This window comes from Pongo pygmaeus, chromosome 4 (assembly GCF_028885625.2).
Source record: "Pongo pygmaeus isolate AG05252 chromosome 4, NHGRI_mPonPyg2-v2.0_pri, whole genome shotgun sequence".
Taxonomy (NCBI): Eukaryota; Metazoa; Chordata; class Mammalia; order Primates; family Hominidae; genus Pongo; species Pongo pygmaeus.
Genome location: NC_072377.2, coordinates 1,673,198 through 1,815,539, shown reverse-complemented (window position 1 = coordinate 1,815,539; position 142,342 = coordinate 1,673,198). Strand labels below are relative to the sequence as shown.

General features: G+C 50.7%; 2 protein-coding genes and 2 long non-coding RNA genes across 11 annotated transcripts; 1 reads left to right on the top strand and 3 right to left on the bottom strand.

Annotated features, from left to right (window-relative positions):
• Window positions 1–38,788: 38,788 nt before the first annotated feature.
• On the bottom strand, window positions 38,789–54,178 carry NDUFS6 (NADH:ubiquinone oxidoreductase subunit S6). Of its 2 annotated transcripts, XM_054488603.2 has the most exons (4): window positions 54,045–54,178; window positions 53,217–53,270; window positions 40,456–40,578; window positions 38,789–38,986 (listed from the first exon to the last, which is right to left on the bottom strand). In XM_054488603.2, the coding sequence occupies exons 1-4, from the start codon at window positions 54,174–54,176 to the stop codon at window positions 38,921–38,923; spliced, it is 375 nt and encodes a 124-aa protein (XP_054344578.1). In that variant the 5' UTR covers window positions 54,177–54,178; the 3' UTR covers window positions 38,789–38,920. The 2 variants fall into 2 exon arrangements, with proteins under 2 accessions (XP_054344578.1, XP_063520706.1); XM_063664636.1 differs by having other exon boundaries at window positions 38,789–40,578.
• MRPL36 (mitochondrial ribosomal protein L36) lies at window positions 54,127–57,219 on the top strand. 7 transcript variants are annotated; one of them, XM_054488604.2, is made up of 2 exons: window positions 54,127–54,260; window positions 56,670–57,219. In XM_054488604.2, the coding sequence occupies exons 1-2, from the start codon at window positions 54,228–54,230 to the stop codon at window positions 56,991–56,993; spliced, it is 357 nt and encodes a 118-aa protein (XP_054344579.1). In that variant the 5' UTR covers window positions 54,127–54,227; the 3' UTR covers window positions 56,994–57,219. The 7 variants fall into 7 exon arrangements, with proteins under 7 accessions (XP_054344579.1, XP_054344581.1, XP_054344580.1 ...); XM_054488606.2 differs by having other exon boundaries at window positions 54,231–54,354; XM_054488605.2 differs by lacking the exon at window positions 54,127–54,260 and adding an exon at window positions 55,659–55,806.
• A 38,762-nt stretch (window positions 57,220–95,981) lies between these two features.
• On the bottom strand, window positions 95,982–111,681 carry LOC129036908 (uncharacterized). The gene is made up of 3 exons (XR_008502683.1): window positions 105,548–111,681; window positions 99,751–99,975; window positions 95,982–96,840 (listed from the first exon to the last, which is right to left on the bottom strand). It is a non-coding gene; the product is annotated as an uncharacterized LOC129036908 (long non-coding RNA).
• Window positions 111,682–120,075: 8,394 nt separating this feature from the next.
• LOC129036947 (uncharacterized) lies at window positions 120,076–121,793 on the bottom strand. Its single transcript, XR_008502696.1, has 3 exons — window positions 121,726–121,793; window positions 121,315–121,614; window positions 120,076–120,349 (listed from the first exon to the last, which is right to left on the bottom strand). It is a non-coding gene; the product is annotated as an uncharacterized LOC129036947 (long non-coding RNA).
• Between the last annotated feature and the right edge of the window lie 20,549 nt (window positions 121,794–142,342).

Here is a 142,342-nt window from a genome sequence, read left to right as displayed (position 1 = left end):
CTCGGACGGAGTGTCCCTTTCTGCGTTCACCGTGAGAACGTCCAGCCACTCGGGCACAGATGACCTCCAGCGTCACTCAGAGAAGAGCCCCGCCCCGAGCACCCTCACCAGCGGCCTAAGCCACTCCACCAGAGTGGGATATGGCTTCCTGAGGACAAGGAGGGGCGGGGACAGGGGACGGAGGAGATGGGGGAGGTGGGAGGAGAGGAGGGAAGGGGAGAGAGGAGCGGGGAGCACTGCGTCTCTCGTGCACCCTCCTGCAGCAGCACTCACCCGCTGTTCCCTGGGGGGCCAGGTGTGGTGGAACAGGAACCTCCCTGCGCGCAGGTGCGCTCCCAGTCGGAGGAGCCCGACATTCCTTCCCTGTAAATCCTTCCGCACCAGGCCCCAGCGCCTCGTGAGAGGGCGCAGTAGGAGGCCGCAGGGAGGAGGCTGACGACCGGCTGCCTGGGAAAATGCTGCTGGGGCGGCACCTGGAGTAGCAAGGAATAGAGGTGAAAGACGAACGCATGGGGTCCTGCTGACTCAGGACTGCCTGGTCGCGGGGGAGGGCTCCCTACAGAGCAGCCGAAGAACCTGATCTTCCCTCTAGAAACAAGAAGAGCAAAGGGCTTAGTCAGGAAAAACAAAACAAAACAAATAAAGCAAACAATAAACAAAAGCAGTGGGCCCACCCCTCCCCTCACCCCTCCCTTCACCAAACCCCACTTCTCTCTGGGCGGCCCTCCCAGGTCCGGCTGAGTTTGCAGAAGCAGAGCCTCCGGGCGGGTCTGGGCTTGCTGAGGCTGATGCCCTCTGTTGTGGCTCAAGACCAGGGCTCCCTGGGAGAGAGCTGAGCAGCCACAGAAAATTCCAGAACAGGCGCTGCTCCGCATTTCAAATCCTCTCTGGACACAAGGACACAAAGTATCAGCCTCTAAGTAGACCCAAGAACCAAACACCGGGTCAGCTGGCGACACACAGAGTATACACACATTCCTACATGCACATGTGCATGCACACAAGCCCACATTCACACGTGCACACATGCTCATATGTTCACACACATGCTCATATGTTCACACACATGTGCACACACAGGCTTGCCCCATGATTCAGTCAAACACCGAGAGGGCTGATGACTCTTGTGTTCGATGTTTTTCATGTCCGGGGCAGGGGAGAGTCGCTGCTGGCCCTGTCACGGTGCATCCCGACCCACCCCAAGACCCCATTGTGGAACACAAAGCTTGTCCGTAAATGAATGCACGCTCGGTCTGATTGTCAAGGAGCAGCTCTTCTACTCTGGAGCACCAGGTTCCGGTACTGGCCGCAGGCCTGTCATCCGGCCCACGCACCGGCAAACATGTGAGCAGAAGGCTCAGGCTTCTGCAGGCCAGGCTTACCTGAGAGTCGGGTTGTGCTGGATGTGTGTGTATCAGCGTGTCTGGGTGTGTGCTTGTGTGTGAGTGTGGAGCGTGTGCACGTGTGGGGGTGTGTCTGCGTGCTTGTGCGAGTACAACACATGCACACTGTGTCCTGGGGATCACACGCTGAGGATTGAGGTGAAAGCTCTCCCGGTTTTGTGGGTTTTGGGAAGAGGCACAGCCACAGCCTTCTCTTGACAGCAGCCATCAACCCAAAGGCCCCGAGGAGGAGGGAGGGGATCTGTCCTGGATGACTGTCCCCAAAGCAACACTCCTTGGGCACAGCGACAACCCCAGCCAGAAGCACAGGTCCTGTGCTGTTTAGTTTGGTCTGAAATAGCCCATCAACCCCCTTTGGCAATCTCTCCATCTCTGAGATACTGTGACAATCTCTCCATCTCTGAGACGCTGCGACAATCTCTCCATCTCTGAGACGCTGCGACAATCTCTGCATCTCTGAGACACTGCGACAATCTCTCCATCTCTGAGACGCTGCGACAATCTCTCCATCTCTGAGACGCTGTGACAATCTCTCCATCTCTGAGACACTGTTGGTTTTAGGCTCAGTCTTCCAAAAAGATATTGGCGAGGTGGGGGGTGTCTCACCCAGCACTGGGGCACCTTGATAGTGAACCCCCAGCATTGAAATACAAGGTGCTGTGTTGAAAAGGTGGCAAAGCTTCATGGCAGGAAAGAGGGTGGATGCCGGGGCTCTGGCTGAAGCATGCTTTTCTTTGGCCACAAAAGGATGTTTATGTTGGATTTCTTACAGACAGTTGGTAATTTCTCTATACAGGCTTCCTTCACACCATTAACTAACACAGATGAACTTTGATTAACAAAGGATACAGCCACGTTTGGTGTGATGATTCTGATGTAATTGCCACACATTCTACTGTATGTATAAATGACACCCATGCTGTGCGCACATGAGGGAAGGCGACAAGGAAGCTGTGTGGTGTCTGCTCTGTGCCTGTAGTGAAATGAACAAGATAATTGCTGTGATTGTCCTTGCAGCCCCTTTTCAGGGTTGAGCTGTGGTCAGCCTCAGGACACTGGGAGGTCATTGCATGGGACCTTAGCTACCTTAGCCCCGTGGCCCTCAAGTGGTTACCTCCTGCCATGTGACTCTGGCCCCGCCAGAGCCTCGTCTCAAGCTCCTGTACTGTTGCCTGATGAGTTCAGGAGTCAGAGGAAAAGGGACTCTCCCCAGCACACCCCAGCCCACCAGGGGCCACTCTGTCTTGTCAAAGCTCTTTTCAGCCTGACCAAAGAGCCTCCCAACCAGGCTTCGAGCCAGTGTGCAGTGCCCTGGGGAGGACAAGTCCCTGCTACTTTCCTTTGAGGGGAGGCAGTTTGCAGGTGGTGTTTAGAAAGAGGCAAAAACCCAGGGAGGTGGACCTCACTTCAACAAGCAGATGCAAGAGAGGCTGGAGCCTGCACGGCACAGCGCCCCCAGTGTCCTGCGCTGCGGCTTCGGTCGGCTTCGGTACAAAATGCTGTGTGGATGGGGAAGTCAGGTGCAGTGAGGAAGAAGGCAGCGGAGGAGGGCGTCACAGACAGAGAGGCAACCAGGCTGGCCAACAGCTGGGATAACAGGTGAGGCCACAGGGGACAGGGCTGAGGAGGCAACCTTGGCGTCATGGGAGAGTTCTCCTTTGGGAGAACTCTTTGGGCCCTTCTGAGGCCACAGTGCTGAGCCCAGCCCTCGAGCCTGGCCCCCACTTGTGACAGCCCTGAGGTTCTAGTTGAACGCGAGTGTGCTCCCCACCCAGCCTCCCCCACCACCAAAGTGAACACCAGAGTGCTCCCCACCCAGCCTTCTCCCACCACCAGGGTGAACAGGAGAGTGCTCCCCACCCAGCCTCCTCCCACCACCAGTGAACCTGAGAGTGCTCCCCACCCAGCCTCCTCCTGCCACCAAAGTGAAGTCTGCTCCCCACCCACCTCCTCCTACCACCAAAGTGAACACAAGAATGCTCCTCACCCAGCCTCCTCCCACCACCAGTGAACCTGAGAGTGCTCCCCACCCAGCCTCCTCCCAACACCAAAGTGAACATGAGAGTGTTCCCCACTCAGCCTCCTCCCAACACCAAAGTGAACACAAGAGTGCTCCCCACCCAGCCTCTTCCCACCACCAGTGAACCTGAGAGTGCTCCCCACCCAGCCTCCTCCTGCCACTGGGGACATGTCTTGAAAAGAGCAGCCACCAGCACATGGCACCTGCTGCGATTTGACCCTCCCAGGCCAGGGCTCGGCCCACAAAGCCGCCTGTTGTGCCGTGGGTCTACAGCAGAGCATCCCACACGCCTCGCCTGCAGAAATCTCTTCTGCACCCTCCAGAGAAGCAGGCTTCCTTCTGCTCTCAGGAAAGTGACATTAGTGAGCAGAGGTCTTTATTTTCCACCCACAGTGGCCAGGTGGGCATCTGCCTCAATGGAGCCTCAAGGTCCTGGGCAGGGTAGCACATTTTCCCTTATTATTTCAACACAACAACTCACAACTCACACTCCATCCCATTTCTCATTCATTCTTCATGGAAAAAATAAATCAGACTCAAGAAGTGGCTCCCATCCTGATCCCTGTATTCTCGAAGGGTCTCCAGTTTAAGCAGCCACGGCACCGCGGTAAAGCTAGGGGCTTCAGACCCGACCCCTCTCCAGGGAGAGAACATGGTGAGGGGTGGGCTTTCTCTTGCCTCCACTCCCTCCTCTGTAAGGCACACACTGCCTGCCTCGTCTGAGAGTCACTCGCACACCCAGTGCGTGGGGCTGCCCTCCTCTGCTGTGCAGGGAGGCAGGGGCTCACAATGTCATCTTCTCAGAGCATGCAAATTGCCTCACAGGGAGTGCGGGGCAGGCGAGGACGGGCTTAAATTCAGACTCTGCCACCATCTGGCCCCAGGTGCCCAGAAAAATCACTTCTCTCTCTGAACATCTGTCTCCTACCCTCAAAATGAGGCCACTGGACTACACATACCCTTCAATTCCTCCATTCAGCATCATATTTGTTACCTGTTGCTGCAAAAGAGAATGCAGCAAACGCGGCTGCTGGAAACACAAGTTTCCTCCCTTGGTCCCCGTGGGCTGGAACCTGGGCGCAGCCAAGCTGGGTCCTCTGCTCAGGGTCCCTCAGGCTGTAGTGCAGCTGTTGGTCAGGCTCCTCACTATGTGCACATGCCTGTGTGCTTGTGCACGTGTGTGCTGATGTGTGCTTGCTCGCATGCATGTGTGAGCCCATGCACGCATGTGCACACATGTGCGTGCACACATATATGTGCGTACCTGTGCCTGTGTGAGGGCATGCATGCATACATGCACTGTGGCAGGAAGGTGTGGTGGATACCTCAGGTGGGCGGCTTGCACTGTGACACCTCCAGGTCCCCAACATGAAGGTAGCCTGCTGGTACAAAGCCTGCCTCTCTGAGAACTACGCAAGTCCCTGAAAGACGAGCCACCCACCGCCCTCCCCACCCCTGGGAGGGCCTGTAATTTCTGGGGAGTCCATGAGCAGCCCCTGGTCCCCAGCCCCGTCGTTGTGAAACCTCACACCCCAGGGACCCAATGTGAGGACACAAAGCACTGGCCAAGAGAGCAGGAAAACTCTGGGAACACTGGAGGGGGTTGACTCCATGTAGGCCTGAAGACTTTATGTGTTTCCACAAATGGCGTCTCAAGGGACAGCGATTCCTGATGTGTAAGCCTTTGATGTCTAACCTAAAACATCACACCTGCATCTATCACTCAGCCTTCCATACTCTGCAGCAGAAAACAGCCCGAGAACTAGACACCCCCAGACACGACAAAACGAGAGCCCCAGAGGCACCGAGGTCCCATCCTCACAGACCCAGGTCAAGGTCTTCACTCTTAAAGCCACTTGGAGCTTTGAGTGAAGTGGTTCCTTCAGTTTAATAAGTCGCCTTAAGGCTGTGTCCTAGAGTGGGAATGATTGCAAGAAGCTAGGATGGAAAAAAGGCAATAGAGATAGATAGAGCTGGAGATAGAGATTGAGATAGAAATAGAGATAAAGATGATAGAGACAGAGATAGAGGTAGAGATGGAGACAGATCTAGAGATAGAGAGAGGTTAGAGATAGAGATAGAGACAGAGATAGAGGTAGAGATGGAGACAGATCTAGAGATAGAGAGAGGTGAGAGATAGAGATAGAGACAGAGATAGAGATAAGGATGATAGAGATAGACAGAGACAGAGACAGAGATAGAGATAGGGATGGAGACAGATCTAGAGATGGAGAGAGATCTAGAGATAGCGATAGAGACAGATACAGAGACAGAGATAGAGATAAGGATGATAGAGAGACAGAGATAGAGACAGAGATAGAGATAGAGATAAATAGAGATGATAGAGGTAGAGACAGAGACAGATAGAAAAAGAGAGAGAGACGTAGGTGTAGGGGTAGGTGTAGGTATATTAATATAGGTATAGCTGTAAGTATAGATGTAGGTGTTAGTATAGGTGTAGGTGTAGGTATAGGTGTAAGTGTAGGTGTAGATACAGGTGTAGGTGAGGTGTCAGCATAGGTGACATAGGTGTAGGTATAGATGTAGATGTAGGTGTCTGTATAGGTATAGGTATAGATATAGATAAAGGCATAGCTATAGGTATAGATGTAGATGTAGGTGAAGGTGTAGATATATGTATAGATATAGGTGTAGCTATGTGTGTAGGTATAGATGTAGGTATAGGTGTAGATGTAGGTACAGATACAGACATAGATATAGATGCAGGTGTAGGTATGGGTGTAGGTGTAGAGGTAGGTATATATATAGACATATAGATATAGATGTAGGTGTAGGTGTAGATATAGATATAGGTGTAGGTACAAGTGTATGTATAGGTGTCGGTGGAGAAGTAGGTATAGGTGCAGATATAGACATATAGACCTAGCTGTAGGTATAGGTGTAGGTACAGGGGTAGGCGTCCGTGTAGATGTAGGTACAGGTGTAGATACAGACATACAGATGCCGATCTATACACATACAGACACATCTACTTATAGAAAGTGGAAAGTGTGGGTTAAGTTATCACGGGATGATTATTAATGCACTAGAGCGATGCTACCGTTTTGTGGGGGAGTCTGTTCCTGTGTCTTAGTCTTTTCAAGAAACACTGGCTTCCAGCAAACAGCACCTGGAACAGGGGAGTATGCAGAGCCAGGCAATTCCCTGTTGTTCATTTTCCGTGTTTCCAGAACGTGGTTAGAACTGGGCACACACCTGGACATTGAAGGGTCTCCATGGGTAGCTTGAAGGGATGAAGGCGTGTAGGTCATTGTTTCCAGAACCGTCCAGGGTTCTGATCTATGATTCGTGTGGGATTCAGGAGCAGGCGCTAAACATCTGTGTGTCAGCACTTATAGCTGCCAACAGAATTCATCAACCATGTTTCCTGCTTTTATTTCACCTTTATATGTGATCTTCAAAATATCAGTATATTTTGGCTGGGCGCGGTGGCTCACGCCCGTAATCCCAGCACTTTCGGAGGCCGAGGCGGATGGATCACCTGAGTGTGAGACCAGCCTGGACAATGTGATGAAAAACCCTGTCTCTACTAAAAATGCAAAAATTAGCCAGACATGGTGGCTGCCTGTAATCCCAGCTATTTGGGAGGCTGAGGCAGGAGAATTGCTTAAACCTGGGAGACGGATGTTGCAGTGAGCTGAGATCGTGCCACTGCACTCCAGCCTGGGTGATAGAGCGAGACTCTGTCTCAAACAAAACAAAACAAAACAAAACAAAAAAACAGCATATTTTACTTTACACAAAATAGGTATTGTGTGTCTAAGTGAAGCTTATACGGGGAGAAGGCGAGATGGTGACCGGCAGGATCTCTGGAGGGTGGCACTGAGGAACCAGAGAGCTCCAAGGAGATGAGGCATTTCCCACAAACGTGCCGAAGTCCTGCTTTTCTAATTGAGGCATAACTTTAAAAGCAAAGATTCTCAGGGAAAAGGGGGAAAAAACAAATTACCATTTTAGGAGCACATGGTATAGACTTAGCAGGTGAACCCAGCAGAGAAAATAATAACAATAAAGCATTTCCAGTTGAAATCCATGCTTCACTGCATTTCTGGCCTCCCCTCTATCCGCAGCCACTGAGGTTGCACTTGGTTTTCTGGGGCTCTTGTTCCTGTTTTTCCCACTTGTTTACGACCCACACACCCCCGGCACACACCACAACAGACACGAGGGTCCTGAGTTCCCGACCCACCCACCCCCAGCACACACCACAACAGACACGAGGGTCCTGAGTTCCCGACCCACCCACCCCCAGAACACACCACAACAGACACGAGGATCCTGAGTTCCCGACCCACCCACTCCCAGCACACACCACAACAGACACGAGGATCCTGAGTTCCCGACCCAGCCACCCCCAGAACACACCGCCACAGACACGAGGGTCCTGAGTTCACGACCCACCCACCCCCAGCACACACCGCAACAGACACGAGGGTCCTGAGTTCACGACCCACCCACCCCCAGCACACACCGCAACAGACACGAGGGTCCTGAGTTCCCGACCCACCCACCCCCAGCACACACCGCAACAGACAGGAGGGTCCTGAGTTCCCGACCCACCCACCCCCAGCACACACCGCAACAGACACGAGGGTCCTGAGTTCCCGACCCACCCACCCCCAGCACACACCGCAACAGACAGGAGGGTCCTGAGTTCCCGACCCACCCACCCCCAGCACACACCGCAACAGACACGAGGGTCCTGAGTTCCCGACCCACCCACCCCCAGCACACACCGCAACAGACACGAGGGTCCTGAGTTCACGACCCACCCACCCCCAGCACACACCGCAACAGACATGAGGGTCCTGAGTTCACGACCCACTCACCCCCAGCACACACCGCAACAGACAGGAGGGTCCTGAGTTCACGACCCACCCACCCCCAGCACACACCGCAACAGACAGGAGGGTCCTGAGTTCACGACCCACCCACCCCCAGCACACACCGCAACAGACAGGAGGGTCCTGAGTTCACGACCCACTCACCCCCAGAACACACCGCAACAGACACGAGGGTCCTGAGTTCACGACCCACTCACTGCCAACACACACCGCAACAGACAGGAGGATCCTGAGTTCCCGACCCACCCACCCCCAGCACACACCGCAACAGACACGAGGGTCCTGAGTTCAGTTCACGACCCACTCACCCCCAGCACACACCGCAACAGACAGGAGGGTCCTGAGTTCCCGACCCACCCACCCCCAGCACACACCGCAACAGACACGAGGGTCCTGAGTTCACGACCCACCCACCCCCAGCACACACCGCAACAGACACGAGGGTCCTGAGTTCACGACCCATCCACCCCCAGCACACACCGCAACAGACACGAGGGTCCTGAGTTCACGACCCACCCACCCCCAGCACACACCGCAACAGACACGAGGGTCCTGAGTTCACGACCCATCCACCCCCAGCACACACCGCAACAGACACGAGGGTCCTGAGTTCACGACCCATCCACCCTCAGCACATATCACAACAGACACAAGAGTCCTGAGTTCATGACCTACTCACCCCCAGCACACACCGCAACAGTTTAGTTTTAAAATATCTTGCTCTTCCTATGGTCATTAAGTATTTGCACAGTGATTTTCGGGTTACTACAGGGGCTGACTCAACTGTTCTTTGACATGCAAATAGCAAACACATTTCTTGATTCACTGGAATTTCTGCCTTTTCCTGAGTGGAGATTTCTGAAGGTAATGCACAGGTTTATATTGGTTAGAAACACCTTTTCCCCCTTTGTTGCCTATCAGGGCATCATGTTTTCTGTTATTTTGCTAAGTGTTTAAACTAGAATGGAATTTAGAAGCTAGAAAACTTCTCATTAAAAGATTATAAATCACGGGCCGGCCATGGTGTCTTGCATTTTCTACCCCGAAAAATTATTTCACTTTGGCAACACGTGTAGATATGAGCAATAAAATGTGCCTTATACAAATATTGTCAAAATGCCTTTATGGTGATATAAAACCCTGTTATAATTCTAACCAGTAACATTAAGTCACTTGTACTGTGGAGTGAAATTCAAGGATGAATTATGCCCCGCAAGTGTGGGTTGCTTAATAAAATAGAGTGCATTTTAGTGTGCTTCCAAACTGCCTGAAATTCAAATGAGGCAAATTTTTTCCCACCCACCCTGTAGCTCCCTGAGTGCTTTTCATGTAAACATTAATACGTGGGGACTCGCGCTGCTGGGGCCTTTAGAAAGTGATCCTTAATGTGGTGGAATTGTATTGAACTGTCCACTCTGCTATTAAATCAATCACAGGGAATTACAAAGCAATGATTATCTGGGAAAATTTCAGCTTTCTGATTCTTCCCATCAAATGAAACAGCAATACTGTTCCTGGGGCTCGGTGGGTCTGCGTTTGGGATGAGCAAGTGGAGATTCTCTTAGTCTTTTATATGCAGGTGATGTTTGTTCACAAATGAATGAAGAAAAAATTCATGAATGAAAAAAACGAATGAAGAAAAAAAATTTCCTTTTTTTTTTTTTGGTTAAAGAAGAAGCCACATCTGCCTTTCTCATATTCTTGGTGTTACCTGGAAAATGAGATAACCCAGATTTAGCTAAACCCAATGAGAAGCTGATTCTGCCAATCTGATTCTGCCGATTGCCCGGCAATGTGATTTCTTGTGTCCATCATTATTTTAAACTTCATGTCTAAATAAAACAGCTGGTCTTCTCCTTCCTCCCCTCTCCGGGTCTCCAGGCCCTGTCTTGCATGGTGGGTGCGTGGCTCGGCTGTGCCTCTGCATACGTGGAGACCATCCAGGCCCAGGAACAGCGGCTGCCCAGCCTGCAAGTTCCTTTCAGAAGCAAAGGCACTTGAGCTCTCATGCATGCCCCAGGCTGGCACAGCTGTGTGTCTGGGAGCCGCGCAGTGACGGCGCTGACAGGCCAGGCCAGTGCCCCAGTCCAGGCTGTCTTCGCAGGGCCCTGCCCCTGACCTCTCAGGAAGGCTGGAGGCTGCTCCCACCAGGCGACCCCCTATCTCCTCTGGGTGACAACACTCCCCTCTCGGCTTCTCCAAAGGTCAAGCCAGATAACCCGGGACCCCGCCGAGGCCTTATCTGCACCCTCCCCTTCCTGTCCCCAGAGGAGGGACAGAGTGCAGAGGGGCCTCCTCAGGGAGCCGGCGCTGGGGATGAAGCGTGAGCCTCAGGCCCTCAGTCCTCGGTGGGATTCGGCCCAGGGCCTGCGGAATCCTCAACTCATGGGTCGCCAGGACCCGTGTCCTTGCCTTTCCCTGTGTCGTTGCCTCCCAGTCCCCATCCACACAAAGTCACATCACTAATTCACGTGGCACCGAATGAGGAAGCAGGTGGAGGTGGCTTTCCTGGAAATGGGGATCTCAGACGCCGTGGGGCGATGATCCCCCACAGTGGAGCCAGTTTGCCTGCCAGCTTCCCACGCGCCTGTGTGTCTGGCTGGCCTCACTCCTCCCAGCTCCAGCAGGCCTCGGGTTGCCTTGCTGTGGCCACGCCGGCCTATCTCTGCCCGTCTTTTTGTGGGTGTCTTCTTCCTGGGTGTCTCTGTGTCCACACTCCCCTCGCGTGAGGACACTGGTCTTACTGGATTTAAGGCCCCACCAGTCCCAATCGGTGGGGCCTCATCTTACCTTGATTACGTGGGAAACAGCCATGTTGCCAAGTGAGGCCACACTACAGGTCCCAGATGGATGTAAATTCTGGGGACACTATCCACCCAGAGCAGGGGCCGACACACTCGTCCCAAGGCCTGGCGAGCCCCTGACACCCTCAGCTCAATCCACCTTCAGGTTTTGGGGCTCTCATCTCTGCCCCCCTCCTGAAGGCCTCAGCAGGGCTGGGGTGCACTGCTGAGAGTCCCGGGGCCGGGACTCTGCACAGAGCAGCAGTGCCTGCTAGACGTGGGGGCGCCCCTGGCACCCCCTCGTGCCACGCCTCACCCAGGACCATCTGGGCCATGCTCAGTCCCTGAGCAGCAGGAGTTGGCACCAGGGCCTGGGTCTGTGGTGTCAGCCCCCCGCCAGGCGGTGAGGAGCCATCTTCCCCACAGGGGAGGTGGCTCCAGCTCCCCGGGGCTTCACGTGGGACACCACAGGGGGCGGGGCTCACGAGGTCGCCACCTGCACGGCCGTCTGGGCTGCGCAGCGGTTCCCTCCAGTGATGTGCAGGAAGATGGAGGGTTAATGCCCGCGGACGGCAGCTCTTTCGCGGCTCCAAGTTGTGTGTGGCCCAGGCTTGGGAGCACAGCAGGGAAATCAGGAGCCGGTCTTGTCCCGACATTAGAGAGATTGAGGAAGATCATGGATTAATTAAATAAAAGACTAAGCAGGACAAACCTTTGAACAGGAGGCATAACATTTAAGAATAAAACCAGCGTGGAGGGGTAAAGGTCGGAGAAGATCAAGTAAGGGGCTAATAGTTGCGCTTTTTCCATTTTCCTATCGATCAATATTACATTTTTTCCAAGCTAAAATGCAGCCGCAGAGTTATTGCTGACCTTTTCCTCACCCTTCCATTGTGTATAAAATCACAGCAAAATAACAAACGACTTTATAAGCCACAGAATTTTTCCGATCCAAACCCCTCAGGTGAGCTAAGATCTCCCTCAAAATCTCTTTCTTTTGGAAATAGGAGGAACGGGCTTCTCTCTGCTAATTCGCTGCTGGAGAACACTTGCCTTTAAAATAAATCACCATTTAAAAACTGGTTTCATCATCTTTGCCAGCCGTGCTCAGAGGATGGTCGTGCCATCCTTTCTGAGTGTTGACTGCGTGGTTCTAGAAGGCTGGGTCTGATCTCACACAAATGTAGACATCGTACCCACGATCGATGCTTTTGGAAGCAGGGTTATGAGTCCACGCTTCATCAATCGCAGTTGATCAGATCATGCTTTTTCTGTCGGAGAAAGTATTTAGGTCACTGACCAAAATACTTCTTAGGAGCTGCAGAGGAAAAGTCCCACGCAGAGAGGAAAATCCACACGAAACCCGTCTTCAGAGTCACGTCCTGGGCCGGGCTTTAGGGAAGAGACTGACCCACAGGCCAGACACACGACCATCTGCTCATTTCCACGGAAGCTGAGCTTGCTGGCTGTGGTCATCAGGAGTCTTGGTGGAAACCGTGCACAAGGGCGTCCACATCATGTGATCCCAGGAGAACAGAAGAGGAATTGTGGTTTAAGATCCAAACAAGTGGCAGGGCACAGTGGCTCACGCCTGTAATCCCAGCACTTTGGGAGGCTGAGGCTGGCGGATCACCTGAGGTCGGGAGTTCGAGTTCAGCCTGACCAACACGGAGAAACCCCATCTCTACTAAAAATACAAAAAAAAAATAGCCACGTGTGGTGGCGGGTGCCTGTAATCCCAGCTACCTGGGAGGCTGAGGCAGGATAATTGCTTGAACCCGAGAGGCAGAGGTTGCGGTGAGCCGAGATTGCACCACTGCACTCCAGCCTGGCAACAAGAGCAAAACTCTGTCTCAAAAGAAGAAAAGAAAAGATTTAGATTTTAAGTTTTTTAGTGATTGACCTAATCTAGACACTATCCCTGTTACAGGACAGACTCGAGTGACTGGATTAGCAGAGTCCATAGTTCACGGCGCGTTTGTGAACTGCACGGCACTCTCCACAGCAGGCTTTTCTGTGAGTGCTCAGTATGATTCTCACATGAGCAGCAAGTGAACTTAATTCCCACACACTAGAACCCAGTCCATTAACACGAAGCCTCTCTTATTTTGAAGTTAGTATAATATTTTCAAGAAGGCAGGTTAATTTTTTTAATACTGTACTCATTTAGTTCTGCTTAAAACTAATGAGGAGTTCCAGTAATTATTTATCTTAAGTAATTTTTTAAAAATGTATACATGCAAGCATAGCTTGCCAAGTAGATGTGGCTGTTAATTGGAATTTCTATTTGCACTTCAGGACTCAGGATTGGGTTAAAAGGTACATTTTGCTAATTACAGTGGGTTCAAGGTGTTTATTGCAGAGAATCCTGAGCCGTGGCTGGATCACCCTGCTGCAGTGTGAGTGACGGCGCAGCATATCCACAGGTTCACCCCCAGCAGCGAGGGGACCTGCCCAGCTCCGGAGAGTTGACAGAGAACTGAAGCAGGAATGGGGCTGGGTCCCGCTGCAGCCCCTAGTTCAGTCCAGGTGGGACCCTCCTGAGGCTGTAGGGAGGGAGAATGGGGGCTGGGAGACAAAGGGCAGGTGGGTGTTAGTGAGCGCTGAGTCCCGGGGCAGGGCTGGGGAGGTCTGGAGCCACCTGGGTTCTGAGATAATGCAGGAGTCCTCCTCTTACCCACATACCTCCTCTTTCCTGAAGGGTCCCAGGGACAGCCTCCAGGAAAAGCCAGGCCAGGAGTGGGGAGTGAGACCCTGGGCCTCTGCATGCCAGTGTGGGGGCGGCTCACTCTCCAGGCTCCTGTGGGTGAATCTGAAAAGAGGAGCCCCTTCCCTCCAGGGCTCAGAGCCCTGCAGGCCCCACCAGAACCCCGAGCAGGGAGCAATGACCCCTGCAGGCCCAGGCAGCTGGAGGCAGAGGTCGTCAGGCCCAGGTGGCGGGGGGCCAAGGTCGCCAGGCCCAGGTGGCAGGGGGCCAAGGTTGTCAGGCCTAAGCGGGGGACGGTGGAGGTCACCAGGCCTGGGCAGTGGGCAAGGGAGGTCACCAGGCCCAGGAAGTTGCAGGGGGGTGGAGGTCACTAGGTTCGGGCAGTAGGAAATCGAGGTCACCAGGCCCGGGCAGTGATGGGCTGGAGGTCACAAGGTCCAGGCAGTGGGAGGTGGAAGTCACCAGGCGTAGGCAGTTGGCGGGGGTGGGGGGAGAGGTCACCAGCACAGGCAGTGGAGGTGGAGGTCACCTGGTCCAGGCAGTGGGGGGTGCAGGTCACCAGCACTGGCAGTGGGGAATGGAGGACACCAGGCCCAGGCAGTGGGGGACAGAGGTCACCAGCACAGGTGTGTGCTAATCAGCACAGGCCAACAAGCTCCCTGAGCAGAGTCAGACGTAGCCCTTGTTAAGACCTCACTTCGGGTGCTGGGCGGGGAACTTCTCACTAGTAAAGGCTCCTTGGACACTTCCCACCGCAGCTGCGTTGTTCCATGCAGAATCACAGCCAGGCAGAGCCTCAGGGAGCCTGAGAAGGTCCCCTTAAGCTCGAGGAGAAGCTGTCCCGAGGGTCCTGGATCATCACCATTTATTATAGACATGGCTACAATCAACTGAACAGATGAGCTCGATTCTGGGTCCCCCGTGGCACAAAATGCTCTTAAGTATCACCCGACACAAGTGTCAGCGCCCTGTGTCTGGGGTCCACAGAGAGGCAGGAACACCCAGTCCTGCCCTGGAGATGCCCACCAAGAAACAAGACCCCCACCTGAGAACCACACGGGCAGGGACAGGGAGGCTTCCACCAGGGAGCCCTGCCAGCTGCCCCCGGCTTCGGGGGAGGGCTGGAGAGGGACACGAGGACAGGGGGCCTCACCGACAGGACAGTGCAGAGGGAGAAGAGAGGAGAGAAAGACCAACCCAATGGGGACCCAAGGAAAGGCCCCAGGGGGCAGAGACAGGCTGCGGACAGGGGCCTGGCCTCTGGGACACAGAACAGCCGTGGTGTGAGAACAGCCCAGAAACAGTGTCCACAAGTGTCCCCGACAACACGCAGTCAGCCCGTGCACAGTGAGGGCCCCAGAACAGGCAGCTCCCGAGCAGACCAGTGCTGTTTAAAGATCGCCAGTAACAGCTCTCGCAACCAGAGCCGAGTGCCTTGGAGGCCTTGAGGCTGTCATCGTCACCTGCTGCCTCCAGGAAAGAATGCAAAACCCTAAAATAGGAAATGTGGGGCCAGCAGAGGAGGGGCTGGCATGCAGTCATTGAAAGTGGGGGCTGTTGCCCGCCGCCTCTTCTTAGGGTAAGAGCAGGGAGAGTCGTCAGGCCTCTGTCTGTGGAACAGCAGCTCCATTCAACAGTCATCAAAGGTAACAGACAAATTAGCATTATTAGTACAAAGTATAGGGTTCAGCAAAACTAACAACACACTGAAAGATGAAAAATGATGACTCGGCATGTGGCTTTTATTTTTAATGACACAAAGCTCATCTCTTTGCAGAGTTTGCTATCTTCTTCAAATTCTGCAGCCAATCTCACCCACGGATTGAAGAAGACAACTTGTAAATAACAGGAGGAAACTTAAGTAGAGCATTTAACTTTCTCTTCGGTTAAAATAAAAAAAGTAAATGCTGGAAATGGAAATAATGACGAGAAATATGCAAGAAAATAAGCCATGATTTATCTGGCACAGCACTTTATTTTTACATAAAATTGGGATTTTGTTGATAAGCATTTTTACTGAAGCCAAAAAGACCTCTCCTTCAGTAATGTTTTTAATCCTAACATCTGGATAGAAATTAATTGTTCCATTTACAAATTAAATGAATCTTGTGAAAAATAATGTTTACCAATAAAATGTGCCTTAAAGATATGGAACATCAGAATTTTTCTTCCTGTAAACCACAAAAAAGAATTTTTCATATGAAAGAAAACCATGAGGTTTATGGAGCTCCGGAGCGTTTGTGAGCAAATCTACCAGGGAAGCCCATGGTGGCATCTCTAGACTCAGGTGAGGGTCATGCGTCTGCGGAGTGAGGCTCAGCATTGGGACCTTGTGTGACCAAAGGCAGGACACCGCCATCACAGCACAGAGGGGTCACCGAAGCACAACGGGGTTCCCGGTGCGCCCGCAGCAGCTTTCTTCAAAATTACCCAGACATCAGAGCAATGCCAGCCCCTCAACGTGGGCTCCAAGAACGTGGGAAGTCAGCCTGGCTGCCACAAAGCCGCCACGTCCTCCCATCCGGGTGTGAATAAAGCACCCGCAAATACCTCCTTAGTTGGAACTGAAAAAAAAAATACAAAAAAACATTCCAATACATTTCTGTATTTTATTGTTAGATGCAACATTCGCCTTGGTTTATATAAATGGTGAGATTTCCCGATGCAAAGTTTTCATCGTGATTTTCTGGGGACCTGTCATGAAGATGGAGATTACGTGACACCACGTCTGAGCCCCGTCAGCTGCCGCCACGCCTGTCTCCCTGCAAGCTGACCTGCCCCTCGTCTCTGTCTCTCTCCTCCAGCTCCGAAGACTCGGCCCTCACCGGTCGCCCTTTGTCTGGGGAAGGACGGATGAGGCCCCGGGGGGCAGACTATCTCATTTCCTTTCCATTTACCTCGTAATCGTGTCTACGAATAATCTCCCGCACTGGAAAAGAGAATGCCTGTGACTTGTTTAGAATCTCAGTCTGCCAATTTCTCCATCCACATTTCATCCTGAGGGGTCTAATCGCTCCCAACCCTCTGGAACCTGTGGGGTCCACACTGTTCTGCGCCCCAGGCTCCATCTCTGTCAGGAGGGTTCAGGGTTGTGGGTGAGTTCTCCTGTGGGCACCCCCAGCCCGGGACGGAGCCACGATCCATTTATGAGCCAAGGCTATGCCATGCCTTGCTGATTTATTTTCCTCTTTCAATAACATCATAGCATCTGAGAAAACACCTCACTCGCCCTCATTTTAAAAGATATAATGAAATCTCATTTTTAATTACCTGAACAAAAAGGTTTCAACTCCATCAGATCGCCTCTCAGGGCCCGCAGAGGTATTAACAGGCTCCAGAACCAATTACCTGCATTTCCTTTTTACTTATTGCAAATGTGACCTTTTGTGAGAATTTGATTGTGAGCCTCCCGCTGTGAGAGGGTAACCATGGGCGGGGGCAGCGTCTGAGGCTCGTCTCCCCTCACGTCCGCGCTGCTGTTAATTTTAATCCCCTTTGGTGGCTGCAGGACAAGCAGGTGTTTGAGACCCAGTGCAGAGCGGGCGGCGGAGGTGCCAGCTCAGGAATGAGAGGAACCGGGCTGTGTGGTCCTTCCAGACACAAACCCACGCCCACGACTTGGAGGGAGGGGCACCAGCTCCTATCTTCAGCAGGAAAAGAAAACGCTGTTCTGCCTGTGGTTCCAGAATCACCTCTGCCACCGTGGAAACGTGGATGGGCCGGGGCGGCAGGCACGAGGCTGAGGGCCTCAACTGGGTCTCAAGCCAGAACTCCAAGATGCCGAGTGGAGCGCGAAGGCGGGTGTCCCGGCTGGACCCTTTAAAAGGTGCAGAGAAGGGTACACGTTGATCCCGCATCAGAAATGGCACAGGCAGCGGAGGTAGGCCTAAGAAGCCCCCAATGCCCGGAGTGGTGGGAGCCCTGCCGGCTCTGCAGAGGCCCAGGGAGGCAGGCGCAGCTCCCAGCAGTGACCTGGAGAAAGGCGAACTTGATGGGGGAGACACCACTGCCTGGCCCGGAGCAGAGAAGAGGGAGCAGCCGGGAGGTGGAGGGTCCCACATCCCCGCCTGACAGAGGGCTACAGGAAGGGGCTCCGGGGCTGCTAGTGGATCCCTGCCGCCTCCCTGGTCCTAGGTGGGCTCTGCAGCAGGGGTCCTCGGTGGAGACAGGAAGCCACACAGAGGGACAGGCAGGGCGCACGAGCCTGGATTAGCGAGCGGGCACGGCCCCAAGGATGTGCCACAGCAGGGGCTTCTCTCACCAACCCCCAGGCTGGAAGTCCAAGGCCAGGGTGCGGCTGGGCTGGATCCTCCCAGGGCCTCGCTCCTGGCCATGCAGACTCCCTGTGTCCTTGCGGGGTCGGCTTCTGTGCCTGTCTGTGTCCTCGCGGGGTCGGCCTCTGTGCCTGTGTCCTCACCTCCTCCTAGAAGGACACCCGTCCTAGTGGATCAGGGCCCACCCTAACGACCTCTTTAGAGGGCCTGTCTCCAAACACAGTCAGGTTCTCAAGCACTAGGTCAGGACCTAAACATATGCATGTGGGGGGCGTCATTCTGCCCGTGACAGAGACAGAAATGGAACCCAGGCTGCGCTGGCCACTGACCCTTAGTCCATCCCACAGCTCTGAGAAGGCCAGGCCCCATCGGGTGGGCCACAAAATTGAGAGTAGGCAAGCAACTTAAGAGGCCAGGGCCCTCTTTAGGATAAAGCTATGAGGATCGGTGATGAACTCTCCAATTCTCCACTCCAGCCTTTTCTACCACATTTGGCAGTTTTTCAGGTTAATCAGCACAGCCCTTGAGCAGGGAAATGAGGATGTGCCGTGGGCCTTTGAGTTGCTTTCACACGTCAGACACCCCTAAGAGCCCAGACTCCAGGAATCTCACCTTCGGAGGGGTTCAACTGAGGCTGAGTTCAAAGCCCACCTGTGCCCCTTCATATTAGTAAGACAGTCTCCGCCATCACAATGGAGCTGCTGCAGACCCTTCATATTAGTAAGGAGGTCCCCACCATCACAGTGGGGCTGGAGCAGACCCTTCATATTAGTAAGGACCCGCCATCACAGCGGGGCTGGAGCAGACCCTTCATATTAGTAAGGAGGTCTCCACCATCACAGTGGAGCTGCAGCAGACTCTTCATATTGGTAAGGAGGACCCACCATCACAGTGGGGCTGCTGCAAACCCTTCATATTAGTACGACAGTCTCCGTCATCACAGTGGGGCTGCTGCAAACCCTTCGTATTAGTAAGACAGTCTCTGCCATCACAGTGGAGCTGCAGCAGACCCTTCATATTAGTAAGGAGGTCCCCGTCATCACAGTAGGGCTGCTGCAGACCCTTCGTATTAGTAAGGAGGTCCCCGCCATCACAGTGGGGCTGCTGCAGACGCAGGTGCCATCATGGGACCAGTCCACGATGCTGTCACTTTTACCTATAGCTCCAATTTTTGACTCATGTGCAAATGGGCCAGCGTGGCTGTCCTGGCCATGGAGGTGTCCCATCCATTCCTTCTCAGAGCTGGGCTTTGGCGCCAGGCTCTGCTTTCAGGGACTCACGCCCACGCCCCGTGGGCTCTGTGGCTGGAGGAGGCGGAGGCAACACCCAGCACCAGGTCCTCACGGTCTTTGCAGCGCGCAGTGCTCAGCGGAGATCAGAAGACACCGTCCTTTGTTCACACCCGTGCTGGGCAGGCCCCTGCAGCTGGTCTGAACATGGGTCAGATGTACCCAGAAGGGGCCACTGGGACGTGTTCCTGGCCTCAAGCACACGGTGTCCTGTGTGGGGACAGTTTATCGCTGCTCCTGGCGCTGCTCACACCGTGGCACATGCTGGTTGTGTTTTGCCTTCAGTTGAGCCCTGGGTGTGCCCGGGTGGTTTCTGAGGTTTCTTGGGGGTCTGGGCTCTCATCACATAAACAAACAGCTCAAGGGTCTAGCCAGGAAGTGTGAACCCAAGTCAGGTGGGATGCAGGCTACTTACTCCAAACAAACAAGCTACTCTGTTTTGTTTTGTTCTCATAGGGATTCACTTTAAACATTTCTAAACATAGCTTTTTGAAGATTGTGGTTTTTTAGAGAAATAACTAATTTTATGATTCAGACACTACAGTTTGGTTACAAACTCACCCGTGTAGTGGAAACAGATGCCTGTAATAGGCTCTCAGAACCGCAGGTGCCTTTTAAGTGAGAAGGAAGGAAAACAGCAGGAAGTTTCCCTTTGGATGCCTCCTCCCGGAATCCCCGCGGCTGGTGATGGTGAGCACACAGAGGTGCCATCCTCTCCTGCTGAAGAGCTGATGATGGCTCTAGGGTGAGGAGCAACTCGACCTCCCTCCTAACCTGACTCCCGAAGCAGCCCTCTTGGTGCCCCTGCAACAGCAGGAGTGGAAGCACAGCCCACTCCCGAGGGAGACGGTACGCTCTTGGGAAGGAGGCAGCCCCAGCACCCCTGCGGGCCTCAAGGACAGATTCTCAAGTCTCCCTGACCAGACAGAGATGAGACACCAACACCCAGAGCTGCCCAACGCATTCCAGGAAGCTGGAAGGACCGGGTTTTCTCCACAGAGGCCGGAGGCAGGGAAGGTTCAGCCCAGCAAGGAGCTGGCAGGAGAAGGAGCCGGGGGAAGGGGGCTGGGGACAGGGAGGGGCGCAGAGAGGATGGAGAGGGCATCCCCTCCAAATCCCTTTCCAGAGCCACCTGCTCCTGCCTCTTCAGCACAGCCAGCCCCAGAGTGCCCCTCATCCACAGCACCAGGCCCCAGGCCCCCTCTGGGGATCTCCTTCCATCTCCCCTGCCCCAGCAGCACCAGGGAAGATGCCTTTCTGGAATGTTCGCCTGGGCCTGGAGGGAATTTCACTCACACTAAGTGACATCTTTTCCTATTAGAAAACACACAGGGAGTGGAAAGTACCAGTGCAAGCACACATAGTTCTGGAAGCGACCCATCATGGGCCGGGCACCTCCAGGGCGCTCCACAGCCATTCTCACGGCAGAACAAGCTCCTTTCATTAATGAGGGTGCAATAACTCACTTGGAGTATGCAAATGTGTTTGCAGAGGAAAAAGGCATTCCCAATAGTATGTAATAAAATTAAATTAACAGAAGCATCAGCAAAATCAGTGACACTAATAAAGTGCCTCCCGTCCCCGCACTCAGGGAGAGGCCAGGAAACACTGAAACACACCAGCCTGCAAGCCGCACCACGACCAATGACCCCTAAGTACTCTCAGTAAAATAGTGAGCCGCCCAGGAAAATGAAGGCGAGAAATGAGAACTGTTGGGCTCCACCGTGACCGTCTTGGACATTTGTTTCCGAAGTACAAGTCCCATGAAGGGATGACAAGAGAGGGAGCAGGTCGGCCCTGGGGGGGTGTCAGGCGAGGCTGTCGCCCAGCACAGGGAAAGGGCCACCTTCCTGGGAGCCCAGATTCCAAGAAAACAACGCACTCTGCTTTAAATGGTCAGCATGTCTGGCTTTCGCTCTGATGCGTCCACGCAGAGCTTCCATCAGCGCCCGTAAGTCAGGGCCACACACATTAGAAAGAGGCTGCAGAGATGGAGAAGGAAGCAGAGGTGGCTACAGAGAGTGGGAGGGAAGGAGAGGGCTGCAGCCTGCCTCTGCTGGCACTGGGGAGGAGGAGGGGGAGGAAGAGAAGGAGGGATGAGGGAGGAAAAGTGGAGGAGGGGGAAGTGAGAGGAGGGGTGGAGAGGGGAGGGCCAAGGGCACTGGGACCACTTCCGGTGCCTGTGGGGGTTTCTTCTGGTGAATCCCCACCTTCAGCGTGAACTTGCTTTTCTCTGTGAAGCTCTGTGCAGGTATTATAGCAATGCGAATAGTGGCCTAGGAACAAAGTTTTCAGGTATCAAGAGTAACTCAGAACCAGGTGCCAGACAGTGAAATCACGGCTCACGTGTTTTGGGGGAAATAAATTCTGACATTTATTTAGAACATTTACATGAAATAAATGAATGCATTGCTAATTGTTAACCAGATGAGAAGAACATGAGTGAGACTGCATAAAAGACTCAGTGGAATGCATTTGACTGAAGATGATGGTCAATATGAGAGTTACCAAACACAGCCCTTCCCTGGTTTAAATGGACAGTGTGCAGACGTTTCCTCTGTCAAAAACATGGATGCTATCAACGTGCTTCATGTGATTTTTAGAGAACTCCATTTAATAAAAAGGCATGTCCCACGAAACACAGAGAAATCCCCTTATAACCCTGAGTTCAGAGGACAATCAACATCTTCAAGGAAATTACGCGACACCAAGGCGTTACTGCACATTTTTAGGAGGTATTTATTTTCCTACGTAACACATACTTATATTTTGCTCACCCTGCCCAAGTGTTCTCACAAGTGCTTTGTAGATTTTAAACGTGTATGTAATTGGGGAAGAAAACTGTTCCTAAGTGAACAAAATAAAATCTCCTTAAGAGAACAAACACATCTTCAAAGCTGCAGTTCTTAAGGGTTTTGGTCTCAGCATCCCTTACAGTTGTAAATATTACTGAGGACCCTAAAGAGCTTTTGTTTATGTGGGCAATGTGCATCGATATTTACCTTATTAGAATTAAAACCGATCATTTAAAATATTTATTGCCAGGCACGGTGGCTCATGCCTGTAATCTCAGCACTCTGGGAGACCAAAGCAGGTGGATCACGAGGTCAGGAGTTTGGGACCAGCCTGACCAACATGGTGGAACCCTGTCTCTACTAAAAATACAAAAATTAGGCGGGCGTGGTGGCATGCGCCTGTAATCCCAGCTACTTGAGAGGCTGGGACAGGAGAATCACTTGAACCCAGGAGGTGGAGGTTGCAGTGAGCCGAGATGGGGCCACTGCACTCCAGCCTGGGCGACAGAGCTAGACTCCTTCTCAAAAAAAAAAAAAAAAATTATTCATTTTAAAATAAAAAACTATTACGTGTTAAATGGCAAATTTTTAAAAAATTATTCAAAGGAATGAAAAGAATGGCAGTGTTTTACATGGTGCAGTCTCTGTAGCGTCTGGCTCCATAGAAAACAGCTGCATTCCCACATACGCTTCTTCATCCAGTCTGCTGTGATGTGTTGTTCTGGTTGGGGTAGGCAAAGAAAATCCAGCCTCATACAGATATCTAGTTGGAAAAGAAAGATCTATTTTATAGTATTTTCTGAGAATTTGGATTATTCTTTGATATTACACTAAAACTCAACAAATTGCAGTTTCCTAAAGCTTGGTCCCAAAAATAAAATCTGAAACATATCAGTGTACTTAATATTCCATTGCATTAAACTCCACTGGTCTATAGTGCTCTTTATTTTTTTAAGATGGAGTTTCACGCTTGTCACCTAGGCTGGAGTGCAGTGGCGCGATCTCGGCTCACTGCAACCTCTACCTCCCGGTTTTAAGCGATTCTCCTGCCTCAGCCTCCCGAGTAGCTGGGATTACAGGCATGCGCCACCATGCCCAGCTAATTTTTGTATTTTTAGTAAAGACAGGGTTTCACCATGTTGGCCAGGCCTGTCTCAAACTCCAGACCTCAGGTGATCCGCCCACCTCAGCCTCCCAAAGTGTTAGGATTACAGGCGTGAGCCACTGTGCCCAGCCTCATAGTGCACTTTGACTCTTTTAACCACGCATAATTTTGTAACAGCTTGCACTGGTCATTAGCAGATACTGGGTCACTTAGCTAAGCAGATCTCCCTAAGTCAGCACATTCCACTTCACAAGGTGACTACGTCGCGTTCATCCTCATTCTCACCTAGTGCCTCAGGAGTCTGTACCTGTTGGGAAGCTGCCAAACTCACAGTGGGGAACACTCCTTCCCCAGATTCTAGCATTCGTTTGAATGCTGACATGTTCTGACGACAAGCAGAGCTGACTGATCTCCCCGAAGTACTGGGCTCACTTCATCTGGCCTCAGAAAACATCTGGCGACAGCCAGGTGCAATAACCATAGCGGCGTCCTTTCTTTGCAAAGGAAAATTGTGCTCCTGGAAGCAAGCAGCTGGGGCAGCCCACAGCCCAGGGCGCGACCTCAGGGCGACCTCGGAGCCAGCACAGGACTAACCTGCTCCCATCTCCGCATTCCTAAGCGGGGGCCAGACCTCAGTCCACCAGGATTCCATCCGATGAAAGGGATAAACACCAAGCCCAATCTGCCTAGCAGAATAAGAACCCACAACCAAGCTCAAGCTGCATCCAACGGTGCAGACAGTGAAACCCGGCTCTCCCGCTCCTCTCATTCCTGCACACGGCTCCGCCTCTCCCCGCACATGCCTCTGCCTCTCCTTGCACACCGCCTGCTCCGGCTCTCCTTGCACACGGCTCCGCCTCTCCCCGCACACGGCTCCGCCTCTCCCCGCGCACGGCTCCGCCTCTCCCCGCACACGGCTCCACCTCTCCCCGCACACGGCTCCGCCTCTCCCCGCACGTGCCTCTGCCTCTCCTTGCACACCGCCTGCTCCGCCTCTCCCCGCACACGGCTCCGCCTCTCCCCGCACACGGCTCCGCCTCTCCCCGCACACGGCGCCGCCTCTCCCCGCACACGCCTCTGCCTCTCCCCGCACACGCCTCTGCCTCTCCTTGCACACCGCCTGCTCCGGCTCTCCCTGCACACGGCTCCGCCTCTCCCCGCGCACGGCTCCGCCTCTCCCCGCACACGGCTCCGCCTCTCCCCGCACACGGCTCCGCCTCTCCCCGCACACGGCGCCGCCTCTCCCCGCACACGCCTCTGCCTCTCCCCGCACACGCCTCTGCCTCTCCTTGCACACCGCCTGCTCCGGCTCTCCCTGCACACGGCTCCGCCTCTCCCCGCACACGGCTCCGCCTCTCCCCGCACACGGCTCCGCCTCTCCCTGCACACGGCTCCGCCTCTCCCCGCACATGCCTCTGCCTCTCCTTGCACACCGCCTGCTCCGGCTCTCCCTGCACACGGCTCCGCCTCTCCCAGCACACGGCTCCGCCTCTCCCAGCACACGGCTCCGCCTCTCCCCGCGCACGGCTCCGCCTCTCCCCGCGCACGGCTCCGCCTCTCCCCGCACACGCCTCTGCCTCTCCTTGCACACCGCCTCCTCCACCTCTCCCCGCACACGGCTCCACCTCTCCCTGCACACGCCTCTGCTTCTCCTTGCACACCGCCTGCTCCGCCTCTCCCAGCACACGGCTCCGCCTCTCCTTGCACACGCCTCTGCCTCTCCCCGCACACGCCTCTGCCTCTCCTTGCACACCGCCTGCTCCGCCTCTCCTTGCACACCGCCTGCTCCGGCTCCCGCTGCGGCTGCGCCCCTCCACGCAGACAGGAAATGCCCGCGGAGAGCCCCAGGACACGCGGGATCAGGCCTCCGGCAGGTTTCGTGTCCCCTGAGGGCTCCGAGTTCACGGACAGCCCCTTGTCGCTGTGTCCTCACTTCGTGGAAGGGGCAGGGAGCTCTCTGGAGTCCCTTTTATAATGGCACGAATCCCATTCCTGAGGGACCCTCCTCCTCATACCACTTCATACCCGCCTCCTCATAACCCCACAGAGGGTTTCAACACTCGGATCTGGGGGGTGCAGCCATGCAGACCACAGCGGTCCCGGCTGTTAGACGACATTGCTGAGCTGACCTGGCCAGATGATGCGAACATCCGGGGGTGGGGGCTCCACAGGCCACAGGGCCAGGAGCATGTTTCCGGAAGAGGAGCCGCGGTGTGCTACCAGCGGGTTCATCTATACAGTCAAGTCACGCCGTCCTACCAGCCGGTTCATCTACACAGTCAGGTCACGCCGTCCTTCCAGCCGGTTCATCTACACAGTCAGGTCACGCCGTCCTTCCAGCCGGTTCATCTACACAGTCAGGTCACGCCGTCCTACCAGCCGGTTCATCTACACAGTCAGGTCACGCCGTCCTTCCAGCCGGTTCATCTACACAGTCAGGTCACGCCGTCCTACCAGCCGGTTCATCTACACAGTCAGGTCACGCCGTCCTTCCAGCCGGTTCATCTACACAGTCAGGTCACGCCGTCCTACCAGCCGGTTCATCTACACAGTCAGGTCACGCCGTCCTACCAGCCGGTTCATCTACACAGTCAGGTCACGCCGTCCTTCCAGCCGGTTCATCTACACAGTCAGGTCACGCCGTCCTACCAGCCGGTTCATCTACACAGTCAGGTCACGCCGTCCTACCAGCCGGTTCATCTACACAGTCAGGTCACGCCGTCCTTCCAGCCGGTTCATCTACACAGTCAGGTCACGCCGTCCTTCCAGCCGGTTCATCTACACAGTCAGGTCACGCCGTCCTACCAGCCGGTTCATCTACACAGTCAGGTCACGCCGTCCTTCCAGCCGGTTCATCTACACAGTCAGGTCACGCCGTCCTACCAGCCGGTTCATCTACGCAGTCAGGTCACGCCGTCCTTCCAGCCGGTTCATCTACACAGTCAGGTCACGCCGTCCTACCAGCCGGTTCATCTACACAGTCAGGTCACGCCGTCCTACCAGCCGGTTCGTCTACGCAGTCAGGTCACGCCGTCCTACCAGCCGGTTCGTCTACGCAGTCAGGTCACGCCGTCCTACCAGCCGGTTCGTCTACGCAGTCAGGTCACGCCGTCCTACCAGCCGGTTCGTCTACGCAGTCAAGTCACGCCGTCCTTCCAGCCGGTTCGTCTACGCAGTCAAGTCACGCCGTCCTACCAGCCGGTTCGTCTACGCAGTCAAGTCACGCCGTCCTTCCAGCCGGTTCGTCTACGCAGTCAAGTCACGCCGTCCTACCAGCCGGTTCGTCTACGCAGTCAAGTCACGCCGTCCTACCAGCCGGTTCGTCTACGCAGTCAAGTCACGCCGTCCTACCAGCCGGTTCGTCTACGCAGTCAAGTCACGCCGTCCTACCAGCCGGTTCGTCTACGCAGTCAAGTCACGCCGTCCTACCAGCCGGTTCGTCTACGCAGTCAAGTCACGCCGTCCTACCAGCCGGTTCGTCTACGCAGTCAAGTCACGCCGTCCTACCAGCCGGTTCGTCTACGCAGTCAAGTCACGCCGTCCTACCAGCCGGTTCGTCTACGCAGTCAAGTCACGCCGTCCTACCAGCCGGTTCGTCTACGCAGTCAAGTCACGCCGTCCTACCAGCCGGTTCGTCTACGCAGTCAAGTCACGCCGTCCTACCAGCCGGTTCGTCTACGCAGTCAGGTCACGCCGTCCTACCAGCCGGTTCGTCTACGCAGTCAGGTCACGCCGTCCTTCCAGCCGGTTCGTCTACACAGTCAGGTCACGCCGTCCTTCCAGCCGGTTCATCTACACAGTCAAGTCACGCCGTCCTACCAGCCGGTTCATCTACACAGTCAAGTCACGCCGTCCTACCAGCCGGTTCATCTACGCACAAAGTCAAGCTGGGAAACAGAGCTCCACACGAGGACCGTGTTGGGGCAGGGGATGCCAGGCGTGGCCCCTGTGCCTTCAAAGTCCTCTCCACAGTGGTGAACAGCGGGCTTTTCCACCAGAACCTCTAAATTATGAAAGTGCCAGAAATGCCCAAAAAGAAAGGTAAAAAGGAAAACGTAATTATTACAAGACATGAGAAGTTTAGGTAGATAGCAAATAGTCCAGGAAATTGAGGCTAGATCAGTTTTCAATCCCGGATCTGCCTGGTTTGAATCTTTATTTCTTACTGTTACCTCCTGACAAGACCAGCCCGAAAGCAAATCCCCTACATGGAGATGAAGCTGTTCTTAGAGTTCTTATGACTCATTCATGTTATTAGACTTCATGCATTTACAATTCTTTAAATAAATCAACTGAAATTTAATTGAGTTAGACGTTATCGTTTTAAATTTTAAATAACTGCACAAAAATGAAATTTAAAATCTTCCTGTGTCTAATAAATTAGTACTGTAATGGTGATATTAGCCTGAGGAACAGCGCAGTTTAGCGTGAATGGAGAGGGCTGACGGGAGGGTCCCGAGGCTGGGCCGCGGGAGAGCAGTCACTTCCACGGGGACTGGGCCTCCCCATCTGGAAGCAGGCACACTAAAGCTTGGGTGGCTCCGTCTTGGGAGAAAGACTGAACAGTCATGCATGCTGCACTGGGAGCACCCCCAAATACCTCCTCCCCACTCAGGAGGTCATTCTTCAGGCAGGGCCTCCAGCCAGGCAAAGTCTTTTCTAGGCCAGGCCAAGCCAAGCCACTCCCCAAGTCAGCGGGCACTGTGGACACTGGCCCATGGTAGAGACAGCCCTGGAGCCGAGAGGCTGATGTGGCGAGGCCGTCCTTGGGGCCAGGTTTGCTGGGGTGGGCAGTGGTTCTAAGGGCCCCACCCCTCTCCTGAACGCTGCTGCCGGCAGAACCAGAAACACACCTGTGACCAAGGGTGGTGTAGGACTGCCAAGGGTCCTTCCCTGAAAATAACTGTCATTCGGAAGCAATGGCGTCCCTGCCTGCTGGCTTAGCACGCCGTGCTTGTGTGACAGGATAAGAATCCCGGATGGACGCCCTTCCCTGGCCACAGAAGCAACCACAGGAGGAAACTTGCTTCCTGACTTCCTTGTGCTGACCTCTGAAACCCAAGGCTGGGAACCACCAGTGTCTGGGTCTGGACACAAAATGGAAAACGATGGTTGACTGTTGACCAGTTAATTGACTCTGGAACGACATCTCCCGCTCAGCTCATCCATCATAGATGATTGATTTCTTGGAATAAATCATAATTAGGTGGAATATGGATTCACTTTGCTAAAAGAACTTGAAGTTTAAAAAAAAAAAAAAGCTTCAACATAATCAACTGGGTCAGTTTACTTCTCCTGATACTGTATTTTTTAAATTGTGGTGACTGTTGAAAGCACGAGAAGATACATTCATGCACTGCTTTCCAAGGAAGGCCAGCAGGATGCTGCTCCTACAATTTTCATTTGCTTCTTGGAGAGCAAGGTCACTTTCTCCGTTTCTAAATTGTCACTGGCTTTTGTAGAAAAGACAACTTGGGATCTGAGTACAGGAACGCTTGCTTTGGGCTATACCTACTTGTTGAGAACTTCCAGGAGTGGTTGCAGAATTCACAACGGGCAGTGTCGGTGCCTCGGTGTGGCTTCCCCGCAAGGAGAGCCAGGCAGAGGCAGGTGCCCCCAGGATGCCCTGAGCACCCAGGAACGGAGGAGAGTGCAAGGACACCCTATCGCCCTGGCCACTGCCCAGGTGGCCCCTGGAGGACCCTTACAAAACGCATCGCGGAACCAGTGCCGGGACAGAGGAAAATGCCACTGCCAGGATAGTCACACACGCTTCCCGGCCGCACACGGGCAGGTGGTTAAGCGAGCAGGTGCTGCGGGTTCCCGTGGGCATCTTGGGCCCTGATCTTGCAAAGCCGAGCCGTGAGCCGGAGCGCCCAACACTGGCAGGGGAGAGGGGGACACACTGCCTGGGGACAACTGGGGAAGCCCAGGGGCAGCAGTACCAAGCTGTGGCCCGAGAGAGAGCTGTGGCCACTGGAGTCCACCGCCGCCCTGGTTGGCTTCCTCCTGCCTAGCACTAACCCTGCTCTGCCCAGAGCCCCTCCCAGGTCACGGCACCACAGAGAGCTAGCAGAGGCGGCTCAGCAAGGCCTCCCAGTCCATGCGGCTGCAGGTTACCACGTGGTGTGAACAGCGTGCCTCATCTTCCATGGCCACTCTCGGCCGGAGAAATCGCCTGCTGGGTGGGGGAACCAGCTTCAGCCCCGAGAGTTGGGTTGCTGGGCCTCGGCCACTGTGGGTCCCCGAGTACCCATGATCATCACTGTGGCAGCAGAGACACGTGCTGGGCTCCAGACACCTCCTTACCTGGCGGTGCCCAGGTCCTCACGGGACCCTCTGTCACTGCCCCCCCGCCCCACCCACTACCTAAGCAGCTCTCTTCTTTGCCTTCTGCCCACCAGCACAACGGCTCCAAAGCGGCCAGGTGGCCCTCACAACCGCAGCTCCATGGCTGCCTCACTGAAGCACGGGGCAGAAGCAAGACTGGCGGCCCAGCAGCTGAGGCTGCAGAAATGAAAAGCACAAACTCCAAGTGTGTCCCGAGAGGGGCAATAAGAAGGGCAGGTCCTGCTTCCCTCCCCACCCTCAGGCCCTTGAATCCAACGTTTGGCGACTCAGTGCCACTGTCTGGGGCAGAGACACCTCAGCTGAGCCTTTGTCACCCCGCCTGCCTCTGGGAGGGGACACCGCAGGACCACGCTTCTGCAGAGTGTGCACGTCGCCTAGAAATGGGGCCCTCAGCTGCAGCAATGCTGTGTGGTCCCTGGAGACAGGTGAGGCTTCTGCGGTTCTCAGGAGTGCTGGGGATGCTGCAAGTGCACTGGGAGCTGTGGCGCGGCTCAGCTGGATCAGGCCGGGAAGGGAGCCCCCATCAGGACATGCATAGCTTGCTCCCCTGCCTCAGTGACCCCTGGGCACAGGGGCCACGGTGCAGGCCAGGGGGCCAGAGCCCATACCCGAACAATACCTCCCTGTTGGTCCCACATGTCCCTCAGCAGCTGACATACATGCTCCGCACCTGCCCGCACAGGACACCCTCTCAGACCTTCTCCCGGGTCAGCTGCTCTTGCCTCCACCAGGCCCCTGACCTGCCAGCCACTTTTCATTATCCCCAAGAAGTCCAGGTACAGCAAAGTCTAAGTCTATGCTTCCTTCCTTTAAAAGTGAATGGCCGGTCCAGGAGCAGTGGCCCATGCCTGTAATCCCAACACTTTGGGAGGTCAAGGCAGGCAGACCACTTGAGGTCAGGAGTTTGAGACCAGCCTGGCCGACATGGCGAAACCCTATCTCTACTATCTCAGCTACTCGGGAGGCTGAGGCACGAGAATCACTTGAACCCAGTAGGTGGAGGCTGCTGTGAACCAAGATCGTACCACTGCACTCCAGCCTAGGTGACAGAGCAAGACTTTGTCTCAAAAAAAAAACAAACAAAAACCAAAAAAGTGAATGGCCAGGTCTTCTGCTCACAGAATGTGGAGGATATGAGCTTTCCCCATGCCTCTTGCTAAGTGCAACTGTGAACCCTGGACCCTGCACACAAAACAAGCACAAGACAGACCCTCTGAGAGGAGGGGAGGAGGCAGCCCCGCTGAGCTTGGAACCTGAGGAATGGCATTCTGGGGAGCCGTGGGCTTTTTCCTCATAGATCCCTGACAGATGAAGAAGCCAGCAACACAGAAAGACCAATGGATGCAAACCGCACCCCCCGACCCCCCAAAATGTCCCTGCAAAAGTCTGCTGTCTCTGGCCGGAGACCCAGGGAATGAGCAGTATAACAGGATGAGAAATGTCCAGATGGGAACTGCTCCATCCAGCCAGTCACCAGGGGCCACACTGCACCCCACCCATGCCAGCAAAGGCCAGCGGGGGAGCCTGGACTCCACCTCTGCCAGGCTGCAACAACACACCTCAAACCCTACCAAGGTGGTATCAGGAAGCTGCTGGGCAGGAAGCCGTATATGCCCATGTGTAAGGTAACTCCCAGAGCTGCCCACACACAGAGACACTCAGAACACCACAGGTACAAATCCTTCCGTGTGTGTGTAATCAAAACATCACAGAGTATCCTATGAATATTTACAATTATTTTTTGTCCATTTAAAGTAATTAAAAGAAACACGAAGCACAGAACAAAAAAACAAAAAGGTGGATGTAAGCCCTAACATATCAATAATTGCATTCAATGTAAACAGTACAAAGACATCAATGAAAAGAATAGAAAAGGGCTGACGCGGTGGCTCATGCCTGTAATTCCAGCACTTTTTCGGAGGCCAAGGCAGGCGGAAACGAGATCAGGAGTTTGAGACCTGCCTGACCAACATGAAATCCTGTCTCTACTAAAAATACAAAAAATTAGCTGGGCACGGTGGCACACGCCTGTAATCCCAGCTACTCAGAAGGCTGAGGCAGAACTGCTTGAACCCGGGAGGTGGAGGTTGCAGTGAGCCGAAATGGCAACACTGCACTCCAGCCTGGGCAACAAGAGTGAGACTCCATCTCAAAAAAAAAAAAAAATAGAAAAAGTGGATCACAAAAACTATGTGCTGTGTATAAGAAACTCATTTCAAATATGAGGATATATGCAGGCTGAGAGGAAAAAGGTGGAAAATAACACATCAGGCAAGCATTAACCAAAGAAAGCAAGAGCTACTACCCTCGAATCAGATAGTGAAGGCTTCAGAGCAAAGAACATGACCAGGGACAGAAGGGGAGGCCACGGTGGTGTTTTGGGTCCCCTGGCATCAGTGCCAGCTCAGAACTAACATTTAGCAGTCATAGAAGAGTCTAATTATTCTCCTTTCCAGGTCACCATTACTCTGGGAAACAGTTAAAATACCTTAAACAGGTTGGTGGCTCCAGACTTCCAGTCCCCCTTCCTCAGCAGGCTCCAAGTCTGTGAACGTCTGAGACCTGCAAACTGGGGGTCTTGTTTGCATTCTACTGAGAAGGGTTGAGACATGCACCCTGGTCTACCACACTGGGATAAGTACAGCCCACCAAAATTCATGTCTTCTCAGAACCTCAGAATGTGATGTTGTTTGGAAATCAGGTCTTTGTAGATTTAGTTAAGACGAGGTCATACTGGGTTAGGGAGGGCCCTAAATCCAATGACTGGTGTCTATTATAAAGCCATATGAAGACAGACACACACACAGGAAGAAGGCCACATAAAGACGAACACAGAGAATAAAGCGATGGAGACACAAAGCAAAGAATGCCAAGGAAGGCCAAGGATGACTGAGGAAGGACAAGGAAGGCCAAAGAACGCCAAGGAAGGCCAAGGATGACTGAGGAAGGACAAGGAAGGCCAACAAAGGCCAAGGACACCAAGTACGGCCAATGAAGGCCGAGGAACGCCAAGGAGGGCCAAAGAATGGCCAAGGAAGGTCAAGGACAGCCAAAGATGGCCAAGGACGGCCGAGGACGGCCAAGGACAGCCCGGGAATGCCAAGGATCGTCAAAGAATGGCCAACGACAGCCCAGGAGCATCAAGAAAAGCAAAGGACAGCCAAGGAAGGCCAAGGAATGTCAAGGACAGCCAAGGATGATGAAGGATGGCCAAGGAAATAAAAGGAAGGCAAAATAAGACCAAAGAACACCAAAGAAGGCCAAGGATGGCCAAGGAACACCAAGAAAAGCAAAGAATGGCCAAGGAAAGCCAAGGAATGTTGAGGACAGCCAAGGAAGGCCAAAGACGATGAAGGACACCAGCATCCACCAGAAGCTGGAAGAGAGGCTGGAATGACCTTCCTGGAGCCTTCAGTGGGAGCAGGGCACTGTCAACACCTTGGTCCCAGATTTTAGGCATCTGTGAGGGAGTGGATTTATTGTTTGAAGCCACCCAGTTTGCACTAGTTTGTTAGGCAGCCCTAGGAGATCGGCACACACCTTCGAAATTCGTTTTATGCCTAGGCTACCAGATGTGTAATACCCATATCTCAGCCTTACTACAGGATTGGAGAAATGCATCTGATTTTCCATGAAACTAGGTGTTTGGTATGCACATACAAAGCAAGTAAAAAACCAAAACAATAGGCACTCCTCCCCCCATGTCTCTAGGACTAGTGGCGACCGCCCCCCACCCTCAGGGCCAGGTACATGAAGAAGCAAGGAGGGCTCAGGGAGCTTCATGTTCCACCGCAGGGTCCCTGCCAGGCCAGCCATGGGGGTCTGTCCTGAGCTGAAACACAGAGACTTCCTCAGAATGCATGGGCCACCTGTGGCTAAACTCCACCTGCAGGATTGAGAACAGAGTTATGAGCCCCCACACTTCAAGTCAGCTCGGAGCAACAGCACCACGGGTCTATGTAGGAGTTGAGCAGTCAGCCAAACATTTATTTACAGCCCCCAAAGGATGGAGGGTGAGCAGCTGCAGTGAGGGCTCTCCCTCGGGGCCCCAGAGTCTCACTCCAGCTTCCTAGTCACCCCAGTCCCAGCAGGAAGGTGAAAGCAAGAGCTGGAATGTGGTTTCCATGGGAAACTTGTTTTAACTTCCTAACACTAACTTAGTTGGCAGTATTTGTGGGAGGACTGTCTGGGACAAGATTCCGTAATATCTAAGTGAGCCATGCAGAGGAAATGTGTGGTGGTGAAACTGGCATGTGTAGGTAAAGGCAGGCTGAGTGGGGAAGAGACAGGACCCTTGAGCTGGCACAGGAGCAGCCACCTCCCCTGGCGCAGCCAGCGCCCTATTTCCTGGGGGAGCAAGAAGCACCATGGTTGAAAAACCAGAGCTTGCCTGCTCTCTACCTCCAGGACCCAGGGCGAGCGCAGACGCTCTGCAGGGGGAGGCTGGGCTGCTGACTCAGCTGTTCCTCAGGGTGCTGCAGAAATTCAATCAGGGTAATTGGCTCTGAGAGTGGCCAGCTGCCCTGTGCATCCACCTTAGAGATTGCAGCCGGGACATATCGTTTCTGTGAACAGATCTAAGGACACAGATTAGAATGACAAATTTTGGATGCTGTAATGTGAACATAGCTGCTGTAGGTTTTATAAATAACAGAAGCTGAAACTGGTCTGCTTCATGAGTAATATTAGATCTTTTCTTCTCTGAAATTCTCAATCCATTACATTGATAAGAATATTGTTTCCCCATGTAAAATTTTGTATGGAAAACATATTTACCGTGACACATTTATTATAATAATCTCAAAAAGTACAGAAAGGGTACTAAAAATCACCCAAATCTCATTCCCAGAATCACAGTCAATGTTTTGGTGAACCTCTTTATACATGAATGCTCAAACAAGTTACAGCTACAGCAGCAACCAGTGGGCATATTCTATAGAACTATTCTGTTACTTGATTTCTTAATGCAACCGTATGTAACATACTTATTCCACATCAATGAATATTGGTCCATATCATTATTTCCAATGGATTCATACTATCTCATTGAATTAAGCACAAGAAAAAGAAACCTATTTAATCAGGCCTGTATTTCTGTATCATTTGCCTACCATAAACAGTCCTTTTATGAAACCTTTGTGTATAATTTTCACACTTGACAACCAACTCCTTAGGATAAATTTCCAATACTAAGATACTAAGATGCTCCCTCCACTTCTGGATGCACAACTGACCCCCAGCCCAGACACCTAGAGCCGCTCCTTATACTGCTTTGCCCACGGGGCCTGACATCAGCTCATCGCGGAAATGCAACACCTGCCTTTACACACGACCACTGGCCTTTGTGTTTCCTCCTTCATATACTATCTTTATGCCTTTTCCCATTTCCCTCAAAGGCAGCTGTCTTTTTAATGTTGATGAATATAGGTTATGACCTATATTTTGCTATATGAGAAAGATTTTTTATTATTTTAGTTGTCAACAATTTCTCCAGTTTGTATGTGGCTTTTCTGTTTTGAAGAAAAAATAACTTCTAAAGTATTAGGAGGGAAAGAGAATGATAAAATAATTCTGCCAAACAAAGAAGACACAGGAACATGGAACAGCTGGGACAGATGGCAGCTTGAAACTGAAGCAGGCCAGCAATTACACTACACAGAAATGGACTAAAATCTCAAGGTAAGAGACAAAGAATTTTAAACTAGGTAGCACATATTCAGCTATATTTTCATAGGAGACGCAACAGAAACAAAGTCTACATTAAGATGCAGATAAAAGGACTCAACAAACATAGTAAGCAAACGTAACCAGACCAAGCCAGCCAGAGCCCAGTTAAATGCTGGCAGAACAGACTTGAAAGCAAGTTGTTAAAAGATTCCATTCAATGAAAAGATAAAGCCATTTTAAGATGAAAGACACTATCAGCAGAGCCTCAAAGGTAGTTCTTTAAAGAGGCACAAAAGAAGAGAGCAAGAACTCTGGGAGAGGCCCTGGGAGCCCGCAGTGGGAGGTGTGGACAAGGGTCAGCCTGCACTGAAACCTGAAAAACTCACATTCTGAGCAGGCGCAAGACGTTTCTAGAAACACATGTGGTGGACCATGGAGCAAGTCTCCACAGACTTCCCACAAATGAACTCATCTAAGGATGTTCTCAGACCACAATACAAATCAGCATAAAAGTATAAACCCCATACACTTTGTTTTAATAAACACACTTTTGTAAGATATTTAAAACTGAATGGTAATGAAAAAATAACCTATAAAATTAGGGGAAATGCAGCTGAAACAGAGATTAGAAAGAAATTTAAAGTATGAAATACACATGAAAAGACGAAAAGCTGGGAACAAAATAATTAACCCACCTCAGAAAGTTATAAACAGAGCAGTAATATAAACAGCAAGAATGTAGAAACTGAAAATAACGAGCAGAAATTAAGTAGAAAACAATAAATACAACCGAGTGGATTGCCAAGCTGAAGGTCGCTTAGAAATACAAATGTTACTGACAACCTCTGGTGAGACTTAGGAATAAACAAAGGCACATATGAACATTAGAAAAGAGGGTGTCACTGTGAACCCGAGACACTGAAAAATCTTGAAAATACTTGAGCTACATCTCTAAGCCAGTAAAACTCTGAAAGTCTCCGCAAGAGAGTCCAAGTTTTAGAAAAAAATACAATTTACAACACTCAAGAAGAAGGCTGAATGTCCTACTCAAGGAGACTCAATCTTAGATGCTCACTTTCCCACAACAAACCCAGGCCCAGAAGACTTTCCTGCGAGTTCCACCAGGCAAGAAATAGGAATCCCAATCCTACACCTTCTCTTCCAGAGAACAGAAAATGTGGGCAGTTTCCCAACTCAAAGTGAGCACGGCCCTGACACAAAGACCCAAGGAGGACAGTGTTTAAAGGGGAATTAAAAGCAAGCCTTGCCCCTACACTCAGGTCCACCTTGGAACATGCAGGTCTGACTAACGTCACTCACCACGTCAACATGTGTAAAGAAAAGCAGCATGGTAGCCCAACAGATGAAGGACAAGCAAATGGCACATTAGAGATGGGGGGTGGCGGGGGGTGCATCTGTAGCCCAGGGTGGAGCTTTGGGGCCTCATCTCCACCAGCGGCTCCCCCAGGGGCTGGCCTGGCTCCTGGCTCTAAGTCCTCGCTCCTCCCTTCTCTCCCCGTTCCCCTGTGCTCACCCCTTCACCTCTCCCCATCCCTGGTTATTCTGCATCCACATTTTCAATTTCCTGGCCTGCTGCTGTTCCCTCTCTGGGCCCTCACGGGGACAGCTCACAGATGTTGCCACAGTTATTTCGAATCCAGGTGGCATCAGTGTACTCCATCACATCTGTCTCCATTTTGTTTTCACGCCACTCCAAGAGGGAGCTTCAGCCTCCTTCCACCTCCACCCACCCAACCCAGGGACCTCCTGGATCCCTGCATCCCCTTCTTCCCCCTCCCCCTCCCAGACCTCCCAACTCAGCACCAAGGGCAACATGATCGACTGTCCCTGCAGCCCGGGAGCATGGCCTCACACGCACGTCTGGGAAGCGTGCCACTGGAATGAACTGGTTCCCACTAGCGGCCGCTCCTGCCTCAGCCTCCCTCCCCACACCGAGGGCTGTGATCATGTCTGCTGGGTAAGGCCTTCTCCTCAAGGTATTTTCCCCAGTGGGGTCCAGGATGATGACCTCTGAACTCTCCCACATCCAAGAATGTCTTCCTCTCAGGATAAGGAATTTAACTTTGGTTATACATGAAGATTGTGGACAATGTTTCACTCTTCCAGCCTCCAGCATCAAAGACAAAGAGCTAGATGCCTGATCGCTGATCACTTTTCCACTATAGTTTGTTTTCACCCATAAGCTTAAAAGGTTTTCTTTTCTCTAGACTCTAAAGTTTACAGTTTAATTCTTTTCTTAAACCAGAATATGCCTAGTTGTCTTTTCTCACCAATACTGCTAGGAACTTGGTGAGCCCTCTGATCTGTGGCTTTTTCTTTGGCTTGGGAAATGTGTTTCTGCTGTTTCTGCCTCACCTTCCCTCTCACCATCCCTCTCACCTTCCCATTCGCCTTTCCTCTCACCATCCCACTCACCTTCCCACTTGCCTTCCCTCTCACCATCCCACTCACCATCCCTCTCACCTTCCCACTCACCTTCCCTCTCACCATCCCTCTCACCATCCCTCTCACCTTCCCACTCACCTTCCCTCTCACCATCCCTCTCACCATCCCTCTCACCATCCCTCTCACCTTCCCTCTCACCATCCCTCACCTTCCCTCTCGCCATCCCTCTCGCCATCCCTCTCGCCATCCCTCTCGCCTTCCCACTCGCCTTCCCTCTCGCCATCCCTCTCGCCATCCCTCTCGCCATCCCTCTCGCCTTCCCTCTCGCCATCCCACTTGCCTTCCCACTCGCCATCCCTCTCGCCATCCCTCTCGCCTTCCCACTCGCCTTCCCACTCGCCATCCCTCTCACCTTCCCTCTCACCATCCCTCTCACCATCCCACTCACCTTCCCTCTCACCTTCCCTCTCACCTTCCCACTCGCCTTCCCTCTCACCTTCCCTCTGCTCTGGTATTTCCTCCTCTGGAATTCCCGTTACTCATGGGCCAGACTCCTGGATCATTCTAGCAAGACTCGTTTCTCTTCCCTCAAAATCTACTTTTATTTTTGTGTTACACTACATTATAATCCTTACTCTTTTAAAAACATAGACTGCCCTTAATGTGGCCAGTACGTGACTTTCGATACCTTCAAACCAGTGCTTAAATTCTTGGGTTTTAAGATCTGACATTTCAACATAGGGACTAGGACGGAGGGATAGACCAGCTCTGCAGGCCAGCGACAGGAGAGAGGCTGACCTTCCCATAGGACCAGGTGAGGCCTGGGCACCCTCCTTCACTGTGCACCTCAAGAGCCACCTCGGCTCTCTGAAGCACAGTTGCATCTGCAAAACAAGAGGCACTCCTCCTTCTCCCTCCCCTGCCCTCGCCCGTTCCTGCAGCCCACGTGGCCCCAAGGATAAGAGGAGACATACAGAAGCAGCCGGTAAGGCAGGCAGCGGCCGGCAGGAGGCAGCTCAGGCTCCCTGGAGCAGGCACGGCTTCCACTCACATGTCTACCCACGTCCACGCTGGATGTTCACTTCCAAAGCCCAGCCTATGAAAGACACAAACTCACAAACCGTCAGCCTTGACAGCAACACCCTTTATTCAGCACCAGAAATACCCTTCGCACAGAACCAGCGAGCTTCATGCGCTCAGCTTCCCCGTGGAAATGCTCACAGGACGCTGCAGGACCCCCAGCGTGCCACACGCTCTACTGGTGGTGCTGTCTGAACTGGAGCCCACAGTAACCGCACGTGCCAGTTTTTGTTTCTTTGTCCTGAAAAAATTCAAAAGGAATGATGTCGTATTTCCATATTCTATTTCAAATCTGGATATTAAGCATTGAAAATGTATGTATAAAACTTGAAACAGACTGTCACAAACATAAAAATACACAGTTACTACTAAAGGAAGAATGCAGACTGTCAATCTCGGTTCCAGCCTGACTGAAGCCCCTGGCCTCAGGCTCCCACCCCAGGTTACGCAGCCATCCCCTAGGACCCCCAGGGACATCACTGTCGGTCTGCAGCTCCATTCACTCCCCATACCTCAGCGGCCTGGAGCAGGTGGTGGGTGCTGCACAGGACCGTGAGGCACACCCAGGCTCGGCTCACAGGGCTGGAGCCCAGGAGGGGACATGCTGGGTGCCCAGTCCCACTCTAGGCTGCTTAACCATTTATGCCTGTTACACTGTCCCCTTTTCAGGACAGGCAACAAGATAATGACAGCTTTTAATAAATGTCAGCTCTAACAAAGTTAAAGTCCCTTAACCAGGACTCTGCTTTGGGGAGAACACCAAGCCCAGCAGCTGCCAGAGTCCCTGAGTGCTCCACGGTCGGTGTCCTCCCTCCCTCCCTGCACCCCAGGTCAGCAGCTGCCTGAGTCCCTGAGTGTGCCACAGTCGGTGGCCTCCCCCTCTCCCTGCACTCCGGGACAGCAGCCACCTGAGTCCCTGAGTGCTCTGCGGCAGCCTCCCTCCCACTCTGCACCTCAGTTGCACATCCCAGCTTCAGCCCATGGTCTCTTTCTCTGGTCCTGTGTTCTTTTTTTCTCAATGGTCCTGTATATGACACTCATCAACAGACATAAAAGACTACATAGGGATTGTTACAAAATAAACCATGTGTCCCCCAAAGTCCTAACCCCCGATGTGACTGTGTTTGGAGATGGGGCCTTTAAAGAGGTGATGAAGGTAAACTGAGGTCACATAGGGGCCCTGAGCCAATCTGCCTGGTGCCCTTATAAGAAGAGGGGATGAGGAGTCTCCCACAGAGGGACGGCCCTGTGAAGACACAGGGAGGAGACCTCATCTGCGAGCCCCGGAGCGAGGCCCCAGGAGGAACCAACAGAGTGGCACCGTGGTCTTGGGCTGCAGCCTCCAGTGCTGTGGGAAATGTGTTTGTTGTTTTCGACCCCAGCCTGCGGTGCTGCGGTGCTGTGTGTGGCAGCCTGAGCTAAGATGATGACCAAACCGAGAAGGGCCCAGAGAGGAAAGACGCCTGAGCGTTCGAGAAGAGAAACACGCCGCCCACCACTTCACAGTTGAAAGGGGGTTTTCGGACATGTGGCTATATGTAGGTCCTGTAGTGTGGCGCTGTAGGGTGAATGTGCCAGCAGTGTGAACCCCGTAAGGGCCGCCTTGGGAGCAGGTAGAGAAGAGGGCAGAAAGAACAGGCATTGGGAATGAAGGGGAGTATGAGGACGAGCAGGCCACCCTAACATGTGCATGGGTGGCTGGCTACGCACCAAGTTTATATACACTTTTGGATGGCCAAGAGCTCCCCCACCGCCGTCGCACGCTATCACCCGAGTCTCCACCTCGCTCACGGGCTGCTCTGCTATCAAATCAATGGCAAAGTTTTCATTCACCTGGAACAAGAAGAAAAACTTACGTAAACAAATACACAAACTTGCTAACTACATACAATTTAACCCACCACACACAAATTCATGTACCATCAGCATGATCTATGGTGCATGCTTCATTTAACTATTATCATTGTAGACCTTCATGACTCACAGATTGTTAAATTCAGGACCTACACACACATTTACTTTTCACTGGAATAAAGTTCCAAACTTGGAGAGGCGCTGCAAGAACCAGAGCAGCACAGAGGCTTTCCCTTCTGTCCCCGTGGACTCAGCAAACGCTGACAGGTGCCCCATGGGCTCTGCCATGCCCTCTTCTCCCCACCACATCGTTCTGTCCCACCTGAGGGCATTTGTATTGCTCGGGCCTGTCCCTCACAGGCTCCCATGTGCATTTCATAAGAACATTCTCTCACAGAACCGCCATGCAGTTATCCACCTCAGGAAACATGATACTGACGGAATAGATTTATCTAAAATGCCAAAAATGCCACTAGCGCTGCAACCCGTTAGACCAACAATGTCCTTCCAGCTTTCCCCTTGGGCCACAGAGGTCCTGAATGTCGGTTAGGTCGTTCCTAAGTGTTTTCTCTTCTTTGCTGCTACCGTACACTGGGTCTCCTCATCCGCTGTGTCTTCCACCTGGTCATTTATGACTCACAGGCATGTGCAGGAAAGACTCTGGTAACTTCATGTCCTGCTTGTGTGCTGTTGCTTTCAGTTACAATCAAAATGGAACGAAAAAGGTGTCTCCATAATACCGCGATGAGGTGAAGGAGGACACAGGACTACGTGGAGACACCAGGCAGTGGGTAAGTGGACAGAAGGCTTCCACTCATCCATGTGGGAAATACCAGGGGTCCGCCTACATATTCACTTATTTACATGAAATCCAAAGGAGAAAGCATTGAACAGTTACTACTGTGAGGTGGAAAGGAAGGAGGACGCGAGCACGATCGTTACTTTCTTCCAAGTTTTATAAATCTGACTCTGAGACTATATTTTACATGTTTCAAAGTTACAAAACTAAACTTTTAAAGGAGACAAATGGACCTAAGGAATTCCCAAAAACTTTAAGAGAGTAACAGGAACATTTCCAACAGGATACACCTTAAGAATAAAACCGCTTCCAAAGCAAATGAAATTATCATTGAAAAATCAGGATTTTCAGTGTGGGGAAGGAACTAGAGAGGTCAGCTCACTGGTTCAGCAGAAGTCTTGTAACCCTGAACTGAGTTTGGAAGGATCAGTGTGACTCATCCCGTGTCTGATGTTCACACACACCCTTTCTTTTCTTTTTTTGAGACAGAGTCTCACTCTGTCGCCCAGGCTGGAATGCAGTGGCGCGATTTTGGCTCACTGCAACCTCCGTCTCCCAGGTTCAACCAATTCTCTGCCTCAGCCTCAGCCTGTCGCTGGGATTACAGGCACCTGCCACCACGTCCGACTAATTTTTGTATTTTTAGTAGAGACGGGGTTTCACCATGTTGGTCAGGCTGCTCTCGAACTCCTGACCTTAGGTGATCCGCCCGCCTCGGCCTCCCAAAGTGCTGGGATTACAGGCGTGAGCCACTGCGCCCGGCCTACACACACCCTTTCTAGCTCCATCCCCAGGACCATGATTAACTCAGCGGCAATGAGGACCCCTGCTGCCCACATGGTGGTCTCTAAACACCATTTCACACCGAAGGGAAGGGACTGGATTCTTTCAAAAATGACTGATTCTGGGTCCAGGACAGGAAATGTTATAGGATGAACTTCAGACACTGGATCGTGGCACAAGTCAGGGAAGCTTTTAAGGCAACTAAGGTTGTGTCAAAAGAGGAGTCAACCCGGGGAAATTTGCCACATGGGATAATCTGGGATACAGGAAATTGGAGGGACAAGGGGATTATAACTGCAAAATGGGGAAACAAACTTTTACACTCATGATTTCATAAACATATTTTAAAAACTCATTAATTACCTTACTAGGTACTATGGTTTGAATGTGCTCCCCCAAAGTTCCTCTGTTGGAAACTGAATAGTCAATGCAACAGTGTTGAGAGACAGGGCGGGGCCTTCAGAGGTACTGAGGTCACGAGGGTTCTGCCTCATGAGGGATTCTGGCTGCCCTCACAGGTGGTGGGCGGGCTCCTGGTAGAAGGAGGAGTTCGGTCCCCTTCATGCACACTCTCCAGCCCTTCCACCTTCCACCCTCACCAGAGACAGCCCTCAACCTTGGATTTCCCAGCCTCCAGACTGTAAGAAATAAACCTCTGTTCCTTATAAATTATCCAGTTATCAGGAATTCTGTTATAGCAACACAAAACAAACAGAAACCAGAAAATCAACCCATTAAAGACTGGTAAATAAACGGAAAGAATCAAGTATTTCTTCTGATTTTCCTACAGAAACTTTACCTCAGCACCAAGGTTTCTTTTGATATAAGTATTCAACCTAATAAGATAGATAATATCATCATTTTACAACCCCTTATGAAATCACAGATGTAAGAGATAATGATCAAAGTCTCTTACTACAACCAGAACCAATTATATTATGTGCCTCCTGATGGAAAGACACATCACCTATGTAGCAGTCTCACCAGGAACAAAACACTGACCCTCAATCCGATCAAGCCTTGAGATCCAACTAATTTCCAAAACATGCAGAGACAAGAGACATGTTCAACAACACTAGAGTGATGCGGTCAGTAGAATCCATCCAGCTGTGGGTGACTCTACAGAGGAAATGACCCAGGTTCTTTAACAAATAAAATTTTCCAATGAGAAAAAGAGAGTGGGAGACCGACGGGAACCTACAGATTAAAAGAGACATAAGAGACACCAACAGCTGCATGTAGGAACTTACTTGGGCTCAGAGTCACACTGTAACATTTTTAAAAACACGCATGATCAAGAATATTTAACACCACTTAGATATTTAACTTAAAGAAATTATAATTTTTAAGGTGTGATAATTATATTGTTGTCATGTTAATATATTTTGTTATTTTGATTTTTTTTTTACTTCCCTGTAAAATCCAAATGTTAGTATCTTTTGAAGGTACAGTTAATCCCTGAACAACTCAGGGGTTGGGGGAACCACCCCCAATGCAGTTGAAAATCTGCATATTACTTTTGACTCCCCCACAATTTACTCATAGCCTGACGCTGACCAGAATGTTTGCCAATAACATAAACGGTCAATTAACATATATTTTGTATGTTACAAGTATTATATATTGGATTCTTATAATAAAGTAAGCTAAAGGAAGAAAATGCAATGAAGGAAATCACAAGGAAGAGAAAATGAACTGACTTTTCATTAAGTGGAAGTGGATCATCATAAAGGTCTTCATCCTCATCATCTTCGCATCGAGCAGGCTGAGGAGGAGGGAGGGAGGGTTGGTCCTGCTGTCTCGGGTGGCAGAGGCGAAAGAGAAGCCACTTAAGTGGACTCACACAGTTCAAACCTATGTTGTTCAAGGGTCAACAGTTCAAACCTATGTTGTTCAAGGGTCAACTTACACACAGATAAATTTAGACTCAGTAACATGACGTCAAAGATTCACGTCAACGTTACCAAGGGCTGGGGGCTGGGGGCTGGGGGCTGGGGGCTGGGGGCTGGGGGGCTGGGGGCTGGGGGCTGGGGGCTGGGGGCTGGGGGCTGGGGGAGAGGCAGTGCGGAGCTGAGCCAGATTGGCCCCTCCGACAACGATTAGCACAGCTTAGCCAGACTGGCCCCTCCGACAACGATTAGAGGAGCTGAGCCAGACTGGCCCCTCCAACAACTATTTCGGTTGGTAATTGTTGAAACTGACTGCCTGGGTACATGGGAAAAGGGAATCATTCGACCATTCCCTCTGTTTCACAGAATTTACGTTTTTTAAAAAGCAATTAAAACATCTTGGCTTGGCAAATAATGTATTTGATGATGCTCACGATGGGAAATCTGGGAACCTGGAAAGGGGACGTGCCTTGATTTCCTCCGACTCTGGAATGAGCCAGCCCCTTTCAGCTGCCCCTGGGAACAGTCAATGAGTAAGTGCCAGGAAAACAAGGCACGAAGAACCGGGAAGCTATGGGAAGTAGAGTGCTGGTATCCTTGCATGTAGAGGGAAGGGACTCAACTCTACACCCGAAGCAGGCCTCAAAGCCCAGGGATGTGGGTCTACCTGCGTGTCCCCTCCTGGAGGGCCGGCCCCACCAAGCATGACACAACCCTCTGCCTCGGACGTTGCTCCTGGGGTTCCCCTGCTTAATGGCACAGCCTGAAACTTTGCGCTCCTTCTACAGCGTCCCCGCCCCAGAGTGGAGGCAGCAACAGGGCTCATCACAAAATCACTCATTTCTGGAGGCCAGAGGCCCATTCAATGCCACACAGTCACAAAGAACACACACGCAGTGCGAGGCAGGGCACCACTCTCCCTCACAAATACGTTTCGGAAAGGTTTATTTTACAAGAAGTTCTGTCAGTTACAGATGACCATTGTGTAAAGCTTTTCCTTGAAGATCTTCATTAGCGGAAAATGAAGCCACATTAAAGCAAAGGCCTGAGCTGTGTGGCGCCGCCCAGGTTGTTCCACACGCTCCTGCAACACAAGCCTCTGCTGCCGGCCCGGCGGCTGGCCTTGTCCCAGCGCCTTACAGCGGGCTCTGGAGTGAGCCATGTTCTGCTCACCCCTGCTGCAGGCGATGCAACTAACCATACAAATTAAGCCTTATGGTGTAAATAATATGGTGTCTGCCTAAGTGACAACGTGTCACAAAGGCCGCACTAACAAACTGCCAGGCCCCGATCACGGCAGTCAAAGAGACCGGCCACCTCCCTGCAGGGAGGGCTGCTGACGCCTCGACACTGCTGACTGACGCGGGATGCCCTCCCGTCATTTAGTGTGCAGCTCAAGGGCGACCCTGCCGCCCATCACCAGCAAACGTCTGGCTCCAGGAGCTCAGTGCAACCGCAGGAATACAAAGAACCAGCAGTGAACACACCCAGCCACGACACAGACCTCGCTCCGGGTTCACACACACAAGCTCCGGCGGTGAACACACCCAGCCACGACACAGAGCCCCGCTCCAGGTTCACACACACAAGCTCCGGCGGTGAACACACCCAGCCACGACACAGAGCCCCGCTCCGGGTTCACATACACAAGCTCCGGGGGTGAACACACCCAGCCACGACACAGAGCCCCGCTCCGGGTTCACATACACAAGCTCCGGGGGTGAACACACCCAGCCACGACACAGAGCCCCGCTCCGGGTTCACACACACAAGCTCTGGCGGTGAACACACCCAGCCACGACACAGAGCCCCGCTCCGGGTTCACACACACAAGCTCCGGCGGTGAACACACCCAGCCACGACACAGAGCCCCGCTCCGGGTTCAGACTCAAGGCTCCATTCTCACCCGCTTTCACCTGGGGAAAGGTGAGAAAAACTCAAGAGCGCTGCTGCACTTCACGAGGGAATCAACGGAGAACCGTCACGGCAGCCCGCACGCCATCTCTTGTTAAGCACAGGGCACATCATACACAGTGAAGTGTCCAACCACTCACTGTAAAATGAGTCCTTCGCCCATCACTAACATCAAAAATAGGAAACACTCTTTCCACTGACCTCTTGATGATCAAATGATTGGGCATAAAAATACGTAGGTTTAAATCTTTAGGAGTGAAAGTCCTATTATGTCAAACTGAGATTACATCTATTAAAGATAAAACATCAAATATGTGATTCTGTGACACAGCATCAAAACCAACGCAAAAGGGAAACATCCGCCAGCTGGATCATCGACGCTCTGTAGAATAACCGACCCCATTCATGGACATTTAAAATCAAGGTTTAAGATAAAGTAAAAGCTCAGTTCAATTATTTAGAACATCAGGCATTCTTAACATTAACACCAATAATTATTTTAGCTAAACGTGTGTATACATGTCTATATAATTCTTAAATCACAGGCAAAACTGAAGTTTTCATTCAAATTAATTTTTCAACTAGGTAACTTCATAGAAAATGCTCTAAAAACCACAATTGAGCTGTCTGTACAACATGTTCAAACTTGCTCTGAGGATGCTGGAATCTGCTCTGAAAAGCACAATTGGGCTGTCTGTGCATGTTCAAACTTGCTCTGAGGATGTTGGAATCTGCTCTGAAAACCACAATGCAGCTGTCTGTACAACATGTTCAAACTTGCTCTGAGGATGCTGGAATCTGCTCTGAAAACCACAATTGGGCTGTCTGTGCATGTTCAAACTTGCTCTGAGGGTGCTGGAATCCGGTTGAGGGTGCTGGAATCCGGTTGAGGGTGCTGGAATCCGGTTGAGGGTGCTGGAATCCGGTTGAGGGTGCTGGAATCCGGTTGAGGGTGCTGGAATCCTAGTTGAGGGTGCTGGAATCCAGTGACTAACTTTGCCAGTGCCTTGGAAGAGAAAGAACCACAAGACACAAGACACCATAGAGAAGCAAAGAGGAAGGCGGGGAGCTGCACGAGGGAGGAAATAAAGCCCATCTCGCCGGCTCACCGACAAAGCCACCGGCATGTGAACCTGGGGCTCATGAATTCATAGTTCCAACTATTTTCCTCTGGGTCCTGGGATAAATAAACCTCACTTTATAACCATTATTTCTGACAGTCCAAGCCTTTCTAAAGGAAGCAAAGACCCACGGTTCTTATCCATCCAGAAGATTTCTTTTAAAATCCGATTGCCTTCACTCCACTATAAAGATGGCGTATTTGGGAGGGAAGCTCAGGAGGAGGAGCACGCAGAAGCAGGAAGCCACACAAAAGCTCTGGAGAGCAGCCATGGCACACACCGCACCGCCCGCGTCTCAAACACCCCCTAAAGGACACCCAGGTTGCTTCAAGACAAGAGAGACTCAGGAAAACCTCCCCTCTTAAACCCTCTAAGGATGAACCTGAAAGCAAGCACAGAGCTCCGCCTCTGCCACCAACCAGATGACCTGCAAAGGCGGAGGGTGGAATTCCGAGGCCCCTCAATTCAATCTTCCTCTCACGGAGGACCTTCTCAGCCACCACTGTCTGGCTGGGGGCCTCACCCTAGCACCCATCCCCGACTCCCAGTCCTGTCTCCCACCTGGAACTCCGGCAGCACCACAAGGGCACTTTCACAGCTTCCTCCTGGTGACGCCACCTCTTCCTCCTGCCCCCCATGTCCTAGGAATAGTGGCTGCTTCCTGCAACTACTGACCCCTGGGTACCTCAGCACTCCCTCTCAGCTCTCTGGCATCCCTCCTGTGACCAGCAGCGTGTGTGTGCACGCACGAGAGCCAGCATGGTTCGGGTGGTGCTGCGCTGGCCTCAAGAGACGGCTCAATGTGGACAAAAGATGTCACAAGTCTCTTCCACTGCTGATCTGAGGAGTGCGCTTGTCCTGGGTGATAACACAAGTTACCACCATAGGTGTGCAGAGCCTCTGGAGGTGCCGCATGGGCCCAGCCTCAGTCTCACTTGCTTCCCCGCCCGAGTGCGCCCTGCCCTGCCGGCCTCTTGGGAGAATTAAGAATGAGCGACACCAGCCACAGAAGCCTCAGGGAGGAACCTCTGGTTGATTCCTGCATGGGCCTGAAGCCACTTCCCTCTCAATTTTTTTTTTATTGTGGTAAAATACACATAACATAAAACTTGCCATCTTTACCATTTCTAAGGACACCATGTATATTCACATTATTGTGCAACCATCACCACCACCCATGTCCAGAACCTTCCACCTTCCTAACCTGAAACCCCATTTCCATTCACCACTAACTCCAAATTCACCCCCCGCCCCCGGCAACCACCAACTACTTACTACCTCTAAGAAGTGACTGTTCTGGTCCCTCGTGTTAGAGGAATCACGCAGTGTTCACACAGTACCTCTAAGTTCCTCACACAGTACCTCTTAGTACCTCACACAGTACCTCTAAGAAGCGACTGTTCTGGTCCCTCGTGTTAGAGGAATCACGCAGTCTGCTTCTGTGACTGGCTCACTTCATTGAGGGCAATGTCGTCCAGGCTTATCCATGTTGTGGGGCATGTCAAGCATTCTTCCTTAAGGCTGAATAATATTCCACTGTCCATGGACAGATCACATTTTGCTTATCCGTTCAGCTGACAATGGACCCCCAAACTGCTTCCAGGTTTTAGTTATAATGAATAATGCTGCTATGACACGAGTGTACCCCAGACCCCGCTTTCAATTCTTTTGGGCACACAGAAGTGGAACCGCTGGATTGGATGGAAGTCCTAGTTTCAACTTTTTGAGGAACCCACACGCTGTTTTCCTTCACGGCTGCGCCATTTTACATTCCCAGCAGCAAGGCACAAAGTTTCAGTCGCTCCACGCCGTCACCCATGCTTGTTTTCTGTTTGGAGGGTCTTGGTAGTTTTCCTCTCTCGTGAGCACTACTCAATTATTTCCATTAACAAAATCTACACACACTCTTCTCAGAAGGATAAAACTTCACGTTATCGCAACAAAACAGCACGCCAGGTAGACATTAGCACCGCGTGCAACTGCTCCTAATCCTGGTGGCACCACACACCTTGAAGCCTGCTACTGAAGAACTGAGGGCCAGGCAGGTGAGGTCACAGGGTCACAACTGGACTCAACCCTGCCAGCCTAGGTGTCTCAGAAAACGTGCAGAATCTCGCTCTGACCCAAACGCCCAGCTGTGGGCTGTGCGGGTCGGGGAGTGACTCCACCCTGCCAAGCATCTGAAGACAGAATCCATCCCACTGGCAGGCAGGTGAAGGCACAAGCTGAAGCCCCCCAGCTGTTCCATGTTCCTGACACACACAGGTGGAGAGGGGCGGCACAGAGTTGCACTCAAGGGATCCCAGCCTCCTGATGTTCTGGGTTTGCTGCCTAATTCCTTCTTTACAAAAACTAAAAGTAAAGACCTTGTGTATGGACACTAACGTTTAACTTCAGTATTTAAAAAAAATCTAAAAGTGAAGCCAGCCCTCATGGTGATTGTGAAGGCAGCAGCAGAGTAAGGTGAACACACACTAGAGGCTTCCCTGGAACAGGCACTGCTCCAAGCCTTTCCTCATCGTGGACTCAATGCCCACGAGCCTACGAGCTAAGTCACTGAAGCACACAGCCCTCATAAGCCCATCAGCGCAGGAGCCTGAATCCGGATGCGGCCAGGCAGGGCAGCCCCAGCTTCTAACCGAAAAAGCAAATGATGTCGCCAAGTACCTGGCTACCAGGCTGTTGTTATTGCTATTATTATTACCACACCTCACTGCAGACCTCCCCCAGTCATCCCTTCTATTAGAGGACAAGTCATATCTGCTTTTACTTGTACGACTATAAAGCAATGAAAATATTTCCATCAACAGTAGAGAAATACCTGGTCACTTCCAAGTGCATTCCAGCCCCCCATCTGACTCATGTGGCCCCAGAGTGCCACCTGCTCCAGGACCATGTGAGGCCTGACTTCTGGCTGGGGGTGGCTGGCACATTCTTTAGCACGTGAGGAGTCTCCTCACAGGAAGGCCCGTCACAGGCCCAGGGGCCATGGATTCCTTTGCAGGTACCCCCGGTCAAAGGTGGGCAGGAGCCACACAGAGATACTTTCCAGTTTTTTTCTGCAAAGACCAGCTCAATTATCTAGCTTCCTGCTATGCTTGTTCTACAGGTGAAGTTCAGATTCAGTTTATTTTTTCTTTATTTTTTTTTTTTTTTTTGGAGATAGGGTCTTGCTCTGTTGCCCAGGCTGGAGTACAGTGGCATGATCTCTGCTCCCTGCAGCCTCAACCTCCCAGACTCAATGACCCTCCCCCCTCAGCCTCCCACATAGCTCGATCTACAGGCATGTGCCACCATGCTGGGCTAATTTTTATATTTTTTGTAGACACAGGGTTTCACCATGTTGCCCAGGCTGGTCTTGAATGCCTGGGCTCAAGTGATCGGCCCACCTTGGCCTCCCAAAGTGTTGGGATGACAGGCATAAGCCTACTGTGCCTGGCCCAGTTTATTTCTTAAAGTATTACTTGACAAAACTAGAGGACAGTACAATCACGGGCTGCCAGGGGTTGGGAAGAGGGAGGGATGAACAGGCAGAGCACAGAGGATTTTTAGGGCAGTGAACTGGGTACAACACTGTCACGGTGAATATATGTCATTACACATCCATCCAAACCCTAGAACATACAACATTAAGAGTGAACCTGTGGACTTGAGTTAGTAATAATGTATGAGTATCAGCTCATCAACTGTGACACACAGGCAGCACACTAACGAGAGATGGCAGTAAACAGCAGAAACTGAGCGGGGGGCTGTGAAAACTCTCCTTTCTTCAGTTTTTCTGTAAATCTAAAAGTGTTCCAAAAAATTAAGTTTCTCAGAAGCCAAACAACTACTACTAAAAACAGTACTAAACACCAAATTTGTGTTGAAAGAAGGAAAGCTTGGGCAGGATGCCCACTCATCATGTTATAAACATGCCTTGAACCTCCAAGGTGTGAGGCCAAGACGTGCCCTGGACACTCGGGATGCTGAATGGGGGAAGGCACTGGAGGCTGCACCGGCTGGAGCATTGAGGTCACAACCAGGACGCCCTGGGTGAGCTGCCGGTCACAGACACTACTATCACACTCTCCCGTACCCACCCTCACTGGCTTTGCCAATCCTGATTCTGTTTGGTTTAAGTTGTTTCCCACTACCCTGTGCTACACCAACCAGAAACCAGAAGCTACACAAAGAATGTTCAGCAGAGAGGCGTTTGTGACAGGGACCTGCATACTTGCTTCATCACTGCAAGAGCTGAGATAGGGAGCTGGGCTGGGGGCCAGATTGCATGAATGAGCCCAAGGGCTTCAGGACCAATCTGCTCCGGAACTGCTCAATCTGGGGCTCCTACGTTGTCCTCACAACCCTGCCATAACACCCACAAAGCAAGGATGTAGAGTCCATCCACTACCTCAGTAACAACCACCCATCGATGCCCAGGAAACCTCCTTCCCCACGGTCACTGCCAAAAGAAACCAAAGGGCCTGCGAACCCTCCCCACATCCATCGGTTTCTCCCCTTCTCCACGGTCACCACCAAAAGAAACCATACCGCATCCACACTAGGAGAAACCTCCCCTTCTCCACGATCACTGCCAGAAGAAATCAAATGGCCTGTGAATCCTCTCAACATCCATCGGTTTCCACCTTCCAAATGTCAAGTTCGTATACCTAACAAGAATGCCCAGGGCAGCCTGCACACAGAAGAAATGTCCCATTCGCAATGCCATGAGCTCTTTTGTGTGAATCACTGCGATACAGCATTGGAGAATGTGGCACGTGGAACAGACGCTTCTACTGGGAATACACTAACAATTCAAACAACAAACAGACAAGGGTTTCTGAGGATGGAGAGAAGGAGGACTTACCCTATGCACCACTTACTCGACAACTGACAGTGTGATATCACTGGAGGCTTACAATTCGATTAAAAATATTCACATGGTTCCACTTCACAAATGAGAAAACTGAACCCATGCTGTGATTCGACCTCACAATTTTTAGACTGCAAGTCCACACGGCTTCTACTCCGAGAGGTAAACCCATCAGACACAAGCCCCTCTCCACCACCATGATCCTGGTAGACATCACTAATCAATCATGGCACACTCTTTCACTGAATGTGGATCAGGCCTCAGGCTCTTTCTCAACCCAACACTCAAGCGGCATTGCCAAATAATCAACCACTGTAAAACAAACTTTTCTGACACCCACCCATCAAACCACACAACAGTGAACCAGCTGAATTTTGAGAATGTGAATTTATAGTCAATTCATGATCATGTGAGCTTTTCTGGAATGCCCTGTAGCTCTGGAATAGAAGTACAAAAACTACACACCAGGAATGGATAACGTAACCAAGATTGAAGGAGAAGGGAAAATACATGATTTAGGGATAGCTATAGTGTTAACAAGAAGAATCACCAGGCTAACCAAAGTGGGAAAAAGAATGAATAAGGTGGCTGTGAAGGACGCTTCACAGCATCCTTCAGGAAGCAAATTCAGGAAACATGGAGGCATGCCTGATCTAATTAAGAATTCAGGAGCTCATAGACATGAGTGCTAGAGAAGGAGTCAGGTAAAAAAAAAAACAGGCTGATTTAGGCAGAAGGACTCTAATTTCAACATTCTTTCTCCAGTGGTCACTCACAGGCATCTGAACTGATCTACCTTACGATGTGTAGAGCTAACAGACCCACTAAGGGAAGAAAAACTCACGTGCCACTTTCAGCTCGTCAGTGTTAAGTCCCTGAAAAAATTCATACTAATTGATTTGGTGAAAACTATAAAAAACACACCTCCAGGTGGTTAAAAGAGTAACTTTTTAAAGTTGATATGATTTACTTAAATCTGAGTCTCAGGAGAATAAGGGACAAAAAATTTTAAAAAAGATCACTTCCATTTATATGTAAACGAGAACTATGGCTACAATGTTATGTATTTCAGGGGGAAACAAGTCAGAAATAGACACAATTAATATTATAAGAAAGATAGAGCCCCATCCAGAACTGTTAGGGTGCTTGCAATATGGGAAAAATTTATTTAAATCTTATATATTAATTTTTATTTCTTGTTGGTTACATGAAAGTTTTAGGAAAGCTTACCTCTCTTCACTAGATTTTTTACTCACCTCTTTCTGACGACCTACAAACCGAATTCTCCTGTAGTCTTTATCATCATAAACCTGGAAAAAAACAAAAAGACCATGTGTGATTTTTACGGCCTAATTCTGAAAATCACTTCATATCAATCATAAATATTACAGGAAAGTGTTTTTCTTAACTTTTAGGCCATTGATGAAAAGTCAAACAAGTGCACAGTACTCGGTGTAATCAGGGGCATTTTTAGCGAGATACCTGGGATGAAAACGGGTGATCACCTGGATCAGAGAGCAGCACAGAGACATAGCCCGGGAAGGTGGAGCTAAGGAGGAGAGACAAATCCTGACCGAGGAGAACCGCCCCCAACCTTCTTTGGCATATGGCCTGAGAGCTTTAATATCCCCCCATTAAATCTACTAGGGCACATTCCAGTATACACAGGTACCTTTGTTCTTCATTTTGGCTTAGGGCTTTTTTGTGCCTTGGACTACAACCGACTTCTCAGGTTACTAAAATTTATTATTGAATATTACACAAATTCTAAACGTTCTGACCCAAAGAATCGGCGGCCACAGATCGCCTATAGGCAGCCAGTCCACAGCAAGTGCTGCCCGCTGGGGAGACTTCCCGTTCCAGAGCCCGCAGGCCCTGGAAGGACGAGACCCACCGCTACAGACTGCCGCCACCGTCCCGACTCGCGGGCGTCCTCCCCGGCGCGTGAGCGACAGAAGCACAACCTTACCACGACCTGCGCTGCAGGCGCAGAACCAGGGCCGCGGATGTCCGGCGAGCCCACCGCCACCAGCCGCCCGAGGTGCGGCCGGAGGAAGGGGCATCCTGTACAGAGCGGCCGTTACCTGGCCAGTGTGCGTGACCTTCTCCCCAGTCGGCGAGACCCGCACCCCGAAACACCTGGCGCCCAGGCGCAGGCTCCGCGCCGCCTCGCCCCACCGGTTCAGCAGCCGGTAGAAGGTCATCGCCGCCGCCATTTTGAGCCGCTGGCCTTTGACCCGGCGCAACGTCCCGCTTAGCGCCAACGCATGCGCACGGCTTCTGGCGGCGCCAAACCCGCGGTATTTATTTCGCCCTGGGGAGCGCGCGCGGGTCGGGGCAGAGGGTGCGCCGGAACTGCTCTCTGATTCAGGTGGTCACCTGTTTTCATCCCAGGTATCTCTCTAAAAATGCCCCTGATTACACCAAGTACTGTGCACTTGTTTGACTTTTCATCAATGGCCTAAAAGTTAAGCGGCCCCGTTGCGCCGGCAGGTGCAGCATCACGGAGTTGCAGCCGCAGGCTAGAGCTAGGGCCCTGATGAGGCAGGCAATGGTGTGCGAAACCTTCAGCGATTAGGAGTACCCAGTGGTTCTTATTTAGCGGACAGGCAGGGGAGGATGTAAACTGAAAATACATTGTTTATATTTTATGGTAACCGATAATCATGAGACGTTTAAATATCAAAGTTATTGGGTGAAGGAGTCAACTGCTTAGCAGAAGAGACTGGAAGTGCATTCTCTTCGTTCAAGGCAAGCGTTCCTGTGTGTGGTTATGGGGAGCCGCGGAGGAAACGTATATTTGGGGGATTTCTGCAACAAAGCCTAGTACACCAATTGATTTTACAGCATGCAAATACAGCCTCTAAAGAGGCCCGTTTTGCTTAGAGCTGACTTGGGTATAAATCGCAGCTTAACGCTCCAGCATCCAGCTTTAATTTTGCTGTGGTCAGAGCCTGAGGACCACGTGACTCTAAGAACAAAACACTAGAGATGGATGAATGGCGGGGAAGATGATGAAGAGGGGGAAAGGCAGGAGAAACAAGAATGCACGTAAAAACCTCCGGTCCCAAAGATGTCCCAGCAAACGTGGTGGTCAGAGGCAGATTTGTCCTGGAGCTGATAAACTTCAGCGGCCCGCCCGGTGTTCGCCGGGTGAGGTGGAAAAAGTGGGCACTGCGATGAAGCGTTGGGGCCTGCAGGGAGCGCGGGGTGGACGCAGCCACGTCTGCAACTCACCCGGACACACACAAAAAGGAAGGGTGATGGGAGTTACGGGTAGATACCTGAAAAGGCAGGGATAAGCCAGCTAAGTGTAGAATCTAAGTGGCAAGTATATGGGTGTTCACCGTACAATTCTTTCCCTTTTTCTCTATGTCCGAAGTTTTTCATAATGTTGGGAAAAACAGCTGTAACCAGCTGAAACTACTGCCCGTCTCCACTCGTTTCCCGGAGCCTGTTTACATTTCTCCTGTCCACTTAAAAACATGTCCTCTTTCTCAGTTTGTTTTGACATTGGTATTTGCCAGTTTTTTCTAAGGTCTAATTGGTTGTAATTTCTTTTTCGTTGCGGATATCCATTTTCGTTCCTGGTTTTTGCATTTTTTTTCCCTGAGAGTGCTCCAGCCAAACAGCGCAGCTGTCCCCGTGGCCCGCAGGGAGTGCGCGGTCGGGGAGTGATACGTCGCACTCCAGCGCCTGCGCACTCGCGGCTGCGACTCTGCGCCCCGCACTGGACGTGGGCACGCCACGTGACCCCCCCCCGCCGCCATCTTCCTTCCTGTCAGCAGCGTCCGCGTGCCAGTGCGCAGACGCAGGGGTCGGCGCAGGGTGAGAGCGCGCGGCCGGGTAAGGGAGCCGTCTTCTTAGGTCAGGGGTGCCGGGTGTCCTGAGAGTGGGGGCTGCGAGAGGGTGGGGCCGGCCACCTTGGGACCCTCGGGCATGTCTCCCTGAGTGGGCTGCGGTCAGAGGAGCGTGGGCCGGGGCCTGGCGGTCTCAGAGGGCCAAGGTGGGGAGGTGCGGATCCGACCATGGGCGCCCGACTTGGCCGACAGGAGGGGGTGTCCAGCGACCCCGGGGCGGGAGACCCGGCGGCTCCCGAACGCGACCCCACAGCCCGCGCGCAGGGCCGGCTCCGGTGCCGCGGTCTCCGGGCCCTGCAGACCCAGCTTTTCCCAGCCGGGGCCGCTGAACCCTAAGGGCCGGGGCGCGTGGGGAAGCAGGGGCGGGCGACCGGGCTGCCAGAGTTCCGTGCCCTTCCCGAGCGGGGGCCGGGGGGTCCCCATCTCGGGGGTTTGTCCCGAAACTGGCCAGAGGGAGGGTCCCTGGGTCTGGGGAAAGTTGGTGGGAGGAGCTCATCAGTTGAACCGCCCTTGACCTGGTGTGACTGGAAAGGGATGCGACCTAAGTTTAAGCTCCCTCCCAGCCAAGTGAGCCGCTCCTCAACATCGCGGGGCTTTGCACACTCACCTACACTTGCAGCAGGCGGGAAAGGGAAGGAAGCCACCGTCCACTGCCCCTTATTCTCCTGGCACACTTGGCTGATTAAGGCAGTGTTGAAGCTCAGGTCGAGGCTGCAGCTGGTATGGGAACACCCTCAGACCCCGAGGTCCCTGCCTTCCCAAGCCTCAGTGCAACAGAGAAAAGGAAGCCTTAAAGAGCGGGTGGAAACGCAGGAGAAGCTATAACACTTTTTTTCCTCTCTCCCATAGATTCACCACAACATGGCAAATCTTTTTATAAGGAAAATGGTGAACCCTCTGCTGTATCTCAGTCGTCACACAGTGAAGCCTCGAGCTCTCTCCACGTTTCTATTTGGATCCCTTCGAGGTGCAGCCCCCGTGGCTGTGGAACCCGGGGCAGAAGTGCGCTCACTTCTCTCACCCGGCCTCCTGCCCCACCTGCTGCCCGCGCTGGGGTTCAAAAACAAGACTGTCCTTAAGAAGCGCTGCAAGGACTGTTACCTGGTGAAGAGGCGGGGTCGGTGGTACGTCTATTGTAAAACCCATCCGAGGCACAAGCAGAGAGAGATGTAGACCTTTTCCCTCCAGAGGCACGCACATACTCGTCATCGCATCACTTGGGAGAATGGTTGTATCTCATGGAAGGAATTATCACATCAAGGAGTCAGGGGAAAGTGACTGGAAGCAAACGCCCTAAAAATTACCCATCACGTTTCAGTGTAAATGAGTAACTATAGAAGACATTGCGTTATCTTATTTCCAAAACGTTCCAATTAAAAAACATTTTCTTATTAAAATAGACCTGAATAGCTTAGTTCATTCATCCTCTCTGAAGTCAGGCTGCAGGTAGGGATTGGATGGTGCTGGGTGAGGCGGGGCAGGACTTCTCTATGTCTCCGTGAGGCTGCTTAGAGCCTCTTGGAAGAAGTGGTCAGTGTTTTGGTCAACCATCGCCGTACAAGCCAAGGCTTGGTGGCTTAAATCGGCCATTTTACATTGCTCACGATTTTGTGAGGCATTTGGGATGGGCTCAGCTGAGCAGTTTGTCTGATCTGTGTGGCATTAACTGCAGGACCCACTTCCAAGATGGCCCCGGCTCTCCTGTCTGGGGTCTCGGTGCTCCTCAGGCTGCAGGTAGCACCTCCTCAGGCAGGGCCCACGGCGTGGCTTGCGCTGCCCCAGAGTGAGCTTCCCGAGAGTGTCCCGAGAGACCCAAGCGGACGCTACGAGGCTTCCTATAACCCAGCCTCAGAAATTCCAGCGTGTCATTTCTACCGCACTCTTTCAGTTCAGCAAGTCCCTAGGGTGAGCCCAGATTCAGGGGGAGGCAAGGAGCTCCCCTTGCTAGAGGATGGCCACACCTACAACTGGTAAGGACTTGGAGGGATGGAGTGGGCTGGTCCTGCCCTGGTCATCGGGATTCAGAATTGAGTGAGCCCCATGCCTTGGGGGAGCACTGTTGTCAACATGAATTTGGGGGTGGGCAGCACAGTCCAACCCAGAGCAGATGCTGAGATGGGACGGCCTTCTCACGGCTCCTTTCCTCCTGGCCAGGGACACCTCCCCTTCTCCCAGAAAGGAGTTTCGTGAGACAGGTGACCATGCAAGAAGCCTAGCCCGGGGGGAGCACCCTCCCAACCAGATCAGCAGCAGGGGTGCAGCAGGGTCACCCAGAAAGTCCTGGTGGGGTGGCAGAGGGCGCACCATGGCCACATCAGGGCCAAAGCTCCTCCCCAGCACCCACATCATTTCTCCAGCGGGAGCAGACGCTGGTGTGGGTTGCTGTGAACTCTGTGCTGTGCCCATTCACCCTCACGAAGGGCCTCTGCAAGCAGCTTGACATGGGCATTGCAGCCCGCAGGCGTCTGGCCAGTTGAAGAAGGTGGAGGGCGTTATTACCTGAAAGAAAAGGGAACCAGCTCTGTGAAGAGCCTGCTTCTGTTGTGCAGTGAAAGGGAAGCCCTCTCTCGAGCTGTTCTTAAGTGAGGAGTTGATGCACTAGAGTGTCTGTCACAGGGGCCCCTGAAAGTGTCAGAAGTCACACCCCACTAGGAGACCTGTTATGCAGTGGGGCTGAGAATAGCTCAGCAAGAGAGAGGACTTTCCTCAAGGGTGTGTGTGTGTGCATGCGTGTGTCCACATATGTACACGTGTGTCTGCATACACCACCTGAACAGTCAGTGTGGGAGGGTGTGATGAGTCAGCGGCACCGCTGTAGTGACCCTCGGTGGACTGCGACCTTCAGCCAGTGTGTGCTCTCCATGTCTCTGATCTCTCATGGGGTGGGTGATGTGGTTTTGAGAACCACAGGGTCCTGACAGCCCCCAGTATGGCTTGCTGATGCTTCCCGAGCACCCTTAGCCTGGGCCCTGGGGTGAGGAGGAGAGGAGGTGCTGCTGCCCTCACACCCTTACTGCGCTGGAGCGTGTGAAACAGGCTGGTGAGTGCTGTGTGTGAAGCGTGCCAGGCCCTCCAAGGCGGAGGTCAAGGATGCTTCCTGCAGGGGGTGACGGCCAAGCTGAAACTTTGGTTGCAGGGGGAGGCAACCTGAGGAGGGGCCTGAGGCTGGGCACGGGCAGGGGGCATCCAAGCCATCCTGCGTGGATGAAAACTGGGTGTGTTTCTGCAGTACGCAGTGCTCTGGGGGGAGACCTGACCACCGGCTGCATGCCTGCAGTTGGGTGTGATGTGCTTATGTGCCATGCAAACGTGGGCACACAGTCATGGCCTCTTGACGATTGCACAGACACATCCCCAGCAAGGCAGCGTGGCACAGGAGGCAACAGGAAGGAATAAAGAAGGCATGGATTTCATGGCACGCTTGATCCAATGGGGAAAGGTGGGATTCTGCTAATTTTGCTTGAGTAGAAATCTAAGGCTGATAATTACCTATCCAGGCTTCAGTCCAGAATAAGTTATTAATAAAAGAATTCTGCAGAACCAGGCCAGGGATCCTGGGCATCAGCACTGTGGACATCTGGGGCTGAGTTGTGCTCTGGGCCCATCCTGGGCACTGCCGGGTGTTCAGCATCCCTGGGCTCCACCACAAGATGTCGGGAGCACCCCACACACAGGCAGGGCCAACCAAAAGTGCCCCAGACACTGTCAAGCACTCCCTGGGGGGCAACACATTTCCCCAACAATGAAGCAGGGTTGCTGCCGCCTGTCCTAACTGGGCACACCTCATGACGAGGGCTGGGATGCAGGTGCACCACTGGGAGGTGATGTTGGAAATCAGGATGGGGAGTGGGGACGTGAGTCGGGGAGGAGAGGAGCTTCCAGGGCACAGAACCAGGGGGGCACCGGGCACCACCCTGTTGTGTCCCCTGAGCGCTAGGCGGAATGTACCTTGGTGTCCTGCAGGGGATGAGGACTAGGGGGGCATTTATCCACAGATGCTCATCACTGGTGGTTGAGGGTGACCGTGTGGGGACTTAAATCCCAGGCACTTTCAAGCCACCCGAAGGTGGGCTGAGCAGGTCCTCATGGGCACAGAGAAAGGCGACTGCAGAGAGAGGAGGCGGGGGCACGTGGGCTGGCAGGGTCATCCTGTCAGAAGCTGTCCCTGCACTCGAGACCTACAGGTGGGCCGGGGCCCTGCCAGATGCCAGCCCTGTCTTGCCAATGTCCTCCCTGTCTCCTGAAGGTGTGGTGCCAGTGAACTGAAAGATGGATTGAAAATACTGTGAGAAGTTAGAAGTGCTATTCAGGTGTACATTATTAGGTTATTCTCTGAGGGACTTTTAAAGTATGATCAACTGGGGACAGCAGTGCAAGCGGAGGAAAACTAAATGATGCTGAGATGGAGAGAAGAACGTAGGAGCTGTCTATGCTTTTCCGGAAGGAGGTGAGGTGCAGCTGAGCAGGAGCCAGGACGCTCTGTGGGACACTGTCGTGTCTGTATCCGCCTAGGAGGCTACTCACGGACCAGGTCTAACTGACGGACCACCCACCTGGCAGCATCGCTGTCACTCACCCAGGAGAGTGGGAGGCGAGACCGGCACTCCCAGGGTCCAGGTCTCCTTCCTGTGCCGGACCGGTGGGGGCTGGGGCTTCCCTGCCTCCCTGCGGGTGGGCATGGCTGTGAGACCTGCTGTGTCCTATGGGGCTGGCTGAGAGTCACCAGCAGGGTCTCCAAGCAGCGTGATGTGCTGCTTTGCGGTGGAAGCACTCACCACGCGGTGCATTCGTTCTTCCCCCAGCGATGGTGGAAGTGATCGGGAGGTGGAAGAGTGTTGATCCTGTCCATTCCTCAGTGTCCAGCCTCTGGCAAGAAGCTTCCATGGAAGCCTCGTGTTTAAAAGGGGGCAGGCGCGACCCAGCCCTCCCACAGGGTTCTGAGAACCCAGAGAGCTGGGTGCTGTGGTCTCAATGTTTGTGTCGCCAAAAATTCCTGTGTTGAAACCTAATCCCCCGTGGGAGTGCTTTGGAACGGGGCCTTCAGGAGGTGACTCAGTCCTGCTCCAGGGCCTCGTGATGGGGTTTGGGCCTGAGACAAGGGAGTCCAGAGAGCCAGCTCGCCCCATCCACCGTGTGAGGAGCCCTGTCTGTAAGCCAGGAAGCCCCACCAGACACGGAAGCTGCCGACGCCTTGATGCTGGGCTTCAGCCTCCAGAGCTGTGAGAAACCGGTTTCTTTCTGTAAGCCAGGCCATTGGTGGAATTTTGTTATTGCAGCCCGAACAGATGAGCATGCTGCGTGGAGGCAGAGCCTGTTTCCCAGTCGTGTTTGTGTCCGTAGCATCTCCCACCAGCCCAGCCTGCAGCGGGCACTCGGCAAGCGAAGGCAGACCAGCGCCTCCGTGCCTGCTCATGAGAGGAGGCCCGTCTCCTCCTTGCTCACCCCTTTTAAGGCCAAGCTCACATTTTGCTCTGTGGACTTTGCCGAACGGTCCTGCCCAAGAGAACCCTGAGCACCTCTGGCACTGGAGTGTGGGACAAGTTTGACACTGGATTTTTCTAGAAATACACGTTCAGCAAAGGGCAGATGCGAAATCAGTGGTCACACAGGCTCCTGGTAACCACGCAGTCCTAGGGCAAATGGTGTGGCTCGCCACAAGCCATCTTGAAACTCACGCCAAGACATTTCTGAATATTAAATATGCAAAAAAAGTTGTACAACCGTGTGCAAAGTACGTTTCCATTTAAGTAAAAAACACAAATCTAAGCACGTTTTTCGAAGCCACGGTATTTAGGTAACTTTGTAAGAAAAATTCTGGAGCAACACACTGCAAAACAGTGGTTGTTTTTACTTCTCAAGGAGAGGGGAAAATAGACAGGTGGGAGTGAAATGTGAGGTTCCCTTTTTGTGGGTTTTAATTTTGTTGAGTTGGGTTTATATCTTACTTTGATATTGATACCTAGAAAAACATAAAAACTGGTCAACAATATGCTTTGCCAAAATAATCTGAGCAATGAAACAACTATCAAGGAAAAGTGGAAGCCCCTGCCTACCCACTCCACGCCCTCCCCTTTGCCAGTCAGGCTAAGCGCCTTCTCTGGGGCTTCCTTCCAATCGCAGCCACTCACCATTTCTTCCACTTACTCAGATTGACCATGTGTCTCCCACACACAGTGATGATTCTCAGCCCCATCCAGCTCGTTTCCGGGCCTTGGAGAAGAGGAGCTGAGGGCCCCGCCAGGAAGCTCTGGGCAGAGGCTTGTGCCCAGGAAGAGCCCAGCCTCAGGGCCCTGCTCTCCACCTGGGGCTGCAGCTGCCTTCCTTTCCGACCTTGCTGGTGTTACAGAGTTCATGGGAATTACTGGGCTGGATTCCAGCGCTTCCTGCCAGGAGGCAGCTCCCCTGGGAAACGTCCTGCTCCCCCACCCGAGGTGACTGCACGGTTGCTTCTCCCTCAGCTGCCTGCTGCGTTCATTCTCTTTTTCTTCCTTTTGGGACTGCAGGCTCACCAGCTCACCCACCACATAACCCGGTAAATACTTGAACTAGTATCACCTGTTGTTGAGCATGTCTTTAATCTTAAAAGGATGGAGTGGAATCCACGTTCTGCCTCATTACCACGTTGGCGTGTCTGAGCTTCAGTGTGGCCAACTGCATCAAATGATGGTCTCCACAAGTCCGTGGCTGGGCCACTGCCAGTTTTTGTTGATAAAGTTTTATTGGCACACGCCCCCTAGCTCATTTATGCATCCCGTGGTCTGTGTGTGTTTCCTGCTGCCACAGCAGAGTTGAGTCATTGCCTCAGAGCACACAAAGGTTTTGCTCTCGGGCTTTTTGCAGAACACATTTACCAACCCCGTTCTATTCTAGGACATTCACCACAGCAAGTGCACCCTCTGCCATCAGAGCTATGCTGTGTGCAGCTGTGTGTGTGCAAGGGTAATTCCACTCTGAAAGCCATGTGTGTAGAGATTTGGGGAGCCGTAAGACTCTCATTTCTGCTCTAAAGACCTTTGAATAACCATTACTCATTTTTAAAAGTCAAAAAGTATAACTACGCCAGGCACAGTGGCTCATGCCTGTAATCCCAGCACTTTGGGAGGCCGAGGCGTGGGGGTTCACTTGAGGTTAGGCGTTGGAGACCAGCCTGGCCAACATGGTGAAACCTTGTCTCTACTAAAAATACAAAAAAAAAAAAAAAAAAATCAGCCGAGCATGGTGGCGGGCGCCTGTAATCCCAGCTACTCAGGAGGCTGAGGTGGGAGAACTGCTTGAAACCAGGAAGTGGAGGTTGCAGTGAGCCAAGATCACACCACTGCACTCTAGCCTGTAGGACAGAGCAAAACTGGGTCTCATAAAAACAAAAACAAAAGGATAAATAAAAAGAAGATTTAGAGAAGACGCCATGGTCTCTCCTTCCTCCCTATCGGGAGCAACACTCGTATGTTGACATCACATCACACCTTGCACACGTGCACGTGCTCTGCACATGTCTCTTGGACTGCCTGGATGCAGTCCCAGGCAGGATGACGCTCTCCTTCCCTTCATTACTCAAATTATTTTTGACTTGTGTTGTTGCAAAATTTAAATCTTGAAAGAATGTGCTCTCCCTAAATTTAAGGTGTAAAGCCCTAAGAACTCAGGCAACCAGTTTTCATATAAAAGTACTTTGGAAAAAACTGTGACATATTATTTATTATTGTTTTTCTAATTAACCAAATGTAGCAATTCTCTTTGGCTTTTGTTGAGTAAGTGGCTGGGTGAGAAACAAATTGTATAATATTTTATTATTGTGCATTACATGCCTGTCGGCTTTAGAAGGACACCTCTCTTGTTCATCCCAGATGAAGACAAATTTAAGATTGAAAAGTGGGGAAAGGCCAGGCACAGTGACTCATCCCTGTAATCCCAGCACTTTGGGAGGCTGAGGCAGGAGGATCACTTGAGCCCAGACATTCAAGACCAGCCTGAGCAACACGGTGAAACCCTGTCTCTACAAAAATACCAAAATTAGGTGGGCATGGCGGTGCTCGTCTGTGGTCTTAGCTACTTGGGAGGCTGAGTTGGGAAGATCATCTGAACCTGGGAGGTTGAGGCTGCAGTGAGCCATGATCATGCCATTGCACTCCAGCCTGGGGGACAGAGTGAAACTATCTCCAAAAACAAAAAAAAGGGCGGGGGGAATTTATTTTGTTAATTACACTTCAAGTATCCTTCTTTAGAGGCTAAGATGATTTAAAAAGGAATGAAGTGATATGTTAGTTGCTTGTGACTGCCATAAAAAATTACTACAAACTGTAACATAAGAAATGTATTCTCTCACAGCTCTGGAGGCCAGATGTCCAGCATCCAGGTGTGGGCCAGGCAGTGCTTCCTCCAAAGAATCCAGGGGTGGAGTCCTCCTGCCTCTTCCAGCTTCTGTGGCCCCAGGTCATTCTGGGCTCTGGCCACAGGGCTCCAACCTCTGCCTCTGCCTTCGTAAGGCCTTCTCCTCTGTTCTGGAACCTGCGCCTTCTCCTCTTCTTAGAAGGACACCTGTCATTGCTTTAGGGCCCACCCTAATCCAGGATAATTTCATCTGGAAATTCTTAATTACATCTACAAGACTCTGTTTCCAAACAGGATCGCATTTCGAGGTTCCAGGTAGACAGGAATTTTGCGGGGGCTGCTAGTCAACCCGCTACAGTGGTATAGAATGTTTTTGAAAATAATTTTAATTTAAATTGGTATTACTAGATAATGTGTTCACATGGTTCAAAATGCAAAAGACACCCAAGTATATAGTGAAGTTCTCTCCTGAATGTGAGACCCAGTTTCTCTGCCTAGAAGCCAGCAGGATTATTAGCTCCTGCAGGACTTCTGGGCTCTATCCTGTGAGTCTCTGCACAAATGCCTGTAGTTCTTATTTCTTTCCTGTCTTGTGCACCGCCTTGCAACCTGCGGCTGCATCTGGACAGCAGCTCCTGCCGGTGACCCAGGGACATCCCCATTCTTCCCCCAGGTGGCTGCGTCCTTCATTTTCTCAAGATGGTTTAGGATATTGTGAGCATTATTTATGACTGAGGGTGTTTTTCTGCATTTACGCACAATTTTATCTTTTCCCACTCCTCTTTTTGACTTTTAAAGCATTTTCCCCCTATTTTATAATTAGTGGTCATGAGTCCCAATTAGAGGTTAATTGTTTTTTCCTCCCAGTTCCCACTTGTCATTTCCTATTTAAAATGCATGGAAGAAATGAGGAATGCATACAACAAAGAAAGCTGTTTTGCATTGCATGAGAAATTGACTTTGGCTGTGTCAGTGTTCAGAAACATGCTGTCAGGGAGCCAGCCCCGGGAGCCTTAGGACGCACCCAAGCAGCTCCCCAGGGGGGAGATGAGAATTGCTTCCCCTGGCTGGCCACCACTAAAGATTCATTGTCTTTTCCTCAGAAAGCAATGCATGTTTTTCCTTACAGAGTGATGCTGTTAGAGTCAACACAGGATGAATTCCTACCCAGAAATCCTGGTGGCTTGTCTGCTGTCTCTCAGGAAGTCGGGAGGCACGCTTTCTCCTACGGTTTCTGTCGAAAGCATAATGGTTCATTTCAGTGGTTAAGAATGCAGTCACCTATTCCAAAATTTCAGTGGTTAAGAATGCAGTCACCTATTCCAAAATTGTCATCGATTTCTTATGTATAATTTTTATCAGTTTAAGTAACTAGCATGCTGTTTGAGATAGGATAAAGGCATTTCCTGTGGTCAGTGAATCAAACTCTAATTCTTTACTCATCCAGCCAAGTGTTTATTAAGCTTTTATCTTGAATCACGCACTGTGCCAAATGCATGGTACGTATATAGATTCATGTATTAGGAGAGTCCTGCCTGATCATCCGAAGATGAACAGCTGGTTATACATTGTGTCCACTTCAAAAGAGAAGGGATGAAAATAGCAGTGTTACTGGTGGAGGGTGCCCAGGTTCTTGGTGTCTTGAACAAAGAATTGGACAAAATGCACAAACAAAGCAAGGAAAGAATGAAGCAACAAAAGCTTCCACATGATGGAAACAGCCCTGAGCAAGCGCTGAAGAGCCCAGTTACAGAATTTTCTGGGGTTTAAATACCCTCTAGTGGTTTCCCATTGGTTACTTGGTGTACACCCTATGTAAATGAAGTAGTGGCCCATGATCAGTCTGATTAGTTGTGGGAGGGGACCAATCAGAGGCTGAACCAAAGTTACAAAGTTATACCCTATGCAAACGTCTGATTGGTTGTGGAAAGTGACCAATCAGAGGCTGAAGTGAAGTTACAGCATTATACTCCTATGCAAATGAAGACTTAGCCCTAGACCAGCCTGATTGGTTGCAGGAGGGGACTAATCAGAGGTACTTTCAATTTTTCATCTGCCACTCAGAAAAAAGGGGGAGGGGTTGCAAAGAGAGTAGCCTCTGGTCCTTTGGTTATTTGGGCATGGAAAGTTGGGGTTTTCCTTTTGATTTAGTTCTAGGAAGTCAGCGTGAATCAGCCTTGGGTTGCCCGCCTCCAGACCCTCTTCTCCTGCCTCAGCCCTGGTTTAAACCAAAGATGCAGTGTATTGTCTGCCTGTCTCAAGGAAGGCCGTCCAAAGGCTCTCTGGGCAGCTAGGGCATCTCTGTGTTTGGACTTCCCGGTCTCTTTCTTCCCTTCTCCCTCACCAGCCAACCCTGGTGCTTACTTTCCATCCTCATGACAAACTCCTGGCACGATAGGGTGGCCAGTGCTCCAGCGATTACTCCCAACCTTCCAGGCAGTCAGACGCCGAAGAGCTGGAGGACAAAGGAAACACCCGCTGCCCCTGCTCCTCTCATCCTTCTAGGCAGCTCTTCCGGCATCACCTGGACGTTGCTTTCATCGGAGCCTGCTTTGAGGAAAGGAGGGGGGGTCGCTCTTAGCTGTTGGCGGCTGGATCAGTTGGTTCTGGTGCTCTGTGGCCAGAACCTTTGAACCTTCTCATAGGACTTGCAGTAAAACTTGCTTACGAAGAACTGCACTTGGTAAGATTCCAATAATTATTGTTAGATTTTCTAATGCTTTTCACTGGAAGGCTTTTATTAACAAATGGCTTTCAGCTCTCAATACCATCAGAATTTAATTTGGATTTTTTACTTTTACTATTTTGAAACGCAAATTTTGCTGTTTGTTTTAGTATTTATCATAGCTGCTGAGTTCACAGGTATCACCCAGGCTACCCTGAAGTTGCGCCTCCCGCCACAAAATGTAATCTCTGTCTCTACTCACAGAGAAGGCAGCCCTTGTCGTGGTCAGGTGCTAATGGCTCACAGTCTGGAGGTGTTGCTATGAATATTGTTTGCTGTTTCCCAAGTCTCAGCCACAGGAACCCCACAGCAGCCACCTCCAGGACCTGGGTAATGGTCACACCAGCATTTACACGGGGCCCACTCACGAGGCATTGTTCAGGGTGCATTCATCAACTCAATCCTCAAAGTGACTCCGGGAGGCGGGTGTCACCATTACTCCCACTTTACAGATGAAAGCAGCGAAGTGATTTTCCCCAGGTCACCCCATCTCTAAGTGGAGGGGCCCCCATCAGCCAGTGATTGGCTCTGCCCCCCCATCTCAAATCCACTGCATTGCACCACGCCGTCTCCCCACCAAGTGTACCATCCCAGGGCGGGCAGAGAGGGGACACCCCCGTTAAGCTGATGGGGATCCCTGGGGGATGAGATGCAGAGAAAGAGACAGAGACAGAGATAGGCATAGAGACATATAGATACAGAGAATGAGATAGAGACAGAGAAACAAAGACAAAGATCGATAGAAATGGAGACAGAAAAAGAGCAGGAGGGGAGGGAGGAGGGAACACAGGATGAAGATGCCACAGCTCCCGGGCCACAGGGTGTCAGGGAGACACTGAAGGCAGGTGCTGGGCGCGTGGGTAAAGGCCATTTGTCCACCGGAAGGCACCCTTCCTGGTCTGGGCCCTGCAGCAACTGGGGGTCTCAAAAAAATCCAGGAGCCCCCAGGAGGGAAGGAAAACTGGTTTCCAGCCCTTCCTCTCCTCTCCAGCGCCCCAGTCCTGGCCAGAATGTGGGTAGGGTGGGCTCGAGGGAGGGGGACCCACACAGCCCTGCCCTCCTGGGGACCCAGTGGAGACAGGGCAGGATTCAGACTCCAGCTCAGCAGCTTCGGGGCAGCAGGGGCAAGGAGATGTTCCTGGGAAGGGAAGACCGGCCCAGGGCAGGTCTGCTCTGTGTGGGGAGGTGCTGGGGACAGAGGGGGCCGGATGTGGGTGGCGAGGCAGCCCTCCAGGACAGGGATATGGAAGATGGGAGGTGGCCGGGGATAGGCTGGAGGCCATCTCTGGTGGAAGAGTGCACGGCGAAGGAAACTGCCGCACAGCGAGTTTCCTTGTGTTTAACTCGGCCTCACCTGGGAAAGCCATGGGCTGTGTGGGGAATGCAGGCAGAGCAGGCCTGGCCGGGAGGCACTGCCCAGCTCACACTCACCTGCCCAGGAGCACTGCTTCCCCTAGCCCCAGCCTGCTCAGCAGCCTGGGCACCTGGAAATCCTTGCTACAGCCTTGCTGGAAGCTCACCTAAGGACAAGCAAAGAACCGGGGCTGCCGGGTCTGCCAAGAGTCATGGAGGGGCCTCCACAGGGTGCGCTGCTGAGGGTCGCGTGGAAGAATTTATGGGGAGTCTGCATGCCCCTCCCTCTCCATACTGGACCGGGAGGCCGAAGAATGCCCAGGTCCTCCGGCCTGCACTTGTCCTCAGACTGAGGCTTCCGGTCAGGGTACTCCCAAGGTTTGTCTCTGAGGGTTATTAGGAACTGCCTGTGGTTTAAGGCAGAACACTCCTCTTTCCATTTGGAATAAAATGATGACACGAGGAATTTGGAGACCAGGCACAGTGGCTCATGCCTGTTATCCCAGCACTTTGGGAGGCTGAGGAGGGTGGATTACTTGAGTTCAGGAGTTTGAGACCAGTCTGGCCAACACGGTGAAACCCCATCTCTACTAAAAATACAAAAAAAAAAAAAAAAATTAGCCAGGTGTGTTGGCGTGTGCCTGTAATCCCAGCTACTCAGGAGGCTGAGGCAGGAGAATCACTTGAACCCAGGAGGCAGAGGTTGCAATGAGCCGAGATCGCACCACTGCACTCCAACTTGGGTGACAAAGTGAGACTCCATCTCAAACAAAACAAAACGGAATTTGGAGATTTGGAGATACGTATGCGGAGCCCTATAAGTGGGCAGTGCGGTCAATCTGGAAAGTTAGAGGTGAGAAGCGCAGCCTTCCAGGAAAGCACCTGTGGGCTGGGCGGCTTCCCTTCCTTAAACGTCTCCCTGCTGTCTGTTAGTCGTGTGCATCTGAGAGAAGATTTCACCAGGCTTCCCAATCTTCACTCTCTTTTTTAATAAACCAGCATAAAGTAGAATTTATTTACATAATGCAATGATCCATGAAGGTTACCATAACGCCAAGGGACCATATTAGCCGCTTGAGTGGAATTCATTAGAAATTAACTACCACTTAAATTAATTTTCCCACAGTCACAAGTCTGTAATGGCGGGAGAAGGGGCCGTCCATCAGCGGGTGCTGACAGGGGACCTGTCACCGCTGTTATTTATAGATGCACGTGTCAACCCCTAGAGCAGGTGCCGGGCCAAACTCAGAGCCTCCAGACTCACAGAGCCACTTCAAAAGGCCCGAAAATTCCACCACTGATAAGTAATCCAGCCCTACCAAGCCTCACCCTTCCTAGCAGCCGGAGGAGGGGTAACCTGGGCAATGCTGGTCATGGTATCTGACAGACCAGAGGGACCCATCTTTGTTTTAAACCCACACTGTGACATGCAAGTCCTTACAAGCTGGTGAGGGTCCTGTGGCCTTTTCAAAGGCAGGGGACCCCTTCCGGAGCTCTGTGTCCAGAGCCCAGTTTCAGACAAACTGTGCGTGGCTGTTTCTTAGGGATCTCTGGGGACAGGGCCCACTCCAGGGTAAGAGCTTGCAAGAGAACAACTGAATCTTATGTGGAAGGGCAGACCATATGTGTGCGCAGATGTGTGGTGTGTATGTGGCATGTTTGCATGCTGTATATGTGTGCACATGTGAGCACACGTGTGAATGTGCATGTGTGTGAGCGCATAGGGTTCACGCATGCGTGATATGTGTGCTCAGACGTGTGCATGTGTGTGGTATGTGCATATACACATGACGTGTTAGTGCATGTGCAGTTCATGTGTGTTCTCATGTGGTGCGTTTATGTGTTTGCATGTGTGGTGCGTTTATGAGTGTATGTGTGCACACATATGTACACTGGAGGATCCCTCCTGTTTAGGAAGATGAAAGCACTGAAAAAGGCGTTAAGCATTTCTGGGGCTTCCACTTCAACAGTCGAGACCATATTTTATTCTGAACCGGTGGGCAGTGATCAATGTGAGTTTCCTGAGACAAGATGGGTGCTCCCACAGGGAATGCTCACAGTTCCCAAGGGTGACGGTGCAATGGCAGAATTACTCTAAGGCCGAAAGGCTCTGAAGTGATCACCCAAGTTCTGTGAGGGGCCTTATTAACCCTTACCAAGGAGACTGACATTATTTAGGAGTTGTCTAGGGGAGGACCAGCTGAGGCAGGGGGGTTCTTCTGAGGTGTACGTCGGATGACATTTTTATCTCCTGCTGAGACACAGCACCAAGGATGCACGAATGGGCAGCTGCATGGACACCCCCCACCCCAGGCTCCTGAGCGGTGCCTGCAGTTGCCACCCATGCTTCACACATGAGTAGGGGACAGCTGGATCAGGAACCGCCACACACAGCCCAGGAGATTGGGGGACTTGGCCTCAGGGGTCTCACACCAGTTCAGCAACCCCCTCAGCTAAATGACCCCAGTGAGAGGCCACCTTGGCTGGGAACCAGGTGAGCAACCAAGCCCTGGAGCTTCCCTCCTGGTCTGGGCAGCTGCAGCCCTGCTCCTCTCAGAGGTGCCTTCTCAGGTGTGAGTCCAGAAAGTTTTAGGGACTGAAGTCACCCAAGCATTTGCAGCCTTTGCTGTTTGAGATCGTGGGGAAGTGGTGGCTTGGCAGTGCTGTCTGCAGCCTGGCCCAGGAGAGAGTGAGCACGGCTCAGAGCTGTCCTGGGGCTTGGTGGAGTTGCGGAGGGGAGCCAGTGAGGCTGAGGCTGAGGCTGGAGGTGAGGCGAAGGCAGCTGCACGGTCCTCCAGCATCTGGGGTCTGTCCCAAGGCTGCTCTGCCAGGTCCTTGTGAAACCAGGTCCCAGGGTGTGGGCCAGGGGGAGATGGGGGTGGGAGAGCAGATACAGAAGAACCTCCCAGAAACAGTGTCTCTGCCCTCCCCACTTCTGACAGAGGGAAGGGCTGAGCTGAGAACGAGGATGCAGGATCCATTCAGTCACCTGCTTGATGTTCCGGGAGAAAGATCCTGAAGTGCAGTGAGGCACTGTCGGAAGACCCAAGAAGACGTCTTGGGAAAGTGAATAAAAGAGATTCCCGCCAATGTGAGTTTCAAAATGCACAGTGCTAAATCAACTTTAGCCTAAAGCTGCCTCCTTACATATTTTAAGTTTAGCCTAAAGGTTTTTCTGCACATCGTCAACTCTAACAAGTGGAGGTGTAAACAGGCCAGAGCCTACACTTGTGCCTATCACTGAGTTTTGGCCGATCACATGTAGCCAGCTGTTTGAACCGTGTTCAAATAAGGCAAACACCAACCTGTAACAATCCGGCTGTGTCTGGGCCTCACTTCCATCTTCTGTGCGTTACTTTCCTTCTTCTGTCCATAAATCTTCTTCTGCCCGAGGCTGCGCTGGAGTTCTGGAGCCTACTGTGGCTGAGAAGGCTGCCCGATTCACAAATCATCCATTGCTCAATTAAATTCTTTTACATTTAATTTGGCTGAAGTTTTTCTTTTATCAACGGAAACTGCTTTGCCCCCCAAGACTGGACGTTGAAGGCCTCAGGGAAGTGGCGAGGCCAGAGTCCAGCAAAGGACAGCCAGGAGCCACCCCTGGCAGGATGCTGATCCCTGAGCCAGGGACTGCCAGCCAAGTCCCTCCACGGGCATCTCTGATGCCAACAGCAGACCTGTTTGGGGTTCAGTGTGATCCTCTTGGAACTGAGAACAGAGCGTCCCTCCTCCCACCTTCCCTGGGCAGTGGTGGCAGCCATGCTCTGGAGGGGAGGGGTCGCAGCGCCACCTTGTTGCTGGACCAAATCGGCCATCACGCAGCGTGACTGTATGACAGAGACAGAGAGAGACAGGGATGGAGAGACAAGACAGAGTGGGAGAGACACCATCCCCACAGGAGCCAGGGTGGCTGCATGCCTCTGGGAGTAAAAGGCATATAGCCTAGGAAAGAAGAAGGGAAGCTGGGGCCGGCACTGGACTAGAATGTTCTGTGGGCAACTCACTCCCTGGGCCATGTTTCCAGCTCCCTTCCAGATGCTGCTGAGAATTTCGGAAGGATGGTAAAGGGCCTGTGCTCGGGAGGCCATACTGGCAGGAGGCGGGAAGGAACAGGACCCATGGCCAGGGTCCCCTCAGCCTCACATCGCCCTCAGGATGGGGCAGGTGCACGGGCTGGAGTTCCCCTGTGGGGGTCCAGGAAGGCCTATGTGTGCCCTGATGGCCCTGCTGCGGCCCCTGGAAGGACAGGCTGGGTGGGGAAGGGAGGCTGGCAGGCAGTGGGGACCAGGGCCAGTAGCTGCACACTTTGACCTCTTGCTGAACTCTCACAGGGCAGGGACCCCAAGAGCCCCTGTTCTGAGAGCCCTCCCCCAGCATCAGCCACGTGGGCTGGGTTTTCATGGGGGACTGTGGGCTTACAAATCCTGAAGCTTGGCCCCAGGGTCAGCGATGAAACACTCCTAATCCCATGGAAAAGAAGGAACCTCGAAGTGGAAATTCCAGGTAGGGCTGCCTCCCACCAAAGCAAGACTTCCATGCCCCGCCGAAAGGGCGCACATGGGCCTGCCTCCCAGCGGGAGAGGCTGGGGTGGGAGTGACCGAAGGCCAAGCTGGAGAAGAGACTCCGAGGTGGGGCCACACACATCGCGAAGCAACAAGTGCCCTCCGGAACCTCGGCCCTGTGGCCGCTACGCTTTTATGAAATGTGTGCGTCTGGGCTCACTTTGCGGAGCAGTCGTAATCCCCACCACATCCGCAGGAGGATCTGGGACAGCCCCAGGGCCTTGGCCCTGATGGTGCCATCTGCCTTTCAGGACCTGACTGCCCAAGTCCTCCTCTACGGGGACTTCCTGGGGAATGAACTCTGATTAAATGACCCTCGGCTTTCCAAGGAGCTTCCTTCTGCATGTAAGCATCATTGGGAGACCTGTGAAGGGCGGCTTCCTGACAGACAAGGACCCAAAAGAGCTCCAGCCCATGGCACATCCATAAGTGTTTGCCACGGGGGCGGTGACCCTGGTCTGGCCCCTGGTCGCTGCCACCTCTGCCTCCTTGCCTTCCCACGACTCTTGGCGCCCAGGCCCTCCGTCCTGCCGGCTGGCAGCATTCTGATTTCTGTGTGCTTATGATTAACCTGTACAATATGTTCCTCTTAATGCAGAGCTGTTTTCCTCTCCTCCAATTCTACAAACTGGAAAACAGCATATAGCCCGAGGCCACCTGGAATAATGCTGGTGTCAAGCGTTAAAAAACATATTTGTTTTGTGTCCTCTAAGGACGAATGATAGACATGTAAAAATGTTTCCCTGCTTTCCTTTCAGGGAATACTTAGTTTAGAATTAACTTCTGTCAGAGAAAACACAATTTCCCGCACCCACTCTGTATGACTTCCCACCGTTTCTATTTTGCGGGGGAAAATACCACACTGTGTTTGACACGTATGATTACAAGTTTACAGAATCCACTTACGTTTCTGCTGTTATTATTGTTTCTCTTTAGGAAAAGCTACTCATTAGAACCAAACAGAAGTCTTCTTTCGGGAGAAACAAATAAATGCAGGAAATTGGCTGTCCCCAGCTGAGCTGGCCTGATTTGTCCTTGTGTCTGGGAAAACGGGCTCCCCCAGGGGTTAGGGCAAGGGAGCGCCCACACCCCCAACCAAGCTGAGACCGTGGAAACTGGCCCCCCGAGTGGGGTGAGGGGAGCTGGCATGTCGCTTTCCTCCTGGGAATGTGCCCGTAACACACATGCACGCACATGCACCCTGCCCTCTCAGAGACAAAGGACTTGCTTGGGACAGCCAGTGACAGCCAGTGACAGCCAGTGCTGCCCTCGTTGTGACTGTTGCAGCCTGGGTCATCCCACAGGCCCCCAGCTTTCTGCTGGAGGGCACAGGAAACCCTGGGCTGCTCAGGCAAGCATGGCCCAGACCAACCCTCATCTTCACGCCGGGCTGCGGCTCGCTGTGCCTTTGCCAGTGTTCCCAGGAAGGGAGAGGCGCTTGGTGTTTTGCATCCTGGTGCCATAGCCGATAGCCCCGGGTCTCTGCCTTTCTTTGCAGTTGCACCAGGACAGCAGGTATGGACGGCAGGTGTGTGTCTCCTGGCTCTGACTTCTGGGTGACCAGAGGCCCAGGGGGCTTCCATGCAGGAGGGTCATCTGCTTTGCTGCCCACAAGGTAGACAATGAACACAGAGCCCCGGGATGTCAGCTGACTCACCAGCACTACCCAGCCAGGCTGGAGACAGGACCTCCTGACACCAGAGCCTCCCCGGCTGTGCAAGGCCCACACGCACCTGGCACACTGCTGTCCTTCCTCTTCATCCAGCCTTGTTGGCTCAGGCAGTTGTAACAAAGCGCCACGGGCCGGGGCTTCAACACCAGAAACTGTTCCCTCCCAGTCTGGGGGCTGGGAGTTCAAGACCAAGGGGCCACTGGGCGGTTTCTCCCGAGGCCTATTCGTGGCCCGCAGACGGTGGCTTCTCCCGTGTCCTCCCACGGCTGCTCCTCTGCGCACACGCATCCCTGGTGTCGCTTTCTCTTCTTACAAGGACACGTCCTATCGGGTCAGGGCCCTCCTCACAACCTCATTCAACCTTAAGTTCCTCCCTAATGTCCTAGCTCCAGATACAGTCCCGTGGGGGCTGGGGCCTCACCTATGAATTTGGAGGACACTGCTCAGTCCACAGTGTCGCTCTCTGCCGGCGGCATCCACCATAACAGACGCCGCACGGGAGGCGCAGTGCTTTCCCTGGAGAGGGCGCGGCTCTTCTCAGCTGAGCTCCTGGTCTCACCAGGCTGCTGTCCTTAGTCTCCCTGCTCAGCAAGGCCGGTGTCTGCTGTGGGCTGTGTCTACTGCCCCTCAGGACAGTCCGGGAGGAGACAGCTCCATGTGCTCAGAGGCTCCTCGCAGCTCCCACTGCCCGCTGTGTCCTGCCCTGAATGCATCCAGAAGGGGTCAGAAAAAAAGGAAGCTCCGAGAGGGGACAGGGAGTGACAGGACAGATGGGATCCCATGTGTCTGTGTCACCAAAGCAATTGGCACAAATCCTGGGAAGAGAGTGGGGCCTCAGCCCTCCAGAGGCAAAGACCTGGGAGAGTTGCCGCCCTCCCCACGGAGGCATGGGTGGGTGGGGATGGGAGAAGAACTGGAAGGCCGTGTGGTGTTTGAAGATGCCAGATGCCCGATGCCCAGGGGAGCAGCAACAGAGGAAGCTCATACTGTGAGGCTGAGCCCAGGAGGTAACTGAGGACATGGCAAGAGGAAGACCTCAGTGAGGACTTTGTGAAACTTAGGAAGAAAGAAACTGTGACCCAAAACACATGGAGAAGAGGAAGGACAAAGAGTCAAGAAGCCAATACAAGGCAGCTGCCTCCAAGGCTGACCTGAGAGGAGTGACCGACCAACCTCGGGCCTGGACCTTCGAGGTTTAGGGCCAATTTCTTACTGACCTGATGCCCTCCCAGCCCCAGGCCTTCATTATGATTATGAATCCTTTCTTCTGTTACCCAAGTTCATTGTAAGAACATTTTCTAGAAAGAGCTCATCAAATAGCTCAGAAGAGAGCTAGGCCCTACATCACTCTTTGCTAAGCATTTATACCTTGAGATAATTTTAGGTCATATTTTTACTGTTTGGACTACATTGGATTAGTTAATATTTTGACTTACCAATGTGATACATAGTCATTTCAGAAAACTTACAAATAAAAAAAGGATTGAACAATAAAATATAATTAAATAAAATCCCACCATTTGTAGAAAAACCAATGTGGATGTTTTTGGAAACTGAGAAATGGTTTCCATACCAGGAAGTGCTCATGCCTTCGGAGTGCTCTTCAGTCACTTCAACAGGCCCCAGGTGTGACGCAGGCTCCTGTAACCTTTTCCCATCACTGCCCACAAGTTCCCATGAATCCGATCTAGTCAACATCGATGGGCCCCAGGTGTGACACAGGCTCCCATCACCTTTTCCCATCACTGCCCACAAGTTCCCATGAATCCAATCTCATCAACAACAAACAAACAACAACAAAGTTTAGTCTTACCTATTCAAGACTTTCATATAAATGGAATAATTCAGTATAAACTAGTTGGCATTCAGCTTCTTTCCCTCAGCACTTTTACTTCTTTATTTTGAATTAATATGGCTTCCATTTCCCATTCATGTCTTATTGCAGTGGCTAGTACCTCTTGTACCATACTGAGAAGAAGAGGCAAGAGCTCTTTATCAGGTTGAAAAATTTACCAACTTTTTTCATTTGCTAAGAGTTTTTAACAGTTATAAAACGGTGTTATATTTTCTCATATAATTGATTTGCATCTATTGAAATGACAATATAATTTTTCTTCCTTAGTTTGTTAATATGGTGAACTACATTGATTTATTTTCTTATGTTTAACAGATTTTGCGTTTCTAGAATTTTCTAGAATCATGATTAAGTGGTTCAATTTAATCATGATATCTTATTCTTGTTACTTATTGCTGAATTTGATACGCTTATGTTTTGCTAGTGATTTTGGCATCAATGCTTATGAAGGATATTGGTCTGTCAATTTCCTATCTTATAATACCTTTGTCTGGTTTTTGAATTCTGGTTATAGCAACCTCATAAAATACTTTAGGAAATGATAGTTCCTCCTCTAGTTTATGAGTTTATATAGAATAGATGTTACTTCTTTCTCACATACTAGATGGAATTTACTAGTGAAGTTGTTTGGGCCTGGAATTTTCTTTGTAAGAAGTTTAATTATGAATAAATATCTTTAACAAATATAGGGCAATTTAAATTTTCTATTTTTGCTTGGGTTTATTTTGGTAATGTGTGTCTCTCGAGGAATTTGTCCATTTTATCTAAGCTGTCGAATGCATCAGCGTGAAATTGTTCGTGTCATCACTCGTTGCCCTTTCCATGTCTGCAGGACCTGTTGTGATACCCCTTCCTGGTTCCTGACATTGATGATTTGTCTTTCCTTTTTTTTTTTTTTAAATAATCAGTCTTGTTAAGGGATTTTCAATTTTATTAATCTTTTGTTTTTTTCCTTGAGAAAGAGTCTCACTCTGTTGCTTAGGCTGAAGTGCAGTGGCGTAATCTTGGCTCACTGCAACCTCCGCCTCCTGAGTTCAAGTGATTCTCCCACCTCAGCCTCCCAAGTAGCTTCCTTCTACAGGCATTCGAACCACCATGCCCGGCTAATTTTTGTATTTTTTGTACAGATGAGATTTCACCATGTTGCCAAGGTTGGTCTTGAACTCCTGAGCTCAAGCAATCTGCCCACCTCGGCCTCCCATAGTGCTGGGATTACAGGTGTGAGCCATTGCACCCGGCCTTAATCTTTACAAATAACAAATTTTGGGTTTGTAAATTTTCTCTGTTGTTTTATATTTCATTAAATTTCCTTTTGTTTTTATTATTTCTTTTTTTTCCTACCTACCTTGACCTTAATTTTTTTCTTTTTTAACTAGCTCCCTAAGGTGGAACCAAAGATAATTGACTTAAACTTTTTCTTCATGTCTAATATAGGCATTAATAAATTTCTCCTTAAAAACTGCTTTAGCTCCATCCCACAGTCTTTGTATTTGATTTCAATGTTCCAAGTTGATTTTCTTGAGTATATGATGGGCATCTTTCAATAGGTAGAATTAAATTCAGAAAACTCACAAAACACAGACAGGGTTGAACAATAAAATATAATTAAATAAAATCCCACCATTCATAGAAAAACAAATGTGGATGTTTTTGGAAATTGAGGAATGATTTTCCATACCGGGAAGTGCTCATGCCTTTGGAGTGCTGTTCGGTCACTTCGATAGGCCCCAGGTGTGACACAGGCTCCCGTCACCTTTTTCCCATCACTGCCCACAAGTTCCCATGAATCCGATCTCGTCAACATCGATGGGCCCCAGGTGTGACACAGGTTCCCGTCACCTTTTCCCATCACTGCCCACAAGTTCCCATGAATCTGATCTCGTCAACATCTATGGGCCCCAGGTGTGACGCAGGCTCCCAACACCTTTTCCCATCACTGTCCACAAGTTCCCATGAATCTGATCTCATCAACAAAGTATATAAAATGTAGATATATATATATATATAGTGGGTCTGGCTTTGTCATTCAGGCTGCAGTGCAGTGGTGCAATTTTGGGTCACTGCAACCTCTGCCTCCTGGGCTCAAGCCATCCTCCCATCTCAGCCCTCCCAAATGGCTGGGACCACAGATGTGCACCACCACACCTGGCTAATTTTTATATTTTTTTTAGAGACAGGGTTTCACCATGTTGCCCAGGCTGGTCTCAGACTCCTGAGCTCAAGGGATCCTCCCACCTTAGCCTCCCAAAGTGCTGAGATTATAGGTATAGAATTATAGTGTTTTGTTTGTTTGTTTGTTTTTGTTTCCTTGAAACAAGGTCTCACTCTGTCTCCCAGGCTGGAGTGCAGTGGCACAATCTCGGCTCACTGCAACCTCCACCTCCCGGGTTCAAGCGATTCTCCTGCCTCAGCTTCCCGAGTAGCTGGGATTACAGGTGCACGCCACCATGCCCAGCTAATTTTTATATTTTTAGTAGAGACAATGTTTCACCATGTTGGCCAGGCTAGTCTCAAACTCCTGACCTTAAGTGATCCGCCGGCCTCGGCCTCCCAAAGTGCTGGGATTACAGGTGTGAGCCTCTACGCCTGGCCAGAATTATAGTTTTAAATATCAGTTCTGTTCCATTGTGTTAATTTAGTCTTCATTTACTCCAGTTGCATCTGTGTTGTATATTCTTTGACAGGCTTTTATATTTATTATTTTCTCATATTTTTAATTTCCTTTATTTTCATTTTAATTTCTTATTTGTATCTTCTTATTTCTGTTCTCTAAGTCTCTTACTGTGCTTTTGGTTATATATGTTTTCCCTTTGGCACCCCATAACTTATCCTTACTTTCTATTATGATTTCTATCTTTTCTTCAGTTTCTTACTTGAATGTTGCTAGCTGTAATTTTATACCTTCCAGTATTTATCTATTTGTATTCTGAGTTTTTGAGCCTCTGATTTGTGATGACCTTTTAAATATGCAATTGCTTGTTTATATTGGAAGGTTGTGGTACACTTTTCAGCTTTGAGGATTTTTTGCGGTAGGTTTTTCTCCTGCTGAAATTTCCATTCTTATTCTCAATTTTGGCTCTCTTATAGTCAATTTTTATGGCTGGATGCTGATTCTTATTTTGTTCAGGATTATTTGTGTCAGATTTTCCTGGACCAGCAGTAGCTGATGCCTTGTGGAGGGAGTCTGGATGTTTTACTGAATTTTTTAGTTTAAGAGCACCCTCTTATTGGCTACAGTAAAGTTCAATTTGTTTGATAAATGGCAACTTTGGGGGCCTGTTTCTTTCTGATTCTTTGATAACATCCTGGGTCAGTAGCGCCCTTATCGAAGCGGCATCTCCCCCTTCCAAGAAGCTTTCCTCTCCCCAGACAGTTGTCCGCACGATTGCATCCATGGGTCCTGTGCACGTTCCAAGCATCGTCCTTTCAGCTCCCAGCACAGCTTTCTGATCCACCTTAGACCTCCTCTTTGTCTCCCTCTCTCGGGGAGCAGACGTCTATTCTGGTGAATGTCATGGGCTTCCTCCTACACGCGGGCACTGCAAACCCTCCTGTCTTCCAAGCACGCTCCAACTCACTCTGCTCTGCTGTGGGCCCCCTCGCCAGCTCTGATGGGTTTAAATGTTTGTTTCATCTTTTATGTGTCAGTTGAAGTTTGTGTTATTTGTTCTCTGTGTTCTGTTTGGTTGGGGGTGGTTTTGTTTGCTTTCTTTGTGCTTTTATAGAGGATATGTGGACAGATTTGGATCTAAGGGACAGTCATTACCCAATAGGTCCCAGAAGCTACCCCTTCCCCTTTTTCATTTCCTTTTTCAGTTTCCCTCACTCATATTGAACACTGCACCCTGGAGTGTCTGCAGCTGAACTCCCAGCACCCCACCTGTGTGGCACATGGGACACAGACTGAGAAGAATGAAGGCCCAGGTGTGAGAGCTGATTTGATGAGGGCTGCGGGTGTCCAGGCCTCCCGGGTGTGGCAATGGCTCAGGAGGCTCAGAAAAGCACTGTGGAGTGACTTGGCCTCCCTGGACATGTGCTGAGGATAAACCACACCACTGAACCTTTTGACAAGATGCATGAGCCACGTACACAAAACGGGTCCACATCCCCCAGAACCCGGCAGCCACGTGGGTTCAGCCCATGGCAACACATTCATTTCCAACTTTGCACATAATTCTGGCCGAGGCAGGATTCACCATGCCCAGCTTATAGCCACATCTGGCCAATCTGGTTCAACATCCGTGTAATGGAGCTGTGGCTTGTTCTTCAGTTGCCGTGGACCCCAAGGCTGAAGGTCATATAACCTGAGCATGCCCAGACAACCCACACGTGCAACATGGGGGAATCTAAGTGCTGGGGCTGGGGAACGGGGACTGAATGAGGATCCAGGATCCAATTAGTGGAGCCCCAGCATCAGCCCCATGGCAGCACACCTCATTACTGAATGCTTGGAAGACCCAGTCCAACCCCAGCTCGGGGAGGCAGATCTGGGCACTTCCTCCTGTCTCCTGGCCAGTCGACTCGCAAAAAATCTTTCTTGCTGCAAAACCCAGTGCTTCGGTGTTCGGCTTTCCACTGTGTGCTGGCAGATGGACCTGGTTCAATTCGGTGACAAGCCTGAGAGCATGCATCCTGCAGCTCCTCCTACTACAACCTCGGTGCTGTGCGGCGGCTCTCAGGACTCACCTGCACTCCCACCTCACCCCCGTGAGCCCTCCCTGAAAGCTGAGCCCTCACATGGCTGAGATCTGGGCCAGGTGCTTGCCCTGGATGTGCCCCATGAGGTCCTTCTGATCCTGGGCCAGTCTCTTGTGACCGAGAATCTGTCCTGCTGCTGACAGAGCTCCCAGTCCTGCCAAGGGGACCTCCTATGGGGCTGCCCCTGCTTTCCTAAGCAGCTGGATGAATCTTGATCAATCACATCTTGTAATGACTGCAGTATCACCTTACATTTAGATGGTGCACATTGTTATTCTGCACTGTAAAAAACAGGCATAGAATTCAGTTGTTGACGTTGATGAGCTAGTCCACACCAACCGGAATGTTCACAAAAATGTGAGTGTACTCACCATTGCTCCATGATCTCATATCATCCCCACAAAACACTGTGAGATGAAAATTATGATCCCTGTTTTATAGGTCAAGAGCACCTTCTTATTTGCTATAGTAAAGTTCAATGTATTTAATAAATGGCAACTTTGGGGCTCTGTTTCCTTCTGACTCTTTGATAACACCCTGGGTCTGTAGTGCGTTATCATCAGCTACTTTCTCCTTTTCTTTCACCATCAACCATTTAAAGTACATCTCCCCCTTCCGAGGAGCTCCCCTCTCCCCCAGACAGTTACACATGAGAACAAACTATGGAACAAGCCACAAGGAAACTGAAGCTTGAGGAGGTGAGGTCCAAGGTCAAAATCATAGCGACTGGCAGAGAAAATGCAAGTGTCATGGAGCCGATGCTTTGGGACTGGTGATTTGTTTCACAAAAGAATTCTTTCTTTTCCACAAAGCGTGGGTTTGATTAAACACTGAGGTCTCCTCCATTTGATATTTAAATTTACATGTCGAAGATTTTTCCCCACAGCTTTTCAGAAACCTGCACTGCGGACAGTGAAGGGAACTTGTGTTCACAAAACAGGCGTCCCCAGAAGCCTGGAGAAAGGAGAGGCTGCTGGATGTGCCTCAGGACACAACCAGGGTGTCATGCCCTGACTTTCACCTTTCTCTAGGAAGCCGCCCAGGTTTTCCGCCACCCGTGCTTGCTGTCACAGAGGCTGCTACTGCCACACAGGCACCACCCGGCGAGGTGGGCGTTACGTGAATTCGGGTTTCCAGCCCTTCTCAATGCTCTTTAGAAAAACCAGACGACATGCCTCAAAACAAAGAAAAATAAAACAAGCAAGCAGTGTCTCAGCCCCTGGGCCCACACATAACCACCGAACACTTTTCTGTAAAATAAAACTTGAATACATTAAAAGTGTCTGGAAAACACTCCATGGGGAGCCTCTGAAGGATCCAAAGTGCATGGTGCTTGCTGGCCGGGGCTGTGCTTGCCCCAGAAGGGCAGAGCTTGGGGTGAGCCCTTTGCACGCACATTTTATACCTCCAGGGGTCGTGGTGGCCTCGGGGGACCGGGCAGGGTCCTCTTCTTTTTAAAACTGAAGTGAAATTCACACAACACAAAATTAACCCTTTTAGAGTGAGCAACTCGATGGCATTTATCACACTCGCAGTGGGCAGCCGCCACCTCTGGCTTCAGAACATCTTCATCACCCCAAAAGGAAACCCCGTACCCACGAGCAGTCATTCCCGTTCCCCTCTCCCAGCCCCAGGCAGCCCTCTGACGCTGTGGAATTACCGGTTCTGGATATTACATGTAAAAGGAATCGTGCGCTCTGTGGCCTTCTGTGTCTGGCTAACCCCACTGAGCACTGTGTCTCTAGGCTCACCCGTGCGGTTCCCCGTGTCAGTGCGGCGTCCCTTGCTGTGGCGGAAACATATTCCCTTCTATGGAGGCCCCATTATCCATTCAGCCCTCAAGGGGATGTCTGAGCTGCTTCTGCCTCTCGGCTGCTGCGCATGCGGTTTCTATGCACATGTGTGTACATGTACTTCTTGGAGCCCCTGTTTTCGATTCTTTTTTGTATAGGCCTAGAGGTGGGGTTGCTGGGCCCTATAGAGATTCTGTGTTAACTTTTTGAGGAGTTGCCCTATGGTTTTCCACAGCAGCGGCACCAAGTTCCATTCCCACCCACGGTGCACGAGGGCCCCAGTTTCTGCGCAGCGCCCGGGTCCGTGTGGCCCTGCATGGCCGCGGGCTCCAGCGAACACTGCAGAGGTGGAGCCAGAGACACTGGCCTCAGGGAGGCCCTCCTGTGAGGTTCCGCCCGGGGTCAGGAGGCCTCTGCTCCTGCCCTCCGTGTGAGCTGCTTCGTGGCCAAGGGAGAGCCCAGCCAGCTGCTCCTCAGACTCAGGACCTGGCCCCAGGCCACTCCGTCTCTCCTACGCTCAGTTGCTGAGCCCAGAACAGAGCATACTTGTGACTTTACCCGCAGGGGCGCTCCTGCAAGTCTGACCAGGGTCGTCGCCAGGGAGCGCCAGGCTCCATGCTCACCTGCCAGGACAGTGGTGCGGTCCTGCGGTGCGGTCCTGCCGTGCGGTCCAGCGGTGCGGTCCAGCGGTGCGGTCCTGCGGTGCGGTCCTGCGGTGCGGTCCTGCCGTGCGGTCCAGCGGTGCGGTCCTGCCGTGCGGTCCAGCGGTGCGGTCCAGCCGTGCGGTCCAGCCGTGGGGTCCTGCCGTGCTGTCCAGCGGTGTGGTGGGACCTGCCGAGTGATCACATGGGACATCACTGGCGTCTCGCCAGGCACCAATTTCTTATGACCACCGGGGCTGGGCCTCATCGGCGGGTTCTTCAGAAATGGTGGAAGGCACGTGGTGCGATCTCTAGGAAGTCAGCTCCCCTCCCCTCATCAAGGCCTGGCTAGCAGCAAAGGGATGGCAGGAGCCCCTCAGCCCCACCCACACACCCCACAGCCTCCATGACAATGAGGGTGTCTGTGAGCTCATCCCCCCACCGGCTCCACTCCGCCTGGACGCCACGCTGGCTGCGGGTGGGCGGGTATTGTCTGCTCCTGAATTCCTTTCCCTGGACAGAAGTGACCCTGTGTGACCTTCAGCTGCAGAGCAGCCCCCTCCACACATCTGAGTTGACCCTGGACGCCCCGTGGGCAGGGCCCGGATTCGGCCTTGATGCGCAAAGCAACAACGCCAGTGCAGTGCCCCTGCAGCCGAGCACCCCCCTCGTCTTCCCTTGTTCCTGATCCTGTCTGGCTGGCCTGTGCCACCCACCCGGCTTCTGACCCACATACCTCTTCTTCCTTGGGTTAGACGGGGCTCTCTAGACCCCATGGCAGGGGTCCTGCTCCACCTGAGTGGGCCTCCAGAACCCAGACTATGGCCTTCCTAAAACTGCCTACACCTGTCCATCACCCACAGTTCAGGGACCAGCGCCCCATGAGCCCCTGGACAAAAGCAGCTGTGGGCAGCTGCACCCGGGGGTCCCTGGGTGGGCCCTGCGTGCTCCCTCAGCCCAGGGCTCCTTCAGCCCAGGGCCCCAGACTGGTGGAGGAGGGGACCTGCAGGTTGAGGATGGGGCATCAGGCCGGCCTCCCTTGTGGGATGAGGAGTGGCACCAGGCTGGCCTCCCTTGCGGGTTGAGGAGGGACATTGGGCCGACCTCCCCTGTGGGTTGAGGAGGGGGCATCGGGCCGGCCTCCACTGCAGCAGCCCACCCACCCTCAGTGGGGCTCCTTCTGGCTCACTCTTCATCTCTGTAAAATCCATGTAAACCGTTAAAAATACAGAGACGCTTTCAAGTATTCCCCAAGGAACTCTCCCCTGCTCCTTCTCAGGCCTGGTGGGGGGGCCGCCCCCCACACAGGGCCCTCCCAGGGATCAGCCTCCCTCCACAACAGCCAGCCGGGCACCTATCTGCAGTAGCTCATAGCTTATCCTTCCACCTCCGCATGCAACCGGAGAGTTCACATCACCTAGAAGGGGCCCCGCCCACTCCGGCCAGGGAAACCCCCACTTGGCTGTAAGCTCTCTCTCCAGATGTGGCTCTTATTTTTACAAGATTGAATTTCTATTGGTTTTGCTGCTTTTTAACGAGGAAATTTTTTTATCTCTTTTTCTCACTCCCAACCAAAATAATATCTTAGCCAAACTGAAATGTCTGTTTCTCTACTTCAGAAGAAAAAGTAAATAAAGCTACCCTTTTATACCACCTGATTTTTCAGAATTTTAATTAACACAGAAAATTCTGTGCGTAAAACATGGAGTTTATTTTGAAAATGACCATATTTTCTGCTTGTTTAGAGTACCAGCATTTTTTGTGTATGAGCAATAGTATGCTAAATTAGCCTTGCGGATTCTATTTATAAGAATATTTTATTCCATTTATATGAATAAATTATTTACGTATCTAGAAATGTAACAGATTCAAATAAGAATTAGTTTCCAGTTCAATCAAAAAATGTTTTTTTCTCAAAATGGTTTTATTGTTTTTTCACACATCATCAGACATGAAGGAAAGTGATGACTGTAACAGCGAAAAGATCTTAAAACTGTATTAATCCCCTTCTTGGAGAGATCATGTGCAGTGAAGCAGAAACTGAATTTTAGGGACTGGGAAATACTGGAAAATCTTGCTATTTTCCTAGTTATCTGAGCACTTTGCAAACAAATCTAATACCAAACGCTCGGGGAAAACTTCCAAGCCTGCAAGCTGGGTTCCTGCTTTCATGTCTGATTTCCTGAGACCACCCTGTCCGTGGTGATGCGGTGTGGTGATGACTGAGGCATGGGACTGTCACCCCACCTGACGTTGGGTATGCTGTTGGGCGTGGGGTGAGGACACTCTAGATGCCCTGGTTCTCTTTGGTTCCACCACATCTGGATTGCAGACCTGGGGGAGGAAACCAAAGGACACCACAACCCGTTCTTTCATCTCCACCTTGGAAGCGGGACAGGTGTGATGAGACACCTGAGTTTTCCACAGCTGGGATGGGCCACATGCCCTCTAGGTGGGAGCCGGAATGGATCCAGGGCTGACGTAATCACAGCTCTTCAGAGAAAGCTGGAAATTCAGTAAGAGCTGATGTTGCACTCTACTTTTTGTTCGTTTTTGTTTGTTTGAGACAGAGTCTCGCCCTGTCGCCCAGGCTGGAGTGCACTGTTGCAATCTCGGCTCACTGTGACCTCTGCCTCCCAGGTTCAAGCGATTCTCCTGCCTCAGCCTCTCGAGCAGCTGAGTCTACAGGTGCATGCCACCATGCCTGGCTAATGTTTTTTGTATTTTTAGTAGAGACGGGGTTTCACCATGTAGGCCAAGCTGGTATTGAACTCCTGACCTCAAGTGATCTGCCCACCTCAGCCTCCCAAAGTGCCAGAATTATAGGTGTGAGTCACCGCACCCAGCCCAGATGACACTGCAATCTTGAGTCTGGAATCTGCTGGGTTGACTAGTAACACAGGCAGGAAGTCTGTGGTACAGGTTTGAGGAGAAATCTGTCTTTGCGCCTAAGACCTTCAACTGATTGGATGGGGTCCACCACACAATGGTGGGAGGGGAGGTGGTAATCTCTTTACTCAAAGTCTACTAGCTTAAATGTTAATCACATCTAAAAAATACCTTCCCAGACATATCTAGGCTGGCATTTGACTCAACAGCTGAGCACCAGGGCCTCACCAAGTTGATACATAAAATTCACCGTCAGAAGGGCTCTGACAAAAGGGAGATGTGGCCCACATCTGGAGCTTCAGCAGCCATTTTGCAACTATGAGGAACAAAGGATGACGGGAAGACCAAGAGACAGACAGCGTGGTCTTTAACTCATGGAGCACCAGACCCAGCCCTGGCAATGGCCCAACTCCCACCCTGTAGGAGGTGTGAGGGGTGACAGACCCCTAGGGGTTCAAATCCTTAGACTGGGTTGGTCTCTGGGAGTCTGTCATACCACTGAAGTCAGCAAAAACATCTTTAAAAACATAACCTCCCTAACTGTTGAGAGGTGGTGGGAGAAACAGGCTAGGACAAGACCCGTGAGATGTGCAGCCAGCAGCGGGCTGTGCTGAACAGAAGCTGGCCATCCCCCACCTGGCCAGAGGGCCGTGCTGAACAGAGGCCGGTCATCCCCGCCACCTGGCCAGAGGGGTGTGCAGCTCCCGCCTGGGCTGCTGCAACAGCTCCCCTCCTCCTCCACGTGGGATCAGTAGCGCCAAAGAGAACATTTCCACCTGACACCTGGCCCCACGAAGCAAGTTTCACGTGGGGGGAGCTGAGAGGTGCCCGTTCTGTGGCCCCACCCTATGTGGTTCTGTAGCTTTGCATACCTTCCTCCCTGGTGGAGACAGCTGCAGACTGAGGCAGCCACCCAGGAGGAATGCGGAGAGCTTGAGGTCCAGCTCATGCCTGATGCATTCTTTCATAAGTCAGTCAGGAACCACATTGCTGCCACTTATTGCCACTGGTCAGATGCTAAGACCATGCGCAGTGAGCCCCTGCCTCAGGAACCCAGCACCTGTGGGGGAAGAAAGACAGGTGGGTGTACCACCCCAAATACCTGCAGACAATCCAGACATGCCAGGAGAAGGAGGAGGGGCTCCTGGGGATGCTTCTTTGGAGGGTTAAAGAGCATCTGTGCCAACCAGCCAGCACAGGGCAGGGACCACAGCCCAGCAAGTGGCCAACAATCCTAGCTGTGCTTGTTATTCTGGGACAAAGTTGGAATTTGTAATGAATGAGGTTTTGGCAATGATGTTGGAGAAGCAGAACCCAGGGGGAGGATGGTCAGGCTTGTGGTGTTGGAGGCGGGGACGTGAGGAGTCGGGGACAACCCCAGGACTCCAACTCAGACGACCGGGTGAAGAGAGCGAGGAGGTGCTGGAGCCGTGGGGTTATTTGCTCCCCGTTTGTTTTTAGTAGTAAAGAGCAGTACAGGAATGCAAATAGAAATCATAAAAGTCAAATATAAAACCAGTGGGGCTGCATCTCGAGAGAAAAGCAACCAACTCTCCTGCTGCAGCTCCTCCTCCGAGGCAGCCCGTGTCTCGTGGAGTCCCAGGAAGGAGCACGTCCTTTCCCAGGACTCATCACTTTTCTTTGCAACCAACTTTCTTTAACTACGAAGCTTGCTCGTGGGCCTTCTATGATTTTACAATCAAAGGGCTACCCAGCTAAAACGGCAGCACGTGCTAACTCGCACGGGCCTCACATTTGTGGTCAGGGCTCCACTTCACTTTGTAGCCGCTCGTCTCCAGCCCCGTCCTCAGCCTGGGGCTCCTGCCTTGGTGTGCTCAGCCTTGGCGGTGCCAAGGGACAAGCTTTGTCCTCCTGGGGCCCCACGGAGGAGGACATTGCAAGAGAAAACAACAGGGCTGTGGACATGGAGCCTCTCCGCCCCGATTCCTCCTCTCACAGACAGCAGCTTCGCTCACTCTACTGTCAAGGAAGAAGAGGCGATGACGCGGCTGCCTCCCCATTTTCTTCTGTCAAGAACCTGTGCGCTCAGGGTTTTCTCGCCACCCAGCAGCGTTCAACTTTTTCGCTACTAGGTTTCATTTCAAACCAACATATGCTGTTTCTGCAGCAGAAAGGGAGTATTGTTTGTTCTAAAGGAACAACACACAGCTGCAACAGAAACACAAATAATTGGCTGTAGGACATTCTTCATAAAAAAGACATGTTGATTGTGTTGTAATGGCAAATTTATAGCACATTTTTCTACTAAGTGAGAACAAATGCAATTTGGAGTGTAGTATCCGTTCGGTAAACCAAGACTGCCCTCTATGGACACGCGGGGCCTTGAGGCTGACCCGTTCTCTAGCTCCCCGTCCTCCAGCTGGACAGGAGGCCGCATGTGAACCCGAAGAAATAAACATTGCTTCCTGAATGACACAGCCTCCAGCAGAGAGGGACATGTTCTGCTCCTGTCTCTCAGGCCCCCCAGCAGGGCTCGGGGTGTGGTCTCCGTCCATTTCCACTGGAGCAGGACGCAGAGAGTCAGGCCCTCATTCCACGGCCCTCAGTGGCTTGTAACTCTCAGACTTCAGTGGAGATTCTCAGGCCAACAGGGCTCCAGGTTGAGACTCTCAAACAGCAGTAGGATTTGGGGAATGCCTGGAGACCCCAGGGAGAAAGAGCCTTTTCTCCATACACGTAACACACAAGGCCACCACACGCTGTGCAGAGCTGGTCCCGGCCACCCTCTGTGTCTAGAGAGGTATCCACAGTCAGAGAGAAAGGACGAGGAAACGGGAGGAGGACAGGCAGCTTTTCTGAGGGGTCGATCTGGGAGTCCAGAACAAGATATGCAGGTCAGTGTCATACAACAAAATGCACCTGAGAAACAGCTGCTGCCTGCATGGCTACAAACTCAATTTTAAACCCAGGGATAGGAAGAGAAGACTATGAGCTGCCAGGTCTGGAGACACCAGTGCCACTGCTGCTCCCTCTCCAAATCTGGGGGGAAGTTTTGCTGCAGGAAGAAACCCCAAACCCAGCAGGTGCTTCCTGAGGGTCCGTGTGGGGTCCTCAGTGTGGGGTCCTCAGTGTGGCTTCCAGGGAGAGGAGGGAGGCAGCCACACCTAGAGCTGAAAATCTCTGACTTCAAGTCTATGTTTGAGACTTAAACTGTCCTCATCTTTTGGGCACGGTCACTGGCTGGCTTTGCCGACCTTGCCAGGCCAGGGTGTGACCCTGGTTTGTGAGCACTCCCATTTCCTTTCCCTGGGCCCAGCCAAATCCTGGATCACAGCCCATCTCCCTGATGGGGAAGCTGGTCAGTTGGAAATCTGTACCACTCCATGCTACATGCTGTCAGGAGTTGGGGCAGTCACGAAAGCTTGGGCAGAGCTGACAGTCGGCTGCACACACCGTCTGCCATGCAGAGATGATCAGTGTGGTAAACGGGTAAGGAAACCGGGCATTGCTTTTACACATCCTGACTGGGAGAAGGTTGCTCGGAAAATACACGTGAGGTCAGTCCTCTCCTCCCCTTAGTTCACAGCCCTCTGCGGGGACAGACCTCTACACAGGAGCCACTGTCACCAGCAGGGCCAGTTCTGCCTGCGTCCAGCCTCTGACAGGGACCCCTGGGCTGCAGCAACACCCCTGCCTCTGCCTCTGCCACCTCCACTCAGCGCAGTGGCTCCAGCTTCCCTTGCCTGCTGTGCCAAACCCTGGCCGTGAATAGAGAAACTCCACCAATGTTGCTGAGTCCATATGATGGCGGGTCAGGCAGCCATTTAAAAGGACAAAACAACTGTGCATGCTGCTGTGGGAGGCGTGTTGAGAGGGTAAACACGTGAGCTACAGAACAGTCAGATCCCATTCATACTTAAAAATAGATTTTCACATGCACAAGCACATACACACAGAGGTGCACACAGGGGCCGAGTGCGGGGGCTCACGCCTGTCATCCTAGCAGAGTGGGAGGCCGAGATAGGCGGATCAGCTGAGGTCAGGAGTTCGAGACCAGCCTGGCCAACATGGTGAAACCCTGTCTCTACTAAAAATACAAAAGTTAGCCAAAATCACTTGAACCCAGGAGGTGGAGGTTGCAGTGGTCCAAGACTGTGCCACTGCACTCCAGTCTGGGCAACAGAGTGAGACTCTATCTCAAAAAAAGAAAAAAAGTGCACACAGAACAGCTACCGGAGGCCACTTCTGGGGAACCTGGTGATTTGCCGGAGGGTGTGAGGATTGGCTCCCACTTTTACTTGGAAAACTTCTAGATCATTTAAATGTTATGCTGAGAAAAAATAAAAGTGTTAATTTTTTAAAATATCGACTACACCTCATTCCTTAATCTGATGGGTTCTGACACTAAAAGCCATTGCCTCTGGAACCTAAGACGACTGTGAGAACACAAGTGACCACAGCTGTGGCCAGGTGCCCCTCCAGAACGACAGGCGACGGGGAATACTTTGAGCTCCGCCTGCATGGCCAGCGAGACAAACGGATGGCAGGGTCAGCGGGCAGGTGGGAGCCCGGCAGTGGTCACCATGTGGAGAGGTGTTTCTGACTCTGAGGGTCACGGGGTGCACAAGAGGCTTTAGGGGTTGGGAGTGACTGCCTCCGAGGGCTGGTGCAGAAGGAGCCAGCGGGGGAGTCTGAGGAAGGAGCTTCAGACGTGGAAGGTGGATCTTGTTGAAATGCACGTGCTGATTTGGTGGGTTCCAGGTGAAGAGACGTGACCACCCAGGGACCACACCATGAGCAGCGAGCAACCTGACATTGCCTGGGGCTCGAGCAGATAACCTGAGAGGAGACCACCCAGCCCTCGGTTATCAAGTCTGTAGATGGAGCAACCAGGTGACTGGGACTGCCGCATGAACTCGGTGTGATCCCGCCCTTGCCAAGCCTGTCAGACCAGCCTCAAGCGCAAAGGGCTGTGGACGCCCCCAAAGAGTCTGTGACGTGCAGAACCACAGAGTCCATGCTGCCTGGGAGAGCCCTGACAGCATCTGGGAACTCAGGACCTGCCCCGGAGGCACTGCTGGAGCCCGAGCCGAGACAGCACCACAAACCCCTCTCCCCGCCCCGGGGCCTGGCCCAGTGCTCCTCACCCAGACGCCAGTCGGAGGAGCGTGGTTGAAACCTATAGGGAAAGAGCAGGTTTTCCGGTCTCAGCACAGTGAGTGTGTGTGACTCTAACCTAGACCACAGAAGTCATGAGGATTTCTCCTTTAGTCCTCGCTTGCAAACAATCGGAGAGCAAGGGGACTGATGAACAAAATCCTCCCCCATGAGGCTGCCAGGGTCCCTGTCGGGAGACCACAGCCCTTCTCTCTAAGGACTCAAGGGCCTCCAGCGGGGTGTGCCCTGCTGAGGAGCGCGTTTGCAGCTTGTTGAGAATACTTACTTTTAATGCTCCCTTTTTATTTCAGTACATTTCTATTACATTTACTTGTATTAATTAATTATACTGGTTTTTCAAGTCTCGTTAGTTGGGTAGTTCACATTGGTCAGGTTTTAAATCAGCCGACTATTATGGGCTGCGCAGTCCACATGGAGTTGGCCTTCACAGTCTACATTTTAGTATTTCCTGAATTTAAAAATGCATTGGATTGGATTTCTTGTTATAAATTAAACCAAATGTGATTGCCACCCCCTCCCCATCCCATTGACTTTGCCAGCTTTTCATTATGGAACTGAACATGGTAAAACATTTCATTTGGATGGGATTTCATTTTGCTCTGCTGCCAAACTCTATGCAAGAATGGACTTTTTAAAACAATATTTTTTAAACCATTTTGTAAAGACTTAACACTGTGTTCACATTTCGGATGGAAAATGTGTTTGGAAAGAAAGGAGACCCTTAAAGAGTTCAAATAATGTGCAATTTACTAGTTACGTGCAACAATCACTTTTCATATTTAAACTTAATATTAATTTTTAACAGTTCTCAGTAAGACACTGCATTTGTGAAAATAAACACCCTCTCATTGGAATGGGCTGACAGCACCAGGAGAATGTGTCGAGAATGTCGGCTTTACCACGGGCTTGGAATAATTAAATGATATTGTATAATCCTTTTTATAGAAAATATAGTTAGTTTTCTTTGCAAAAGTTTCCACTCCTGGGGTCCTGGAGGCTCCTCCCTGAGACTCTCGGCACCCGAGGTGTGAGTTGGAGGTGACCTGTAGCTTCCACAGGACACACATGCCCTGGGCAGGAGAGCAGGCCTGTTCCTAAACAGTCAGAGAGCAAGTACTTTCCACCTCGCAGACCACACAGTCACTGTCTCCATTGCTCAGCTCTGCTCTTGTTCAAACACAGCCTCAGATAATGAGTGAATGATTAATGTGGCCACCTCTCAAGGTGATTCCATCTACAAAGGCAGGTGGTCACTCCCCAGCACCACAGTAGAGGGGCCCGTCCCTTCCTGCCCATTGAGGCTTTGTCACAGGGCCTTTGTCACAGGGCCTGATGGGACTTGATTGGGAGACCACCCTTGGAACCCTGGGAGTTAGCAAACCGCTGCCTCAAGCCCCACCCAATCCCATCCACCAGGCTCCCTGGCATCCTGAGCATTCAGTGTGCACAGATTTCAGACCAGCAGGGCGTTTCCCAAAACCTCCACAGGGGACCTTAGTAAGCATCTAAGGGGACCTGGAATCCCAGCTACTTGGGAGGCTGAGGCAGGAGAATTGCTTGAACCAGGGAGGTGGAGGTTGCAGCGAGCCAAGATCACACCACTGCACTCCAGCCTGGGTGACAGAACGAGACCTTATCTCAAAAAATATATATATATATAAAAAATATATTTCAGTATATTTATTAATATTAATATATTTTTTAAAATATATTTTAGATGGGACCTGACTTCTCTGTAGCTCACTGGCTGCCATGACAATCCTGCCCCAGCAGCGTGCGCAGTTCTACTTTGTTCTTTTAAATGGCTGCCTGGCCCTCCATCGTACAAACCCAGCAGACCTGATGTAACTTTCCCTATTCACGGCCATGTGTGTGCTAGTTTTTCTCTCACATAAACAAAGCTTCAAAGAACATCCTTGTATATGTCTCTTTTTTTTTTTTTTTTTTTGGTCCATTTGCAAGTATATTTCTAAGGAAGTTACCTAGAAATAAAACAGGAAAAGATGAGACTGATTTAATTTTAATGGATACTGAAATTGCCCCTGGACATGCTCACTGTTCTTCCTGGTACCAGCATCATGATGAGGAGGGTCTGATGTATGTTTGGTTTTCTTCCTTTCTAGGTAAGCTGTCTGTTCTCTCTGGAAGATGGCAATGCTTTCTCTTGTCTTTGGTGTTCTCAGTCTCAGGTAGAATAGAGACTCAGAGCTTACTGGTCTGGGACCGGCCTGATGGTGTCGTTTAACCTCTTTACCCGTTGAGTCAAAGCCAGTGCTTTGTATTGTATCAGCTCTGAGATCTTTTATTAATTCTCCGTTATTCTTCCTAGAATTTTCTGTTTTCTTTCCTGGAAATCCTAGAGAAATGCTGGATACTCCGGATTGTGTGTTAAGTGTCACCTCCTCTGAATTTTCTTTATTGTGGTAAAACAGACACAGTGAACATCAGTGTCTGTTTACTTACCTCTCTGCATTCTGAGAGATTTCTTTGATCATAACTTCCAGTTCATTAATCTGGGCTTCAGCCATGTTCATGCTGCTGACTTCACTTGTTCTTGCATTTTTTGCTGGAGATGTTCAGATTTTTAATTTCTGATAGTCTTTTAATCTTTGTTTTTGGAGGGGCCCGTCTGTTTAATTTTATGAATGCATTAGACTCTCGCATATCACTTCTGATACGAATTAAGATTTTGTGATAATGGGCTGGGCATGGTGGCTCACACCTGTAATCCCAGCACTTTGGGAGGCTGAGGTGGGTGGATCATGAGGTCAGGAGATCGAGACCAGCCTGGCCAACATGGTGAAACCCTGTCTCTACTAAAAATACAAAAAAAAAAAAAAACTTAGCTGGGCGTGGTGGGACGTGCCCATAGTCCCAGCTACTCGGGAGGCTGAGGCAGGAGAATCGCTTGAACCTAGGAGGAGGAGGTTGCAGTGAGCCAAGATCGCACCACTGCACTCCAGCCTGGGTGAAAGAGACTCCATCTCAAAAAAAAAAAATTTTTTTGCAATAGTGTTTCTGGGTCTCCATATCACTTCTGTTTCCCAGAGCCATCTGCTGTGCTTGCTCACCCCGTTGCTTCTCATGTGTGCCCGGGGGTAGGGCTGATCCCAGTACCTGGAGGCCCTGATGCTTACGCTGTGGAATGCAGGACTAAGTTGATCGGCCGCCCTGGCTGCTGTGGCATCTGCATTTATGTGGATCTACTTTGCTAACCTCTTGTGATTCTAGACCAGAGGAGGCTGCTGGCATGGGCCAGTTAGCCGGCAGAGGCTGGACCCGGGGCAGCTGGGCAGGGGCCAGGCAGGGGTCCCGTAGCTTTGGGCTCAGCCACAGTGAGTGCTGAACCTTACAGTGGAGCTTCCATTTCCTCCCCTCCTGGGGACTGCCAGCTTTGCTACCCATCCGTACATTTAATCGCCTCTGAGTCTCTAGTAAGTGTTTGAGGAACTCCACGTGGCTCTCCCTGAGCCCCTCTGCTCAACCCGTGGTCTTCTAGAGACAGGTGGTAAGCTCTGGACAGCATTTCCCCACTTCTGCCTGGTGGAAACACCCCGTCTCATCGCTCGCGATGGGAACTGGGCTTCAAATGGCTCCCTTCTTCCAGCGTGCCTCCAGTCTCCTGATTGGCTTCAACCTTCCCACGGGCTTTTTCTCCTGTATTTTGGGCTGCAATCTTCTCTCTTCAGCTCAGTCTGATTCTGTCTTCATTTCTCAGGAATGTGTCACAACTCCTGGACACTGATTTCCAATGTTCCTAAGGATTTATTATTATTATTATTATTATTATTACTTTTTTTTTTTTTTTTGAGATGGAGTCTCATTCTGTTGCCCAGGCTGGAGTAAAATGGCGTCATCTCGGCTCACTGCAACCTCTGCCTCCGGGGTTCAAGCAATTCTCCTGCCTCAGCCTCCTGAGTAGCTGGGATTACAGGCACACAACACCACACAAGGCTAATTTTTTTGTATTTTAATAGAGACAGGGTTTCACCATGTTGCCCAGGATGGTCGCGATCTCCTGAGCTCAGGCAATCTGCCTGCCTTGGCCTCCCAAAGTGCTGGGATTACAGGAATGAGCCACTGCGCCCGGCCAGGACTTATTATTTTTAACTTACATATTCTCACATTTGGAGAAATGTTGAGTGGAAAGGAACCGTACGCACTTACTCGGTCTTCCAGTTTGATTTGGATCAAGCAGGAAAAGGAGCTAATTAAATTGGGCGTTCAAAGCTCTGAGGAAGTGACTTGGGATCTAAGACCCAAGGCACAAAATGCAAATTAAACATTGTAGAGGAAGGCGATGGGCTGGCTGAGCACTGAGGCATCTTCCGGCTGAACGGAAACAAACGTAGGCCTCGACTTTAGAAAGGAAAAAGATGTAACAGCACGAAAGCTTAAGTATGCTACAAATAGAACAACAAAATATTAGAAGTTTTGAAATACTATTTTTGTAACCTGGAAGTTGGGAGATCTTCCCTTAACCAGAACAGAAAACTCAAAACCTTAAAGAAAAGTTAAATATATTTTACAATGTCAAATTAGGTATTTTTACATGGCAAGTACAAATTATAGCAATATAACAAGTGACAGACTGAGAAAAATGTTTGCAGTTCGTATGATAAAGGGTTAGTATCCTTCATAGACCAAATTCTCTTACTTTATGTTGAGAAAAAGTCAGGCAATGCAATGGGAAAAATAGCAAAGAACAGGAACTAGCCATGTGCCAAAGACGATCTACGAACAACTAATAATTTAAAATGAGGCACAGTGCAGGGTTAGGGAAATGCGAACTCTGGCAACGGCAGAGCCTGCTTCTCCGCTTTGGAACAGCAAACATCAAAACCCCGCACCTCTGGAGCTGCTGAGGGTGCGGGGAATTAGTTCACGTTTCTGGCAGAAGTGCATACTGAAATGATCTTTTGAGAATCTTACCTGGCCATGTCCACTAAATTAAAAGTGAATGTGATTTATCCAGCAATTGCTCAGGAGGGCGGGGACTGGGGGCCAGGGGAAAAGTATCATGCAGACATTTTAGCATTTGTGCATAACCATAGGGGTTTAGGGGTGTTTATTGAAGGCTTTTTATGAGGACAAAACCTTGCAGCCCTGCCGGCTGCCTGCCTTTAGCAGACATTGAGTGGAACACGGCGCCTGTCCTCAGCTAGCCTCAGGAGGAACAGGCTTTCCTTTATGTGAAGCCATGGCCGACCCCAGGGTCCCTGGTCCCCATACTGTCGATGTGCAAACAGGCACTTTCCCAAGGCAGCTGTCCACCAAAACAGCTGGCTCAGCAGCAGCTGGAGATGTGAAGTAGCAGAGAAGGCCGTGTCCTAAGAGTCCGGTGTGGGATGGGTCCTGGTTTTGCTTAAAAATAATGAGACAGAAAAGAAGCCCACTCGTATGTGTAATGTGAGGTGTGTGTGTGTTTGCACGCACACAGAGAAAGGCACAGAGACAGATTAATGATAAACCAAGTTTCTCACGTTGCACCTCACAGGTGTGTTTGATGGCAGGGAGGGAGACCGCTAACTTTTTCATCACATTCTTTGACTTGCTACAATGAGCATACACTACTTTGGTAATTAAAACATCAGAAAGCAAAACAAAGCAAAAATCAAATAGAGTGAAAAAAAAATCATAAGGCTTTAGATTGCTAGATTAGAACGTTAGTCTCAAAGCCAAAAGTAGAGTGTGGACTATTTTTGGGAAGAGGGGACAAAGTCCTCCCTTTCTGGGGTATCTTAGCCAACTCAGGCTGGAATAACAAAATGCCATAGGCTGGGGGGCTCCAAGAACAGACGTGGGTTCCTCACAGGTCTGGAGGCTGAAGGTCTGAGGTCAGGATGCTGGCAGCAGTGGGGTCCAGGGAGGGCTCCCTCCTGGTTCACGGACGGCCCCTCCTCCCTGTGTCCTCACACAGCAGAGAGAGAGGAGGCTCTGGTGTTTCTTCTCATAGGAGCTCTAATCTCATCATGAGAGCTGCACCCTCGTGGCCTCGTCCCCTCCCAAAGGCCCCACTTCCTAACATATTGCAATGGAGGATAGATTCCCCATACAAATTTCATGGGGCACGAACGCTCCATCCTCAGCAGGGGCAATAGTGGTTTAAGTTGGAGCCAAACCCTTGATCAGAGCAGGGCGAGGGAGAGCTGGTCCCTGGAGAGATGAGTCCACAGCACAGGCCAGCTAAGGAAACAGCCAGGCTGGCAGGCTTAGCCAAGGTCAAAGGTGCCAGACCCTGTGTGGGCGTTGAATAAAACCAAACACCCAGGCCAGGCGCGGCGGCTCATGCCTGTCATTCTAGCACTTTGGGAGTCTGAGGCAGCGGATCTCCTGAGGTCAGGAGTTCGAGACCAGCCTGACCAACATGGCAAAACCTCGTCTTGACTAAAAATACAAAAATTAGCTGGGTGTGGTGGTGGGCACCTATAATCCCAGCTACTCAGGAGACTAAGACAGGAGAATCGCTTGAACCCAGGAGGCAGAGGTTGTAATGAACTGAGATCGCACCATTGCACTACAGCCTGAGTGACAAAGTGAGACTCCGTCTAAAAAAAAAAAAAAAGAAAAAGAAAAAGAAAAACACAAGCGGCCCTCGAAGTGGCCATGCTCTCCAGCTCAGGCACCCCCAGCCTTTCCCTGCCGAAGTCCAGCTCAGGTCCTCCCCGTGTCTCCCTGCCGAGGGGTTGGATGATGAATCACTGTTGGGTCAGGTTCCTCTGTCTCCTGTACTTTGTATAAACTGGTGCTTTTCAGAATAAAGACACTGTCCTCGTACATTATGTTTTATTAAGAAACATGGCCGGGTGCAGTGGTTCACGCTTGTAGTCCCAGCACTTTGGGAGGCCAAAGCGGGTGGATCACCTGAGGTCAGCGGTTCAAGACCAGCCTGGCCACTATGGTGAAACCTCGTCTCTACTAAAAATACAAAAATTAGCCAAGTGTAGTGGTGTGCACCTGTAATCCCAGCTACTTGGGAGGCTGAGGTAAGAGAATAGCTTGAACCCAGGAGGCAGAGGTTGCAGTGAGCCAAGATCACACCACTGCACTCCAGCCTGGGTGACAGTGAGACTCCGTCTGAAAAGGGTTCTAGGTAACTCCTCGCCTCCTACTTTGAGTCTTTGTTCTCCTGAGCTGAAAACATCTATTCCCAAGCAGACTGCCCTGAGGACCCGGTTACTTTCCCCCACACTTGCACCCAGGGCCCAGGGCACCAGCACCAATGCTGCCCATGATAGCATGGACCCCGGACACAGCAGGATGTCGAGGGCCCTTTGTTTTCTATTTTCCCGGCTTTTGTCCCATCTGGGAGTTCCAGCCACATCTCTGTGTTTTATTGTCTTTGAAACAAGAGTCATCAGCGTGGTTTTGCCATCACTTGATGCATAGTTAGGCTGTTGCTTGTTTTTGCTTTCCACTTTTAGGGATTGATTCTTTCATACTTACGTAAAATACTGATGAGGGGGTCAAAGTTGCCTCTAAACAAAGCTGGGGCTGCTCAGAGAACCTGAGCTTCTGCCTCATCCCCTCCACCCTTTCCCCTTTCGACCCTCAAAAGTAAAACATTCTAAAAGTTTTAACGATCATTCTTTCATTTTTACAATTCTACATACTTGGATACAAGATGCACACGTGTGTATCCAGATAAAACCACTCGGTTTGCTGAAGGCAAGGTGGCCAGACGGGGCTCCCTCGGAGCGCTCAGGCTCCGGCCGGCACTTAAAGGAAAAGGATCTTCATGACAGACCAGAAAATACCAGGAGCCAAAGCCCCCTGGTCAGGGGTGACCACCTCATTTCAGGACCGAGGATGGGGGCTCCCCAGGCCCAGAGGGAGCCGGTGGAAAAGCTCTCGTCCTAGGAAATCTTCCCTGGCTGCAGCACTCCCCGTGCCCCAAGGGGGGTGGGTCTCTCCTCCCCATTGGGGTCTCTCATCTTCTAGGGGCTGGTGGGGCACCTCCCACTGCCTGGCTGTCCTGGCCACCATCTGGGCTTGGAGGGAAAGGTCCACGGGGCAGGTCGCCACGGGGCAGCTAAACCTATCTGGGTGGATGGAGGTCTAGGGAGCTCAGAGTAGAAAGAACAGTTTGCTCTGGCCAGCATTTCAACTGGGGTCCTTTTATGTTATCACTCAAGGTTGCGGGGTCCTGCGTCTTGTCCTGCAAAGTCATGTTTTCATGGAGTTTGTTTGTTTCCTTGTGAGGAGACTAACTTGCTGTGTGTTTTCCCATCTCACCCTCTCCTCTCCCAGCTCTCGTTTTCCCAAAGAACTCACTTGAGAGCCTGGTTTCCCATGGCACTGGAGGGTCCAGTTCTTTGTTACGTGGTAGAAATGTGTGTGGGAAGAGCCAGGCTGGCAGAAGCGGGTGGCAAAGGCTGGGATGGCGTGGTCAGCGTCATGAAGGCGGCATCGCTGGAGAAGAAGCTCCTCTGAGCCACGATCACAGCAAAGTGGCACTCCTCTGCGCTAAGACGCACTCCACACCCTGCTCTGTCATCTCTGTGGTGAGAAAGAGTGGCTTCAAAATGTCATCGGAGCAAACAGGGACAAGTCGTACCTGGCAGGACACTGAGCCGTGCACGGCTGCCCCCCCCAGCGTCTGCAGTGGAAACCAAGTCCCTGGGGAGAGGAGAAAAGAGTTTCCTGGAAGGAGGAGGTGTTCACTTTCTACCCAAAATATCCCACATTCTCCAGGTCCCTCTATTTTTCTTCTTTTCTTTGCCCATGGGGAGAGGTCCTAGGAGGGTGTCGGCACACTGCAGGGGCAGGGAGGGTTGGACCAGTCCTGTGCCTGCTGGGCTGGGTCAGGGTGTCAGTTCTGGGGGATAATGTCGGAAAAGCGCTGAGAATCAGCCAGGCCTGCCTCACCAGGACTGGGGAGAGGGATCCCACAGCCTGGGGTAGGGGCCCCACTGCCCTGGGCTGGGGTCCCGGCTGCCCACGGGACCAGGATCCCGGTCGCTTTAAAGGGGGTCCCAGCTGCCCAAGGGGGTATCTCAGCTAAGAGGGGAAAGGTCTCAGCTGCACAGGCTGTAGGGAGGTTTCAGCTGCCTGAGGGACGGGGGTCCCCACTGGTCGCAGCTCCCGGGGGTTGTTCTCAGCACCTGGAAGGCATGCGTGTGCTTTTGCCTCAAGGCCTCGCCAGGGCCAGTTCTAGGTGCTGTGACGCATCGAGAGCCAAACAAAGCCAGTGGCCCTCACAGGACTGCACACCCAGCAGCAGCAGACAGGAGGAGGCAAGGGACCTGTGAGAAGCGGGAAGACTCAGGACTCAGGAGGGTGAGCAGAGCAGACTTGCTACGACAGCAGGGCAGCCAGCAGTGAGCTGTCAGCACAGCAACGCAAAGCCCAAGGCCTGAGTGTGAGGAAGCGGAGGGCGAGGGGCCCAGGTGGGGTGGCGGAGGGAGGGGAGGGCGGAGTTCCCCATGGAGGAAGGAGAGGCACGAGGGGGTGGAGGTCCCCATGGAGGGAGAGGACAAAGGTGCACCTTCCTCAGCAAATCCGGGGAAGGCTCCTGGCCAGGCCACCTGTGCAATGGGTGTGTGAGCTCCCATGCAGGGCAGTCTCTGGGGGGCTGGGAAATGGTGTGCACACTCTCGGCCTGGGGTCAGTCAGGGCTGGAGGTGGTAGGGTGAGTGTGGAAACTGATCCCACAGGGCTCATGAGAATGCAGGAAGGCAGTGCCCATGAACATTGGGTGTCCCGAGGCCATGGGAGGTGCCCATATCTGGCAGCTGTCACCAGGTGGCCGGGCAACAGGGAGAGCCAGGGTAACAATTCAGGGGTCGGTAGGCAGGAAGGCAGATTGCTAACTGTGGTCACCCAAAATCCTGGCAGGATTTGTTTACTTGTAATAGGTAAGAGGCTGGAATCATGGAGAATGTGTCAAGCATGGTATCTGATTGCCTCAGATGCTTTTAATTTTGAAGAAGCAGCTGCTGCGGAATGCTCGGGGAACGCCCCGCTGGCCTGTGCTCAGCAAGGCCACAGACCCCACTTTAGTAGCCACACTTGCCATCCTGAGCCCGAGAAATCCAACCTGCTCCCTGCAGGAGGCAATGAGGTGAACTGGAAGAGGCTGCACAAGCCCCAGCCCCCAGAAGCCACGGTGTCTCCCTACATACAGCTCAGTCCCCTCATCTGCAGTTCCCAGCGGCTGAGTGGCCACCTTCCTTTATGTTTGATTACCTGGGCGTGCACTCCCCATCAATACAATGTCAGCTGACTGCAGGTGACCATGTGGTGATGGCCATGTGGCGGTGGCCGTGTGGCGATGGCTGTGTGGTGATGGCCATGTGGCAGTGGCTGTGTGGCGATGGCTGTGTGGTGATGACTGTGTGACAATGTCCGTGTGACGATAACCGTGTGATGCCTCCAATTTCTTCAGGTCTTCTTTTGTCCCAATGACATTTTCTGTGGAGGAATGAAGTCAAAACGCTGTGCTCCAAAGTCACTTGAAGCAATGCTTTTCTCTCGGGATTTGTCACCAACTTGATACATCATTAGGTTCTTTTGTCTTGGCTTGTTTTCAATTTTCAGGATGGCATTTTCTTCTTTTGGCTTTAGTTTTATTCTTGTTTGTACAAAACATAATGATTCCAAACTGAACTGTGTTAACAGGATATGCCACGAGAAGGTTCTCTCCCAACCCTGACCCTGCTGACCCCTCCCTGACACCTCCACTTCAAGGTAGATTTGTTAATTTTTTTTTTTTGAAACAGGGGCTTGCTCTGTCCCCCAGGCTGGAGTACAGTGGTGCAATCTCACCTCACTGCAGCCTCAACCTGCTGGGCTCAAGTGATCCTCGCACCTTAGCCTCCTGAGCAGCTGGGAACACGGGTCCGAGTCACCAGGCCTGGCTATTTTTTTTTTCTTCTTTTTGTAGAGACTGGGTTTCTCTGTGTTGCCCAGGCTGGTCTTGAACTCCTAGGCTCAAGCTATCTGCCCACCTTGGCCTCCCAAAGTGCTGGGATTCCAGGCATGAGCCACGGTGCCTGGTAGATTTGTTGATTTTGGGTTTAGCCTCCCAGCGTTTCTTTTTACCGTGTATGTACATATGTGTGTCCACAGCACTGTGGTCATGGTTCCGGTCCTCCACCGCCTCAGAGCACCGTGCTTCAAATAACAAGGTAATGAGCCTTGCTCTTTCATCCAGTTTGGACAGACATGGGCTCGGCCCCTCAGTCAGTGGGAGGCTGGGTCCTCAGTCCTAGGAAGGCCCATCACACATCCTACAGGTGCTCGGTGTGTGGTGTGGCTGTCGGGGGGACCCCATGTGGGCTGTGGCCGGGGGCCCCGCATGGTCTCCCCATGGCCACCTGGCTTCTCAGCGGCACAGCGGCTGGGTTCCAAGGTGGACGTCCCAGATGGACCAATCTCTGGCCACTGATCACTGCCTTTGGTGACCCAGCTTTGTTAAGGCCACATCCACCCCAGTCACAGGTCTGCTTACACGGGAAGTGGGGCATCGACCCTCTCGGGGTGGGATGAACGTGTGTGAGGTGGGGATACAGGTGCAGCACAGCTGAAAATACATGGTTTGCCCCATTTCCACATAAAAGAGGGGACATCGTACACCAACCCTTCTGTGCTCAGCTTTTTTCTCTCCTAAACCACAGAGGCCAGGGCTCTCATCAGTGCACTCCACTGGCCCTTTATGTGTTGCACACCTTTTCACTCCGTCCAGCGAACAGGTCTGGACACAAATCGTCTGGTGCCTTTCTCGGCATGCCTTCACAATCGATTTTTAAGTGTGGGACTGCTGGGCCGAGGTCATTCACTGTGCGGTTTTTCATTCCCTGGCAATGCCAGGCTTTACTTGTCCATGCACTTTTGACGGCAGCCTAGTGGTTTCCTCGGGGTCCACTACAGACGGGTGGCGTGGATGCCCCCTGTCCGTGTGCACAGGGATCTCTAGGACGACAGCAGACGAGGTGTGGACTTGCTGGAGGCCCAGACAGTTCCCACAGTTTCCAAGGTGGCTGTGCCAATTCGCACGCAGAAGTGTCAAGGAGTTCTCAGCGTCCCTCATTCTGGCAATATTTGCACATCAACACTGTAGTCTTGAACCCACTGTGGGTGTGACAGTGCATTTCTGTAACATAAATTGCATGTCCCCAACAGCTCACAGGACACCACCTCCCTGGGTGCTGAGTTTCTGGTTGGCACTCCTTCAGTCGGGAACGGCCCTGCCAGCCTTTGGGCACCTTTCAGTCAGGCTGGCTCTTTCCTGCTCATTCTAGACCCCTGCCCTTCATCCGCTGTTTATATCTCAGACACATCCTCCTGCTAGGTAGGATGTCTTTCACTCCTCTTATCAGCCCTCCCTTTTCTCCGTAGGTAACAAGAAAGCCAAGTCTGGCTGCGTCTGTGCCCAAAGTACCACATTCCCCCACATGGAAGAAGCAGGGCTCTTTTCGGCTGCAGCCGTGGGGGCCGAGCACATCCTGAGTGAGTGCTGGGCCGGGTGCCTGGGACCCCCATGACTTATAGATGCCACGCTCACAGCAGAGCATAAATACTTCACTAACCCTCCATTTGTTATTCGCGCTGAACGCTTCGGAACTTATGCAATATGAATTACGTTTTGTAAAGGCCCTCATGCTGGGGTCTTTTGGGAAAATATTGTTTTCAGCAAGACAAAGCAAATTGCAGATGTTCCTGAAGGAACTTCACTCTTGAACAAGGAAATACATTTACTCTGACATAGTTGCTCTAATGATCTCTTGTGTTATCTTTTATTGAACACAAAATGAGGGCTGCTCATCCAAGTTATGTGTGGCTGGATGTCCTCAAACTGGAGTCTGAACTTGAGCAAGCAGAGGTTGAGAGAACTCCGGACGTGTCTGTGGGGATGCAAGAGGGCAGCAGTGGGGGCCCCTGTGAGCCTGAGTCACTCTTGAGATGGACACACAGTGCCTGGGGTCTTGGGGCCCCTTGGTGCCTGGGGGCCCTGGGTGGCTGCAGGTGGTGACTGGGCTCCTCCAGGCGCCCCAGGCCCAGGCCCTCAAGTCCCCACTCCCCACAGGGGTTCACAGCTGCCAGCCCTTAGCGCTTCTATTTCTTCACACACAAGGCAAGGGCAAGGTTGTAGCGGGGTGGCAGGGAGTCCCTCCGGATCAGTCACTTCAGCTGAGATTCCGGTGGACACCAGGAGGGGCTGACCAGTGGTGGGAAGAACATACATCCATGGGAACGAGGCTGACAACCAGAGGCGATGACCCCTTGGCATGGTCAGGGAGGAAGAGGACAAGGTGCCAGTGGCCCCAGAACAGGTGGATGGGAAGGACTGACAGGCGAGGCTGGGTCAGGGTGGGGGCTGCAGCCAGGGGTGGGGACCTGCATGAACAGCCTCGGTACTCGCTCGCACCTGCTTCACTTTCCTAGGTGGTAAATCTGTCATTTCAAATACTCAAAAATACCAGGATGGCCGTGGCAAATCTACAAGCCCCACATCCAACTTTAGAAGCAATGGCCACCCTGAGGCCCTGTCGGGGGCGGAATGGAGTCCCCCCAAAAGACACACCCAGGTCCTAACCCCTCCTGCCTGGGAATGCCACCTTGCTTGGAAATTGGGTCCTACAGCTGTCCTTAAGGTCAGGACTTTGAAATGAGAGCCTCCGGGAACAAGGAGAGCCCTAAATCCAAGGACGCGTGTTTCCGCAAGTGACAGAGAGAAGTCCCCGAGCCGTGAAGGAGGACGCCACGTGAGGTGGGGGTGGGGTTGGCGCAATGCTTGGCCGGGCAGGGGCGCCGAGGGGAGAGGCCGGGGACAGAGCCCCTCAGGGCCCCCGGAAGGACACCTCGCCCTCAGCCGCGCGGACTCCAGGATGAGAGAGACCGACTTCCGCTGTGGTGAGCCAAGCAGCTGCGGCCATGTGTCCCAGCAGCCCTGGGAAAGGGTGACGCCCACCAGGCGGCACTGCGCCCTGACGCCGGGGACCCAGCACCCAGCCGTCCTCGCCCGCAGGTGCCCTGGCTCCGCCCCGGCTCCGCCCCGGCCCTCCCTGGTCTGTGTCCTGACTCTGTTTCCTATCGCCCAGAACCGCCGCAGCCTGGCCGGCACACAAACCTTGACGCGCGGGGCTCCGGGGGCCCCTCTTCTACCCTTCTTTCGTCTCACTCCCTGCTGGATCTGAAGCGCCGCTCCTGCCACGCTGTCCTCACGTCATATCACGTCACGTCACGTCCACGCCACGTTACCACGTCACGTTCTCACGTCACGTTTCCACGTCACGTTCTCACGTCACGTCCTCGTACCGTTCCCACTTCACGTCCACAGGGAAAGGGGCCCGGCGTTGTGAGGGCATTTGCCGTGTTTGGTGCCTTCACACGGGAGCTTCCTGCCTTGGCCGCGGTTCCAGGCTCTGTGCTGACGCAGCAGGAGGGTCCCCAGGCAGCTCAGGCAGGCAACGGGGAGTGACGAGGGTCCTTCACAGTCATGGGAGCCGAGCCCAGGCGGCAGCAGCGTCTTTGCCACTCCAGGCCTAAAAGCCGCCGTGTGGGGCCCCTGACGGGTGCCCCGGAGCAAGCCGCCCTCCTCGGCCCAGCCCTCAGGGTCCTGCCAGGGCCCTTGCTGCCCAGAAGGCCCGGGGCCCGGGGCCCGGCTGCACCGTGGGCCCCCGGCTGAGTGTAGGATCTCAGATGGAAACACCCTGAACTGCCACGGACTTCTACAGAGAAGCAAGAACTGCCACCAAGCGAGTTAAAGGAGCACCAGCTGCTCCTGTTCCTGAGTCCCACACCCTTCCCTGTCCCTGCCTCGGTTTTCCAAATTCCACGGGCGTGAAGTGTCCCCTGCGTTTAGGGATTCAGCCCCCAACAGCTTCTCCAAAACATCTTCCTTCACTGCAGGCTGCCTCGGCCTGAGGTCCACACAACCATGGAGAGGTTTACAGACAGCTCTCGGTGTCCTGCAGGCTGAAAGCCCCCCCTGCACCGGGCAGCTTTCCGACAGGCTAATGCCCCTACCAAGTGGACGGTGCGTGCTCGGCTCAAGGACACCGGGTGCCTTTGTCATCAAACGATGGAGCGAACGTGCTCATTCTGCAGTCCCACAGGACTCCCAAAGCACCTGGCAGGGCCCTCACCACATTCAGCCACCTTCCTCTCCCACAACCCTGGCTCTGTTACTCCAAGGCCTCTGCCACCTCCTTCCTCAGCACCAAAGAACGAGGAGATGCGCACCATGACCCCCAGGGACGGCCGTTCTCCTGCCCACGATCTAGACATTAGTGAGCGTGGGGTCAGCTGCGGGGAGTTGGAGTGGCGTCAATGGAGTGATAAACAGTTTATCCGTACGATATGCCAGCTCCAGCCCGTCTGTCCTAGTGCCCACTGTCTGCAGAGGCACCGGATGGATCATGCGACACGGTAATGCGGGTGCGGCCAGCCAGGATGGATGCTACCCGACCTCCAAGGGAGATACAGCCGTGATGGAGACCCCGCTAATGGATCAGAAGAGGAATGGGGCCCGCACAGGAGCCGCGAGGCTCATGCATCTTGTAGAGGGGCTGAGATCCTAATCTCTCAGCCAGCCGCTCCCTCACACTCGCCTTTCCGCCCTCCCCCACCCGGGAAACAGGCAAGCCACGAGCCCCGGGCCTGGGCAGGCTGCTCTGAGGTCACTTGCTGGCACATGGGGTTGCTCTACCGGGTGTGGGGTGCAGAGTGCAGAGTGTGGATGGCACCCCAGTGAGTGGTTTGGGTGCTGTCTGCAGCTCTCTCAGCCACCTGGGCCAGCAGGGGCTTCTTCCTTGGGAAAGGGAGACCTGCCTGGGGGGTTCTTCATGTCAGTGCCCCCCACATCCCAAGGTGCTGCTGGTCAGGGTGGGAAGGCCGTGACGAAACCTGTTCTTTCTCCAAGCGTAACAAAACCATTCACTCCCTCCAGCTGTTGCTTCCCAGGTGAGGCTTTCCTCAGGAGGGAAAGGAAGAGAAGAGCCGAAAAGTGGCTCTCATGGCCATCGTCCTGAGCTAAGCTGCTTCCTGAGCCGGTGCCAAGGACAGTGGGTTAGCTGCGAGGTCGGCAGATGAACGCTGGGAGCGGCCCCTACTTATGCGGGCTCTGCCTTTTGGAGGAAATGCATTTTCCCACCTGTCACGCACCCATTCCCAGGGCCCCAGGACCATTTGTAGGCAGTGACACTGGCCCAGCTGCCCACGGCCACCCCCCAGCACCCAGAATTAATGCCAGGGGTCAGTGACTTGGGGATTGCATTTCTAGGGTTAGCAAATGCTGACGAACCATTCCTGGGACTTTGACCTCCTCAGGCTCTACCAACAACAGACGGTCAGCAAGACGCCACATGGAGCACGGAGGACAGCGGGTCATCAGCTGGCAGAGCCGGGCCCAAGGCTCAGGCCACAAAACCACACTGGGAGTTTACAGAGAATCCTGCCTCCACTGTCAGCGGCTTCCAGAATCAACGTGGAGTCAGCTTGTTTACTAGAATTTCAATAATGAACTCTCAAACTCCACATCTGACTATGAGGGAGAGTGGATCAGAAAAAGCCTCGTATATTCAGTAGTTTCTGCTTTTCACAACTCTAACTGCATTTGTTTCCTGGGGATGGGGACTTATGCAATGGAAGTTTGTTTTTGCATGGTTCTGGAGGCTGGAGGCCAAGATCAAGGTGTCAGCATGGTTGGTTCATTCTGGAGGCCGAGGGAGGCCCGGCTCCAGCCTCTCTCTTAGTGACTGGAGGCTGCTGGCCATCCATTGTTCCTTGGCTCCCGGCAACATCACTCTCCACCACATGGGGTCTCTGTGTGTGCATCTGTGTCCAAATATCCCCTTTTTATGAGGACGCTGTCATATTGGATTGGGGCCACGCTACTACTGTATGAGCTCTGTCTCCAAATAAGGTTGTGTTCTGAGGAGCTGGGGCCTACTGCTCCAACAGTGTGTGTGGGGGACACCACTTAGCCCTCAGCACTGTAGGGAAATCCTGACCATCAGCTTCTGTGAAGGCAGCACCCTCGGCCCCCACAGATCCCTTCAGCAGAGCTCCAGTTCCAGGCAGGAGGCCAGGGCCAGCAGCCTGAACCATTTTATTTTAATCTTGTTTCTGTCACACTCCACTGGTTTGCCAGGGACATTTGGAGAACTCCTGGGCACCCGGGAACTGTCTTCTGGCTGGGGCTAAAGACGGAGAGTGCCCCAGTTGGTGGCACTGGGTCCTCTGTCTCATCTCCCAACTTGTCCTTTGTCCTGTGAACAACCTCAAGGTCGTTAACACCCTGATGCAGGCCCCTTGGTGACGCTGTTTACCTCTGTGTCCTCACTGCAGTGTGTAGGACCAGCCTTAATAGGTGCTTAGTGAACACCTGCTGAAGTATCCAACCCATTGGTCATCATTTTGCTGTATCTAGCATTGACAATGTAGAAAAAGATTCCAGCTTGGCATAGACACAGTGAAGCTGTAAAAAGGAGTTATGGAGTCTGGCATGTAAGGCACTCAGGTCTCCCCTCAGTCCTAATGAAACAAGTAAAATGCTGAACAAACTGAAAAGTCAACAACTCTTCTTAGACTCATCAGACAAGTAAGGTCACACGGCAAGCCCCTGCCCTCACAATTGGAGAGACAGGTGGATACAGAGAAGCACAACTTACCTGAGCAGAAACACATGAGCAGAAACCTCTTGAGCTGCCGGAAGCTCAGTGTGGACAAGTCTGAGAGTTATCAACTCCAGGGGACCCAGGCATTGGGGGCACACCTTTGTGAGTTTTACCTCCAGGAGCCCTGCAGTGCCCACAGTGAACATCAGAGAAATGTCGCCTGTGCTTTAGGCAGGGGAAAGGTAAAGGGGCTGTTCTGAGTTACACTAGAGCATTCTCTTCTTAGCAAAGCTTCAGAAGAAACTATTTAACCAGAGCCAGACCTGCTACAGTTTTATCAGAGCTGAGATTGGAAACACCCAACTCCAGCCCACTCTAGCCATCCTGTTCCACCTAAGGGAGGAAGAATCTGAGAGGTGTAGCTCGTGGCCCCAGGCTCACTGGGGCTGAGACCGAGACATAGGACCATAGACACTGCCCGTACAGCACGGCCACTTCACTAAAGTCCTATTTACAGCAGTTCCCTTTTACTCTGTACAACTTGTCCACCTTTCAACAAAAAATTACAAGACTAACAGGCAAAAAACACTGTTCGAAGAGACTGAACCAGCATCAGAATCAGTCAGATATGGCAGGAATATTGGGATTCCTGAAATTTTTAAAGCTGTGATTAATATACTAAGGCTTTAATGTAGACAGCAAACAACATTCGAGGGCAAATGAATAACATAAGCAGAGAGGTAGAAATTCTGGCAAAAACATGCTAGAGATCAAAACCACTGCAACAGAAATAAAGAATTCCTGTGATGGACTCATTAGTAGACTGGAGACAACTGAGGAAAGAATCTTTCAGCATGAGGATATGATAATAGAAACTTTCAAAACTGAATAGCAAAGAAAAAAACACACTATCTAAGAAGAACTGTGGGACAACTACAAAAGGTATAATATATGCCTAATGGAAATACCAGGAGGAAAAGAAAGAGATCAAGAAACAGAGGCAATACTTAAAGCAATAATGATGAAGAATTTTTCTCAAACAAATGTCAGACACCAAACCAAAGATCTTCAGGAATCTGTGGAAGGTCAGAGAGCACCAAGCAGTATAAATGCCAAAAAAAAAAGAGACACCTATTCATATCATATTCAAACTTCAGAAAATCAAAGTAAAAGAAAAAATCTTAAGAGAAATGACATGGAAAAAACCCTTCCCTATAGAGGAGCTGTGATAAGAATCACATATGACTTATTCTCAGAAATCATCTAAGCAAGAAGAGAGTAGAGTAAAATATTTAAAGTGTTGATAAAAAAGAAGCTCACCAACCTAGAATTCTATACCCTGTGAAACTATCCTTTAAAAGTGAAGAAAAAATAATGACTTTCTTAGACAAAACTGAGAAATTTCTTGTCCACAGACCTACTTGCAAGAAATATTAAAAATTCTTTAGAGGGAAAAAAATTACGGAGGTCAGAAACTTGGATCTTTATAAAGAAAGAAAGGACACTGAAGAAGAAATGAGTGAAAGTTAAATAAAAAGTTCTATTTTTCATATTCTTAGTTGATCTAACAGGTAACACTGTGTTCAAAATAATGGCAATATAATAGCAAAATAATGGCAATAAAGCAATGCTTAGATGAAAATTTATAGCATTGAATATATTTTAGAAAAGAAGAAATATCAGCCGAGCGCGGTGGCTTATGCCTATAATCCCAGCAATTTGGGTGGCCGAGACAGGTGGATCAGTTGAGGTCAGGAGTTCAAGACCATCCTGGCCAACATGATGAAACCCTATCTCTACTAAAAATACAAAAATTAGCTGGATGTGGTGGCACGCACCTGTAATTCCAGCTACTTGGGAGGCTGAGGCAGGAGAATCACTTGAACCCAGGAGGAGGAAGTTGCGATGAGCTGAGATCATGCCATTGCACTCCAGCCTGGGTGACAGAATGAGACTCTATCGCAAAAAAAAAAAGAAATATCTAAAATCAATCATCTAAGCTTCCACCTTAGGAAACTAGAAAAGGAAAAGCAGTTAAATCCAAAGTAATCAGAAGAAAGAAAATAAAAATTAGAGCAGAAACAATAACATTAAAAGCAGAAAATAAAAAAAGAAAATCCAAAGATGGTTCTTTGAAAATATCAATAAAATTGATAAGACTCTAGCCAGGATAATTAAGAAAAAAGAGAGGACACAACTTACTAATATCAGAAAGGAAAGAGGAAACATCACTACAGATCCCATAGCTATTTAAAGTATAATAAAGAAACATTATGAACCACTCTATGCTTACATATTTGATAACCTAAAGGAAATAGACCAATTCATTGAAAGACACAATTTGCCAAAACTCACAAAAGAAGAAATAGACTATCAGGTCTATAGTAAAGAGATTGAATCAATAGTTAATAACTTCCCAAAACAGAAAGCACCAGGCCCAGATGGGGTCACTGGTGAATTCTACCAAACATTTAAGGAAAAATTGTGCCAATTCTCTACAATATCTGCCAGAAGATGGAAGCAAAGCAAACACTTCCTAACTCATTATATGAGACCAGCATTACCTTAATACCAAAACCAGACAAAGACATTACAAGAAAAAAAAAAACAAAGACCAATATCTCTTATAAATATAGATGCAAAAATACTCAACAAAATATTAGCAAATCAAATCCAATACAGTGTAAAAAAAATTATACACCACAACCAGGTGGGTTTTATCCCAGGTATGCAAGTCTGATTCAACATTCAAAGTTCAATTAACAAAATCCATCACTCAACAGACTAAGAAAGAAAAACCAGATGATTATATTAATAGATGAAAATATTGGAGTTTTTGTTGGATTTAACAAAATAATAGCAACAATGCATTCAGTTAACAGTGCTTACATATATGCTTATGTATAAGAAATGAATAACAGCAACGATAACAAGGGATGGAAAAGAAAATTTAGGGTTATTTTGTTATATAGGATACTTGCACTACCTGCAAAGTGATATAGTGTTATTACAAAATGGACTTCATGATTCATTTCATTTATTTATGATAAAAACTCTCAGCAAACTAGGAATAGAGGGTAACTTCTTTAGCTTAACAAATATTATCTACAAAAACCTACAGCTAACATTGCACTTAATAGTGAGAAACCAGAAGCTTTCCTACTGAAACCAGGAAGAATGCAGTGATGCCACTTCTCACCACTGTTTTTCAGCATCATACTGGAAGTCCTAGCCAGTGCAATAAGACAAGAAAAGAAAATAAGAGGTATGCTGATTGAGAAGGAAAAAGTAAAACAAATTATGTCATCTATGATCATGTCTTTGTTCACAGATGACATGACTATCTATGTATAAAATCCAAAAAAAAATTGACTAAAAATCCTCCTGGCATAAATCATAGCAAGATTGCAACATATAGGGTTAATATAAAAAGGCAATCACTTTCCTATATACCAACAATGAACAGCGGAATTCAAAATTAAAAACACATCACCATTTACATTAGCACCCCCACAAATGAAATACTTAGGTATAAGTATAATAATATCTACAAGATACATATGAGGAAAACTACAAAACTGTGATGAAAGACATCAAAGATTAAATAATTGGAGAGATATTCCATCTCCATGAGTATGGTTATGATGTCATTCTTCCCAAGTTGATCTGTAGATTCAATGTAATCTCAATCAAAATCCCAGTGAGTTATTTTGCAAATCCAGACAAACTGATTTTTAAAGTTTGTATGGCAAGACAAAAGACTCAGAATAGACATGTCAGTGCTGAAGGAGAACAGCAAAGTTCTAGGACTGGTGCTACCTGAGGTCAGGCCTTACTATAAAGCTCTAGTAGTCAAGACAGTGTGGTAACGGCAAAAGAATAGACAAATAGGTCAAAGGAACAGAAAAGAGAGCCCAGAAATAGACCCACACATATTTAGTCAGTTGATCCTTGACAATTCAATTCAATGGAGGAAGGATAGCCTTTTCAAAAAATAGCTACAGATAAAATAATAAATCTAGACACAGACATTCCACACTTCACAAAAATCATCTCAAAATGGAATTAACTCAAAATGGATCACAGACCTAAATGTAAAATGCAAAACTATGAAACTCCTACAAGATAACATAGAAGAAAACCTAAATGACCTTGGGTATAGCAATGGTTTTTTTAGATATAATGCTAATGACATGATTCATAAATAATTGACCAGTTGGGCTTTATTAAAAACTTCTGCTGTGTAAATGACAATGTCAAGAGAATGAGAAGCCACGACCTGGAGAAAATATTTGCAAAAGGCATACCTGATAAGGACTGTTATCTGAAATATACAAATAACTCTTAAAATGCAACAAGAAGAAAATGAGCAACCCAATTAAAAATTGGCAAAGATCTGAACAGATACTTCACTACAGAATACATACAGATGGCAGTAAACATTGAAGAGCTACTCCACATCATATGTCCTCAGGGAAATGCAACTTAAAACAAGGTCATACTGCTACACACCTATTAGAATAGCCGAAATCCTTAACACTGCAAACATCAAATGCTGGCCAGGATGTGGAGCAACAGGAACTTTCATCCATTGCTGGTGGGCGTACAAAGTGATAAAGCCACTATGGAAGACAGTTTAGTGGTTTCTGAAAAACTAAACATACGCTTAACCTGTAATCCAGGATCCATACTCCTTGGTATTTACCCAAAGGTGTTGAAAACATGTGTCCACACCAAAACCTGCATGTGGATGTTTATAGAAGTTTTATTCATGATGCTCATAGAAACATTGTTCATTATACAAGCTTTATTCATAATGTTTATAGTATAAAGCTTTCATTCATAATTCCATTCCTTGCCTAATAATTCCATATTTGCTTGGAAGCAACTGAGATATCCTTCAGTAGGTGAATGGATAAATAAACTGCACATCCAGACAGCGGAATATTACTCAGCCCTAAAAAGAAATGAGCCATGAAAAGACATGGAGGAAACTTAAATACTTATTAGTAAGTGAAAGAAACCAATCTGATAAGCTACACACTGTGTGATTCCAACTCTAGGACATTCTGAAAAGGGCAAAACTATGGAGATGGTAAAAAGATCAGTGGTTCCAGGCATGAGTGGGAAGGAAGGATGAACAGGCAGAGCATAAAGGATTTTTTAGGGCAGCAAAAATACTCTGCATGAGACTTCCATGGTGGACACATATGGACACTTCAATGGTGGACACGTTTATCCAAACCCTAGACTGTACAGTGCAAGAGTGAGCCCAAATGCAGGCTGTGGACTCTGGGTGATGATGATGGTTTGGTAGTAACACACCCTCTAGTGGGGAAATCTGTAGAGGGGAGCCTGTGTCTGCCCAGGGGCAGAAGGTCCCTGGAACTCTGTACCTTCTGCTCAATTTTGCTGTGAACCTAAAACTGCTCTAAAAATAAAGTTTATTAATTTTAAAAAGAGAGTTGTGTAGCACATTAATCCCTAAATTTTCTGAAAACAATAGACATTTGATCTCAAAAACAAGTTGTTCATAAATGGAGCAGAGCCAGGTATGGGACAGGAAGAAGGCGCCTTTGTAGGGTAGACATGTGCAGCTGGCTCGGGGTCTCTGGGCTGTCTGAGGAGAGGATCCTGAGGCTGACCACAGGGAGGGTACACAGGGAGCTCCAGCCTCCCAGGGTCAGGTCAGGAGGGACAGCGGGACATGATCCTGGATGGGATGCAGGGGTCTCCAAATTGTCCCGAAGGGACAGACTGCAGGGGGTATCCAGACCTGGCTGGTGCTGGGGCAGCATGGAGGGAGTGGGCACCAAGGCACTGTGAGGATGCTCACTTCCCTGAGGGGCCTGGCAGGGCCACCCACGGGAGGCCTTTTCCAGATGTGCAGAGTCTGCTGCCTGCTGGACTGGGCCGTCTCTGTTCGGTGCTAAGGGGCTCCTTGTCTGGGACTCCTCCCAGGCAGAAGGGGGTCATCAAGGCACTGGGCCGGTCAACACTCATCATCCCCACTAGGGGGTCCCTGGGACCTGTGGTCCATCATCTTAGGTCTTCAGCTTTGCACATCCGGGTCCCCCTGTTTCAAGGAATTTGGAGAAGCAGGTAGAGACACAGCCGCCACCTCTGCCAGGATCTCACCGAGCCGAGGGCCAGCAGGGCCTTTGCTCTTGGGCCTTGGCTGGGCCCACAGTGGATTTGGGGTCACCCCTGGGGTTGCCACGGCCAGGCTCCCCATGTTCAGAGTGGCCTCTTTATCTGGGAGGCAAGGGCTGCTGGAGAATGAGGACAGCAGAGGGAGGCACCCGCTTCTCCCCCACCGGCTTCCTCTGTGCAGACACTTTGTGGGAACCCTAGAAAGCCCAAGGGATGCACTTAGCTGCAGAGATGCAAATGACTACAAGAAATAGAAAAAGGAAAGGACAGATCTTCAGATATGGAGTGGGAAAATCTTCTTGTTTCTAAAAAAGAAAGGAAAGCCCATTTCAATGTCAGTTTTTCCAGTGAACCCCATGTTCTTAGCACAGAGAACAAGGCTCAGAGCACCAAGATCACATGCCCAGCTGATGAGGTAAGGACGGAACCAAGTCACCCACTGCAGAGCCTGCGACAGAGGAGGAGGGCCAGCCCCCTCCCCTCCCAGCCTGGATGTTACATAGAACAGAGCAGCAAGGTGCAGAATGAGGACCATCCCAAGAATGGGAACTGTCATAAAAGTCACTAAGGCAACCAGAACTTCCTTTATCCACATGTAAAAGAAAATAACCGTGAAATCAGATTCTAGTTTAGTTCCCAGAAGTTCCTCTCCGTCGCACTGAATAGCAGCTCAAATGAAAATTAATTTATGCAGGTGCATAGGATGTGCAAGGCATCTGATTTGACTTCCCTTTTTTTGTGTGAGACTCAGAAGCCCAGGGAGGGTCCTGGTCGGGTCACAGATTCAGCATGGGCACCACCAGGACCAGGACCTACAATTGCTTTTCTGCCCCAGGGACCAACTGTGCATTGACTGCGGCTCATGACAAGGAGACTGGGGGAAGCCGGGTGGCTGCAGGGCTGCTCACCCCTCCTTCATACCCACCCGCGCCAGAGTTGTCTATCGGGACCCTGACTTTCTTAAAAGTGGTTTTAAGATGTCAGCTACATGTTCCCAAGGAAGCCTGGTGTATCCCCCTCTACACAGCCCCATCCCAGGGTAAGTATTCCACAGCAAGGCTGCCCAGGACTTGGAGAAAAGCTCTCCATGCACCAGGCCTTTTTCTCTGATCGATCATGATTTGAATCGTGACTTGAATAGGGTTGCCAGGCATAGCAGAAACACACCAGCAAGAACAGCAACAAAAGACAGGACTCCAGCTTAAATGTGAGATTCAGATAAACAACAAATCATGTAGTGCTTTAAGTATGTCCCAAATGCTACATGGATGTGCTTATTTTTGCATAGCAATCCTTGCATCACAGCTGGTTTTGCCCTTGCTTTGACCAATGGAGCACCCTGGGAGAGACTTCATGTCATGGCAGAACCTGGCCTCAGGGGGCCTTGGACAAGGGCTCCACCCTTGTCCTGGAGCCCTCCCCAGAAGCCACTGGAATGAGTGGACGAGCCTGCCTGGGAGTGAGACCTTGGACCAGCCATGTCGGCTGCTTGTTCCAGCCCAGGTTCCAGCCCACAGAGAACTCAGCCACGGCCACATGGTCACATGGTCATGGGGAGGTGGGCAGAACTCCCTGTTGAGCCCAGGCCCTGCTGCTGACCACAGAGTCGTGAGGTAAGGACATGGCTGCCATCCACCATCTGAAGGTGCTGCCCCTGGGGGCATCTGTTAGGCAGGAGTGAACGGTGGGCGCTGCGCTGCTGCCTTGTTCTGTGCCTCCCTCTATGGATGCTCTCCGCCTGGCTCAGCTCCAACTCCCCAGTGCCAGGGCAAGTGTAACACGCAGCATGCTGCCTGAACCATCTCCGGCACCTACGAGCCCACCTGCCCAAACACACAGGAGTGCACGGCCAAGGAAGGTTGTGCTCAGCCTGCCAGCTGCTTACATGGTGAACCAAACCTGAGAGCTGTTAGGCTGGAGGATGCACTGGTAAACATCACAATGTGGGCAGCGTGGGACCAGCTTCTTCCTATCCCTCCCTGGGCCGCCCATCTCTAAGAGCTGCCGGTGCCTTCCTGCAGGCGTCTTTGTGCAGGACTCCCTGGCTGTGGGATCCTCTTATCAAGGATGGGATGCGGGCACATCCTCTGGAGTTAATCACAGGCCAGGAGTCTGCACTCCCACAGCAAACATCACATCGCCAGCCTCTTGGGGCTGCAGGACTGAGCCTCCCCCCGGGATGGATTTCCCTCCCCTTCCTATTAAATTGAGTTTAAGACTGCAGTCGTCTGAATGAGTTTGGCTGAGAAGGCCCAGCCCACAGCTAGAGCTTCAGCCCAAGGATCCCAATCGAGTCCCATGTCTGCCGAGGTTCTCTGGACGCAGGTGCTCATGACACCCAGGGCAGGGTGCCCATCCACCCACCTCACTCATCCCTGCCGGCTGCAACCTTTCTCCCTGATGCCATGGCCAGCACAGTCCCTGAGTCAGCAAGACCTGGCACGGCATGACAGGGAACCCTGAGAGCCGGGCCCTTTCCCTTCCCCCACCCCCACCAGAACCACAGGGCGTTGTGGCCAGCCTCTGGCTCCAGGTTTGCAGATGAGGGCTTGCAAGGACTGTATCCCTTTCGGGTGAGGGCCAGGCAGCCCATCCAGCCCCAGACAGGTCTCTTGCCTTTTGAAGGAGGCCAGCAGGTCCGGACAAACCCCCAAAGCCAGGGCTCTGCCACCTCCTGATTATGGGAATGATGAATGTCCAGGAATCCCCGCCCCCACTTCCCCACCGCAGAGGGACTGTCCCTGGCTAACGACAGGGCTCACCCCAACTCTCTAGCAGCACCTCCTGGGCCCCACCACATCACCCCAGCCCCAGCCCACACCCTTCTCTTGCCCACACTCCTGGGGTCCCTGCCTGCCCCACAGCCAGGACAGCAGATGGCGGCAGGGCCTCCCAGCCACGGTTAAGAGCATCATCTTGGCCAGGCATGGTGGCTCACACCTATAGTTCCAGCACTTTGGGCGGCCAAGGCGGGCGGATTGCCTGAGCTCAGGAGTTCACGACCAGCCTCAGCAACATGGTGAAATCCTGTCTCTACTAGAATACAAAAAATTAACCAGGTGTGGCAGTGTGTGCCTGTAATCCCAGCTACTCGGGAGGCTGAGGCAGGAGAATCACTTGAACCCGGGAGGCGGAGGTTGCAGTAAGCCGAGATCGCGCCACTGCACTCCAGCCTGGCAACAGAGCAAGACTCCATCTCAAAAAAAAAAAAAAAAAAAAAAAATCATCTCTCAGGAATGCATGGCTCGGTGAGAGCTCCATGTCTCAGCCATGCCCCCAACACAGGGTCAAATCCTGCTAATCCACCCCACATGCCACGCCCTCTGCAGTAACACCCTGGTCCTCAGAAAGTCCCATTCATGGAGGGCACGTCTGTGGAATTCCCCAACCAGGTCCTAGTGAGAGGAGGAAGATGAGGGAGCTCAGTCCCAGGAGAGCCTGAGGCTCCCCCAGAAGTGATGCCTGAGGCTTGGAAGTGGTGGAGAGTGGGGAGGGGTCATTCCAGGGGCACAGGGGCCCTCTGCAGAGAGTGCCTTGGGCGAGACTTCCTGAGCAGAAGGGATGGTGGCTATGCTGGGCGGACCAGGCAGGCTGCTGAGGGGCCCCTGAGGGCAGGGAGGAGATGGCTATGAGGGCGGCAGTGAGAGTCAGGGACGAGAGGGCGAGAGGGTGGGGGTCAGGGCCCTAGGAGGTGGGAAGGAGAGGGTGGCCCCGCCATGGGTCAGGGCCGTGGGGGGTGTGGAGGGGAGGGTGGTGAGGCCAGGGGTCGGGGCCGTGGGGGGCAGGGAGGAGAGGGTGGCAAGGGCAGGGGTCAGGGCCATGGGGCCAGTGCCCGAGGCAAGGAGCCCGGATTTGTCCTAAGAGCCATGGGCGCCCCTGCGGAGCCCAGCGAGGCAGTGGTGAGTCCTGCCTGGGTTTCCCACCATCCCTCCGGCTGCTGCAGGATGAGATGGGCAGGTAGTGGCAGGAGGTGAGGGGCAGTGGACTCTCTAGGAATGAAGGATAGGAGGGGTGCTCAACTGGTTAAAGGAGAGGGTCCCATGGCAGCTGGCTGGGGGTGGGGGGTTGTGATAGATTATTTGTGGTCCAAACTGCAGCTGCTGTCCTGAACCTCATCTGCCTCCTTGCCTGTACAATCCAGTTTTAGCAGAGAACTGCACTAGGTCAGTGTAGCAAGAACCCCCCACCCTAGGTACCTGGCCACCCTCAGTATCTGGAAAATTCCTCTCTCTGACCCTCAGTACCTGACCCCCAGCCGCCAGTCAGCAGGAATTCTGTGAGGTTGGTTCTGCCAGAAAAAGGGGGGCTCCATGTCTCCTGGTGGTCCCTCCCCACCCACCAACCCCGGCTCCCTGGCCACAAGTCTCTTACTGTCCTGCCATGTTTGCCACGGAGCCCAGCTCCACAGTGGGCCCGGCCCCTCATGCGACTGCCCTCGGTAAAATCTGTATTCTCCACTTGTCTGGCGCTGGTCTTCCTGGGCAGCAAGAATGAGCTGTCATGGGCAGTGGCGTCTCACCCAGGTGGCAGGGCAGGGGAGAAGGCAGCCCTGCAGTCTCTGAGAGAGCAGGAACCAGGGGACAGTGGTGTCCACTGGGCCAGGGAGGCAAGCAGCCACCCAGGGCCTGGCAGTAGCACAGGGGCACCAGGACCCGATGCAGCTCCTCCTGCCCCCACCCCTGCAGAGCCTCTCTTGGGCCAGGCCCACCCAAAGGCCAGAGGATGATGGGCCCAGGTCAGCCTGGGGGGTGCCTGGGCCTGGTGGGAGCTGGCGAAGGGTGCTGGTGTGACTCCCCAAGGGGTTCACCTTGCCCGCTGCCTAGACAGAGCTGATTCATCAAGACGGGGAACTGCAATAGAGAAAGTAATTCACACAGAGCCGGCTGTGTGGGAGAACAGAGTTTTATTACTATTCAAGTCAGTCTCCTTGAGCATTTGGGGAGCAGAGTTTTTAAGGACAACTTAGTGGATGAAGGGAAACAAGTGAGCTTGGAATGCTGAATGGTCAGGGATGAAATCATAGGGACCTGGAGCTGTCTTCTTGCGCTCAGTCAGTTCCTGGGTGGGGGCCACAAGATCAGATGAGCCAGTTTATCGATCTGGGTGATGCCAGCTGATCCATCAAGTGAAGGGTCTGCAAAATTTCTCAAGCACTGATCCTAGGACCAGTTTAGGGAGGGTCAGAATCTAGTAGCCTCCAGCCGCATGACTCCTAAACCATAATTTCTAATCTTGTGGCTGCTAGTCCTACAAAGGCAAACTAGTCCCCAGGCCAGAAGGAGGTTACCTTGGGAAAGGGCTGTTTTTGTTTTTGTTTAAACTATAAACTAAGTTTCTCCCCAAGTTAGTTCAGCCTACGCCCAGGAATGAACAAGGACAGCTTGGAGGTTAGAAGCAAGGTGGAGTTGGTTAAGTTAGCTCTCTTTCACTGTCTCAGTCATAATTTTGAAAAAGTGGTTTCACTGGCAGCTGTGCCATGGGAGGAGATGTGTCTGGGGTGGGGCTGACAGGACGGGATGCGGGGATTTTGGTGGAGCCCCTTGTTTCCCTCTTTCCTTCTACCTGCAGGGAATCTGTGTGTCTGGGGAGGGAGGGGGTGTCCAGCAAGGAACTGAGGGTCACTCATCTTCCTTGAGGACCACCTTGGCCCCTCAAAGCCCTTAGGGGATGGTTTGGGGGGTACGGAAGCATCTTTCAAAGGACCGAGGCTAGAGTAACACAGGGGGCCTTATAGAGCTGGATCTGGGCCAGGCCAGCCCATGGCCCCACACCCAGCATCCGTGGAACCTTGATGGAGTCCAGGCTTAATCTGCATAGGAATCTCACACTTAGTGGTCTCAAGCCAGGCTGCAAAGTTCAAATCCCCTGGGGAGCTTTTAACAATCCCCACACCCGGGTTGTACTCCAGACCAATTGATCATGAATCCCTCTGGTGAGACAGTGGCGTCAGTATTTCTAAAGCTTCTCGGGGCAGGGGTGGGGTGGGGTGGGGGATTCCAAAGTGCAACCGAGTTTGGAAACTAGTGCTGTCCTCTAGAGAAGGTCAATGGCTCTGGCTGCACCTTAGAATCCATCAGAGAACTTTTCAAAACTAGAGTGATGCCCTGGGCTGCCCGCTACCCACCTTGTTCTTTCTCCAGGGGCCCCAAAGTGTCCTTGATTGAACACCCAAACTCATGAAGCACTCCCCCGCTTGGTGACACAGAAATGGGCTTGGAGGTCTCTGAAGGGACGACCACGAGGCTGGATGGTCCGCATCCTCCCTAAAGTCAGCGGCTCCATCCTGCCAGTCACTGAGCAAGCACTTCCTCTGCAGGTCATGGATTCTTCCAGCCTTCCTTGCACACCTGCTGCACCCCTGTGGTCCTGCTGTGGGCGGACATCAAGGCAGGGGAAGCTCTGCTCAGCTTCAGGGAATTCAACCCTGGGGAAGACAGACAGAAAACAGGGAGAAAGAGGAAGGAAGTGCAGGGCCCAGCGGATCGCACAGGGTCCTGGAGGAAGGGCTGTCTGCCTCCTACCTGATTCTACCTACCTCTGACCCCCACCTGCTGGGGAGCACCAGCCCTGTCTGCTGTGGACACGGATGGGCTCCCTTTATGACAAAGGCCCCTCTGTGTTCACCTCCCCTGGGAGGGGCAGCTCTCAGGAACCTCCTGTCCCCACCCTATCTCCCCATCTCTGGCCATCTTCCACACTCCAGTGAGCAGCGTCCCCTGCAGAGAGCATCTGTCTGCACAGTGAGGCTTCCCTTCCCCCTGACCTTAGCCTGCTCTGAGCCCACCCTCCTTGCTGGGCCAGCAGGGAGATCCCACTGGATCCCAGGACAGCCATGGTCACAGAGGACACATAACCCTGCAAAGCAAAATGTGGGGGAAGCGGAAGTTCACCCCACTCTGTGAACATCCATAAAAGCGCCGAGGGAACAGCTGGAGTGAGCCCCAGCCCATGCGCGGGCGCCAGCCTGCCAGGCTCAGGAGCCCTTCGGGAGCCGGAGCACCCTCCACCACCCGAGGCCTATGGCATCCCCGTGTCCTGAGGGCGTCTTCTGAGATGCCCTTTTCACCTGTTGCTCTTAAGCCGCCACGTGCTCCAGCATAGATGCTGTCAACCGCACATTACATCTGAGCAAAGGAACATCAGAGAAGTCAGTTGACTTGCTCAAGGTCGGGACCCAGAATGCACAACACAGATAGTGGGGTCCCGCTGTGGAAAGGCACATTCCCAGGAGACGGAGCGCTTCAGTGCTTCGCTGGGGACTCCAGGGAGGAGGGAGCAGCCCCCACTGGAGTTGCCGGCCCTCGCCGGGCCTGGACACACCCGAGGTCCATCGGCAAAGGCCAGCGAGCCCGGCGTCCGAGCTCCAGCAGCCCCTCTGCACACAGGCTGGGTCTGGATGCGGCGCCTCCGCCGGGGCTGGCCTGGGAGCTCCAGCCACCCGCCCTCGTTCACGCCGCACTTGGAGACTCGTTCTGCACCCAGGCCCCGGCGCCTCCTCTAACACAGCCGCGGAATCTCACAGCTCACATCTGTCTTCCCAAACGTTATTTTATTTTATTTTTTTAAGAGAGAGACTGGGAAGGAATAAAAAAAAAGAAGAAGGAGATTCAGGAGATAAAAGGCACATGTGGGTGACAAAGGAGCTGTGACAGTCCAGGTTATTAATGGCCGGCCCATATGCATCCGGGGTAATTAACTATTCACAGGTGAAATTAGCTGATAGGAGTGGCTGTCGCGAGGAAATCGAATGAGCTCCGATTATATCAATAGTTTTCAACCAGTGTCCCTGGTTATCAAACCATCAAATAAATTTGTCCACTCTCCTCCTTTGGGGGAAAAACTTTAATTACCCAGCCCTCGCATATGGCAGGTCATTAATAAAGCCTCGTTATCGGGCCGCAGGTTCCGGAGCTTGACCGTTATCTATCTTTTATCTAAATAAACATTTGGGAAATGTCCTTAAAATTATTATAGATACTTTGCCCCTGCCCCCAGTAGAAATTTCTAAATGGAACCGGCTGCATTTCACCGCGAGGTCCGCGGCGTCCTCCTCGCTCTGCTCCTCCCTCCCGGCCTCCGGCGGGTCTGAGATCCGGAGCCGGCCGCCCCTGCAGTGATGGATCTAGCCGACCTGCACATGCAGATAAGGGCACGCGGGCCGCACTCCTTAATGTGCGTTTACTCCGCCTCTGTGTTACCAGCGCTCCCTTTATTTCCATGCCGCATATATCAATGACAAGCAGGAGAATGGAGCAGTCAGTGGTGACACAGAGTGGGCCTGGGCTTGCCTCTCCAAGGTCCCAGAGTCAGAACTCTTTCATTAAAACAAAGAATGCCTAGCCTGGCCAATATGGCAAAACCCCGTCTCTACTAAAAATACAAAAATTAGCTGGGTGTGGTGGTGCATGCCTGTAATCCCAGCTACTCAGGAGGCTGAGGCAGGCGAATCGCTTGAACCGGGGAGGCGGAGGTTGCAGTGAGCCAAGATCATGCCACTGCACTCCAACCTGGGCAAGAGAGTGAGACTCCATCTCAAAAAAAAATAAAGAAAACAAAGAATGCTAAAATACCATTTATGACTCCATGTCTAATCAAGTAATGGTTATTCCGGAGAGAACTTCAAGACAGGCCTACTGTGCATTGTTCTACACGAGTAATAGATTACAGTGTGGCAGGGTCCGTTTCTGGATATTTAGTGTTCTAGACAGGATTTATGTTCACTAGAGGAGGCAACGGAAGAAACGGGAGAATCACGCCAAGGGCACGTGCTGTCACCTGTCACCATGTTAACGTCATTGCCTCGTGTGAACAGCCAGGTGCTATCAAGAGCCCGTGGGAGGCACCCCTACTTCCGCTGCACCTGCAGTGTTTCTCTGACCCCAGCACCTTGGCTAGCACAGCACACTGCCCGGGAAACATACATTGAATAAATCAAATTGTAAGAAAATCACATTTCATTCTTATTAATAGTGCTTAAAGGAAGAATGTTGGGAACCTGCATGTTGGGTTCATTTTATTTTATTTTTCTTTGCCCCATTCTCTCCAGTTTTCCGGACTGCTATATCAAGACAAAAGAAATGGAAGGAAAATGTGGTGAGTGGAAATTTTCCAAAGGGAACATACTCCGAATTTCCAGGCTGGAGAACTTTCAAGTTGAAGGCTCGTCTTTGAGCAGCTGGAGCCACAGGCTCCCACCCAGCGGACGCCCTGGGAGAGCACAGAGCTTTCTCTTGTCTTTTCATCGCGGAAATACTAAAGCTGAAAGCAAGCTCTTGGCTCAGCCTTCACTTCACTCGAGACCAAGATGGGAGGCAGAGTCCAATCCTCATGCACCTGTGAGCAGGGACAGACATGCCCCCGGGAGAGGTGTGGTCACACTCAGCTCCGAGACCACCTGTGCACCCGCCGAGGCAGGTGTGAGGTAGGAGACTTGGAGAAGCCGAGCAGAGGGAACAGTCCAGGCCCAGCAGGCCCAGGCCTGAGAGATGACTGCGGAGGAGGCTCTGTCATGGGTTGTTCCTAAGCCCCCACGTGGGGCCGGTGGTTTCCCTGCTTTCTAATCAGGCTGTAGGGACTGCAGTCCCCTGTAGGGCTCCCTTGGCAGCTGACAGGTGCTTGGACTGTAAATCACCAACATCAACCATCCAGGCCAAAATGTTAGACGGTACTGGGTATGGTAGAGTTCACAATGCATTTCTAAGAGTGATTTTCTTCTTTTCTTTATTTTCAAACTTAACTTTGGTAGTTTTCTGCTGCCCAACAATTCAGAGTATCTTCCGTAGTTATTTCCTGGTACTGTAAAGATCCCAGAAGTTAAATGATGACTGCAGCATTGAGACCTAGCACAGGGGAGGGGATCTCACATAACCTCAGGTCCAGAGTCACCTGGATCTCTGAGATCAAATTCTGAGTGCCAGTCAGTCCTCTGTGGCCTGTTGGGTCTGGGCATGGGCATCTCTGCATCTACTTTGCCTCAAAAGTTTTAGACCCCAAGAGAGGCCCTGGATCTGGGTCCCCAGACCGGGAGGCTCAGCCCCAGCCCTGCACCACGTGAGGCCCCAGGATGATAGTCACCTCCTCCCTCAGTCCGTTCCCTGATGTGGAGGGTGCAGGGGTTCCCACATCTCGAGCTTGCTTTGAGGAAAACCAGGGGGGATGTGCTGAGGCCTTTATCCTAATACCGACTGTACTTCTTGTAGGAGTGTTTGGGTTTGAGAGAAAACACAGCTCATGTATCCAGAGGATTGCCTTTTCCTTCTCTCGCTGCTCACCCCTCACCCCACCCAGCTCAAGCCTGAACACATGCCTGTGTCCACAGGTATCCGCAGGATCTGCCAACCCCAGAACTAGCTGTGAGCATGAGTCAGCAGGGCTGCCCTGGAGAAGCACCGAAACCAAGGCAGCTGAAATGACAGCAGCTCATCCTCAGCGTGCTGGAGGCTGGTGTCCAAAGTCAAGGGGTGGCCGGGCCGGTTCCTTCTGAGGCCTCTCTTCTGGGCTTGCAGATGGTGTCTTCTCCCTGTGTCCTCACAGGGCCGTCCCTCTGTGCATGTCTGTGTCCTTGTCTCCTTATTAAGACACCAGACCTAACAAATCAGGGCCACCCCCATGACCTCATTTTACCTTAATCATCTCTTTAAAGTTTCTATGTAGAAATGCAGCCACCTTGGGGGCGCTGGGGGTTAGGACGTCAACATATGCATTTGGGAGACACCGTGAGCCCATGACAATGAGTGGTTCTGAGCGTGGTGTGTGCAGCCGGCCCTGAGACCGTGCGCCCCAGGAATGCAGTGTTTGCACACAGGTTCCCTCCTCTCATGCTCCCCTGCTCTGTTGGATGAAGCCGTCAGTCTGACGCAGGTCACAGGCATTGTAAGGCCTCCAGAGCCCTGGGACACAGGCGCAGGCTTTTGTATGCACCGTAGCTGTGTTCTTAAATGTCTTCATGCAGGTCCTCAGGTTCCGGCCCCCCCACACGCCCCGGCCCTCCCCACACGCCCCAGCTGGCAGAACAGCGGAGGAGCGCTCAGGTACTAACAAGAGTCAGGGTCAGCGCGCTGGTCCTCGGAACCATTCCGGGTGAGTTCAGATTGATTTTCCTCTCCCAGCCCAAGGCCAGCTCTAAAGTTGTATGGCTCCATGATTCCCCAAGAGTGGCTCCATGATTCCCCAAGAGTGCCTCCTGACAGGCCCTGTCTCCCTCCACCATCCAAACAAACCCGTACACCTAGGAATTCGCGTGGGCGTGTAGAGGAAGGCAGGGCTCTAGGGGGCAAGGTGGGCCTTCCTCCTTGAACACTCCCTCACCCTCAACCGCAGGAAAGAAATGCAGGGTCCTCGCGTGCTGCTGGGCTGCGGCTCTCAGGTAGGGGCTGGCTTTCTGGAGATGGTGGGCTCTGTCCCTGACGGAGCTGCAATGCCGGTGAGCCTGTCAGGCCCCAAGAAGAGCAAGGCGGGAGGGCCATCTGCCAAGCTTGGGCCAAAGCCAGAAGGAGCCTAAACACCAAAGTGCCATTAACCTCAAATTGGGGGAAGGGCTTCCGACCCTGTGTTCTGTTGGAGATGGAAGCCGTGCCTCGGACGCAGGGCTGAGGGCAGGGGGGAAGCCGGGGTATACCAGGAGAGGAGAGGAGAGAGCCTGCTCGGCCTCGTTTATCTTCCATGTGGCTGCGTCTCCCACCCACAGTGGACGGCCCTGATGGCCTTGGCCAGCTCAGCTCTCGGTTTCTTTCTGGCAGTTCTGGGAGGAGCTGCAGCAGGCGGGGAAATGCAGCGTCTCAAGATATAGAGGAACCGCCCAGCACAGCCCGAGCCTCGTCCCCGCCCTTGTCCTCCCAACTTTAGAGTTGGCCTTGCCCTCAGAGAGGAAAATCAACCTGAGCTAACCCGGAGCGGCTTTGAGGACCAGCAGGCTGACCCTGACTCGGTCTAAACCCGCGCACTCCTCCGCTGCTCTGCCAGCCCGGGGCTGCTGCGAGGGCTGGTGCATGAAGCTATTAACCACACAGCCGGCGAGCACGCGGAAGCCTGCGCCTGTGTCCCGGGCTCCTGAGGCCGTCGCCGTCCGAGGCCTGTTAGGAAAGCAGGTTAGGGAGGAGCTGCCGGGAACCACACAGACCGGGGACCACGCAGACTTTGCTCCTCCCTCCCCGGCAGCAGGAGCTCCCTCTGAGCGCCGCCCCTGACGTGTAGAACCCGGTGGGCTGCCTTCCAAGGTCCCCCGGCTGTGGCGCAAATGGGGCATACACAGTGGGGACTCTGCGCCCCAGACAGCTTTCTCAGGCCTTGGCGGACTGGCTCATGGTGAGTTTGAGGCTTCTTTTGATCCTTGCTGCCCGTCTGTGAGTAGTAAACCCGCATCATGCAGCTTGTTGTGAGTTTATTCTCTCACTGGGTCAGGTGTTGCTCACCCTGCTGCCGGGATGCCGTGGGCAGAGGTGCCTGCTCCTGCTTCCAGCGGGTGGCCCAGTGACACTGTGTGCTTCCTCCATGCCGCAGGAGTCCTCCCTGGGCCTGGCAACAGTGAGCCTGCATCACATGCACCTTCTTCAGTCCTGACTCAATCCACACCCCTCAGAGGGGCCTAAGGATAAAGGTGGCCTGTGCATAATTGTCTGCCCACGGCTTTCATGTTGGAGTGACACTGGTGCAGTCGGGAGACGGCCAGTGGTGCAGGGCAGGCATGGCCGAGGAGCAGGGCCACCGTCAGGCCTGGACAGGCCCCGTCCTCACCACTTCTGCAAAGAAGCTCCTCACACAAGCTCATTGGTGGCGTTGCTGTGGTTTACACCCAAGCCACACTCTGGTGGCCTCTCTGCCGCATTTGGAATTAGCTATGGGTAAGTTACTTAATCAAGCAGATATTGAACTGGCTTGGGCGTGGCTTAGGCTTACTCTCCTCTAGGGTCTACAGCTGCCCACCCACCACGGCCCCACCAGCCCCGTGTCTCCCGAGCCTGCGAAATGTGGCTATTTGAACTAAGAGTGCTAAGGTTCCAAAGACTGTACAAAAATAAATCAATAAAATAAGAAGAAGAATGTTAAATAGCTCAATAATAACTGCATATTAGTACATGTTGAGTGATCATATTTTGGAGATTATGAGTTAAAAAGGATACATCATTAAAATTAATTTCACCTGTTTCTTCTCACAAACCATGCGCAGGTGGCTCGTATTACATTTCTGCAGTGTCAGGCGGGGTCTATAAATCTCTGGATAGAGGAAGGCCTTTCACGCAGGAAAGAGACGCGCTGGGCCTGGTCACCGTGGGAGAACCACACTATGCCTGCCAGCCTGGTGCCCAGCAGGCAAACCGGGTGAGCTGTGTGATTCCAACCTGACGCCACCCAGACGGGGTGTGGGAGGGAGAGACGGGAAGAGGGGTGGAAGGAAGGAGGGAGGGAAGGAGAGGGGGAGACAGGGAGAGAGAAGGAGGGAAGGAGAAAGAGGGAGAGGGAGTGGAGGGGAAAGGGAGAGAGGAAGGGAGGAGAAGAGAGAGGAGAGAGAGGGAGTGAGGAAAAGAGAAAGGAGGAGGGAGAGAGAGACAGAGGAAGAGACAGAGGCAGGGAGGGAGAGGGAAGGCGAGGCTGGGCGGAACTCCTCGGGTCACCAGCACGAGTTTCCCAAACATTCTGTTCCCTTCCCCTAGTTCTGATGGCCCTAGCGCAGTGTGCCATTGGGAGGGGGCAAGGAACACAGGTGTATGTCACTTAATCTTAGCATAATTCTCTAGGTGGTAAATTAAAATGGGAGGGGAAGAGGCAGAGATGAGGGGAGCCACTGGCACCCTGTCCGGGGGATCTGACCTGCACGTCTGTCCAGGGCTGAGCCCCAAGGGACCTGGGAAAGGCCTGCTCTTTTGAGATGAGACACTCATCCCATTAGGTGGTAACGAGACCAACATGGACTTCCCTCCATGTGTCATGTCAGCAAAACGTGAAGAAATGAAGACTTGTATTTAAGGTGTCTGTGGCGGAGGACGTTGGCGTGACTGTCAAAGGCCAGTGCCTGCGTGGCAGGTGTGGTCCTGCCTTCCAGTTCTGATGCTAAGTGAGCAATGAGGGATTTTAGTTACATATGAGCACAGGTGGCTTAATCACTCCCAGAACATCATAATTCAAAAAGAAAATGGCAGCTAGGTGTAGGACTCACGCCTATAATCCCAGCACTTTGGGAGGCCAAGGTGGGAAGATTACTTGAGCCTAGGAGTTCCTACTAGACTGGGAAACATAGTGAGACCTCGTCTCTACAAAAAATTTAAAAATTAGCCAGTAAGTATTCTGCAGATAGATTCCTTTAAAATTAAAAATATAAAGATAAAAAAGTCCACTGGCTGTGGTGGTGCACACCTGTAGTCTCAGCTACTTGGGAGGCTGAGGCAGGAGGCTGTCTTGAGCTCAGGATATTGAGGCTGCAGTGAGCCATGATTGCACCAATGCACTTCAGCCTGAGCAACATAGCAAGACCCTGTCTCAAAAAAGAGAGAAAAAATGGTTAATGTTGTGCACAGGTAGGCAAGGGCACAGGTGATCCTCAGAGGGTACTGCCCTTTGGAACATAGTGGCGGCCGCAGCTGCACACCCATGCAAGGCTGTGGCACAGGCTGTGTGTGCATTTCTAATAATGACAAACAGAAATAAACCCCAATCTCTTGCCCTTTGAATACCGCTCTTTTTGGTTAGAGGGAACTATTTCCACTCTTTCTGTAATTCCATCTTCCTAATAATGCTTCTCATGTTAATCAATTTGACTTAAAATTACAGTGGCTTGTGAGCCTAGAGTGGACACAGTTCTGCTCCAGGCTTTACCTGCTCTCCCTGGCAGTTACACGTTTACACGGAAGGATCTGCTATGTTCTCAGGCAAACCATTTCTTATTTTGCAATTATAACTGCCCTACTCACTGCATGTTGTTTTTGGTGGCTCTATAATTAAAGAGCAGAGATTTTTTCTTCCCCTCGCTGCACAAGGTGAAAAAGGTAGTTATTTTCAGAGACCCAGCTGCTACAAGCATTAAAAATTACTTAAAACATAAATGTATGGCATTGTGATCACAATGGATTGTGTTGTTGTAAATGAATTACCCTGTAAATTGCTGTTTTAAATTAAAATATAGCTTATTAGGAATGGCAGGAAAGTAATACAGAAGGAAGTAAGGTTTCATATAATTGTCTCCAAAAGCCTGTCCGTGACAGAAGTGATGGCAAGGGAAGTGCCAGAAGCAGCTACCCCCGCCTGGCAAAGTTAAAGTTTGCTGGCCCCCACGACATGCTTCTTTCCTTGTATCTATCTCCCTGAAGACCTCCCTGCCTCTCACAGGTCCTGAACCTGTATTGAGGGTCTGCACTGTGCTTGCTCCAAGGTGGCTAGCAGGTGCATAAAGATGAGTGAGCACTGCCCTCCCTCAGACAGCATGAGGCTCATGGGGAGCCAGGCACCGCGCAGACAGGCAGGAGGAAGGGGCCGTGGTGAAGATGCCTCGGGGTCTTATTTGGGCAGCTGAGGTGGAAGCGATAATATTCAAGGACACACGAAAGAGATGATTGGTTGATTTAACTTGATTGATTGATCTATGCCAGCAGATTGTTGAAACTCATGGGAATTTAGAAGCTTGGCATTGGGAGGAGCCTCTGGGAGGTGAAATGCCCCTGCCACCTTTCTCAAGCACTCGCGGGAGATGGTAGTCTGTTCTCTACTTGGACACTTCCAGAGGTGGAAAATTTGCCACTTTGTGACACATCCCCTGCCCGTGGGGGCAAATTCAAGTCTTCTCCCAACCCAACAACCTGAAGGTCATGTATTCGATTTGGATATGTTAACTTGGAAATCCCTGGTGACTCCCAAGAGAAGGCTCACAGCAAGTGGAGGAGGCAGGGGCTGACGGAAGCTACTGGGCTTGCTCAGAATGGCCTTGGTGCATGGGGACCAGGGATATCACAGGAACGAGTTTGACTCTCATGGACGGCTTTTTTTTAAGTTAACATTCAATTTATTTAAAAAATATTTTTCCTTATTCAATAGCTAATTAGATTCTTGTAACATTTTTAACTTTATAGACTTTAACTTTTTGACGTTTTTGTAATAACACTTAGCTTAAAACACAAATACATTATACAGCTGTACAAAACTTCTTCCTTTATATCCCAATTCCATAAGTTTTCTCTAATTTTTTTTAACTTTTTATACTTTTTTGTTAACAACTAATATACAAACACACACATTAGCCCAGACCTACACAGGATCAGGATCACCAATATCACGTCTTTCGCCCCCACATCTTGTCCTACAGGAGGGTCTTCAGGGATACATGGAGCTGTCATCTCCTATGATAACCAAGTCTTCTTCTGGAATACCTCCTGAAGGACCTACCTGAGGCTGTTTTACAGTTAACTCTTTTTTTTTTTTAACAGTTTATTTTATTTTTTTTTAATTTAATTTTATTATTATTATACTTTAAGTTTTAGGGTACATGTGCACAATGTGCAGGTTAGTTACATATGTATACATGTGCCATGCTTGTGTGCTGCACCCATTAACTCGTCATTTAGCATTAAGTATATCTCCTAAAGCTATCCCTCCCCCCTCCCCCCACCCCACAACGGTCCCCAGAGGGTGATGTTCCCCTTCCTGTGTCCATGTGTTCTCATTGTTCAATTCCCACCTATAAGTGAGAATATGAGGTGTTTGGTTTTTTGTTCTTGTGATAGTTTACTGAGAATGATGATTTCCAATTGCATCCATGTCCCTACAAAGGACATGAACTCATCATTTTTTATGGCTGCATAGTATTCCATGGTGTATATGTGCCACATTTTCTTAATCCAGTCTATCATTGTTGGACATTTGGGTTGGCTCCAAGTCTTTGCTATTGTGAATAGTGCCGCAATAAACATACGTGTGCATGTGTCTTTATAGCAGCATGATTTATAGTCCTTTGGGTATATACCCAGTAATGGGATGGCTGGGTCAAATGGAATTTCTAGTTCTAGATCCCTGAGGAATCGCCACACTGACTTCCACAAGGGTTGAACTAGTTTACAGTCCCACCAACAGTGTAAAAGTGTTCCTATTTCTCCACATCCTCTCCAGCACCTGTTGTTTCCTGACTTTTTAATGATCGCCATTCTAACTGGTGTGAGATGGTATCTCATTGTGGTTTTGATTTGCATTTCTCTGATGGCCAGTGATGGTGAGCATTTTTTCATGTGTTTTTTGGCTGCATAAATGTCTTCTTTTGAGAAGTGTCTGTTCATGATCTTCGCCCACTTTTTGATGGGGTTGTTTGTTTTTTTCTTGTAAATTTGTTGGAGTTCATTGTAGATTCTGGATATTAGTCCTTTGTCAGATGAGTAGGTTGCAAAAATTTTCTCCCATTTTGTAGATTGCCTGTTCACTCTGATGGTAGTTTCTTTTGCTGTGCAGAAGCTCTTTAGTTTAATTAGATCCCATTTGTCAATTTTGGCTTTTGTTGCCATTGCTTTTGGTGTTTTAGACATGAAGTCCTTGCCCATGCCTATGTCCTGAATGCTATTGCCTACGTTTTCTTCTAGGGTTTTTATGGTTTTAGGTCTAACATGTAAGTCTTTAATCCATCTTGAATTAATTTTTGTATAAGGTGTAAGGAAGGGATCCAGTTTCAGCTTTCTACATATGGCTAGCCAGTTTTCCCAGCACCATTTATTAAATAGGGAATCCTTTCCCCATTGCTTGTTTTCCTCAAGTTTGTCAAAGATCAGATAGTTGTAGATACGCGGCGTTATTTCTGAGGGCTCTGTTCTGTTCCATTGATCTATATCTCTGTTTTGGTACCAGTACCATGCTGTTTTGGTTACTGTAGCCTTGTAGTATAGTTTGAAGTCAGGTAGCGTGATGCCTCCAGCTTTGTTCTTTTGGCTTAGGATTGACTTGGCCATGCGGGCTCTTTTTTGGTTCCATATGAACTTTAAAGTAGTTTTTTCCAATTCTGTGAAGAAAGTCATTGGTAGCTTGATGGGGATGGCATTAAATCTATAAATTACCTTGGGCAGTATGGCCATTTTCATGATATGGAGTCTTCCTACCCATGAGCATGGAATGTTCTTCCATTTCTCTGTATCCTCTTTTATTTCATTGAGCAGTGGTTTGTAGTTCTCCTTGAAGAGGTCCTTCATGTCCCTTGTAACTTGGATTCCTAGGTATTTTATTCTCTTTGAAGCAATGGTGAATGGGAGTTCACTCATGATTTGGCTCTCTGTTTGTCTGTTATTGGTGTATAAGAATGCTTGTGATTTTTGTACATTGATTTTGTATCCTGAGACTTTGCTGAAGTTGCTTATCAGCTTAAAGAGATTTGGGGCTGAGACAATGGGGTTTTCTAGATATACAATCATGTCATCTGCAAACAGGGACAATTTGACTTCCTCTTTTCCTAATTGAATACCCTTTATTTCCTTCTCCTGCCTAATTGCCCTGGCCAGAACTTCCAACACTATGTTGAATAGGAGTGGTGAGAGAGGGCATCCCTGTCTTGTGCCAGTTTTCAAAGGGAATGCTTCCAGTTTTTGCCCATTCAGTATGATATTGGCTGTGGGTTTGTCATAGATAGCTCTGATTATTTTGAGATACATCCCATCAATACCTAATTCATTGAGAGTTTTTAGCATGAAGAGCTGTTGAATTTTGTCAAAGGCCTTTTCTGCATCTATTGAGATAATCATGTGGTTTTTGTCTTTGGTTCGTTTATATGCTGGATTATATTTATTGATTTGCATATATTGAACCAGCCTTGCATCCCAGGGATGAAGCCCACTTGATCATGGTGGATAAGCTTTTTGATGTGCTGCTGGATTCGGTTTGCCAGTATTTTATTGAGGATTTTTGCATCAATGTTCATCAAGGATATTGGTCTAAAATTCTCTTTTTTGGTTGTGTCTCTGCCCGGCTTTGGTATCAGGATGATGCTGGCCTCATAAAATGAGTTAGGGTGGATTCCCTCTTTTTCTATTGATTGGAATAGTTTCAGAAGGAATGGTACCAGTTCCTCCTTGTACCTCTGGTAGAATTCGGCTGTGAATCCATCTGGTCCTGGACTCTTTTTGGTTGGTAAGCTATTGATTATTGCCACAATTTCAGAGCCTGTTATTGGTCTATTCAGAGATTCAACTTCTTCCTGGTTTAGTCTTGGGAGGGTGTATGTGTCGAGGAATTTATCCATTTCTTCTAGATTTTCTAGTTTATTTGCATAGAGGTGTTTGTAGTATTCTCTGATGGTAGTTTGTATTTCTGTGGGATTGGTGGTGATATCACCTTTATCATTTTTTATTGTGTCTATTTGATTCTTCTCTCTTTTCTTCTTTATTAGTCTTGCTAGCGGTCTATCAATTTTGTTGATGCTTTCAAAAAACCAGCTCCTGGATTCATTAATTTTTTGAAGGGTTTTTTTGGTCTCTATTTCCTTCAGTTCTGCTCTGATTTTAGTTATTTCTTGCCTTCTGCTAGCTTTTGAATGTGTTTGCTCTTGCTTTTCTAGTTCTTTTAATTGTGATGTTAGGGTGTCAATTTTGGATCTTTCCTGCTTTCTCTTGTGGGCATTTAGTGCTGTAAATTTCCCTCTGCACACTGCTTTGAATGTGTCCCAGAGATTCTGGTATGTTGTGTCTTTGTTCTCGTTGGTTTCAAAGAACATCTTTATTTCTGCCTTCATTTCATTATGTACCCAGTAGTCATTCAGGAGCAGGTTGTTCAGTTTCCATGTAGTTGAGTGGTTTTGAGTGAGTTTCTTAATCCTGAGTTCTAGTTTGATTGCACTGTGGTCTGAGAGACAGTTTGTTATAATTTCTGTTCTTTTACATTTGCTGAGGAGAGCTTTACTTCCAAGTATGTGGTCAATTTTGGAATAGGTGTGGTGTGGTGCTGAAAAAAATGTATATCCTGTTGATATGGGGTGGAGAGTTCTGTAGATGTCTATTAGGTCCGCTTGGTGCAGAGCTGAGTTCAATTCCTGGGTATCCTTGTTAACTTTCTGTCTCGTTGATCTGTCTAATGTTGACAGTGGGGTGTTAAAGTCTCCCATTATTATTGTATGGGAGTCTAAGTCTCTTTATAGGTCACTCAGGACTTGCTTTATGAATCTGGGTGCTCCTGTATTGGGTGCATATGTATTTAGGATAGTTAGCTCTTCTTGTTGAATTGATCCCTTTACCATTATGTAATGGCCTTCTTTGTCTCTTTTGATCTTTGTTGGTTTAAAGTCTGTTTTATCAGAGACTAGGATTGCAACCCCTGCCTTTTTTTGTTTTCCATTTGCTTGGTAGATCTTCCTCCATCCTTTTATTTTGAGCCTATGTGTGTCTCTGCATGTGAGATGGGTTTCCTGAATACAGCACACTGATGGGTCTTGACTCTTTATCCAATTTGCCAGTCTGTGTCTTTTAATTGGAGCATTTAGTCCATTTACATTTAAAGTTAATATTGTTATGTGTGAATTTGATCCTGTCATTATGATGTTAGCTGGTTATTTTGCTCGTTAGTTGATGCAGTTTCTTCCTAGCCTCGATGGTCTTTACAATTTGGCATGAATTTGCAGTGGCTGGTACCAGTTGTTCCTTTCCATGTTTAGTGCTTCCTTCAGGAGCTCTTTTAGGGCAGGCCTGGTGGTGACAAAATCTCTCAGCATTTGCTTATCTGTAAAGTATTTTATTTCTCCTTCACTTATGAAGCTTAGTTTGGCTGGATATGAAGTTCTGGGTTGAAAATTCTTTTCTTTAAGAATGTTGAATATTGGCCCCCACTCTCTTCTGGCTTGTAGAGTTTCTGCCGAGAGATCCGCTGTTAGTCTGATGGGCTTCCCTTTGTGGGTAACCCGACCTTTCTCTCTGGCTGCCCTTAACAATTTTTTCCTTCATTTCAACTTTGGTGAATCTGACAATTATGTGTCTTGGAGTTGCTCTTCTCAAGGAGTATCTTTGTGGCGTTCTCTGTATTTCCTGAATCTGAATGTTGGCTTGCCTTGCTAGATTGGGGAAGTTCTCCTGGATAATATCCTGCAGAGTCTTTTCCAACTTGGTTCCATTCTCCCTGTCACTTTCAGGTACACCAATCAGACGTAGATTTGGTCTTTTCACATAGTCCCATATTTCTTGGAGGCTTTGTTTGTTTCTTTTTATTCTTTTTTCTCTAAACTTCCCTTCTTGCTTCATTTCATTCATTTCCTCTTCCATCACTGATACCCTTTCTTCCAGTTGATCGCATTGGCTCCTGAGGCTTCTGCATTCTTCACGTAGTTCTTGAGCCTTGGCTTTCAGCTCCATCAGCTCCTTTAAGCACTTCTGTGTATTGATTATTCTAGTTATACATTCATCTAAATTTTTTTCAAAGTTTTCAACTTCTTTGCCTTTGGTTTGAATTTCCTCCTGTAGCTCGGAGTAGTTTGATCGTCTGAAGCCTTCTTCTCTCAGCTTGTCAAAGTCATTCTCCGTCCAGCTCTGTTCCGTTGCTGGTGAGGAGCTGCATTCCTTTGGAGGAAGAGAGGCACTCTGCTTTTTAGAGTTTCCAGTTTTTCTGCTCTGTTTTTTCCCCATCTTTGTGGTTTTATGTACTTTTGGTCTTTGATGATGGTGATGTACAGATGGGTTTTTGGTGTGGATGTCCTTTCTGTTTGTTAGTTTTCCTTCTAACAGACAGGACCCTCAGCTGCAGGTCTGTTGGAGTTTGCTAGAGGTCCACTTCAGACCCTGTTTGCCTGGGTGTCAGCAGCGGTGGCTGCAGAGCAGCGGATTTTCGTGAACCGCGAATGCTGCTGTCTGATCGTTCCTCTGGAAGTTTTGTCTCAGAGGAGTACTCGGCCGTGTGAAGTGTCAGTCTGCCCCTACTGGGGGGTGCCTCCCAGTTAGGCTGCTTGGGGGTCAGGAGTCAGGGACCCACTTGAGGAGGCAGTCTGCCCATTCTCAGATCTCCAGCTGCATGCTGGGAGAACCACTGCTCTCTTCAAAGCTGTCAGACAGGGATATTTAAGTCTGCAGAGGTTACTGCTGTCTTTTTGTTTGTCTGTGCCCTGCCCCCAGAGGTGGAGCCTATAGGGGCAGACAGGTCTCCTTGAGCTGTGGTGGGCTCCACCCAGTTCAAGCTTCCCAGCTGCTTTGTTTACCTAAGCAAGCCTGGGCAATGGCGGGCACCCCTCCCCCAGTCTCGCTGCCGCCTTGCAGTTTGATCTCAGACTGCTGTGCTAGCAATCAGTGAGACTCCGTGGGTGTAGGACCCTCCAAGCCAGGTGCGGGATATAATCTCCTGGTGCGCTATTTTTTAAGCCCGTTGGAAAAGCGCAGTATTAGGGTGGGAGTGACCTGATTTTCCAGGTGCCGTCTGTCACCCCTTTCTTTGACTAGGAAAGGGAACTCCCTGACCCCTTGCACTTCCCAAGTGAGGCAATGCCTCACCCTGCTTCGGCTCTTGCACAGTGCGCTGCACCCACTGTCCTGCGCCCATTGTCTGGCACTCCCTAGTGAGATGAACCTGGTACCTCAGATGGAAATGCAGAAATCACCCATTTTCTGTGTCGCTCACGCTGGGAGCTGTAGACTGGAGCTGTTCCTATTTGGCCATCTTGGCTCCCGGATCATGGAGGGCTTTTATAAAATGGGGGTTTGATTTAAAAGGCAATGCACCATGTTTGGAGGGTTGTGAGCAATGGAGTAAACTAATGCTGGAAGTATTTAAGAAGATTAATTTATCAAAAGGAGGATGAACTGGAGAGAGAGAGACAGTGGACTCCCAGGCACTCCCACAGATCCTGACTCTCATGTTCAATAGAGACCTGGAGGTAATCTATTCCACCATTAGATAAGCGAACAGCTCCACACAAGATTCCTACCAAGAGCCTGCACAAATGCTGCAGCTGTAGTGGCCTCCCCCTGATCTGAGCATCACTTGCTGGCCACCTAGGCATTCTCCAGCCCAAACACCCCAGCGTCTTGTCCTCCTTTGACAGCATCTCCTGGTCCTTCTGTATCCTGCCACATCCTGCTCCTGCTGCTTCATCACACATCAGTCCAGAAGTTTAGATGTAATCATAGAAAAAAATTTCATTAATTCCACATTCCTCTGACATCCATATGGCAGCTCATCAATGTCAGGTGTTACATGAGGCACCAAAGGTGCTGAGGAAAACAAGCAGTTCTTGCTCAAAAGAAGTCTCAGCTGAATGGAGGGAGATGGACAAAGTGAAAACATCCATGGGAAAAAGACCATATCATTCATGGTCCAAGTCTGTACAGGGGTGCTGGGTCTGCAGTTCAAAGACCTGTCCAGGGTGAGAGGTATTGTTCCCACAGCCTTAATAGCAAAAGGACCCTTAGATGTAGTCATGAACAATGCATAGGCTTGACCCAGAAGACAAGGACATGAAAGTCTTTCCAGCAAGGGAGGCTGAGCTTCTGAACCGAGAGACTAGACATGCAGGACATAAGGGGTAAAGTGCCCAGAAGAAAGGATGAATCACTCTTAAATACATGGTGGCAATTCTTGCTCTGAACTTGAAAGAAAGAAAAGAGAGTGGATGCAGAAATGAAAAACAATGTTGGTCTGTCTAGCACATTTGGGGGGATTAAGGGGGTTCCCATTTTTACCCTAAATGTTCTCTGAATTTTTTTTTTACCCTAAGGGACAGAGGTAGTAAAGTAGAGAATTCAGGAAGAACACAGGATGAAATAACTATCTCTCATTATTTTTTGTTCACATGTGATGCAAGTGAGACGCATTGTTGAGTTCAGCATGATAAAGACTCTGGGATAGATTGTGCTAGGAAGAAAAAAACAGATATTTTGAATAGCACTGGTAAGTTGAAGAGTATAGCAATGGTGATATTTTTAGAGGGTGAGGAAACCATTTCAAAGAAGGTAATTTTGGCCTTTGTCTCATTGTTTACATTTGTCTGAATTTTTTTCTTCTTTAAGATGAAACTGAAAACTTCTTGAAAGATAGTTTTTCTGAGTATATGAATAAAGGTTGACATTACTTAGTGTCTGCACTGCAAAGATGTAATTCCATTGACTCCTGGTTTCCATATTGAAGATGGAGCAGTCAGCTGTCAGTCTAATTGCAGTAGTTCTTTAATTTCTTTAATCAAATGACTTTATTCTGTTAATCCATTATCCTTTAATGAGTTCTTTATCTTTTCTCCAGATACTTTTCAGATCTTCTATTTATCCTTAAATTTCACTATACTGCATTTAGGTGCAGATTCCTTTTTATGTATCTTGTTTGAATTTGTGTTTCTGAATCTAAGCATCCATGTTTTTTTATAAATTTTAGATAATTGTCAGCTATTAACTCTCTACATAGTTACTTTTCTTCATTCTCTCAACTAGTTCGTTTGTGAATTCCAATAACATATTAGAACTTCTAACCCCATCTGTAATATCTTTCAAACTCTGTATGACATTTTTAAAATGTCTTTGACTTTATGTTGCGTTCTGAGTAATTTTTCAGCATTATCTTCTAGTCCACTTATTCTCTCTTTATCTGTGTCATCTCTTCTATTTAACTCATTTATCAAGTTGTGTTTTGTTTTTTTTTTAGATGGAGTCTTGCTCTGTCACCCAGGCTGTAGTGCAGTGGCACGATCTTGGCTCACTGCAACCTCTGCCTCCTAGGTTCATGTAATTCTCCTGCCTTGGCCTCCTGAGTGGCTGAGATTATAGGCACCTGCCACCATGCCAAGCTAACTTTTGTATTTTTAGTAGAGATGGGGCTTCACCATGTTTCTCAGGCTAGTCTCAAACTCCTGACCTCAAATGATCAGCCAACCTTGGCCTTCTAAAGTGCTGAGATTACAGACATGAGCCACCATGCCCAGCCTATCAAAGTTTTATTTCCGCTGTTATATTTTTACATTTACAGAAGCATTTGTAATTATTCTGTTTGCAAGTTATATGGTTGTTTTCAGATTTTTGCCTATTAAAATAAATTGTATATTATAGTGTTTCATATTGTAGCACTTTTCCTAAAGTATAATTGACATACAATAAATTGCAAATATTTAAGTGTATTATTTGACACATTTTGGCAGATATATACAACCATGAAACCATTATTACAATCAGGAGAATGAGCATATCCTGTTTGTTTATGCATTCACTTAATGATGAACATTTGGTTTGTTTACAATTTGGGGATACTACAAATAAAGTTCCTATAAACATTTAAGTGGAAGTCTTAGTGAGAAAACATAAGCTTTAATTTCTCTTGAGTAAATACCTAGGAGGGGAAGGCTGGAATACATGTTAGGAGTGTGGTCAACTATTTTTTTCTTTCTTTTTTTTTTTTTTTGAGACAGAGTCTTGCTCTGTTGCCCAGGCTGGAATACAATGGTGCTATCTCAGCTTACTGCAACCTCCGCTTCCTGGGCTCAAGCAATTCTCCTGCCTCAGCCTCCCACGTAGCTGGGACTACAGACACCTGCCACCACACCTGGCTAATTTTTGTATTTTTAGTAGAGATGAGGTTTTACTATATTGGCCAGGCTGGTCTCGAACTCCTGACCTCAAGTGATCCACCCTCTTTGGCCTCCCAAAGTGCTGGAATTACAGGCATGAGCCACCATGCCTGGCCATCAACTTTTAAATAAACTGCCAACTGTTTTCTATAGTGGCTTCACTGGTGAATCCTACCAAACATTTAGGGAAGAAATTATACTATTTCTGTTAGAAATGTAAAATGTTTGTTCTTCAGTGCTGCAAGGAAAAATTAGCATTTAGACAAAAAGTTTTTTAATGAGGTAATTTTTATTTTTTGCAGTAAGGGTGCCCTTTGCAGATGGAATAATGGCAAGGGTACATTTAGAATAAGGAGACATTAGAATATTTATTCCTAATTGAGGTCTTTCTTGCTATGTCCTGTCTCTGTTGGCTGGAGCTAGACCTCATAATTTAAACTAAAACTCAATTGGCTAATAATTAAATACTTCTTAAAAATAGGTAGAAATATTATAACATTTCTAAATAAGGAAGGGGCATAGGCTGTGAGCTGGGATATGCCTATGAGCACGTCCAACACAAATATCTCGGTTAAGGTACAAGGACATAGAATGTACTATGTGCCTATGAGCATGTCTAACAGCTACATAGGATAGGGCTTAACAAAGAGTTATTAGCATAAAGCAAGGAGGCTTGAAAGAAGTTAGTTTTTAAAAGAAACTATTATTTCTAACACTTATGATTTATTCTTAAATTTTGAGGGGGAAAGTTTTTACTTTCTACAAGTTCTACACAAACTCTTTTATAAAATTAAAGACAGAATTTTTTTCCCAATTCATTTTTAAAGTCAGTATTACCCCAATACCAAAACTACACAAAGTCTTAAAAGTACAGAAAAAAATAAAAATAAAAAACTCTCATTAATATGGATGTACAACTTCTGAACAAAATTCTAGCCAATTCCATCCAGTTGTGTACAACAAGGATAATACATCATGATTAGGTTCGTGCTCATATTACAACACTGACTTAACGTTAAAACCCCAGCAAGGGGCCAGGCGCGGTGGCTCACTTTGGGAAACCAAGGCAGGTGGATCACCTGAGGTCAGGAGTTCGAGACCAGTCTGACCAACATGGTGAAACCCTGTCTCTACTAAAATTACAAAGATTAGTGGGGCGTGATGGTGGGCACCTGTAATCCCAGCTACTAGGGAGGCTGAGACAGGAGAATTGCTTGAACCCGGGAGGCGGAGGTTGCAGTGAGCCAAGACTATGCCATTGCACTCCAGCCTGGGTGACAAGAGTAAAATATTGTCTCAAAAAAAAAAAATCAGCCAGGCATGGTGGCAGGCACTTGTAATCCCAGCTACTCAGGAGGCTGAGGCAGCAGAATCACTTGAACCCAGAGGCTGCAGTGAGCCGAGATCACGCCACTGCACTCCAGCCTGGGCAACAGAGGGAGACCCTGTCAAAAAAAAAAAACAGCAATGTAATTAACCATATTAATAAAACAACTTCAACAAGTGAATTTTGCAGAATGATTCAATTCAGTCTATAACAGGATGCCAAATATTGAGAATTGTACTTCACTGGGTGATGGATATTTTTGTACTTCTATACATATTCTTGAGGGTTATCCAAGGACAACGTTGAGTTTCTTTGAAACAAGATTGATCCTTTTGGATCTTGCTTTTAAGATTTGTT

What these genes read in the sequence shown, in the direction of transcription:
- NDUFS6 (XM_063664636.1), bottom strand. Translation starts at nt 54,176, where the DNA reads ATGGCGGCGGCGATGACCTTCTACCGGCTGCTGAACCGGTGGGGCGAG. An exon ending in AGGTCACGCACACTGGCCAG is followed by an intron (nt 53,271 to 54,044) that starts GTAACGGCCGCT and finishes GTTTTTTTCCAG; the next exon opens with GTTTATGATGATAAAGACTA. An exon ending in TTGTAGGTCGTCAGAAAGAG is followed by an intron (nt 40,579 to 53,216) that starts GTGAGTAAAAAA and finishes TTCTTGTTCCAG; the next exon opens with GTGAATGAAAACTTTGCCAT.
- MRPL36 (XM_054488604.2), top strand. Translation starts at nt 54,228, where the DNA reads ATGCGCACGGCTTCTGGCGGCGCCAAACCCGCG. An exon ending in CTGGCGGCGCCAAACCCGCG is followed by an intron (nt 54,261 to 56,669) that starts GTATTTATTTCG and finishes TCTCTCCCATAG; the next exon opens with ATTCACCACAACATGGCAAA.